Below are 115,107 nucleotides of genomic sequence, written 5' to 3'. Positions count from 1 at the left end.
TCCACTAATTTTTGTCACTAAATGTCTTGAATTTCCTTTTCTCTTCATTGTTATGCAAGAAACGTGCTGTGTCAAATTTTAGGATGCTTTTGTGCCTTTGAAATCATCACTGAATAGTTCCATATTCATAGGGAGAAACAATTTAACGGTTGATCTAGTAGCGGCAACAGCATAGACATACATTTCATGCACGCCATTGAGTTTAGATTTTCCGTTAGAGTTTTCATTTACATTCTAAAATAGTTCCTTTTGCAAAAATCAAGGCAATTAGAAAATAGGAAAAAATCATTTGAAATGTGCTACCCTGACACTGTACGCACATAAATCACGCCAAAATCGGACTTAAATATATTTTAATCTTATCAAAATAGATCTATATCGTGTTTATTTTTGATGTTCTGACTCATAAAAATCCTACAAACTTTCATTTAAACACTTACAACTGCATTTTCAATTTAAAATTAAAAAATAGCATAGGTGTACTGAAAATTGTTTTGAAAATGACCCATATTTGTCACCGGCATTTGAAATACTATTACTAAGGAAAAAGTAAAATAACAAAAATACCGAACTCTAAGGGAAATTCAAAACGGAAAGTCCTAAAACGCAAAATCAAAAGCTCAAACATCTAAATAATGGAAAACAACTGTCATATTCCTGAGTTGGTACAGGCATTTCCTTATGTAGAAAATGGTGGATTAAACCTGGCTTTATAGCTAGCTAAACCTCTCACTTGAATGACAGTCGCATTGAATTCCATCATATTGACAACAATGTATGAGTAAAACAAACAGACATAATAGGTAAAAACGTCAATAACTGAGGTACAGCGGTCAACATTGTAATATAATCTTGATCAAACTATAAAAACAAATAACTGTTTCGACAAAGAAACACAAAATGGCATATAGACAAAGTACATAAGGAAAAATGAAAAACAAGAATTTAAAATTGACCATAGCACAATAACACAATGGCGGGATGTATTAGAACCGAGCCACGTCATGAGTATAATAAAAAATGGACTAAACAGTAAAGATTAAAAATATACAAGGACAAAAATAGTGGAAAATTTAACACGTAATTAAGATGATAAACAACGTCAGTACCTAGAATCTATACCTCAAGAGCATCAGGTAGTATTTGTGAAGTTGATACGGAATATTTATCAATAAGGTCTTTGTATCTTCCAATGATTTTTTTTAGAAAAAGGACGAGACGTTCTTTGACATAAACGTGGCTCATCAACTTTCTGCTCAGACACTGGTGACGTTTTATAAAGTCTGGGTAGCAGCTGCAAGCTTTTGAATACCGAATGAAATAAAGGTGTTTAGTATTGATATGGGTTTTTTTCCGCATGGTTGAAGGCAATAGGGTGACATATAGTTGCTTACACCTACGTCAATTGGACTTTGGTGGATTGGTTTTCATACCACAACTCCTTATTTTTACATTTATTTTGTCATTAAACGTTCAAGTTCAAGATGAGTGATATGTTTCTGATAGATTTATGAATTAAGACAAGAACCAGTCAAACTTTATTGCATCATCGTTGTTTTTCACTTCTATAACAGATGTATTTTAACCCACAAAAACACACAAAAAACAAAAAACAACACAAAAACAACAAAAACACGAAAATAGTTATATTAATTACATATAGAAAAGACACTTATACAGTTATTAAGTTGCATACCACGGACCTATACGAATGTCTTTTCTGTCAAGTAATTCATTAAATAAAATACTTTTAAATGGAAAACAAAGCATATCAATCTAAAATGATTAATACCTTCAGTTATCGGTTAAGCGGCAAACATCTCTTGATGGCAACAATCATATAACATACAAGTATGACACAGATTTAAGTGTTCACTATACAAGCTACAGGAACAACGTTCGTCTTCTTTACAACAAAGAAGAAAGTTTGGGCAGCATAATGCATAAAACGTTTGTAAGCATCACATCCAAAAGGTTAACCCAAGAAAAGCCTTAATCGTTAAAGTCGTTCTTTTTTAATTAGGGAGTATTAATCACTTATTTAATACAACTAAACAATGCTCAACTGAAAATTAAATCAAAAGGTAGAAATCTGAATAATACCAAATACAATAGCATGGGACACTGGGTGAAGCATAGTCTAACAGTGAGTAATATACTCAGCAAAAAAAAAACACCACTGCCATGTATTTCTTTAAGTAAAATTTTCTATGATTACATAAAGCTTTTTGAAAAAGTGATTGAAATGAGTCAAAATTTTGACATAACGTTTCTCAAATTAGAATTTTCTTAATTTAAATTTTTGACATCTTAAAAACACATTTTAACCCCCCTCCCATATGCAGTGTGAATCTTTTCAACTAAAAACAACGAAAATGACTAATTATCATACAGCCTCTCGAAAAAATTCCTCTATAATGACCAATTTGAGATTGACTTATCTCCGATTTTATATATTTGACTTTAGTTGATGACATTCTATCGTCGCTACTAATAAATGAATATTTCTCTGTAAACTCTGAATTCATTTTAAGGTTATGCTTAAAATATACTAGATTTCTACTGATTTGCAGCAAAACAAGTAGTTGTGAAACTGCTATATACGGTATGTTATTTTGTTGTTAAGTATCCTTATTAGTGTAATGTCCTCGATAGCCTCAATCTTGTGAATAGAACAAACACCTGTGCTGTCAAAGTTCTAACGTATTGAATTTTTGTAATTCAGAGTTAATCTCAACTAATCTCAATTGTAAAATTTCCAGTAAATTAAAATGTTAATGTCTCTGAGATATTATTCATGTCAAAAGTATTTGCATGCAGCTGACGGGGAAATGTATAACATTTAAATAACACACTCGGATACGTGTTCGCCTTTTACCCATATGCCTTTAAGGGGTGTGGCTATTTAATGCTGAGAGAAACTGGATGGATTCTAGAAGTATGATTCATTTGACGGACTCTTATGAAAAGGAAACGAACACATATCTTTTGTTATTGTATTCATCAAAAAGTCAACCGCTGATACCAGACTTAAACACATAATTTAGTTTTCCAAACCCGTGCTTCGTCTATATAATACTAACCAGAGACTCTCGAATCAAAACAGTTTGAGGATGAAAATAATAGTTAATAAATGTGTGTTTCCAAAGAGCTGTTCTTGATTTACTTTCATCATGAACGCTCAAACCAAAAATGTTAATGGCTAAATTAAGAAGTTAAAGAGCATTGTAAAACGAATACAAACAGTTGTGTTCAATAAAGACATGTATGCCCGAGGTAGATAAACCTTCGTGTTTCGAATTATCTTAATGTTCTTAACCATTAAAATTACAGAAATGATCACAATAATTACACGACTACTGGGTTTGTTGCACCTGTTGGGTGATTCGCCCACCAGTACAGTCAGGATTCTACTTCGTCAAAATTATCTCCCCATTACGCCACCTAATTTTTATAATCGTAAAAATGGAAGCCATGCATTGTAGTGATGACGCGCTGTCAATTTAGCTCTTGAAAACCGATAAATTTATCCACGTAGTATCATTACGATCCTTATATGCCAGTTGTATTTTAAAAGACAAATGTATCTACTAGCTATTGATCATTTAATGTACTTTTATATACTTGGTCAACTTGAAACTATTGTCTGATCGTTTGTCAGGGGGAATTTTCGAAAGTTCAAAAATATTTAAAAAAAATCTAATTAAATATTTCGTGGAAGGGCAGACTAAAAATTTTCAGAGGTTGAAGATTAATAACCCTAGTTAACACACACAAAAATGAAGTTTTTTTGAAGCTATGCATTTTTAAGATCCACCAGAAAAGTTTGTTGTCAAGTACTTTTAGTAAAAAAAAAATTGTTATTCGAACACGCCTACTCTGTTTTTATGACTCATTTGAAAGGTATTTCACTTGACCCAAATATTTCATCTTTTAGTACTGTAAATTTCTAATGTTTTTGTATCAACCTACAGCCTAAATATATAAAAATGATAGAATCTGAAGCGAGATGACGCATCAAATATTTTCTTTTATACGTTTTCAAGACAGAATAGTCAACTCAAACACGCCTGAACCTAAAAAGGTATACTCCACTTTCTCTTTTCGATGAAATTGCCTATTTTGGGGATATTTTCCCAAAACAATGTCACCGGGGGCAGAGATGCAAATCAATGCTTTAAGAAAATAAATCTATTATCTTTCTTTGGAAGTTTTTTTGACGGAATTTATGCTTATGCACAAATAAGATCCACGAGAATTTGTACCTACCACAATTGACTGTTTTGTGAAAATTTGTCTATAATTTAAAAGTTTACAAATATCTCGAAGCTCAATTCAATAATTAAAGTAAAAACACATACATTAGATGCATAAAATCCTAAATTAGGCACATTCATTAAACTTTCAAAGCCCATAGAAACAGATGTAAACAATTCAAATTTACTAACTTCGCCTTTTTTACCTTCTCTAACAAAGAGTTCCATTTGTTTAATTTCAACTGGGTTTCCGTCTGAGTAGTGATATCGTTGATTTAAAAGGTCATCAAAGATACAAGGTTAACAGTCATGCATAGCGCCTACATCCGAGCATTTAGTTCCGGTTATAAGTTCACAACAGACACAAAGCGCTGATTATCCTGATGACCACCGTAAAATGAATATCAAATATTGGAATGCGACTGTCCAAGGTTGCAAACGACTTTTAAATTTTGTCTTTACAGTTAACGTTTTGTACACTTTCATTGGTAAATATAGGATAAAAGACATTATCCCCGGAATTTACCAATGTGTAAATGAATCTATTCACTAAAAAACGAACAGAAACTCCTTCGAATTACATTTTAAAAATAAAATGCATTACTAGTATATTCTTATGATTCTTTAAAATTGTATTTTTTTCAACAACCATTGCTTGTGGACATGTTTTGTATGTGGAATTATCTCATAAACATCTTAAATCATTACCCTCTATTTAAAGTCGCTTATCTTAAGAGTTTATGTATATATATATATATATATATATATATATATATATATATATATATATATATATATATATATATATATATTCTTTATTCCGAAAGCAATACAGCTTATAGGTATCAATATTACATTAGATATAGTAAATAGTAATATATAAAATAGTAAGTCATTAATACAATTCATACAAATTAAAACAAATCAAGGAGCATGATTTTAATTAATACAATTTAACAATCTTGAACACATGAATCGAATTAACTCACGGCTGAAAATATTCATAAACATTACACTATCGTTTTAGCTCTGTCGTAGCTTTTACCAATGGTGCTGATTTTCGTAAAATTGCAATAAAGCATTACTTTGTGTTTTTTTGTTATTAATATCTAACACGAAAACAGTTGTAACTAATTCTGGGTTAATGATTTCAGAAAACTTTTGCTATAAAATGAAACCATAAATGTTTCAGCTTTTGTGAAACATCGAACTTTAAATCAAACGGATATGTGACTTTTTTAAATCTTACCGTCTTTAAAAGTATATTAAATATCTTGAAAATTGTACCCGTAACTGATTTTAACTCAAAATAGCAAAACAACCAATTGGTCTAAAGGTTTCATATTCAAAAGTTTGATACAACATATTGATAGAACACAAATATCACACTTTTAACGAACGTTTTGAAATACTCATCATGTCTCAGTTTAACTGTACATTTTTTTTACCTCAATAATTCATGTTGGGTTCCCTCCTCATTTCCCCGACTCATGATCGGTTGACCTTACTGGCATATCTGTGTCACCTGTGATATGTTCAAATTGGCATAGCAATAATCCCGTACTCTTTTCCTTGATGACACCACCGAATGTGTTCCTACCATGAGTAACACGACGGGTGCCACTGGTGTAGCAGGATCTGCTTGCCTGTACAGAGCACCCGAGATCACCCCCAGTTTTTTGTGAGGGTCCTGAGCTTCCTATGTAGTATTTTGTGAACATGTTTGTCTTCTCGTCGTGTTTTGCTATGGCGTTGTCAGTTTTTCTAGACGTGAAATTTGAACGTCCCTTTGGTATCGTCCGCCTTTTTTATACATCTTCAACTACAGTTTTTACTCTTAAGCTCCTTTACAATTTATTCCTAGATGTAAGAATAATTTTCTTGCTTGGTTAGTAGATAACAAGGTTTTCATGTATAAAATGATTATTAGGAACTATCAAGTTTTGAAAAAAATGAGAGTGTCTTGGACGTTGTTAATCGGTCAATCGGAAACTTATCTTTTGGTAATGCAAAAGGTCTTTCAAACCCCCCTTCATATATCAATGGTATAGTATGATTTTCAGGTATCAACCTTATAATAGTTATTAATATAAACAAAAAACACAATTCTACTATAAGCAGTCTGTTTCAATACTCCACAGCTGTAATGTACATGCCTATAATCCGATATAAAATATCCTTAAATCAATATACAAACTATGTTAAAAGAACTGCTTATGAACGGTTAGTTGAATTCTTACAAAATACGCAATTCTTTTGAGTCATTTTCGTTTTTATAAATGACACGTACATGATACTTTTTTCAAAGAAAAAACGACGAAAAGATGCGGTACAGTCTTTGTTATATTCTAGTCTTCCTAGCACTTGTAGCTTCGACTTCCGGTTACTCTAGCAGTCACGGTAGCAGTAGTGGATCCTCTACCAGCTGTGTCAATGGAGTATGTAACACTGTTGAAGATAAGGGTGGCGTACACTGCAAAGATGGGAATTGCAACAAGCAATATTCCAATACCATTTGCCATAATGGGAAATGTACCCATACTGGAAATGCTAATCCTGGGGATTTTCCTAAAGATGATTTCAATGATATGAACATGGACGATTTAGGTTTTGGTGATGATGGCTTTGGTGATGATATGGACGATTTTGGAATGGATGGTTGGTGAAGACATATGCATAGTAAGTTGTTATGTTTGATTGCGTTTCAAATATGAACCTTCAGTGCGGAAAATAGAACATTTTTACTATCTTGCAATCAACCTTTCTACTAAACGGAAAACACGAAGCGATATAGTATACGTATATAGTCTCCTAGTACCCCTTTTCTCTATTTATAATGCTCGTACAAATAAATTATATATTTTCCTACAATGTAACAAAATTGTATATATATTAAACAGTAGAATCCATGTTTTACCAAACATGGAGGATGTTCAAAGCGTTTAATCAATGTGTATCATTGTGTTTCTTTGGTTGTGCTTTTGAGATTGATTACAAGTGATATGTGTTTGTCCTTTATAAAACAGATATTGTTGTTTTTAATCTTATGTTGGGAACTTTTACCTTTTGTGTGTTAGGAGTAATCTATCTTTATGGAAGAAAACCACCATAGCACAGGCTACAAATCCTTACACTGCCATTAAAAGTTCATCATCAATACAAAATAATTTTGTACATAAAACCTACACGTAAGTGTATTTTGTGATTCCTGATATACTGTCGATGTTTCATGCATGCATCGGCTATATTCATAAATCAAAACAAAGATAAATGTGAAAAAAAAATCAATGTTATGTCGATAATTATTTGAAATTAAGGAATATTGAAATAAGCCATTTTCCAGAAAAAGGGTCGAACACCCATGTGACAAAACTGTAGAATTAGAGTCTTTAGAAGTTGAAAACTCAAAGTAAAGATCTTATTGAGGAAATCCAGGGGTGTAGACATTAGACCCATGCAGTTCCTATGAATGACGGATACGACCTCCAATTTGAAAACCAAACACCCACAAGAGACATCGGCTTTAAGAATGTATCAAATATATAACATGGAAGTTAAATCAAATTATGTTGAGAGAGTGCAACGTTCTCTGCACGTGAAAGAAACCTTTCCGAAAACTCCTTTAAAGGTACTTATGTGGCCTATTGCTAGTGAAATTACTTTCTTTATTTAAGATATCCTCTTTTCCCTTTCGGTCGACCCATTTTAAATTATGTTTATGTGTTCTCATCCGGAATATGAATGATCTATTTGCAATGTTGTGGCCTTGGCAAACTGCAGTTTTGTCCTGTCTTCGGGCGTTTTTAATTTGGTGATCTGTTTAGATAAAAACAATAATAGTGTTAGAACCTTTAAGTACATACATGTAGCTACTATACTATGAATTTAAGTAAAAATTGAATAAGTTTTGTAAAATGGTCCTGCTGTGAAATAAATACAAGCAAAATTGGCTCTAAGTCTTTCTCCTGTTTATAAACTACATGGCCAAATATTTTTGAAAAATCGTGTGAACGGTGATTTGATGGCCCTTTAAAATGTTTGTATTGATCGGGTACATTTAGATTTAGAATACAGGTAGCAGAAGTGCTTCTATGGTCTTTCTGAACCGTATGGAAAATCTCACGTTTATCTTCTGTTTTTTTTTTTAACGGCTGGAGTAATGAGAATCGATTTTTTACGCCCTTGTAACCATAGAGTGGAAGATAGATGAAAAAGCTTTTGAGAAAAACATGACCTTTCACCTTAATAACTACAGAAGTGCCATACCTGACAATATTTTTACAACTCAAAATGTAAAGTATATATATCAAATACAAGGTGAACAAATAGATTGTATAAGCTTGGAGAGCAGCCTTTATTTTTTATAAACACATGGAAAAGACATCAGACTTGCGATGTTGGCTCTTTGTCTCCTCTAGCTGAGTTTTGCATCGCTATATGGGATCTTATACTTATAATAGTATAGTGCAATATATATAAATTATATCAATAATGAACATGTTATTTTTATTTTTAGATATTAAAGACGTCAAAGAATTCATCACACAAAAAGATACAGAAAAAGACATTTCCAGAAATAAAATATGTATTAAACTTTCCTACTTGTCTAACATATATATATATAAAAAGAAGATGTGGTATGATTGCCAATGCGACAACTCTCATCAATAGACCAAATGACACAGAAATAAACAACTATAGGTCACCGTACGGCCTTCAACTATGAGCAAAGCCCATGAAATGACAAATGTAAAACAATTCAATCGAGAAAACTAACGGCCTAAGTTATGTATAAAAGATATAATGAACGAAAACCAAATTTATAACACAGCAACAAACGAAAACTACTGAATTACAGGTTCCTATAACAGTATAACAGTCACATGTGGAATCGATTTTAACCTTTTGCAAGAAAAGCTTTTGAAGTGATGTGCTATTTACAATACGAAACAAATTCAGCAGTATTCGATTATTTCGATAAGGTTCTTAATTAAGCAAGTCTACTCTTTAAGATTATTCATGTTTTATAAGTTTGCTACATCAGCTGGACTCTAAGATTGGTTGATTGGTGTTTGCTTTACGTCACATCAGCGCAATCGTATCTATCGCAGTGATAGTTAGACCTTACTAAGTTAAGTGTATGGCATAACACATGTACAGTGATACTGTATAGACTTAGATTAAGACATAAAGTATGAAACTTTCTAATAAAAAAGTCATAGCTCTGCAGTGTCGATACCACTGCTGATGTATGGCATTCAATATATCCACGATCTCTTCTTCATAAACCTAAATTAAACAATAGATACATGTAAGCATCTCAGAGTATTCCCCAGCTTCGCAAAATGTGCATTTCAATAAATTCTTATCTGATAAGATTTTGCATGACGTTAGATAATTTCGACTATGCCCTTGTATTTATTCCTTCTTGCTGTGTCTCATGTCAGATAATTTCGACTATTCCCTTGTATTTACTCCTTCTTGCTGTGTCACATGTAAGATAATTTCGACTATTCCCTTGTATTTATTCCTTCTTGCTGTGTCACATGTCAGATAATTTCGACTATTCCCTTGTATTTATTCCTTCTTGCTGTGTCACATGTTAGATAATTTCGACTATTCCCTTGTATTTATTCCTTATTGCTGTGTCACACGTCAGATAATTCCGACTATTTTCCTTGTATTTACTCCTTCTTGCTGTGTCACATGTTAGATAATTTCGACTATTCCCTTGTATTTATTCCTTCTTGCTGTGTCACACGTCAGATAATTTCGACTATTTACTTGTATTTATTCCTTATTGTTGTGTCTCATGTCAGATAATTTCGACTATTCCTTTGTATTTAATCCTTCTTGCTGTGTCACATGTAAGATAATTTCGACTATTCCCTTGTATTTATTCCTTCTTGCTGTCACATGTAAGATAATTTCCACTATTTCCTTGTATTTATTCCTTCTTGCTGTGTCACATGTCAGATAATTTTTTGACTATTCCCTTGTATTTATTCCTTCTTGTTGTGTCACATGTCAGATAACTTCGACTATTCCCTTGTATTTATTCCTTCTTGCTGTGTCACACGTCAGATAATTTCGACTATTTCCTTGTATTTATTCCTTCTTGGCTGTGTCACATGTGAGATAATATCGACTATTTTCTTGTATTCATTCCTTCTTGGTGTGTCACATTATGGCATTTTTTATACAGATTAATTCCGAAATAATCATCGAACGAAGCAAAACAAAAGACAACGAAAAAAAAGGAAGATATTCTGAAGCGGAAGATTTGGCTGTACGCATTGTTTCTTGTAAACAAATAGAATAATGTAACCCTTGTACCATCATATCAATTCCCCTTCCCAACTCGTTCATACTTTACTATAATACTTATCACCAAAAAACTTCATTTGCATGTCAAAAAAACTAAACCCAGACACAGTTTCTCGGAATTACGGAAGCTATAATGGGACACATAAAAAATAAAATTAATCCATTATCTCGGTTTCCCAATCCGTGATCTCGGGTTAATAATCCATTATCTCGGATTAATAGTCCATTATCTCGGATTAATAATCCGTTTTCTTGGATTCCAAATTCGTTATCTCGGATTAATAATCCGTGATCTCGGATTAATAATCTGTTATCTCGGATTGATAATTATCTTGGATCCCAATCCGTGATCTCGAAATTATAATCAGTTATCTCGGTTTCTCAATCTGTTATCTCGGATTCCCAATCCACGACCGGATTGATAATCCGTTATCTCGGATTCCAAATCAGTTATCTCGATTTACTAATCCGTTATCTCGGTTTCCGAATCTTTTCATAATATTACGGTTGATTTCCGATAACAATCCAAGATCAAGGATTATACGTCCGACATCATGTATTGGGAAACTGAGATAACAGATTATCAATCCGAGATAACAGATTATTGATCCGAGATAACGTGTTATAAATCTAAGATCACGAGTTGGAAATCCGAGATAACAGATTGGGAAACCAAGATAACGGATTGTCAATCTGAGATAACAGATTATCAATCCAAGATAACAGAATATCGATCCGAGATAACGGATTATCAATCTGAGATCACGGATTGTTAATTCGAGATCACGGATAGGGAAACCGATAAAACGGATAATCAATCCGAAATCACGGATTAATTTTATTTAATATGTGTCCCTTTATGTCTTCCATAGATTTGTCAATAGCTTGAAAAATATGAAAACAACGGTTTATAATTCGAAGAAATAGAATGATATGTATATGAAAATATAGAAAAAATGAACACAGCTTTGTGTGGGGCTAGATCTAAACACCTGGAAGCTATTAAATATTGAATAATTGTTGCAGTTTGCAAAAAGTTTACTCGTAACATCGCCACCACTACCACACATAAATTACAAAGACAAATCTCTCTTATGTTACAAACCATATTTTGTTTCAAGGTTTTCATCCCGTTTTTGCAAATGATATAAGTTCGTACAGTTTAATGACATAAATCCATTTAAAAAAAAGAAGAGAATATTTTAACTGTGCTATGATTTAGCCACAAACGTATATTAAATACAACAAATGATTTATAATTGGCATCTTGTAAAACAAAATGATTGTTTTGATCTGTCGTATTTTAAATAAATTATTTGTACAAGTTGTCATTGACATGTCTGGGAACTTACTAATAGCATGCATAGTACATGTATGTTAGAAATCTGCACTCCTATTTCTTATTGGAAGATATCTATCTGATGAAGTTTAACTTCGGACGCACCAAATGTATAAAGTGATTGTCTTTGATGGGTAGATACTGCTAGTACCCGAGACTATTATCAGCTTATCTGTCAGTGCAGCGGTACTGACATGATCAATATCATGCCTTTCTTAAATTCTCCGATGGTAAATTCAAAAATTATTACGAAACAAAGGTATCAACTCACCCAGGAAAAGCTACCCATAGTAGATTTTGACTATTCTTTGTTATTTCCTTTTGGCCACTTAGCTTGCACCATTGATTGACAGTCCACTTGTTTACTCCCCTCCCAAAAGTAATAGTAACTCAAATAGTTGATTATTTAAACAGAACGATCATGTCCTAGAAAAATCCTTCTGTTGATTTCTTAATCTTCAGAAGCTAGTACTGAATTAAATGCATAAAACGGTACCCGTTCGTGTGTGTGTGTATGTGTGTGTGCGTGTGTGTGGTTGTTGTGGTGGTGGTAATCGGACAGAAAGTCACAAATTTGATAGGACAAAAAGTCACAGGACAAAAAGGTCACAAATAATTTGTTGACAATTTTTTAATATATAAGAGAAAGATCTTGAAATATTTACTTTTTATTACATAAATTCATTTCATAGTTTAGGAAATTGTTTATTAACCTTGATAAATGAAGATTTATTAAATCTTAATCATGCAAACGATATATTTCTTGGCACCATGAAGCTGTTTAAGTACCAAGCAACTTTGACATTTTGTTTTCTTAACAATTATTTGATCATTATTGATATTTTTTAATAAATTTTGTTTACAAATTTTGTTTATATAAACAATAGTTCAAAAAGAAATACAAAAATGTTTTTCTAAAAATAAGTGTTTTCTTATTCAAAGAAAATAATCTCAAAAACTGAATTGTGACTTTTTGTCCTGTGTCTTTTTGTCTGTGACTTTTTGGTGTGTGTTTGTTGGGGGGGGGGGGGGGGGAGTAATATGATTTAAAGAGTCCTCAAATGTAAACTTTACATTGAGATAGAGATAGAGGTGTCCATTTTGTAAGATACTCATAGACCTAGGTGAGCGACACAGGCTCTTTATAGCCTTTAGTCTTTATATATCAGAACAAATTTACTATAAAGTGGATTGTATTAGATCATTCTTATCGTCAATTTTTCTGGTGGTATCATTCCCCTAATAGTTTCATTATCAGAATAATTCAATTTAGTTTATAACAGTTTCTAAGTCATTGCATATAAATACAGTGGTGTAGGAGTAGACTGAAAAGTGTGTGTGTGGTGGGGGGGGCAAACTTTTGAAAGTACAATTCACAATAATCTTGTTTGCCAAAAAGTGGGGGCACTTGCCAACCCGGCTCCTACGCTAGAGAAATTATGATTTTTATCAAACACTTCATAGGATAGTGCACCTTATGGCGGCGTTTTTTTTTAATTCTTACATAGGAAAATTGAGCATTTTTCCACTAGTTACTTCTTCACTTTACAAAGGATCAAGTTGACCTTTAACGTTTTCTTCTTTGTAAAGACCAAGACGCCAATTTTGAAATACGATGTTTTTATGACTTACGGTTTTCGATCTTTGCCTTTGAAATATATGTTGAAAGATCAAGACTGCTGCTGCCAATGTTGAATACTTTGCAATAGTAAGAGATTATTAAATGATAAAGAAAGTAAAATATCTTGTCTACTATATAAACTTTTATTCGTCAATTTTACTATTTATGGATATCAAAACAAGTGGCTTGTTTATATCAAAAATATTCTAGACAGTTGTGGAATGTCAAACACATGGAATATGCAATTTGTTGATAAATGGGTATCAAAAAGTGTTGAACAAAAATTTCAAGATCAATATAAACAGTCATGTTTGTTAGATATAGATGCTTCACCAAAAGGGTTATGTTATAGAATTTTTAAGACAGAAATTAAATTTGAGAAATATTTTAGTATTTTGTTAAATAACCATTTGTATACATTGTGCAAATTTAGATGTGGTAGTCACAGATTGCCAGTTGAGGCGGGAAGATGGCATGGCCTTTCAAGAGACGATAGAGTAGGCCACTTTGTGACTCAACTGACATTGGTGACGAATACCACTACATCATGACTTGCGAAACACTGAAAGTAGATAGAACAAATACATACAAATATAATGTTTTATTAAATTCTACAAATAATGTACAATTTGAAAAACTGTAAATTTATCAAAATTATTAATGTGAAAGTATGTCCTCCTAGTTAGAATATGTAACTTACATGTAGTATTTCACACATAAATGTAGTCTATTTATGTATATATATATATATATATATATATATATATATATATATATATACCATTCTCTGTAACTTTGTATTTAGTTTATGAGAATTAAAGATTCATTCAAGAGTAAATTGAAAATCATTCTGTTTTATCTAATCTAAAAGATACTAACATAATTTCTAATTTACCATTTTCGTCATATCTACTAATACATTTTGACTATCCTGACATTTTGTCAGAAAAATACTTGCTTTTTGTTATTTCGTTGGCAGCTTTATATTGTTTTTTTTCTATTTTGTTAGCAAATTAATTGCATGCTTTATTTTTAGAATACAAAGCGTAGTTTAACATGCGTTTTGGGTTTGTGTTTTCTTAATAAAAAAAAATCTAAAATGGAAGGATGGTTTCAAAACTATATCTAAAAAAAAATCTTTTAATAATTATGTAAATCTACAGTAACCTTAGTTGTTTTGAAACTTAAATTTCCCTTCGCCATGCTCGCCCAAAGTTAAAGCCTTTATTTACTAATTAAAATTCTTTTTTAGACATAAGGCAAACCTCTAAATAAAGAATTAGTGTCTCGCAGTAAATTGCAGTATATTGCGATTTTTTTCTACAAAAAAAATGTTAAATATTTCATAGTACTATTACTATTAATATAGATTAATAAAGTTTAAAAAAATATTTAAATTGACATTCATTCAACAAAGGGACTTAAATGTAACTATATAAAAAATCTATGCATTCGTACATGAAAATAAACGGCGAACTGTCTGTCATTGTAACTGTGAGAGTATCTTCCCTGAATAGACAGTCCAACAATCTAATTCATTATAACGGAATATTTCCAATTTAACCGCCAAAGAATGTCGCGTGCATTTTTTACCCCACACACATGATTGTAATTAAATCCGATATAAAAGCGAACCAGTTTCACAACTGCTCTAACTAGTTTTGTACATATGAATAGTTTTAACTGTAACACAAGGAAAATTCAAGTTAAAATACAAGGAAAATGATTGGCTGTTGAATATTAGAGGGTCTGGATTAGGTTAACAGAATAGAGAACAGAAGTCAGAATAAAGGCCAAAAATATAAAGAGAAGAGAAAAATAGGCAAAAAAAAAAAAAAATAGAGAATAATGAGGTGCTGAAATATAAAGAATATAAAGAGAATAATGGACAAATCAAATAAAGAAAAAAGAAAAATGGCCTACAAAATTAAAAGAGTACTGACATGGAGGACCCCATCCAGACCATAATATAATGTGAAATCTGTTTACCAACTGGTTATATAAATGCATGAACACTGAATAGTACGTTTAACAGCAGAGTTTATTTCGAACGGAAAACAATGGACAGGAGATATTTCGCTGTGCTGGTAATATTCATTACCATGCCATTTATATCTATCCAGAATCCTGTATGTCATTCAGGAGAATGCTGGTATCTAGGCCAATGCTGGGAAAACAATCGAGGAATACAACCAACAGCTGAACTGAATGAGTATACCGGATGTCTGAAAGTTCTCTTGTGCAGGGACGGTGTAACTCTTGTAAGGAATGTATGTCCTAACTGATGTAAGTAGATTTCCATTGCATCAAACTAGATTAATTAGGAAGAGTTGCACATGGCAACCCGTCATATGTGATAAGCGCAATAATACAATATAGGTGCCATATAGAACTTTTCTTGTATTTTTAATATTTAGGTGAAAATTTTTTGTCGTTTTTCTAAGGCAATTGTCCGAAAAGCCGTTGTTATCGCCTTAATGAAGAACATAGCTGATCATTCTCAAAACTTATTCAACATTTTAAACAAAAAATGAAATATCATAACTCTGTTTTTGTCGTCCTAACAGCCTAATGTACTGTCGGTCGACACATAATGTTCTTTTTCAAAGCTTGCGGATTTGATAATTTTCTATTTTGAGTGACCCGTGTAAAATATTGTAGATCACAACAGACACCTTGTTAAATCTATTTTGCGTTAATATAATCAAACAACTAATTTGTTTTTTTTAAATCAATGTTTTGACACATTACTAAAAAAAATAATTATAAATTTTGAGGGCATTGAAAAGATAGAACCGTTGGGTCTGTTAAATATTAACTATTAATTTAAATGAAATCGGACTATATATCTTGTTTGAACTGTGATTTGAAAAAAAACCATTCTAAGAACTTCGCTGCATATTTGCGTTGCTTATTCTAAGTGATAAAAGTGCCAGTGAACGTTGATGTCCGCGTTTTACACCACGAAATTTACTCTGGATACAGACAAATCTGTGCACATAAAGTTGTAAGGCATGGTAGGAACTAGATAATACGATTTTAAATACATTTTATGTTTCAGAAACTTACCTTGATTTTGAGATTCCGTTTTTTCCGTTTCAACCAGAGTGCCAAAATAAACTAACACTTGCATTAATTTTCATTTGATACGGTCCACTCATTTACACAGTTTAAATCCTATATGTTGTGCAGATATCCATTGTCCATGTCAATCTCAATAATTAACTACTATTTTAACACGGGGGAACATCTCACACATTTTTCCAAACTTAGTTGATTCTTTGAACGAAAAAAAAGCATCTAAAATTCCATAAAAGTTAACATTTTAAAAAAAAATAAATGCATTTAAAAATTGATTACCTTAAAGCTTTACAAGTTGCACAGGTTTGTTTGAACTCGGAATCTTCATTTAAATAAACAAATTTATGTGACTTTATCTTATAAATACTCATTTTTTTTCCAAATGTAGAACATGGTTGATGGGTTTCATTTTTTTTTTTTCTAAACCTTAGCATATTGAGGGGAGGTAACTTAATAATTTGTATAACTTTTAAAAGAACCTAAAAGAAATGTTTCTATTTCATGAACGGTGACCCCAGTTTTCTTTTGAAATTCTGAAAGCATTTCATAAAAGCTATCTTCTCATATTTTATTTCAAAATTCTGCCTTCGATTAACGTAATAATGTTTTTCTCTGTATAATATAATCCATACAAATTAATTTTAGCTCACCGGGGCCCGAAGGGCCCCATGTATGCCATCACTTGGCGTCCGTTGTCTGTCGTCGTAAACTATTTCAAAAATCTTCATCTCTGAAACTACTGGGCCAAATACCTTCAAACTTTAACTAAATGTTCCTTAGGGTATGCAGTTTATAAATTGTATCCGAAGCTTTGATCCATCGACAAACATGGCCGCCATGGCTGAAAAAAGAACATAGGGGTCAAATGCAGTTTTTGGCTTATATGTCAAAAACTAAAGCTTTTTGAGCAAATCTGACATGGAATAAAATTGTTCAATTGGTCAAGATCTATCAGACCTGAAATGTTCAGACGAATAGAACAACCCATTGTTGGGTTGCTGCCACTAAATTGGTAGTTTTATGGAAATTTTGCAGTTTTTGTTATCTTGAATATTATTATAGATAGATATAAACTGTAAACAGCAATAATGTTCAGCAAAGTAAGATCTACAAAAAAGTAAAATGACCAAAATTGTCAATTGACCCCTTAAAGAGTTGTTGCCCTTTAAAGACAATTTTACACAATTTGTTCATCAAGTTTGCTAACATTTAAAAATCTTCTCCTCTGAAACTATTGGGCCAAATACCTTAAAATTTTAACTAAATGTTCTTTAGGGTATTTAGTTCATAAAATGTATCCGAAGCTTTGATCCATTGACAAACATGGCCGCCATGGCTAAAAATAGAACATAGGGGTCAAATGCAGTTTTTGGCTTATATCTCAAAAACTAAAGCTTTTAAAGCAAATCTGACATGGGGTAAAATTGTTCAATTGGTCAAGATCTATCAGCCCTGAAATTTTCAGACAAACCGAACAACTCATTGTTGGGTTGCTGCCACTAAATTTGTTATTTTAAGGAAATTTTGCAGTTTTTGGTTATTATCTTGAATATTATTGGAGATAAAGATATACTGTAAACAGCAAAAATGTTCAGCAAAGTAAGATCTACAAAAAAGTTTTTATGATCAAAATTGTCAATTGACCCCTTAAGGACAATTTTACACAAGTTGTTTGTTTTTTAACTTAAAAATCTTCTCAAATGAATCTAGTATAAATTTTGTATTTTTATTTCCTTGTACGTCAAGTAAAATAGACACTATGGCTCAAAAGGAACGTATGGGTAAAATGCATTTATTTGGTTTTGAAGAAAATATGACAGATACTATGAACATTTAAATGACATTTTTAAGCCACTCATTAATATATATTGAAAAGCAAAAATAATCATTGATGAAAGATTTAAGCAAATAAAATATCAGGTGAGCGATTCAGGCTCTTGAGAGCCTCTTGTTTCACAACCTGTAGTTTGAAAACAAGCACGGTGACCACCATGTTTGTCTCCCCTGCGCCAACGGCGGCGTAAACTATTTGTATGAAGCTTGATATTTCAGAAGGTAGAAATCCTAGAAGTTTCATACGTACCTTGCATGCAAATGCCTTACGTTACGAAGTATCCGTCTTGTAATATGTCCATTGTCCCTTGCCTTATTTTTATGGTTCAGCGACTGCTTGAAAAAATGCCCAATTTTTCATGTTATATTATACTCGCTTATAATGAGTAATAGGATAACGATATTTTTATATGGGATCCTTACAAGGCCTTCCGTGTTCCGCCAGTCAAGGTTCACCTGGCCTCCAGCACGACCTCATTGCATGGATCAGTGAGTTAAGTTTTTCTATTGAAGTCCTTATCTCGTATACTATAAGCAACAGGTCAACTATATTTGGTGTCTGTAATGATTGCAAGTTATACATGTCTGACTGACAGGTTTCATCTGCCCTTGACCTCATTTTCATGGTTCCTTGATTTGTGTAATATTTATGTGATTTTGGTCTGTTTCTCGGATAATATAAGCAAAATATTAGCTGTATTTAGGGAATGGAATGATTGTAAGGTGTACATGACAGGTTTCATCTGACCTTGACCTATTTCATGGTTCATTGGACAATGTTAAGTTTTTCATGTTTGGTCTGTTTCTCTGATAAAATAAGCGATACGGTAACTATACTTGGTGTAGGGAATTATTGTAAGGTGTTTATGTCTGTCTGGCAGGTTTCATCTGACCTTGACTTCATTATCATGGTTCACAAGTCAATGTTAAGTTTTGGGGATTTTTGTCAATTTATCAGATACCATAAGCAATATGTCAATTGTATTTGGTGTATGGAATGATTGTAGACAAGACAAGACAAGACAATGTTTTATTTAAGTCTCGCTTCTTACTAAACATTCACGCATTATTATAATTTCACATATAAAACAAGAGCCACTATAAAAAAAAAAGATTAAGAGAGATAATTTGTATATATATCATAGGTTTGAACGTTGTTTTCAATTTAGACTTGTTTATATTTTTTCGTTTGGGCTTGTATTATATTTTCCTTCGGGTTTATATGATCCGTTCATCCTATTTCGACTCTCCAAAATTCAAGAGTCTTATTCTTAATTGAGGTAAATTATATGGCCTTCCAAATACCGTTTCGATCCTAAACATCATTGAAGAGACATTAATTGTCGAAATCCGCATATGGTGTACAAATCTTAGCACCTCATGTTTGTGGTATATCATCTTTTCCTCAAGTTTATTGTTTTCTGTTTGGTATTAAATTAATATTAAGATCCATTTTGCTACATCTGGTGATCAATTTATTTGGCAATCGCCAATGGCAGTCAGCAGGGTTCAAGAACATCCGTTGTTCGACCTATTAGTCAAATGCGTTTTGTTAAAAATATACTTTTTCACTTTTTTTGTCTTTTGGAAAATGTTGTTTGTGCTGTATTTAGACCCCTCTACCAAGAAATTTGTTTTACATGCACACGTATAAAAATTGCGGTTTTTATCCAACACTATCATAGGTTTGAAAGTTGTTTTCAATTCACACTTGTATATATATATATATCATATATACACACATGAAATATAAAACATGAAACATAATAAAAATATACATTTTAAGAATATAATAAACATTTTCTTTTCAATAAAATATCATAGCAGATTAGCAGTGTAAAAGTAAACATTTTTGTCACTAAATAAAAATACAAATTAATTGTCATCTGACATACTATAAAAATCAAGACAAAAAGAATTAGTATGACCAAACAAAACAACATCTGCACATAGTGGGCAACTCAAAATTACATGTTTCTCAATTGTTTTATCGTTACAATTAAAACATATTCTATCATTAATAGTTAAGTTCTGATATACCGGCCCGTTTCAATTGTTAGGGGCGCAACACCACAGGGAAATGTTGCAAAAGCGCTTCTATATTTCACTTGTAAGGGGTACATGTCTGTTTGGCAGGGATCATTTGACCTTAATTGGCCTCACTTTCAGGAGTAATTGGTCCATCTTTACTTTCTTGGTTAAATATGTTTGTCGGATACTATAAGCAAAAGGGTAAACTATATTTGGTGCATGGTATAATTGTATTGTGTACATGTCTGCCTGGTAAGGTTTCTTCATTTACACAGATCATTGATGAATAAATGTTAAAGGGGCATTAGCTGTCAAATTCATGTTCACCAATTTGACTCAAATTTTCATATTTGATTTATAACATACTAAAACGCATATCCAAATTACAAAAAGTCTAAAATAAACAATTAACAATGCATGAACATGATAATATGTATCAACATTTCGTGTGTATTTTTGTCTAGACGTCATCTATTTAACCATCGAGATGACCTCCGAAGACTACCGACGGTCATATAACCCGATATAAATATAAATTTTAATAGATAGTGACCACGTGCAGTTTGATTTTTCTTAGTCTGTTTCATTTCATATTGTAGGTTAAAAAGTATGTTTATCATCGTTGTTGCCTGCATAAGAATGATTTTTTGTGGATCGAATCAGTCAACCAAATGGTTCATCCTTGTTTCACTTTTGATGTTGACATTCTTTTCCTTTTAATAGCTGAATGCATGCGTAAACAATGTCCAGCTAAGGGTTTAAATTAAAGGTCACACGAATACGGATTCAATGAGGTCGAATTATTCACTTGCAAGTGAATAATTTATCAGCGATGCTTCTTAGCTTATTTTGACAAAGTTGAACCAAATTGGCTGCTTCAAGCAAATTATTATTTTACTATTTCACTTTCATAAATGATTGAACAAAAAAAATTATTTTGATTTTTTTTCATATCTCGTAGCTTTATGCCCCTTTAAGGTTGTGTGATACTTGTAGTAAAACCTTCATAACAAGCATTCAACATAAATTCAATCATGAACATATAACAATATATACATATTGGAAAAGTATGAACAAAATCTTGGTTTTCGTTTACACTCCCGTACCACCTTCAATCGTTTTTTTTTTGCAGTCATTTTCGAAGTTTTCTTTCGGTAGTCAAAGAAGTCATGCATACGAGTTTTTCAACTAAAGTGTTTGCATCAATTTACATTGTAAGAACTATCAAGTTTACAATTTTATTATGAATTATTCTGTATTTAAAAATATATCGTTCAAAACAAGTACTGGTAGCATTCAAAGGCACATAAGTAAAAAGGTTGCTGCTAACAGGTCTACAAACGTAATTGTATAATATTGTTAGTATATATTGGTTTGGTTTATTTTAAATGTGCTTAAGTGATATGAATAAAGGCAGTTTGCAATTTGTATTACTATAGGCGTTGATTCCTGTATTTAGGAAATCTGCATGTGAAGTTAATAACTAGTGTTGATTCCTGTATTTAGGAAATCTGCATGTGAAGTTAATAACTAGTGTTAATTCCTGTATTTAGGAAATCTGCATGTGAAGTTAATAACTAGTGTTAATTCCTGTATTTAGGAAATCTGCATGTGAAGTTAATAACTAGTGTTGATTCCTGTATTTAGGATAACTGCATGTGAAGTTAATAACTAGTGTTAATTTCTGTATTTCAGAGAATCCTGATGTAGCCTACTATAATGATGAAAGCAAATAACAATGATGAAAGAAAATACGACAAACTTTAGCAGTGTGTTTTTTTTTTGTTGTTTCGACCACACAATAATATAATATATACATGTATAAAGAACGAAGTATACTTGTGATAATAAAACAAAAGTGCTACTATTTACACGTATTTTTGTAAGGTAATATTTATACTGCGACAAATGAAAATAACAAAAATAAAGGGAGTAAGAACAACATGTTGAAAAAAAGAATAAGGTAAACGTCAGTGAGACAGCACACCAACGAACGACATTCATAAACAAAATACATCTAGACGGCATCAAAGTCTTCAGAAATAAACCAGTGTGTATACAAAATGTCAAGCTCCTTATCATTCCAGGTCAAAATAAGTAGTGATTATGCGGAGGTCTCCAGAAATACCGATATAATTGAATAAATTGCTTCCCATTTGATTCCAAGATTTTATTAGAATACAATTCAACCTAGAACGTTTTTATTAGGATGCAATTCAACCTAGAACAATTTCTAAAGCAAATGTCCTTTGATACCAACACTCGGTAGCCGAGTGGTCTTAAGTAGTGAAGTACTGTATCACTAGCTTGTCAACACTGAGGTTGTGAGTACGAATCCCGCACGTGGCAGGTGCGCTCGACTTCAATCTCAATTGACTAGTATTGTCAGTTTTCCTACCGAAGGTCGGTGGTTCTCACTGCACTCTGGCTCCACCAATAAAAAACTGACAGTCACGAAGTGCTGAAAGTATCGTTAAACATCAATCAATCAATCGAACCAATGTCAGGAATATGTTGTCTAATGCTAACGCATTTTTTCCCAAATCAAAAATATCAGCTTACCTATGCCAAAGTGTCGGTATGATCTTGTCTCAGTATTCACTAATCCTGTCCACTGTATTCCAAATGATGCTGGTTATGTAAATTGCAACGATGTATGTTAATTTGAAACTGGATTTCCTTTTTGCTTTGTTTTCTCGAAAGATTTGGAAGATTCGAATGGTTTTAATGAAGTAAAACCTGGTAAAAACCAGTTAAAATATAAAATACCAGGTTTGGAAAATGACAGTTGTTTTAGCATACTTGAACTAAAAGGATAGGACCATTATAGTCACTTAAGCAGACCTGACCCGAGTTGCATTTGATTATTGCTATCCCCTGACGTCCGTTGTACGTTGTTAGCGTTGTGTTTTCAATAATATTGTATTCAATGAATTATATCAACTACAGGTTTTTTACTTTAAAAATCGTGGTTTATTTCTTCCTGTAGATAAATATGGGGCCTTGATCTAGAACATGGGTGAAAAAAAAAGAACTGATTAAAAAACATGAGCTATTTCTTGGCAATCCTTCCCATACTGAACTATACGTAATTGTGAATGGAAAACACTATGATGAACTTCCATAACTTTGGTTAATTTGATGCAAATCTGTCATTGTAAACCTTAGTTTGATAGGGACCCTATGGAAATAAATGTAAACAACTTCTCCTTAAAAACGGCAGATATCCACGGAACATGCAATAAATAATAAAAAAAAAAAACAACAGTACCATGAACAATAAGAAAAACAAGTACACAACACACTTTAACAGAAATACTGAAGGCTGAGCAACACGGAACCAAACCAAAAACCGGGTATGATATCAGGTTTAGATGAAACAGTTGCACATATTAGATTTGCATTATGCATGAATGATTATATGAATTTGTAGTGTGGATGCTATCTGAAAAACAAAATAGAAACAGGATGGTATGCTTACCATTCTACTGCCGACTTTAATGTGCATATCAGAAGCTTAGAGCATGATATTAAATAGTGTCTTTAAGTCGGTTATATTTTTGTCTGATAAACTTGATTTTATTCATCTGAGGATGCAGTTATTAAGGCTGTGGATTTTCAATAAAAATTTCCGTTCGTCTTATTAGCATTAAAACAACAAAAGGGCAGATAATCATTTACGTTTGAATACATCGTATTTAGTGCTATATCGACTGATTAGGATTTCAATTTGATGACGCATTTTACAGGAAGACATGTCAAACTAAATGAACAAATTATCCTGCGATTTGTCCAGTCTTTTCTCTTATTTCTAAGTGCCGCTTGGTAAATACTATTGGCGTGGCTAGGTATTTATACATCCCGCCATTGTGGTATTGTGCTATGGTCATTTTTGTACTTTTGTCTTTCATTTTTGCTTATGTACTTTGTCTATAATATGCCATTTTGTTTTTCTTTATTTGTTTTAATAATGATTAAGAATATAACAAAATGTTGACTGCTGTACCCCGATTTTTGACATTTTTACCTACTATGCCTTTGTTTTGCTCACACAGTGTTGTCAATATAATGGAATGCTATATGACTGTCATACAAGTGCGAGGTTTAACTAGCTATAAACAAAGCTTAATCCACCATTTTTTATATAAGGAAATGCCTGTACCAAGTCAGGAATATGACAGTTGTTTTCTATTCGTTTGATGTGTTTGAGCTTTTGATTTTGCAATTTGATAAGGGACTTTCCGTTTTAAATTTTCCTTGGAGTTCGGTATTTTTGATATTTCAATTTTTGCTTAGTGCAGAAGCTCCAAATATGGAAGTGTTTGGTTTAATTGATGCGGGGATCGAACCTACGATCTCCGGCACTCGATGCGAGCAAGGCTACCACAAGAAACTGATGGTGGTTTCCTTTTATTTAAAGGGTTCTACATTTATCTATTTTTTGTTCATTTAAGTGACAAAAATATCAATGTTTACATTCATCATTACATTGTTAAAAACATTTTACCACATAATCCCCGCCCCACCTTCAGCTTGAAAATACAAGGGTCAATCCCTAACTAATCCCAACTTGTGGTTAACACATCACATAGGCAAAATCTTTGTTCTCACTGTGCTATAATCTGGATAATGCATAGCTAAAGTGTGCATTAGATACCTCAGATACTGCACAGTTCGAAGTTACGACACAGTCGATCAAAAGTTAACAACTTGGTACAACTCAATCGTCTCTAAATAAGAAATACAATTAAGATTGTAAAAGTGATAGGAACGAGAATAAGACTATTTTCTAAAACTTTTTGTAAAAATATTTTGTGTACTATGTAAATACGAAATCAATCCCCAAGCAAAGTAAAACTAAATAATTACTTTTTGTAATTTCTGAAAAAATAGATTTGATTTGGGATAGTTTTGTGCTCAACGGAATTGATTACTATGCAGATCGATATACTTCGTTCAGATGTGTCACATCTTCGAAATTGGTCATCGAATACAGTTGAAAAATAGGGGGGGGGGGGGGGGTTCAATGATGAAAAATTTTACGTTTGTTTCCGTTTTATATTGTCCAATAAATTTTGGTGCACCTCTCTTCAGTTGAATGAAATAAAAACACCAAACTTTACTCAATAACCCTTTTAATTTATGATTTCTTGTGAATCAATAACCCATTTAATTTATGATTTCTTATGAATCAATTTTGAAGTACAATGCACATCAAATGGAGCTTAAACTGTTTGATTGATTAATTGTTGATTGTTGGTTGCTTAAAGTGCAGTAACAAATATTTCATGCATGTTCAAATTAGCAATAAATATAATAGGAAGGTCCTGTAATAGAGGCCTTCGGGTCTGAAAGCCGGGGAAATTTGGACGGCCACTGGAAAATTATGATATATTGGATAGGGACAGAAATTTTGCCTTGCAACAGGACACCGGATATAACGTCCTCATTCTGACCGGACGTGGCTGTGTACTTGTACATTCCACACAGCCAAACGGACTCCCCACTTTGGCAAAGTTTTTACTGCCGATCGGAAGAAGACCAAGTGACCATATTTGTATTGCCCAATCACCCTTTGGGAAAAACGGTTTGAAAAAGAGGATGTTGGGTAAACGTCAATGAGACTGCAATCCACCGACAAAAAAATAACAGGCAAAATACAGTTTTCAACAAAATACAGGAGTCTACACAACATTCAAAACTCTAAATTGTTCCATATCTTTTTAAAAAATGTGAATATATTTAAAAGAAATCTTTAAAACTTTAAAATTAACGTGACCATTGTAATAAAGAAAAAGACTGAAAATAAACAAAAAATATATACTATAAAAGTAGCCAACCTTTTTTCTACCTAAAGGTTTCCTTTTATATACAAGAGAACTCGAAGTCACAATCCCGTCCTTATGTACCAGAGATGAACACAGAAATGATTCATTTGTCACAGTTACAATATTGTCCTCCTTTTGTCCTTTATGACTAATCACCAAACGTTAACTTGCCATGAGCTACAAGACGGGTGCCATCATTTGAGGCAGGAACCGTTTTTCCGTTCTAAAGCATCGGAATAAAAACTTATGTTTTACTGGTGTTTCATATGGCCAATCCTTGTATCAGCAGTCTCCAAGGCATTGACTAATTGTAACATACTATTTTTTGGTAACGCTAGAAACTTGTTAGCTGAAAATCTGGTGTTGATGTTTTCGGTAAATCTATAGAGAATGTTTTAGACAAAAGAGACCTTTGTACCCTGGGGTTCTAATGAAAACAATATTTGTTGTTGAATAGAAGTGTCCATCTTGTAGTACCTACTAGATTGAGTGATTGCTTGATATTCAGTTTCTAGTATCTTATGCATAATCAGTGCAAGAACAAATTAATAATCAATACACTATAGGTTCTGACAAGTGGCTGACCAAAATGAAGTACTGCACTGCATAATCAAGGTATGTTGGATAGGGCAGGGATATTTCCTTGCAACAGGCTACCCATGAACCCCTCAGATATTTGTTGCAAGGCTTCTTATATTTGCAGAGAGCATGACAATGACCTTCTACAAGACGTCGGATTTAACTTCCCAAATCGTATTGGACATGGCTGCGTTCTTCAAGTTATACATCCCACGAATTGAACTTAGATAATTTTGATAAGAGTTTACTATTTTACCTTGTGAAATTTAATGTTGAAACCCGATTCAAAACATATTGACTTCTGCAACTTGATAGTGATGAGTTGAAACTTCTGACAACTTTTCAGATTTGTTAGATACATAATTCCTGTGTAACAATACTTTAAATTTTCCAATATGATGAATTACATTAACTTAAAACTTAAAATTTCTCAGGTACTTTTTAAACCTAATGACGTCATATTTGGTCAGCAGGTTAACAGTGATGAGTTGAAGCGTGTCACCACTTTTCTTGTCTGTCAGATATCTAATTCATGGTTTATGAAACTTTGATTTACGAGTGGGTATGCTAAGCACGACATCGCTGGCAAACTTGTTTTTCTGTTCAAGGGGAGATAATTCAATTTGAACACTATAATAGTTGTGGTATGATTGCAAATGAGACAACATCCTACCAGAGACCAAATGACACAGAAGGTTAATAACTTTAGGTCACCGCACGACCTTCAACAATGAATAAAATCCATACTGCCTAGCAAGCTATTAAAGGACCTGAAATGAAAAATGCACAACAATTAAAACGAGAAAACTAACGACCTGATGTATGTACAAAGCACTAACGAAAAACAAATATGATATACAGTAACAAAAAAAAAAAAAACACTTAATTACAGGCTCATGACTTTGGACAGGCACATACAGAATGTGGCGAGGTAAAACATGTTTGCGAATTCCCAACCCTTCATTGTCCAAGTTCCATTGTCCATTACAAATGCATGATACATCTAATACTTACGTAAGGAATAAATTAAGAATGAGTTACTGTCCTGTTTCGCACGTCTGTAATACGGGATCTCGATCATGTACAGCGAGTAACACTGTGAATTTTGATCACACATAACAAAAACAATCCTTTCTTACACTAATATAATGGAAATTGTACGATGTTTGGGGTTTCTGGGAATATCATTGACCGCTTAACATGCTCAAGTTTAAAACATGTCTTATAAATGCACATTTATTGTAATATACACATCAAATTATGCATATGAATTATCAAAGCAAACTTAATTGTATTCTACAAACAGTTGCGTAAATGAAAAATAATAATCTCTAAACGTTTTGAGTTTAATGAAATGCGAAACTGAGTCTTCAAAAAGAAACGTTACTCTAAACTTTACTGTTATAAACTAAAAACTTGTATACGTTTCCCTTTGTGCTCGTGATGAATGGCAAATTTCTGGTGACAGATAATAATAAGAAGTTTGCAAACGGAGCAAAACTGTATGACTCAGTCATGAATATTAATATATCGTTATTTTTTATTTTTGGTGTCATAAATATTTTTGTTTGCGAAATAAACATGTAATTGCGGAAAGGATGATTAGAAATCAGAGATAACAAGTATTAAATGTTTCAACAGATTTGCTTCAAAAAGTGTAGAATATTTAGATCTAGTTTAGACACAACCACAGCGACATGTAAGCTATACATGTAACATGTTTGCATTAGTCAGTTATAGATATGGACCAGAGCTATAGATATGGACTGATGTTTAGAACTGATTAAATTGTTTGAGCTCTTAAATAGTTTGAAAACTTTTTATTCCAATTACAAGCTCTCATAATTACCTTTTTTAATAAAATGAAATTTTTCAATTCTTTATTACTTTGAACAATACAGTTCATTAGTATATTATGCATAAATATACAATTTACAAGTTGTATAGCGTTTACAAAAACAAGAACTAAGTCAAACCTTTTCTTCAAAATAGAAATTTAAAAAAAAACAGTGAAAAATGTTTTGTTTTTTAATTTTACGACGGAAAGGATTGTTCTGTACTAATTTATTTTCTAATTTAGATCATGATTTTATTTTTCATGTCGATTTATATTATTCCAACTATTTGAGTTATTCTTGTTAACTTCATATACTGTGACCTTGGAATTCCTTTGATCTATAAATTATCCGTCATACGTCATAACTGTGTATAGATACATGTCTATTAAACATTTATATCTGTAATAATATACATTCTTTTAATGATTTGAATTGTTTTGTCATTAACTAATATGACATGTATGTGATCTTGAATTACTTGACGTGGTTAAACATTTCTCACGCCTATAAATCCTACTTTATGAATGAGATGAAATACTTCAAGTCAAGTATAAGCACACTATTGAGACAAGTATAGGAAAGAATAATTTTATTGTAACATCAAAATAAAAACTTTTAATCTTGTTCTTTTATGTCATGACGTACAACTTAAGATTATGTAATAACTCCTTAAGATAACACGAACCATCAAAAATAAAGAGTCGATCATGTATTCCCCGGATCATAACATTTAAAAAAATCTCAATAACTTTTAAGCTACCTAATTTCGCTGACTAAATGTATCGACATATTTCCTTTTCGAAAAAGACAGATGCGGATCCAGGATTCTGAAAAGGGGTGGGGGCACACCAACAAGAAAACGTTGGGAGAGAGACTCGTAAGAAGTCTCAGCATTAACCATATATGTAGCTCCATAAAGGGTATCATTGCCCTTGCCCCCTCCCTAAATCCGCCTCTGACAGACGAAACAATGAAACTATTGACTACCTTTTTGATTCGGTATTTCATGGACTGCAATTTTGTTTTTTTCTAGTATTTTGTCTGCATCTTACATTGTACTTAGATTTTGTAAGGGTTACTTTTTGTCTTTCTAAGACCTTTTTAAAATCCTTCATATCATGGTTAGATATTAAGTTATTATAGTCCTGTGTTTCTGGTAATGGTTAATGGTTAATGGTTAATGGTTTCGCAGTAAAATTTTATGAACTTTCTTTTGCGTTATGAAGCCAAAGCCCTGCAACTACTGCTTGAATTTTACTTAAATGAAATTAATGTCTACGAATAAAAGGCATATTGAAATATTGCATATTTTTCATTTTAAAAAAATGAGTTAATTCCTTTATGTTTAAATATAATCTACAGTCTTGACACTTTATTTTTGATGGTTCGTGTTATCATAAGGAGTTGTTATATAATCTAAAGTTGTACGTCATGACATAAAAGAACAAGATTAGAAATTTTTATTGAATTCTTTCAAAGTTTTCATGTCGGGGCCTTTTATACCCGGCTATACAGATTGTTTTTTTTCCTCATTATTGAAGGCCGTATGGTTACCTATAATTGCTTACATCCACTCTATTTGAACTTTGGTGAATAGTTGTCTCGTTGGCAAACATACCACATCTTCTTATTTTTATACATCATACTTTGACACATATGAATCCTACACAATAAATATACCATATGCCAACCTTTATATATTCTGACGAAACGTTTACACAAGAAGGACAATTTTTTTACGGGAAAACAAGGATTGTTTAACTGTTTATATCCTTGAGTAAAAACATACAGATGTCAACATGTTCAATGCAATCTTTTTACATATTTATTTCATGTTCTATTAAATATCGTGTGAAATACATTTCAAATAATCGGAAAAGTTTTGTTTCCAAGTCTATATATGATCAACAAAGTCGCACGGTATGGCGTGATATTCATAGTTCATACCCGTAACAAAATCCGTCGACACTCAAACTTTTCAAAGTTTTTCCAAACTGTGTTAAAATTATCCTGAAATATGATTCATGCGTTATAACACGATTTTACCCCATATTTTGTTTTGCTTAAATCTTCTTTTCACTGAATACCCGGTAGATAAAATTGTTATATTTATGAATTAATATAAGCAATGAAAAACAAAACGTTGTACTAAATAGCTTATTAAAAAAGCACCCATCTCTTTTGGAAAATATTAACACATTTAGTGTTCTTCACGACCTTGTTCTCATAAATATTTCTCGTGTTTTGTCCGATTCCGCAACAGAAAATCTTAAATTTATGTGGAATAGTTTCATGGCTAGCATCAGATGCAGAGACAGGATTTTAAAAGGAGAAAGGGGGGAGCAAACCATGCATCCACCTCTGGGCATTCGACATAATTTCATACACAGACTATGAGGATACGGGAGATGGTGACGGTGTGTACCAGTCCAAGAGGATGAATTTTAGTAAGAACGCACAAGAATAATTTGCAAAAGGTTTTACACTTTTACTTTGCTAAAACAGTTGTAAAGATGATATTTTTTTACTCGAATATATATTTTTTATAAGCCTCATTGTTACAAATGGTGTTCATATGGAAATTACTTGTTTGGCTTTAAGTGCAACATTCACGCTGTAAAGTGCTATATCTTAACATTTATTTCGCATATAATCATTAAATTTTGATTTTTTCTTAATCATTTTTCCCAAACAAATGTCCGCTAATCATGCACTTAAAATATGATTTCAAGAGAACATAAATTGAATTCGTTTGACCGCGATAGTGGAATAGCCAGGTTTAGCTTCAACAGAATTAACATACAGGCTTGAAAAATCGTTTTAAAGTCTTATTTGTAAGTGTCAAAATGGCTTGAAACTTAAATTCATTTATGGAATCTTTTAACTTTTTTTTTGTCGTCGGACATACATGTATTTTTTTTTGAGTTTATAAAAAAGTAGCAATATCAACAGTCCAAACAAATAGCGTGAAGGTAATTAACAGTAATAAACCAAAACTACAGAACACAAGGAAATCGACAAAGCAAGAAATTATATACCGAACTTTCAAAGGTGAAAAAATCAGATTGTTTAAACCCAGTTATTTTACAATCAACTGACAACAATGTACAAGCTTTTTTTACTACATAATTGAGATTACCCTATAATGGCTATCTTATATCTTATTAATGTGGCTTACATGGGTACACTCACAAACTCTCTTGTTCATCCCCAACGTACTCAAAAGTATGTTACCAAAACAACAACGGTAGATGTGATGCTGAATTCACTACGGGAGTGGATATGTCAATGTGTGTATGTAGAAACTATACCTAAATACACAGTTTAAAAAAAGAATATTTTTGAGGCGTTTTAGAGTTACAGTACCTATGTGTACATGCATGTAAAAATGTACACATGTGGTTTTAGAGTTACAGTACCTATGTGTACATGCATGTAAAAATATTCACATGTGGTTTTAGAGTTGCAGTACCTATGTGTACATGCATGTAAAAATGTACACATGTGGTTTTAGAGTTACAGTACCTATGTGTACATGCATGTAAAGATATTCACATGTGGTTTTAGAGTTGCAGTACCTATGTGTACATGCATGTAAAAATGTACACATGTGTATTTCTGAGTTTCCATTACATAGGATAAACCATGATTGATTGTTTTTACGTTTAAGCCGGTTCTGTTTGCTGGTCTATAAATGAAATTGCTTCAAGTTATTTGAGCAAGTTCAGCCATCTGTGTTCTATAAAAGAAAAACGAAGGATATGAGGTATCAATCCATGACACAAAATCATTCACGCACAGCAAAATCACACAAAAAGCAAAGGAACAGCGCTTGTATTGTTGTTTTTCATCTCAAAGTCACAGTGAGGCCTTCAACCCGGAGCAAACAACTCTCAACGTACTGTAAGTTTAAGACGGCAACTAGCACCTGTTTGAGCGGAATTCTTTGCTATGCACATTTTGTTTTGAAAAAAAAATATATTTATAATAGTTAAAGTCTTTTAAACGTGTTTCGCATTATTTGAAAATTTGATTGTTCTGATTCCGCTAAATCTTCGAGGCCAAAATTAGTCTGACAGCCAAATGTTAAACATTGGATCTCGAGTTAGAATACCAACAGATGGGGTTATCCTCCCTAAAGCGACAGTTGCTATGCAGATACGTTTCACCGCGTTTCACTACTTTTATTTGTTTTGTCTCCTTCAGTTTTACCTTAAATGATAAGATCTGAGTGAACATTTTCGATTATTTCTATATTTTATGATAGTTACATGTAGATAATAGGTGAATGATAAAAAGTTCAAAACTTTATTTTAACACGAGCTATAAAGACATGTTGTTGCATGTGTACAATTCGTAGTAAAATTAACGTAAATTTAAAGTACTATCATTTTAATATTTGAGGTTAAAAAGTATAATTTTCATAATTGTCGCTGTTGAATTGTTGATTGTACTTATTTTATAGATAAAAAAATCAATTGAGTCACCCATTTATAAAACCGCAAAATGAACTTTAAAGTACACTGGAGTACTAGTTTACCTCAGTTCAAGATAGACAACTCTTCTTTGAATTTACATAAAAATGTATTGCACTAAAGTAAATATTTTTCCGTTTTTATTTTATGTTTATACGTCTTTGTTAAGTACAAATTCCATCGTAAAAAAAAATATATTAAAAAATTGTGAAGTGCATTTGATGCATTGTCAGTCAAAATATTTTCAAATTAATAAATGAACACATAAACATGCACACCACACTCCTTTAGTTTGGACACTTTGACAAAGAGAAGTCACTTAGTGCAATCAGTTCTGTTGGTAAACACTTGAAATTTATTTCATTTATTATTTCAACTTAGTAAAAGTAGCCTTTGTATATGATTGTGGTGTAGAAATATTTAATAGTGTTTGCTGTTTTAAAATTGTGAGAAAAGAGACTGAAAAAATGCTGGACTTTTACCTACCACGAAGGTAAATACTTAAAAACAAATATTATTAAGATCTTTCCCCTATGTGAGGAAAGACCTTATTGTTTTTCTAATTTATATATATTTTATTATAAAAATATTGCATCTGCATGTATCTGTTTGTATATATTTATATGCTATATCATCTATTAGGAAAAAAAAAAGAAATTAAGCTATACAAATTTATCATTAGAAAATACTAATAGAATTATCGTAAATATAGCATATCGAAAACAATGTTTTAACAGAATATACAAATATTCATTAAAAAATTTTACGCGAATATTATGTTCAATTGTGTTTGGTAACTTAGAGCTATTTTTGTGTTTGGTTAATTTGTATATGAAACAATCAACGTTTTATACAAGTGAAAAACTAAAAAGTAGGACCACAGAAATGATTCATCCGCAAATATTTGACAATGTAGTTAGAATTACTTATTGATGAATCCAGTCGAACGCAAAGTAATTGACGTGTTCTTTCTTTCGAAATTTAAGTAAAATCATTAGATAGCAATCACAGGAATTTCTATAAGGGTAAGAATTTGTGAACAAATGCCGTAATATCGATTACTTAAAATGTGTAGTAATATCATACATGTGCATACCTGCATGTTAACCTATACTTTAATTTAATGAGCTAGACAATGTATGTCATTTTAATAATATTCATTGATATTGGTTAACCTACATTAATCGGACCATTAATAAAAAAAAATCTTAAATTGATAATATGTCATCCAATATATAATTAACATCTTGGTAAAAAACTTGGAGCAACAAGAAAAAAAAAAATAAAATAACTTAACAATTATTTTTTTCTGAAAATATACTGAAATAACAATAAAAATATATAGATAAATAATTAAATAAATATATTTATAAGGAAAAAACAAAGACGATAAAATTGAATTTTCGTTGATTCCTTAGATTAATTTAATATGCATCGAAAAAAATACTAATCAAATTAACATTTCGTTTTCTTTTACTTTTCCGTAAAAAAATATGTAATTATTTTTTTGAACAAAACATCTCGTTGTACTGCAGTTTTTTGTTAAAAAGACAGTCTGCAATTTTTTTTTACCTTTTTTATTTCTAATTAAATGAAAATGAATCCTATTAAAAAAAATGAAAACAACACGTTATAAATTTCATGCGTTCGAAGCGCTTTTCTGAATTTAACTTTATCAGGAACGCTCAATGCCAAATATTTGAAAGCCAAGGATGTATAAGAACCGAAACAGTTGAAGAGATATACGACCAAAAAGGAAAAAAAAATTAGCCAAATCCATCTAAGGTTTGCCAGAGGGAGTTGAAACCTTAGTTTCTAAATAATTTATTAAATGTTGCGCTTTACATGTATAGCAGTCGTTCTTTATGTTTGTCGATATCTTGTTTTGATATCAACTATTTAATCCACTTTTTTAATGTTGTGAGTTTTTTATATCCTCTTTTAACGAAAACCCGAAACAATTATAATTATGCGTAAATATCGAATGTTTAAAAAAAAATATTGAGGAAAATAGAGGTAAACAAATATAGTTATGAAGCAAAATTTGTTTGGTTATTCACTAATAAAAATTTGTCTGTCCTAAAGTATTTATGGAATATTATTATGAAATGTCTAGATATTAGACGAAACGTAAATAAATATACTTAATAACGATGATTATTGTTACGATTTTATGGTTCTGGTCCTGTCTGGAATAAAATGTACTTGATTTATATAAGACGAAGAAATACATGTAGGTTTATATATAACTATATGAACATTAAAAATTTCATTTCAATGTAAAATATTTTTATTTACAAAATCCTAGTGTATTGTTTTGTGTGTATAAATGGTATGCTGCCCATCAAAGGTCCTTAATTGAAACAGTAAATATTCTTATTCTTATAGTTAACAAAATATTTCTAAAGGTATAGCATGTTTTTCAATGGTTTGTGAGGTGTTGATATTGTGCGGGAAATTATCTCATAACAAGTTTGCCCGCTTTATAAAACATGTCTTTCTAGCTTTTTGAGTTGTTTTGAAATAAAACATGCTTACACTTTGTGCTATTCTTCTTCCAAATGCCTATGTGGTCAAGATGATTTCTTTTAAAGTAATCTTAAGCGTAAACTAGATCTTTACAAGGCCTTTGATCGGAAGATGATTCACTGACGAGGCCTTTCTTATTAAAATTTTAACTCTTAAATAATATCTCTCTTTTTCTGTTTTGCTTCATAAAATATGCATTGGTAAGTCCTACAGTGTTATATCACATTACTTCTGTAAAGTCCTAAAACATAGTTGCTTGTATTTTTGTGAGATATCCATAAATATTTCTTCACACATGTTGTATTCTCTTTCGAAATGCAAGATTTTAAATTTTGTAAAAAAAATTGTACGTTTTCAGGATACAGCATTGTTTTGTTTGATTGTGTGGTTCCTTTTTTGTTTGTTTTAAAAAATATCTTGTATCAGGAAACCAATTCTTCCTAATGGAGATATATATATACACGGCGAAAAAGATAAACAAAGTAACGTCGCGAGATACCTAACATATTACATCTCCTCATTGGAAATACATTTACTGCAAAATCTCTGACAAATGTTTGAATATGATAATTTATAAATACTTTTTATTTCTGATTCGATTTTTACAATTTGATTAATCAATTGCATGTTTTGAATCTATTATGGTTAATATGATTTTTTAATGAAGTTTATCTTATATTCAATTTAAGTACAAATCAGCATTTGTGTTAACAATACATATATATATACATAATACATACATATGAAACAATACTATACATATGCGATTGTATATGTGAACAAATTAGGCTTTCTATGCACCATCTATATAATTTTCTGATCATTTTGTTTTTATTTGAACTCTCATATCCACTGAGACTCCATTTTTACCACAAACTAAATTGCAGGAAATCCAACAATTAGCTACAGCTAGCGCCATGACATATCTTTTCTTCAAACTTTGTTGATGGTCATGGCTATTTCAATTTTATTTTTATCCCGAGCAATGGCGGAAGATATACATAATCGCCGTATACATATGAGTTGGTTTCAACTTTGGGTTGGGGGAGAAAACAATTAAAACCTTTAGCTTATCAATGATTTAATCTACTATTTTTAAATGTGAAAACTTTACATAGTTTTGACATGTCTGAAACAAACAAAATGATATGACCACTAAATGTCAAGTTGTGTTTAAGTTAGTTTTCAAGTACATTTTCCGTTCAGTAGGATCTCAAATGTTCATATTTTGTTCAGGTTTGTTCTTAACTTTTTGGGGTAATTAAGTATGTTTTGATCAGAACAATAAAAGCTATAAAGGTTGAACCGATCTCAATTGGTCGCATGCTAAGTGGCTGGACAAGTATTTATCGCTTACAAATAGTTTGAAAATTTACTGTAAAACTTATGAGTTAATGATATTTTGCTCAGAGTTTGTTTAGATGGCTAACTTGATATCAAAATGACCGAATCAGTATAAAATCTATTCACTAGTGGAAAATAAACAAATTTTCCAAATGAGTTTCAAGATACAATTTGTAAAATTAAAATGATATGCTGAACAACAGTCTAGGAGCAAGTTAAAGTATAATAAAAGGGGATGTACACTGACCAAACAATTAGGTTAATTGTCTAAACCTTTAATTTGCCTAGGTATTCGCAAACTATCCAGATGCGGATCCAGGACTTTGAAAAAGAGTGGCCCCAAAATTAGTCAACGTTAGGAGCAAATTATGTAAAAGTCTATGCATTAACTATATATGTAGCTCAATAAGAGGGGATATGCCCCCCCTGGTCCCCTCCTAAATACGCCTCTGCTATCATCTTTATATTTTGACATGAATTTACCGTAAGATGTAATATATAGGAGGGCTTGTTTTTAACACGTTATAACAGTTGACAAAAGGTTGTTATGGTTTCATTTTCGAAGTATTGAATTTCTTTTTTCTGAGTACTGTATCTTAATTTCCCGCATATATGGTAATGGGATTTCTCTTTAGATTGGTTATTAATGACTTATGTTATATACGTGGACAGTGACTTCCTATATAAGTGAAGTAAAATAGCTGAATCAGATACATTTGCATCATGTGTCCTGTTTTACTACAAAATGAGTCAACATCCAATTTGAACACGAGAAATCATACACAGGACATGAGGTTAGGGTTCCAATAATTAATTTTGACATCAAATCTGAATCCCTTTACCCTGCACATGTTTTTTTATTTGTTTTAATCTTACTATTCATTTTCATACGAATATAAATAATTCTAAGGATATTCCCGAATATCTAGCTTTTTTGTCCGTATGCTGTTGGTTTTTTTCTGTGGTAACATGTTCTTGTTTACAAAGATGAATAAAAAAAGACTTGCAATGAGATGGTGTTAATTTTTAAAAATAAAAAAAAATAAAAGGAATACGTTTGTATATTGAACGTTGACATGTTTTTGGTACTCTTTTTTTATATGTATAATACATAGTGGAATAGACAACAGTTTTCTCTTATCTCTTAAATCTTCATATTGTGTTCATTGTTGTGACTTTATAAAAAGATTACATGATTTGTAAAAGCTGAAGTCGAATGAACCATTGATGGAAAATATGAAGCATTTGTACTTCAAAGTTGTGTAATTTGAGATATGCAGAAATATAAGTAAAGCTCCTTTGTACTTTAAAACTGAAAAACAAGAAACGCATAAAACTTAGTCCCACTCCTGTATAACCTAATTCTTTTATACTTCAAAACGGAAAATGAGATACACAGAAAATAAATCAATCTGCCTCTTATAATGTTTCACATTTTAATTTAAGCTCAAATAAAAAACCAGTTTGCCTTATTTCAATATGCAATAACCCCTATTGGTAGACTTTGTCACACTTGGTGATCTAATTTATAAAGGGCGAAAGATACCAAGGGGACATTTAAACATCTTAAGTCAAGAGAAACTGGCAAAGCCATGGCAAAATAAGACGACGATGAGACAAATAAGTTCACAAAACCCTAGCACAGAAAACTACAGACTCAGCAAAACGAACCCACTTAAAACACAGGGTTAATATCTGGTGCTTCGGTAGGGTAAGCGATCCTGTTCCACTAGTGGAACCCGTCGTGTTACTCATTGTACAAAGTCGGTGATGAATCTCATTCAAAGCTTTCGCCACAACAAAATATGCTAATGATACATAACTACATTATTTCAAAATTGACGATTTATAACTGGTTTCTAAATACTAAGTAAAATGATATGCTATATATATTCATATTAATATCCTTTTACTGTATTTGTAAACTATTGTGTGGTTTTATTGTGTTCTTGTGCGGTTGTTTTCAACCCGATTTTCTATTATTGAGTTTTATTTTAGGAACAAATCATGTCTTATGAGATATTCAACAACTAATAAAACGACATATCCGATTTCTGACATTTTTGTAAATACTATTTCAAATCCAATTGACCTTTCGTAGATTGTATTGACATGATGAAAAGTGCCTATGTTCAATATACATGTATGTGCCAAGTTTAGTTAATTCACTCGGGACGTCTTGAGTTTCAGAATTCAAATAAAGTAGACTCTTTTGGTCGCAAACGATTCCAATGTTAATGGTATACTATTAGCATAAGAACCCAATTAAAGTTTTGCCGTCAAAATAAAATCACCAAGGAGTGTTTCACAGACCATAGACGGTGACATATTAACTGATAAAACGAGTTAGGAAGGAGACATCAAGCGGTCAGACAGGTCTTTTGTCGTCTTGATTATTTGTGACATTATTATTCTTTAAAATATAAAACACACCTTGTTGTAAACCAAAGTATCCTTCAATCTGTGTACATCATTTTTTCTGTACAATAAAAATATCCACAAACTGGGGATCAAATCATTTTTTCGAATAGTACTTTGAAAATAAGACTTCTTGCATCTTATCTTATCGTATACTCAAAAAGTAAAAAGAATATATTATTTTAAATGTTGAGCAATCAATGTTTGTTTCAATTTAATCTTTGATCTGTTTGCAATATCAAAATAATGAAACGTGTGTTTTTTTTTATTTTCAAGCTTAAAATGCGAATGTACATAGTTAAGCAAATATAAAAGTGATCTACAAAAGTTACTACCGAAATAACAAAATAAGTTTATGCGTTTGTGAATTCTTAAGCTGAAAAATCCTAATATACATAGTTTTTTGCAAATATAAATTTAGTGTTTGAAAGTTACAACCAAATTCTTACACCATGTCGTTGTAAATATGAGCTTGAAAGAGAAAGACAAAATAATGCAATATTTGTATTGTTCGTCATTTGTCCTCTTATACTCACGAAAATAAATAGTGAAGAATGTAATTTACACAATCAGTGACCAGCGAACAGAGGATTATTGGCAACGTAAAACGATCGTTCAAGCAGAAACATTTAACCTTCTAGGAGCAAATGGGTTCTTCGCCCCCAGTTTTTGTTGGGGTTTGTGTAAGTCATTCTCAAGTTTATTGCCTTGGTTTTTGTGGAGTTTTTGTGTCTGTTTATCGTTTATTTTTTTGGTCATAGTGTTGTCTGTTTGTCTTTTGGTTATAGTGCTGTCTGTTTGTCTTTTGGTTATAGTGTTGTCTGTTTATCTTTTGGTCATTGTGTTGTCTGTTTGTATTTTGGTCATATTTCTGTCTGTTTTTCTTTTGGTCATAGTATTGTCTGTTTGTCTTTTGGCTATAGTGCTGTCTGTTTGTCGTTTGGTCAAAGGGTTGTCTGTTTATCTTTTGGTCATAGTGCTGTCTGTTTGTCTTTTAGTCATAGTGCTGTCTGTTTATCTTTTGGTCATAGTATTGTCTGTTTTACTTTTGGTCATAGTGCTGTCTGTTTGTCTTTTGGCCATAGTGTTGTCGGTTTGTCTTTTGGTCAAAGTGTTGTCTGTTTGTCTTTTGGTTATAGTGTTGTCTGTTTGTCTTTTGATCATAGTGTTGTCTGTTTGTCTTTTGGCCATAGTGCTATCTGTTTATCTTTTGGTCATAGTGCTGTCTGTTTGTCTTTTTGGTCATATTATTGTCTGTTTGTCGTTTGCAATAGTGCTGTCTGTTTGTCGTTTGGTCAAATGTTGTCTGTTTATCTTTGGTCATAGTGCTGTCTGTTTGTCTTTTGGTCATAGTGTTGTCTGTTTAACTTTTGGTCATAGTGTTGTCTTTTTTACTTTTAGCCAAAGCGTTGTCTGTTTGAGTTTTGGTCATAGTAATGTCTGTTTTTCTTTTGGTCATAGTGCTGTCTGTTTGTCTATTGGCCATAGTGCTGTCTGTTTGTCGTTTGGTCAAAGGGTTGTCTGTTTATCTTTTGGTCATAGTGCTGTCTGTTTGTCTTTTAGTCATAGTGCTGTCTGTTTATCTTTTGGTCATAGTATTGTCTGTTTTACTTTTGGTCATAGTGCTGTCTGTTTGTCTTTTGGCCATAGTGTTGTCGGTTTGTCTTTTGGTCAAAGTGTTGTCTGTTTGTCTTTTGGTTATTGTGTTGTCTGTTTGTCTTTTGATCATACTGTTGTCTGTTTGTCTTTTGGCCATAGTGCTATCTGTTTATCTTTTGGTCATAGTGCTGTCTGTTTGTCTTTTTGGTCATATTATTGTCTGTTTGTCGTTTGCAATAGTGCTGTCTGTTTGTCGTTTGGTCAAATGTTGTCTGTTTATCTTTGGTCATAGTGCTGTCTGTTTGTCTTTTGGTCATAGTGTTGTCTGTTTAACTTTTGGTCATAGTGTTGTCTTTTTTACTTTTAGCCAAAGCGTTGTCTGTTTGAGTTTTGGTCATAGTAATGTCTGTTTGTCTTTTGGTCATAGTGTTGACTGTTTTACTTTTGGCCATAGTATTGTCTGTTTTACTTTTAGTAATAGAGCTGTCTGTTTATCTTTTTGTCATAGTGCTGTCTGTTTTACTTTTAGCCATAGTGCTGTCTGTTTAATTTTGGTCATAGTATTGTCTGTTTGTCTTTTGGCCATAGTGTTGTCTGTTTGTTTTTTGGTCATAGTGTTGACTGTTTTACTTTTGGCCATAGTATTGTCTGTTTTACTTTTGGTCATAGAGTTGTCTGTTTGTCTTTTGACCATAGTGCTGTCTGTTTGTCTTTTGACCATAGTGCTGTCTGTTTGTCTTTTGGCTATAGTGCTGTTTGTTTGTCTTTTGGCCAAAGTGGTTTCTGTTTGGCTTTTGGTCATAGTGTTGTCTGTTTGTCTTTTGGCCATAATGCTGTCTGTTTATCTTTTGGTCATAGTGCTGTCTGTTTGTCTTTTGGTCATAGTATTGTCTGTTTTTCTTTTGGTCATAGTATTGTCTGTTTGTCTATTGGCCAAAGTGTTGTCTGTTTATCGTTTGGTCAAAGTGTTGTCTGTTTATCTTTTGGTCATAGTGCTGTCTGTTTGTCTTTTGGTCATAGTGTTGTCTGTTTTACTTTTGATCATAATGTTGTCTTTTTTACTTTTAGCCATAGTGTTGTCTGTTTGAATTTTGGTCATAGTATTGTCTGTTTGTCTTCTGGCCATAGTGCTGTCTGTTTGTCTTTTGGTCATTGTGTTGACTGTTTTACTTTTGGCCATAGTATTGTCTGTTTTACTTTTGGTCATAGAGCTGTCTGTTTATCTTTTGGCCATAGTGTTGTCTGTTTTACTTTTAGCCATAGTCCTGTCTGTTTGACTTTTGGTCATAGTATTGTCTGTTTGTCTTTTGGTCATAGTGCTGTCTGTTTGTCTTTTGGTCATAGTGTTGACTGTTTTACTTTTGGCCATGGTATTGTCTGTTTACTTTTGGTCATAGAGCTTTCTGTTTATCTTCTGGCAATAGTGCTATCTGTTTGTCTCTTTGTGATAGTGCTGTCTGTTTATCTTTTGGCCATAATGCTGTCTGTTTGTCTTTTGGTCATAGTGCTGTCTGTTTGTCTTTTGTTCATAGTGCTGTCTGTTTGTCTTTTGGTCAAAGTGTTTACTGTTTTACTTTTGTGTCTGTTTGTCGTTTATCTTTTGGCCATAGTGTTGTCTGTTAATCTCTTGGTCATAGCGCTGTCTGTTTATATTTTGGTCATAGTGCTGTCTGTTTGTCTCTTGGTTTTAGTGCTGTCTGTTTAACTTTTGGTCATAGTGTTGTCTTTTTTACTTTTTGCCATAGTGTTGTTAGTTTGAATTTTGGTCATAGTATTGTCTGTTTGTCTTTTGGTCATAGTAATGTCTGTTTGTCTTTTGGTCATAGTGTTGACTGTTTTACTTTTGGCCATAGTATTGTCTGTTTTACTTTTGGTCATAGAGCTGTCTGTTTGTCTTTTGGCAATAGTGCTGTCTGTTTGTCTCTTAGTGATAGTGTTGTCTGTTTTTCTTTTTGCCATAGTGCTGTCTGTTTGTCATTTGGCCATAGTGCTGTCTGTTTGTCTTTTGGTCATAGTGCTGTCTGTTTGTCTTTTGTTCATAGTGCTGTCTGTTTGTCTTTTGGTCATAGTGTTGACTGTTTTACTTTTGTGTCTGTTTGTCGTTTATCTTTTGGCCTTAGTGTTGTCTGTTTATCTCTTGGTCATAGCGCTGTCTGTTTATATTTTGGTCATAGTGCTGTCTGTTTGTCTCTTGGTCATAGTGCTCTCTGTTTAACTTTTGGTCATAGTTTTGTCTGTTTGTCTTTTGGCCATAGTGTTTTCTGTTTATCTTTTGGCCATAGTGTTGTCTGTTTTTCTTTTGGTCATAGTGCTGTCTGTTTATCTTTTGACCATAGTGCTGTCTGTTTATCTTTTGGTCATAGTGCTGTCTGTTTTACTTTTGGTCATAGTTTTGTCTGTTTTTCTTTTTGTCAGAGTATTGTCTGTTTTTCTTTTGTTCATAGTGCTGTCTGTTTATCTTTTGGCCAAAGTGTTGTCTGTTTGTTTTTTGGTCATAGTGGTGTGTTGTCTGTTTTACTTTTGGCCATAGTACTGTCTGTTTTACTTTTGGTCATACTGCTGTCTGTTTTACCTTTGGTCATAGTGCTGTCTGTTTTATTTTTGGCCATAGTGTTGTCTGTTTATGTTTTGGCCATAACACTGTCTATTTTTCTTTTGGCCACAGTGTTGTCTGTTTGTCTTTTGGTTGTAGTTTTGTCTGTTTTACTTTTGGCCATAGTGTGGCCTGTTTTTCTTTTGTCCATAGTGTTGTTTGCTTTTTTTGGCTACAGTTGTCTGTTTTTCTTCAACTCATATTTTTTAATTGTTCCCTTTGTATCTTTTATCCCTTATTTTACACATGTAAAGTGTAAATTGATTCATTAATTCGTGTCATTGTTTCAGTAGTGCAAACTTTGAATAAACTTTGAATAAACAAATAAACTCCTTAATCAATTTTAATGGCATCTGTAATCTCGTGGAAGCAAAAGTCACCATCTCAATCAAAGGAGTGGGGGCATTAAGGCCCGGTTTTGGCCCAAGAAAAAAAAATGTTTGACAACTATTTCAAATTGGCATATAATGTTTGGACATGCATAAGGTCATGAAATATAAATGAAAAACATAAAAAATTTTATCTGATGACGTCACAATTACGTCATGATATGTATCGTTTCACAAAAACGATGAAAAATACAGAATTTATGCAGTTTTCGGTCGTTATTTCCATTGTGGAAACATCGTGCGCAGCCAAGAAAAGACAAAATAATTTAAGAGAAGCTTTGTTATAACTACTGACGTAATCTCACAAAATATAAAGTTGTTTCTTGGGTGCGCAGATACTTTTCCAATCTAAAATTTACTTAAAATTTGATGAAAAACAAGGAAAATCAAGAAATTTTACAAAATATGCAAATTTTGTCATGGTTTGTTGCCATGGTTACTCGTTCAATGTGAAACTTGTTTTTATTTTCTGAAAACCTTGTACCTTACTCTAGTTTGGACAAATTTAAGAATATGTATGATAACTTTTAAATTTGCAGTTATATTTGGGCCAAATAAGGGCCTTATTGCCCCTTTTTGAGAAATGAACTCGGCTAGTACGAAAGTTGTCAACATGAAAACTAACAACATACCGATACTTTAATAAACCTAAAAAAAAGAATTTCCATCACGAATGCATGGTATATTTTGTGTATTATCATTAATATTAGTTGTTCATTTGCGACTACTTGTATGTAGATTAATCAAAGGTTTAAGAAAAATTTAATTTGAGAAAGTAAATGCAACAGCTTGGTTAAATATATTGATTTGCATTGCAGCAACTTTTTGCACTAAAAATGGTGATAAAGAGATTTATTTTATGTTTTAAAACCTCCTTATATGACGTAAATAAATGTACAAGGATTTAGCATTCCACTAAAAATATAAAAGGCACTTTGCATATATACGTTTTATCTCAATATATTCTCATATAAAAGTTCAAAGGGAAACGGGAAGCGAGAAATTAAGAAGGAAATCATTATTTATTTTGAAAAATGCAAGATATACAAGTTTTTCAACACAATACCATATAAAGTAAAATATCATATGACAAATCTGCATTATCTGACTAGTCAGGTGATAATGTATTTTTATCGCAATTGAGTCGGTTCTAAATGTGGACACGTGCATGTTGTGGTTTTGTATTAGTGTGCATCTAATGTATAGGTGTGAAATATATTGGGTTTAAATTACTATACTGTGTGATTCATTATCAATTTATATAAGTTAACCATACTAGCATTTAATACTTGTTCTCAGACCTCCCAAAACCAAAAAGATACCATTTAACTAGTATCCAGATTAAAAGGGTTAAATGGGGCACCAATTACCCACATGTATTATCATTTTTAATATTCCTCTTCTAGTGAAAAGGTACATAAAATGGTCCCCAAAGATTCGTAGAAATATTTTAAAAGAATATCATCGTTAAAACAAGTATCAGCAGCACTGCAGAGCAGTATGGAACGAAAAAAGAGTTTGAATAAGCATAAAAATACACGTTTAACATTAGTACATTCATCTACACTCAGAAAACAATATATTACCCCAAAAAACAAGCCGCAAAATGAAGTATTATTTTCCTAATGCATATGTTTTAGTAATTTACAAAGGAGGAAGAACTTATATGATTAAAATTAACAATGAAAGCGTATTCACCCGAAAAGAGCCCCAAATATGATATCATTTGGGAATATACCGAAAAAAGTGTGAGTCAACGTTTAAACAGATACAAAAAGATTCAAATGTAGTGACCTCACTATTTAAATACTAATGTATCTTTATACTATACTATACCGTATGATAATCCATTGCTTCTGGCTAAGGTAAGCAGTATGTACTTAACTTTAGCAAAACACATTTCCAATCGCAATTACTATTTTATCAATCGCTATTTATTGTCTTATAAGAGAATAAGTATTGCATGTTGGTACATGTATATATATGCTGTGTATATGCGCACAACAAACTTTGGCAAGTTTGATTTTAGTGCTAGTATATGTATTTTTTGAAATATTGCAAATTAACACGTTATATTTAGATTTCTGACCACATCGACATGTGAAATAGTAAATAATTGAAAAGAAGCTGACATGAATAGATTAAACAAACTTTTAATAAATCTATATCAATAAAATTATGCATGTGCATCCTTCTAGCTGAAAATAGACATTTTACATAAAAATTATTGAATTGTGAATAAATTAGAAAAAAGCAACATTTTAAGAAATTTAATTTATTTATAATTAATAGAGGAGTTTTCATACTTTTCTTGATGGACTTAAGCAATTCAAAGTCATTCAGTATTATTCTGCGTATACTTTGCCCCATTTTTTAATTCATTGTATATTTTTCTTTTTTTTTACAAAAATACTTTTAGCTGTCCTTCTTTTCGATTTTCAATTTTGATATTTTCTAATCTACTTATTTTTTTCAACAATTTCTATCAGCGATAATAAATTTAAAAAAAAACATTGTATTTCTTGCAATCATTGTTTTTGCTCTCTTTTTGGTGGATATATTTCACATGCTATCTTAATTTTAATCATATGATATGTTGTTTTTAAATTAGAACTCTTAGCGACCTCTTGAAATAATTAAAATTCAAGTGTTGCGTTCACCCGCAAATTTATAATGTCTAATTATTGCTTCCGTCAAGTTATTCAGAAATAACAGCTTTTCTTTTTTTTGACACTTGTTTTTGATTTATCTCAACTTGTAAGTTGGTACAGATGTATCATCTTGCGTAATAAATTCATGTTTTTTGAAAGAATAGTTTTTGTCTTTAGGGGAACACAGTTACAAAAATGTTTTGATCATATATTTAAAGAAAAAAAAATTAGAAAACATTATTAAGGTTGCATCTTAAGTGATTAGCTGTATTGGGCAACAAGCAGCATGCAGCTTTATGATTTTGTTCCAATTATCATTTTTTAGTCCTTAAATTTTGCTCTTTATTTAGTTTTTAATTACTCATAATACATGATGATAAGTGATTTTTCTTATAACTATTAATATAAAAATAAGGAAAATGGAATGATTGCCAATGAGACAGCTATCCATCAAAGACGTAAACAACGTCAGATACCCGAACGCGCTTCAACAATGAGCAAAATCCATATCGTATAAAACTATTAAGGGCCCCGACATAAACAATTTGAAATATTTAATTTTTATTTTGAAATAATTAATAAACAAACGTGAGAAAAAATAAATAGATAAATAAATTTATCAAAAGACACGTTCATTATTATTTTTTCATTGATGAAATGCAATCTAATAATTCTACTAACAACAATTTGTTTTTTTGCCATAGTTTACACAGTAAATTATAGTGAGTATCAATACTTTGACTGTTAATGTATTTCCAATACTGTTAGTATATTTAATTCAAAATATTATTGTGGTCAAAGAAATCGAACGCATAGTCACCAAAAAAAAAAAAAAAAAATCCCATATGTGTTACCATAGCGGCAGCTTCCTGACAAGGGAAGGATTTTCACAAACCATTTTTCCATGGGTTAAGTGTAAAATTATACTTATGTATTATTTTACTCTCTATGTATCCAAGAATGGAAAGCTGCATATAAAAAATATATGTACACATACTGTTGACTAAAATATAAACTGACTGCCAAATGTTTTCCTACTTAATACTATTTATAATAAATAATGTTAGCAAAAATGTGATAAATTACCGAAGAATATTTTACTACCGTAACAGTTTGAGAACTTTACTGAATTTTTCCAAAGAATAAATTTAACAATAAAGTACTTAGTATAATAAGCAAAAAATTAAAAAATAGGCTCCTAAGATAAATAAAATATGACTGCAGAAATTACTAGATATACGATATTTTCCTTTACAATTCAACCCTAAAAAAATTAAAAGTTTGTATGAAAAATTAACCATTTTGGATAACGTTAATGACGAGCGAAATAAATAGTAACTGTAACAGCCAAATAATTTAGCAGAACTGGAAACTAGCGTCAAATTAAGTGAATATGTTCGATTGTGTTTTTTTGTTGTGTTTTTTATTATTATTTGATTATTGCAAAGTTGGGAAAATTGTCGGATCTTGCACTTTCTGTCAAACAAAATATTTCAATTACTAAATAGATTTTATAAAATATAAAAATTTACAACCTTACAACCTTACAGTTCTTTATAAAATTGTAAAAATTATAGATAGAATTGTTAATCATTCCACAATGTAGTTTGAAGTTTGAATGCTTTTACAGAGACTATGCATTGTTTTCGCGTTACATTAAACTGTTCATTATTTGTATACGATAAAAAAGAAGATATAATTGCCAAAGAGAAAACTACATGTATCCACCAGAGTCCAATGGACAATGATATAAACAACTATGTATACAATTTAGAACTATATTTTTATCAGATTAATATCATCCCCCTCGGCGGGATTCAAAAACAAGATTTTGAGAAACGAACGGCAACACACCTTGCACTAGTACTGTTCCAGCTGTCTAGACCACGAGGCAAACTGGACTATATAATAACGTGCGTGTTGTGACTTTGTATCTTGAATTAATGCGCCGTATCTCTTCTTTTTCACTGTGTATACTTTTTGTTTTGGATTCAGCCAAACACTGCTTGAACTTCATTTTTGTATACGTATAAATATGTATTTTTTTTTTTATCTTTTGAAGAACTTATGATAATATCTGATTCCAATTGTATGGTATCTGAATTTAAACAAAAACGAGGGAACCAACAATTCAAATAAAATAAAAAATACACCGATTAACAGAACGTTTTATGAATTATTTATTAAGAAAAAATAAAGAATTTTACTATAAAAATAAAAGAAGATGTTCTATAGTTGACAATGAGACGCATTTCCTCCCGTTACGAAATGGAATAGACGATAGCAACTATAGGTCACAGTGAGACCTTCAACAATCAGCAAAACCCGTACCGCACAACCAGCTATAAAAGGCACCACCGTATCTGCATTTATCCTTTTTGTCAGCTTCAACTTGGTCTCTAAACGTTTGTCTGAAAGTCATTGTAAACAGACCGAATAATGAAAGGTATGTTTTATTGTCCAATTTCACTTCTGGTTGACTTTTAGTTCCCAAGGGGAAAAAAGTATAGTTGCAACCGCCCATCTTTCTAAACTTTGGCTATTCTTTAATGTCCCGTGTGGTTATGCTCTGTTTATAGATTGACCTCCATCAGTATCACTCAGAGCAAACAAAAAATGTTACACATGGGCAATGAAAATGAACATACAAAATTGATAAATCATTGTCGATTTGAAACATTGGACTGTTGCGGTTGTAAATTTATTGACCCCTTGTATTGCATACAGTAGACCTAATTAGACTAACTGGATGTATAAATATCACCAGCAGAGTAGTTATTGCTTTCAACTAAAATTGAAAAACAGTTCTTTAACTTTTATAACCATTTGAACGATGAAATTAAAAACTTTGATTTGTTCCAAATTGGATTTCTGATTTTTTTTTATATATAAAAGCAAATTCTATTTATCTTAAAAAAAAGGATCGAAGAAAAAAGAGAACTACACACCTATCTTAATTTCTCAAACAGTATTAGTGAAGTTTTAATTCCGAAATATCATCTTATTCTTAAAAAGAATATAAAAAAAAAGAAAAAAAAAACCCAGAAAGTTAAAAATTAGAATTTATTTATTTTTGCTAATTATAGGACCGTAGACAAATAAATTTCAAACACTTCTTCCTGACATCATAGTTAAATCGACCCGTTGATCGAAATGAAAACACTTGTTTGATTAAAACTGATATAAATATACATTGTAACCGAAATTAAAATTTGAAACAAAAAATACTCATATCAGTCATATTTCAGTTACCTCTGATTAGAAGATTACTACAGTACCGACGAAAAAGAAGAACTTTTGAACTATATGTCCGTTTTTAAAATTATGAATTTGAACTTCTACTGGAAAATAGTTATATTTTGTAGAAGGTGACACATTATCCATTGTAACATGCCCCCTGCAGACACCTAGGAAAGTTGTCACAAGGGTTCTTTTACATGCAGGGAACGTGGCACTTAGTCTACACGAGGCATATAAATTAACGTCCAACCTGATGTGGCTGGGTTTTTATACATCCGGCACAGTCAAACGTACGCCCAACTTTAGCCAGGGTTTTACGGTCGTATCGTGGGAAGTATAGGGATGTTCATATAATGAGATTTATATTGTTCGACTAATTGTGAATAGATTATCAAATAGAAACTGACTCTCAAAATTCCAAAGTTATCCCCAAATCTTTCGTCGTCATGGAATCAATAAACTAAAAAAAAACCTGTTGGTTTCCGTATTTAAAATGAACTTTGTCATTCTTTGACCATTTCGAGTTATTTAAAGACAACATTAACAATTAACAATGAAGTTAGATTTGAATTGGCAATGTGAACCATCAGTCTGAGATCAAATGACTTTCGAACTTATAGAACGACAAAAGTTGTTAGCCTCGTTTCTGTCATGCCTAGCTGGGTCTCTGTTTGATTTAGTCGAGCGTTTGGTTTTGTTATATTCTATTGACTTTTCCTTTTCTAATTTACCTTGGAGTTCGGTATTTTTGTATTACATTTTTGCTTACATTACACAAATATATATATATATAATATTTTTATATTTAGCCATCAAATGCAGTTTCTTGATATTTTTTTATTTCTGCTTTGTTGTTACTTTCTTGGATCAATCATAATTGTTTTTTTTTTCATTTAACATTCTCATGTTGGAAAGCAAATTTACATAACACATTGCTCATCCCAGATCCAACTTTTAACGCCTCTCTCCTACAGTGACGTCATTCTTTTAAAACTGACCTTAAACCGGTTGTTATCCGTATTCAAGACTCCTATAAAAACATCATGGGTTCAATAGATTCGTTGTTATTTTACTGTAAAATCTGTTTTGTTTTCAACAAGAAAAAAATTCCTGAAAATATATTTGTTTTTAGTTTTTTTTTTCATGTTTTTGACTCGCGCGTTTTTATTCTGACTTTGGTATCTTCCGCCTCTTTTTCAGGCAACCAGGAGACAATAGTTTCCCAATTTTCTAACCGTCCAATTTTCTTAAATAAATAAGTTAAAGTCAATTTTCGCTGTTTTGTTTATGTCCTTTTGGTGTACAAGCTTGTACACGTTTTATATTTTTCACTTTTTGACTATAAAAACATTTGGTTTCGAGATTATTCCAGAAACAAGTGTTGTGCGAACATGGTTTACTAATGTTGTTTTTTCAAATGTTGTACTTCTAATGTCAGTATTTCTAATATTGTATTTTTAACTAATGAAAACAGCAGGAGCCAAATACTGGGACACTTAACTATTCATTATATAAGGATTCAGGTCCGGAAGAATTACATGCTGGTATAGGATTGCGTGAATTCAGTTTATTTTCATTTATCGCCATCATCAGTAACATTTGGTAGCATTTGTGGTGCTTCTTTAAAAAAAATCTGTCAAGAAATAGTAAATACTTTTAGGTTTCATTCCTAAATGAGATAACTATTATATCCATGATCACCGACATTTTTATATAAAAGTAAGAAGATGTGGTATGCTTCAACTATTCACCAAAGTCCAAATGACGTAAAACGTAAAAGAACCTAGGAGCAACTGTACGGCATATAACAATGAGCAAAACCAGTATCTTGTATATAGTTAGCTAAAAAGGCCCCGACATCACAAAATGGTACTTATTAATTTCTCTGACAATTTTACATATTTTTTCATTAAATGTTTATTATTAGATATTAACTGAGTTAATTTCATTGTATTCAAAAAAAGGTATTTTTCATACAAGTTTTAATTTTGAGAAGGGTTTTTAGAGAGGTGATACATGCAAGTTTACCGATGTCAAGGTAAAATGCAAAAAAGAAAAAGAAAGCAACCATCCCCTCCCTCAAAAATAAAAACAAAAAACAAAAAACAAATAAAACAGCAAAACAAAACAAAGCAAAACAAAAACGAAAAAAATTGAATAGGAAAAGAATGAAAAGAACAACGTTAGGCAGGAATTGCAAATTACGTAAGAAGAAACGAATTGTTAGGGTAATCTAACTTCGACTTTGTATAAAAAGGAGGTGCGGTATGATTGCCAATGAGACAACTATCGGGCAGAGATCAAATGACTTGAATGTAAGCAATTATATAGGTCACCTTAAGACCTTCAATAATGAGCAAATTCCGTACTTCATATTTCAGCTATAAAAGGTTCATATAATGAATAATCATGTCCAGTTTTTAAAACCTTATGTCTTGCATATTGAGAGAAATATAAGTCTACAGTGTACATGTTACACATATTTCGAATAATTTAAATACTAGAATGTAACCTATCTGACTTATTTAATCTTTAGACACCATTTGTAAATTTTAATCAAGTATCGAATAATTTTGGACAGAGTAATATTATATGGGTTGTACATATTGCATAAAATCTAAAGTTACACACTTTTTTAAATGTGTCTTTGTTCTTTAGCCGAAGAACGAAAACTGTGTAAACTATGGAATACTCTAATTACATTTATTTATTAATACAATATTAAAAATCCGAAATGATCCATAGGTCAAAGTATTAAATTGATAACAGAAAAATTGAACATATAACGCTTTGTTAAGATATTTAAGAAAAAAATGACACTTGCAGAAATGTTAAAAGTGAAACCGCATATGGAGGTGTACGGATTCGTGTTTTAGTCCAGGAAAACGTGATATATTCATCAGTTGAAATTAGCTTTACAGTAACTGTGAGTACTCTTTGATGAGTAATGTGTGTTTTTTTCTCTTTCCTTTTGGTAGTAGATTTAGGGCAATCTCTATCCAACTGATTTTTTACAAATTGTCCAAATAACAGACGACAACAACAGTGTATCGAGTCTATAAAAGTTGTGATTAAATAAAACAAAAACAATAAAAGGTCTCCTATCCACACCTAATTATCCAAATAACATGTCTATACCATCATCATGGGTCATGCGATAGAATAACATGTTTAAACCATGGTCATGCGATAAATATTCTGATGTTTTTTGGTTATTTTTGTCTTTGTGTAACTGTTTTTGTCTCTGTAAGAATCTTTTCATATTTTTGTTTAATGACATTCCATTGGCTGTTATATAGGAGGATGAGCATACAGGTGGAAATATAACGAGTTACGATAGAAATTAAAATAAAACTTCAGCCTGACACTAACCGACCGCTTCTCCGAATTTATGGGACAAGACGATTGTTAAATTTGATTTTATTTAGGTAATGATCGACAAAAATAAACAATGTATTATTGGTAATAAAATATCATGGATAAAATGACTTGTTGTTATATTATAGATCATCCCACTCTAGCTCCTTGTGTCACCATGAAAACAACTGACTCTATTCATGTGCCTATCCAAACTCAGGAACCTCGTCAATGGTTATCTTATGTGTTATCTTGATGTTCTTTTTTGTTATTTGGATAATTTGGTGTGGATAGATCTTTTATCGTATTTATTTTATTTAATCACAACTTTTATAGACTCGAAACCATATAGAGCTTGACCCATGGTATAGACACATGTCTATAAATGAAGACTACACTTCTGATGTCTTTTGGTTATTTTTGTCCTTGTGTAACTGTTGTTGTCTCATTGACGTGTACCCCACATCTCCTTTTATGCATGATCATTACGTAAGTCTCTGTGAGAATCTTTTCCTGATTAATGATATTCCATTGTCTTTTATATTGGAGGATGAGCATACAGATGGAAATTTATTTAAAAAAAACACACCAGATAGTTATAGTTGACGTCACGAAACCTTTAGTAAATGTACTTTTATGTACAGTAGTTGTCGTCTGTTTATGTAGTTCATACGTGTTTCTCGTTTCTCGTTTTTATATAGATTAGACCGTTGGTTTTCCCGTTTGAATGGTTTTACACTAGTAATTTTTTGGGGACCTTTATAGCTTGCTGTTCGGTGTGAGCCAATGCTCCGTGTTGAAGGCCGTACCTTGACCTATAATGGTTTACTTTTATAAATTTTGACTTGGATGGAAAGTTGTCTCATTGGCACTCATACCACATCTTCCTATATCTTTTTAAAATAGAATACTCTAAATATTTAAATGTGTTCCGTGTTAATGTTTTAATTGATTTTGGAATACAAGTAGATCTCATAACGTTTCATAAATATATAACAAGGTAACTGTGCTAACCCACTCGACGCACTGTTTATGAACTATGTGCAATTCCGATTTTTTTCATTGTCGACTTTGTCGTTTTAAATTTAAGACTGATGATTTTTCAAGATCTGCTGCTAATTTTTCAATCGTTCTATTAAACTACTTTTCTCCGTTCGCAGTATAGTAGAAGCTTAGAATATAATTCTGTTTGGTGCTACCCTTTTTAATCAATATACAGGTGATATCTTTTGGATAGATATGCATAAGATAAATAACTTGTGCACAAAAAGAAAATGTTTTCATTTAATAATTTAAATTTGTTAAGCTTTGCTATATTAGGGAAGATAACTCAGAAAATAATTGTCCATAACGGAATGAAAAATGCAGAGATAATACATGTACCCACATCAAACAAGTGCCCTTACAAACAACGGTTTTAAAGTAATTTGCCAAATGCTTAACGAAACCTCATTCCAAGTACTTATGTATATTCTTTTAGGCTTTAAAGTTACGGAGAAACTCCTTTTTCTAGCCGGGCCGATATAATTGAAAAAAATCCGTCTGTTTGATTAAAAGCCACTCTCTTCTTAAAAAAAGTATTAAGACATTTGATTTCCCCAAACCTTTACAACGATATTCCCCATTCTAAACATGAATACAGACTGAAAAAATGGTCAACATTTATTTCTTTAAAATGTACCACCAACGTACCACAAGGAAGAGACAGTTTAAAATGTGTACACTACACTTATAGTCTATGATTCTGGCAAAACCTTTATGAACTGACATTAGGAAGACATTTACCATTCCTTTCCAACTTTATTCACCTTTGGAATTTATTGGCGTTTTGTGTTATTCAATTCTTTAGTTTTAGGAGAGTGTTTTGTGAATTGTTGTTTGCCACGGTCTATATTTTGTTGTGTTTTTCTTCATTTTTTCACAAAGAAATAAACACATTTTTCTAAATATTGTGATAACAACATCAAAAACAGAAAACTATCCTCATTGTGTTTACAGAACAATAACAATAATAATGAAAATAAAGGGGTGACAATAAAACTTCACGAAAACCTTTTTACATATCAGTAAAATAGAGAATGGAAATGGGGAATATGCCAAAGAGACAACAACCCGACCAACGAGCATATAACAGCCGAAGGCCACCAATGGGTCTTCAACGCAGAGAGAAAATCCCGCACCCGAAGGTGGTCCTCAACTGGCCCCTAAATAAAATTGTGTATTGAAGCGTAGACTAGTCAGACTATACCAATCCTATCAAAGTAAAATCCTAGTTTGTCGTTTGCTACGCGCAAGGAGTCCTTTGGACTGGGTATTTATGACTAATAAGACTATAATATTATAACACAATTTCCACATAGAGTTTACCTTATTTTCAATCCATTTCCATGTCATATAGATACATTTTTCTTATTATGAAATTATGTTCTTCCCAAACATTTCACACTCAAATGCATATCAATAATAACTTTTGATAGTAAATGCTTGTTTCCCCAAAACTGAAGCGCCAGAACCTATAATTTTTTCCAAAAAAATTGATGAATAAAACATTATCTATAGAGAAAGACATCATTTAAGAAAATGCTGTTATTTTGAATTTCATCGTCGAAATATCATTATTAGAATATGACTTTATTGCACTTAGTACCACTGATAAATGCTACAGTACTTTTATCTGGGTACATAAATATCAGTATATCTATTTCACAAAATTAATTATTCGTTGTAAATGAAAAGACATGTTCTTTATTTTAATAGTACTGTTTTTCAGAAATATAACGCTAAAATATGATATAAATAATCTCAATTAGAGTAAGGAAACAGGATGTGCATGATAGAAATGTGTTGATTTAAATGTTAATTGTATAAACTTCAACACTGTATCCTTTCAAGGCTGTAGTTTATGAGATATATATGTTGAATTAATTATTCATCTAATAGTACGGAAGCAAAAAAATAAATGGAATAAAATACGGAAAAGAAAAGAAATGATTTAACCACAATAATTGAATGTCATATATCTAAAAACAAAATGGATAAGACCACTTCTTCCTATATTAATTCCAAAATAGGCCCATTTAAATAAAGTTTTATATATTTACTCAAAATCACGATATCACACTATGATGTCTTTAAAATAATATGTCGGATTTCTGAATGAATATGTAAACACATTATAAATACAGGCGCGGATCCAGGATTTGATGTTAAAAAAATTATTTTATCATAGGATTTATTGATTGTTGGTTGCTTAACGTCACGTGGCAAATGTTTCATGCATGTTTAGGACGAACGATATATAGACCTCTTGGACAAGTGGTATTCAATTTCCCGTAGTATTACCAGCTTGCAAACACGCTATCTAAAAAAAATATTGATTTATCTTCATCTTGACTTGACTGTAGTTCATCTACAGTGACCTCTAGACTGCCAACACTATGATTGCAAGTTCGAACCTCGCTCGTGGCAAGGTCTTAATTGACTAGGACTGTCAGTTTTCCTGCCGATGGTCGATATATAGGTTTTCCAGCATTCTCCACCAACAAAAAACTGTGTGCAATGATATAGTCAAGTTTACTGAAAGTGGCGTTAAACACAATAAATCAAACAATCGTCGCGAATTTCTATAGATTACTTTTTCATCAACACATACTGTTGCTTTTAAAGCACAGGCACTTGTCTCTGAAATTGTTTTCCCCTATATACCTTATTACCGGTATGTGTTATATTAAGGTATTATAAAAGGAAAACAATAATTTCATAGAAAAGTGCCTGTGTTTTTAAAAAAAGGTAATCTACCAGAAATAACTTAATCAGTCGACAGATTACACTTGACGGTTGTATGCATCTGCTTAACATCAGATTACACTTGACGGTTGTATGCTTCTGCTTACCCTCATATTACACTTGACGGTTGTATGCATCTGCTTACCCCGAGATTACACTTGACGGTTGTATGCATCTGCTTACCCCCAGATTATACTTGACGGTTGTATGCATCTGCTTACACCCAGATTACACTTGACGGTTGTATGCATTTGCTTACCCCCAGATTACACTTGACGGTTGTATGCATCTGCTTACCCCCAGATTACACTTGACGGTTGTATGCACCTGCTTACCCCCAGATTACAATTGACGGTTGTATGCATTTGCTTACCCCCAGATTACACTTGACGGTTGTATGCATCTGCTTACCCCCAGATTACACTTGACGGTTGTATGCTTCTGCTTAACATCAGCTTATTTTTTATTCATTTTCCATTTAGTTGTACTAGTCCTATATGACTATGGCGGATACTGCAACAGTTATAGAAATTTTACCAAAGTGAAAAGGATTTCAAAATTATTCCTTTTTTTAAAACAAAATGCGGGACGTAGTTCAAGTATCTGTATTCATAAAATGTTGATTATTCGAAACACTAAGTTTTTTCCATTCCAGGCTATTAGACCGTAGCAAGATTTGACAATATCTTGTTGGAATTGTTTTTTTTTTTGCATTAAAGCCCGTTTGTTGCCCATGAAAATAAAACTTTGGAGATCTATTTCAAATTTGCGCATTATGTTTGTAAATGCATAAGGTCAAAAAAATGAATTACACAAGATTTTTTATGATCTCACGTCACACTTACGTCATTATATGCACCTTTTTCATGAAAACAAAGAAAACTGATGAACTTGTGAAGTCTTTCATCCATATTTCCTTCGTGGAAACATCGTGTGCAGTCAAAAAACAACAAAATAGTTTTAGATACTGTATACTTTATCATAGCTATATTATAATCTCATCAAATACAAAGTTAATTCTTGGGTGCGCATGTACTTTTCCAATCCAAACTATTATACATAAAAAACTGATGAAAAAACACGGAAAATCAAATTTGACAAATGAACAGATTTTGTCAAGGGTAGTTGCCATGATAACTCTTTATATGTGAAACTTGTTATTTAGTTTTTAAACACCTTGTACCTTAATATAGTTAGGACAAATTATTGAAATATAAGGTTACTTTTTAATTTGCACGAATATTTGGGCCAAATAAGGGCATTATTGCCATTACCCCTTTATTGAATTTTAAATTCCCTATTAGAACCAGTAGATAAACATAAAATTACAAGGTCACGAGATATCTATCTGCGTTAAAACATATAATTTAAATTTTTTCATATTTTTCATCAGTACTATCATTTTTATTTCGAAACAGGGCTTTCTATCTTTTAAAAAATTTAGCATTTATAGCAATTTTTGATGTCTTAAAATCATGACTTCAAATGAGAAATGCTCAACTCCAGTCTTTGGACTGCTTTCTTGTGTATTTTCAATAAGACATTAGGAATAATTATATGATAGTATCTATTGAATTAAAAACTAAAAAGAAGCTTTGTTTGCAAATATAAGTTATTCCGTACAGTCTGTCCTAAATGGATTGCTTTTAAATTTGCACTTAAAGATTTGGGAAACCCTCGATATATTCTATAGCTTTGGATTTCCAGTTGAGCTATATTTAGATTTTAAAAACTGCGATTCGTGAATACATTAAACGACTCTGGGACCCTTAAAATCACCGAAGAATACCCATTTGAAGTATGATATAGGCGGCTCCAGTCTTCCTATACCAATAAACACAAACACCGACTTATCACAGTCATATCTTTTTTGACATTTGTGATCACATTTGCGGTTTCTATTGTTTGCTACAGATAATGCAGTAAATCGTTTACCCTTAAAATAAAATAATGAGGTGTATTGAAGCGAAATGACGTCTAATTTTTCACAGGTGCATTTATCTAGGCCGAGTGTATATCTGAGCCTAGATAAAAACTCAGACACAAGTACACAGCTGTTGACAGAGGATGTGATTATACATGCACTTTTCTTGGTTGTTTATATATAATTCTACCTACACACTGTTGCTGGTGTACTTTTGCTTGTCCTATTTTAACACCTATATTAAGCCATGAATAAATTATAATAGATTTTCCAAGACGAACCTTTTGTATTTACAAACAACCGATTACGTAGAAGCTGGCTATATATAAAAAAGGCTTGCAGTTTAATAAAAACCAAATCTTTCATCTTCTTGCTTGACGTAACAGCTTAACATTAATACCGGGTTTTCTTAAATTTTAATTCTATTGTTTTCAACGATATTGTGTCCTTGTCTAAATCTGTCATGTACGTAATGTAAATGTTGGGACAATTTTGGTCTTGGAGTATAGTAATTTGAAAATCAAAAATAATTACTGCTCATAATATTTGGATTTTTTTTATCTTCACGATTATCGCAGATTCTACTCAATTTTGGTGCTCTAATTATTGCTATCATTTTACAGACAAAATGATAAGTAGTATTGAGAAACGAGGAGATAGCTGTGTCAACCTTCAATTACCGTACCTGCCACCGTTGTTACAAACAGGCATCGAGGATACAATGGCAAATCACAGAAAAACACCACCAACATATGAGGAACATATGCAAAGATCACGGTCACTGTCTGGTGGAAGCAATAGTGTAGATCAGGAAGATCAATCTAGTATACTCACTGATATCATGGAATGTATTGGTTCTGATAAACAAATTACACCTTCCAGTGGTAAGCTTTTTTGCACAATTACACTTTTTCATCTTTGATATTACATCTGCTTACACGATTTAGTTTTAAAAAAAAATCAAATGGTGCATATAATCATAATATATATAATACATGTATATAAAAACACAGATAGCCAACAATGAAAATTCTAAAGAGAGAAAGCATCCCTTCCCCCCAAAAAACAACAAAAAAACCCAGAAGTAGAAAAAACAAACGAACAAAATAAAATGAATTAAAATGAAAAACGTAATAATTTAAAAAAGTGCGTAATTTTCCTGAAGTAAGTGCGGCATGCATATCGATTGATTGATAACATAACAAGTACCGTATTATTTGTAATTTGATATTTATACACAACTTGACTCGAGTTGATTTAGAGCTTTTAATGTTTTTAGCATCTATAGATGTTTTTTATTTATTGCATTGTTACATTGTGTTGTTGGATTGTTGTCTGATTGAAAAGAAATATCTAACATTTCCTTTCATTCAAATGGAATTGACAATGAAACTTCCCTTTATTGACCATTTAGAAAACCCTAATAACATACATCAGTTAACTTCTAAGTACATGTACATGTACTTGTTTTGTTTTTGTATTTGGTCTTTCGTTTTCTTTTACATCTGAGTGATATCTGTATGACAATCTATTAACACTTTCAGATAATCCAGAATCGATTGACGGAACAAGCGCGAAAGAAAATTTGCAACAATTAGCATCGTTATTAGCAGGTATGTTTGTGACGTCAACCCTTTATCATTATGACGGAGATATTCTCTTGAAATAGAAAAAAAAATGTTATACATGTTCAATTGTGTTGGGGTTTTCATTGAAAGGTATTCATTTAAGGTCAGGTACTTATGAGCATCAACATGCGCGATACAGATTTTTTGTTTCATCTACAAAAAAAGAAATAGTGATATCTTGATATTAAATCTACGGAAGCCGATAAGGGCCATTCAAAAAAAATTTTTTATGTCGTAATTACGACATAACATGTCGTAATAACGACATCACTATGTCGTAATTTCGACATAACATGTCGTTATAACGACATCGCTATGTCGTTATAACGACATCGCTATGTCGTAATTTTGACATAACATGTCGTTATAACGACATCGCTATGTCGTAATTTCGACATAATATGTCGTTATAACGACATCGCTATGTCGTAGTTTCGACATAAAAAGTCGTTATTACGACATAGCTATGTCGTAATAACGACATCGCTAAATATATAAAAGAATATGTATTATGATTGCCAAGAGACTAAATGACACAGAAATAAACAACTATAGGTCATCATAATGCCCTCAATAATGAGAAAAGCCCCCGCATCGTCAGCTATAAAAGAGGGACGAAAGATACCAGAGGGAGAGTCCCCGAAATGACAGCTGTTTAACAATTTAATTCAAACGAGTGAAAATAACGGTTTTAATAATGTACAAACAAAGACCGAAACACGAATATGTAACACAGCAACAAATGACAACCACCGAATTACAGACTCCTGACCGCTATCTGATAATAACGACAACCTTATAGATTAACTTTTCACTTTTTGAAGCGATAGGAATTTCAAAATGGTCGCCAGTAAAGGCAAAGTTTGTATCGTAAACAAATTCATTTTTTTTTTGAGAATATTGAACACTTTATGCAATCAAGCTTAATTAAAGTTATTCACTAGCACCTCAGACTTGCACATACTAGAACTTTATTTATAATCAAGTCAAATGAGACCCAGTTGAATAGGGGAGCAATTCAAGCTCCCTGGAGCCTCTAATTATGTTTATGGAATTGCAGGTTCTGAATAAGATGAATTTTAAGCTTTTCCCAATAAAGACTATGTTAAACTTTGGACTCATAGTGCTCAGACCCACGGATCTCTGTACCTTCATTTGTACACACTTGAATCTTAATGTACTACTGAGGCTTGATGCAAATTATAACTGCATTGCTATTGTTGGTTCTTAATGAAATTCTTCAAGCGTCCTCCCCATTGAAGCCCTATTAAAACTTTATACCCCAAGTTCTTTTAACCACTGTTCCCTAGGACAACTATTCCTACAAACTTAGAGGGTGGGTTGGGATCCCGCTAACATGTTTAACCCCGCCACATTCTTAATGTATGTGTCTGTCCCCAGTCTTTAATTTACATATTTGTTTTTCGTTTATTTTTGTACATAAAATAGGCCGCTAGTTTTTCTCGTTTGAATTGTATTACATTTGTCATTTCGGGGCCTTTTATAGCTGACTATGCGGTATGGGCTGTGGTCATTGTTGAAGGCCGTACGGTGACCTATAATTGTTAATTTCTGTGTCATTTGGTTTCTTGTGGAGAGTTGCGTTTTTGAACAAACCAGCGTATCCCAAAGCCTTGATAACCTCTGTAGGCCCCAAATAAGACGAAAAAACATCAAAATTGGAAAGAAAACTGAAAATAAATGGTTTCTAACCTCAGGGATATTAACCCTTGGCATGCTGAATTGTTATCAGAAATTGTCTAAATTTCGAGTATTTGTAAAAATATGCAAATGAAATGCAAATGAGCTGTACCCTGATGCTGATGCATACTGATTGCATTAAATCTAAGATAGCCAAGGGTTAATATCCCTGAGGTTAGAAACCATTTTTTTCAGTTTTCTCTCCAATTTTGATGTTTTTTTTTCGTCTTATTTGGGGCCTACAGAGGTTATCAAGGCCTTGGGATACGCTGGTTTGTTCAAAAACGCAACTCTCAACAAGAAACCAAATGACACAGAAATTTACAATTAAAGTCACCGTACGGCCTTCAACAATGATCACAGCCCATACCGCATAGTCAGCTATAAAAGGCCCCGAAATGACAAATGTAATACAATTCAAACGAGAAAAACTAGTGGCCTATTTTATGTACAAAAATAAACGAAAAACAAATATGTAAATTAAAGACTTGGGACATACACATACATAAAGAATGTGGCGGGGTTAAACATGTTAGCGGGATCCTAACCCTCCTCTTAAGTTTGTAGGAATAGTTGCCCTGGGGAACAGTGGTTAAAAGAACTTGGGGTACAAAGTTTTAATAGGGCTTCAATGGGGAGGACGCTTGAAGAATCTCATTAAGAACCAACAATAGCAATGCAGTAATAATTTGCATCAAGCCTCAGTAGTTACTGTACATTAAGATTCAAGTGTGTACAAATGAAGGTACAGAGATTCTTGGGTCTGAGCACTATGAGTCCAAAGTTTAACATAGTCTTTATTGGGAAAAGCTTAAAATTCATCTTATTCAGAACCTGCAATGGAAATGCAGGACTTCATAATTTACACAAATCTGTACATGTCAAACATAATTAGAGGCTCCAAGGAGCTTGAATTGCTCCCCTATTCAACTGGGTCTCATTTGACTTGATTATAAATAAAGTTCTAGTATGTGCAAGTCTGAGGTGCAAGTGAATAACTTGAATTGAGTTGATTGCATATAGTGTTCATTATTCTAAAAAAAAAGATGAATTTGTTTCCGCTACAAACTTTGCCTTTACTGACAACCATTTTGAAATGCCTATCGCATCAAAAAGTGAAAAGTTAAACTATAAGGTTGCCGTTATTATCACATAGCGGTCAGGAGTCTGTAATTCAGTGGTTGTCATTTGTTGCTGTGTTACATATTCGTTTTTCGGTCTTTGTTTGTACATTATTAAAACCGTTATTTTCACTCGTTTGAATTAAATTATTAAACAGCTGTCATTTCGGGGACTCTCCCTCTGGTATCTTTCGTCCCTCTTTTATAGCTGACTATGCGGGTGCTTTTCTCATTGTTGAGGGCATTCTGATGACCTATGGTTGTTAATTTCTATGTCATTAAGTCTTTTGGCAATCATAATACATATTCTTATATATATATAGCGATGTCGTTATTACGACATAGCTATGTCGTTATTACGACATAGTGATGTCGTAATAACGACATGTTATGTCGAAATTACGACATAGCGATGTCGTTATAACGACATGTTATGTCGAAATTACGACATAGCGATGTCGTTATAACGACATGTTATGTCGAAATTACGACATGCTATGTCGTAATTACGACATAATTTTTTTTTTGAATGGCCCTTATCGGCTTCCGTATTTCGGGGACTCTCCCTCTGGTATCTTTCGTCCCTCTTTTATAGCTGACTATGCGGGGGCTTTTCTCATTGTTGAGGGCATTCTGATGACCTATGGTTGTTAATTTCTGTGTCATTAAGTCTTTTGGCAATCATAATACATATTCTTATATATATATAGCGATGTCGTTATTACGACATAGCTATGTCGTTATTACGACATAGTGATGTCGTAATAACGACATGTTATGTCGAAATTACGACATAGCGATGTCGTTATAACGACATGTTATGTCGAAATTACGACATAGCGATGTCGTTATAACGACATGTTATGTCGAAATTACGACATGCTATGTCGTAATTACGACATAATTTTTTTTTTTGAATGGCCCTTATCGGCTTCCGTATAAATCAGTCTATGCTACTACTTTAAAAAAAAACTCAATGAAGAAAGTGGAAATTCAAAATTAAAAATTTTCTAAAGAGATAAAAACTCATTTTAACAATATTTGAAGAACATATGCTTTTAAAATTTCAAACTATTTAATTTATTTCTACAAAGTTTTGTTGTATAAATTTTACCTCGGAACGTAAGTGCGCACTACACAATTGTGTTCATATATTTGGGCGGGTACCAAGTACTAGTATTATGTTTATTTTTGGGGTATAAACTTGTTTTGCAACCGTCTGTTGATTTTTTTCAGTGACTATGTACTACAGTTTCCAATATTTGTATGATAGTATTTACATAATAATTCATTAATTTCTACAATCATGGCAATCGAATAATTTAAGAGTTGCTGGATGAATTAGAAAATATGTAGACTGGTATAATTTTGAGACAATATAATCTTATTATGCCGATAAGTTTTTTCATGCACCATCATAAAGATAAAGAGGTGCGGTATGAATACCAATGAGACTTTCTACCAGAGACCGAAGGTCGAATGTAAACAACTATTGGGAACAGTTCGGCCTTCATCAATGAGCATTCCTGTTCGGATATTTAACCATATCTAAACAACTGTTTAGATATTTATTCGTTATGAGATTATACCCCAGTGGCGTAGCACCAGTGTAGCATTGTAAGCATGTGCTTACAAATAATTTTATAAAACATAATTTTTCAATAAGAATTTTACTATAATCGTTCAGCTTATGAAAGGGAGGGGGGCCGCCTCCCCAAGACCCTCTGCTTACAATTTGTTTTCTATAAACCCGATGATAAAACATAATTTACTAGTTAACACTTTTTCTTAAACACGGACTTGGTGAGCTACTCAAACAGACACGGCTTCCACCGCCTCATTTTTAGACTTATAACTCGAATTTGACATAAGCGGTCCTCTCAGTACCAGAATATATGACAAACGTCACAATTTTAATTTTGACATTATAAATTCCCCCGACCTTAGCAGCAATATACCAACTTCACCTGCATATGGGATAAACATTTCCCAACTCATTCGGTATTCAAGAGCTTGCAGCTGCAACTCAGACTTTATAAAACGTCACCAAAGTTGATGAACCAGTGTTCTGTCAAAGAACGTCTCGTCCTTTTTCTAAACAAAAGTTTATCGGAAGATACCTAGACCTTGTTGATAAATATTTAGTATCAACTTCACAAATAATACATGATGATCTTGAAGTATAGATTCTAGGTACTGACGTTGTTTATCATCTAAATTACGTGTTATAGTGCTCTTTTTATGTGTCTTCGTATATTTTTAACCTTTACTGTTTAGTCCATTTTTGGTAATATCCTTTTGGCGTGGCTCGGTATTTATACATCCCGCCATTGTGTTATTGTGCTATGGTCATTTTTTGTATTCTTGTCTTTCATTTTTGCTTATGTGCTTTGTCTTTAGAGTGTCTATATATATATTTGTTATTTTACTTTATTCAACTGAATGTAACAGCTAAGTATACTCAATGTTGATTGACTGGTTGATTTTTCACGATTTTTAATGCCACTTTCAGCACTGTTGGCTAATTTGTGGTGGTCAGTATGGAGAGAACCATCGATCTTTTGCAAGAAAACCGACAATTGATAAAAAATCCAATGGACAATCACTTCATTAGCTCTGTCTGTGGTTCATTTTTTCTCAGCCATAAATACACTAAATTTGTTTAAAGAAATATTGCCTAGGTTATTTATGTTAATTAATTTAAAACTACAAATTTGATCAAAGCTATACACACATAGAGCATTAACACTTTTAAGTATAATCATACTGTTTAAGTAATTAATATTCATTTTATTATTAATTATTGGTTTTATAGGCAGTGGTCAAGTTCAGTTATGGCAGTTTTTACTCGAACTTCTTACAGACACTAAGAACTCTTGCTGTATCAAATGGGAAGGATGTACTGGAGAGTTCCGAATGACAAATCCAGAGGAGGTCGCACGTCGGTGGGGACGACGTAAAAATAAACCAAACATGAATTACGACAAGCTAAGCCGAGCTCTCAGATATTATTACGACAAAATGTTTCTGACAAAAGTCCAAGGAAAAAGGTATACCTACAAGTTTAATTTCAGATTGTTACTGCGAGCAAACAGATATTTATGTGATGAGGAAAACTCAAGCGAATGTACAAGTAGTGACTACAGAAACTTTATTGAATCGTCCCCTCCCCCAGTATACAGTGCACAGTCGTGTATAGGAACAACACAGGATCACTATGGATTTAATTCTATGAATGGCAATCTTCAATTATACTCGGGCTACAGTACAGAAATGGACTATTTACAGAGAAACTGGTGTCTGCCAGAAAACCAAGGTTTTCAATATCTACCCTTTTCTGCACAAAACAACTGTTTACCATAGCAAATGACGTACATTTGTTTCTTTTTATTATGAAGAAATAAAGCTATGAAGAAAATATATTGCATGACAGTTTCGAAATGATTGTTCAAAGAACGATAATTGCATTTACTTATGTCATTTGTTTATGTGGTGCAATACAATAAGCTGAAAGACAGTCTAAGATAACTTTCGCTTGATGACGTGTACAAATGGCAGTTTTGGCATTTACTATCCCATCTAGTTTGGTACTAGATTTAGTCGAAAGTGGAACAAGCCTTTATTTGTTTAAAAATGTTCCCTACGTTTACTTTAGTTAGAACGTTACCTAGAACTAGAATATAAGTGCCAAACAGATGCAATTAAAGACAATTTAGAACAGGAACAGGTTAATCGGCTATCCAAAATGTTTGAGCGTTCAGGGAAGACGAAGAGAAGTTCGTCATACACAGGAAATTTAGTATAATATATACATGTAATAAAATTAGTGATGTTTTCCGTTAGTGAAATTGTCTTTTAGAAAGGCAAGCTGATTTCAAAAATGGTGCTCTATGTACTTTGTGACAATTGTACAAGGAACATATCAGTAATCTTTTGGATACACGAGAAAATGTTAGATAAATAATCTTTTTCATAAATTTAAAGCAATATAGACTTAACATTTAAAAAGATAAAGGTAAACTATATCCCGGTATTGCGCACAAAGCAATATCGCTCGCAAATGGCGATGTTGTAGTAAAACAGATCTAAGATGAATGTTTTTTTATTTTAAAAGTTTAATCCTACAATCAAAGGCTTAGTGAACGAACATTGGTGACTTCTGTCATTCGAATAGTGGTTGTACTTACTGGTGAAATATTCTTCTTTAATTATAACATTCACAAGTATTAATGCAATAAGCCTGTATTCCAGATATATTTTTGTAGATATATAATCCAGAAGAGACATAACTTATAGTTTCCTTTTATAACCAGATTTTAGCAATAATGAATTCTAAGGATGGGCAATTTGTCGAACATGTCCTAGAAACGATGCAGTATAAACGCAACACATATATTACAACAACATTGATGATTTATTCAATGTTCATTTGTGTAAAGGATCAATCTTTTGTGATATTGTATGCATTATTTGAAAAATTGAGTAGCGTGTGATATATACAAAATATTTTTTAAATCATTGATTTATGAAATTAATGTAGTAAAATTGTAGTTAGATTTAAGAATGAGCACGCATGTAGAAAATCATGTTGTAAATTATTATACAACATTCAATGGAGGATAAAGAGTATATATATTATGTAAAAAATCCTTTATGGTTTTTAAGAAACCGTAAGTAAACATTGTTCATATAGAAGGGTGTAAATGATTATAAAATGTGAATCACATGTAAGTTGATTGATATAATTGTTTTTGTTACAAGTCAGTTTCACATCATGATCTCATAACATTTATTGTACATTTTTATCTGTGTGAAAATACATTTATATAAAATATTTTCTTTACGAATTTCTGTAGTCTTTGTCAATTATAAGATCCGAGTTTCCATCTTGCATATGAAACCATATAGACACCTTTGTTTGTCGGAAAGGTATAGAAAGGTACAGTTGGCGCAGGTGCAGGTTAACACATTCAAATGTTCATACTTTATACATTTCATTTTGATTGATTAGTTTGGATTTTATTACTGCTTTCCTTCATTCCTTTGGTCAATATGCAGGACAAACCATAAGTAAAGCCAACAAGAAAAAGACAGAAGGAAGAAATATGGAACGCCGACACTGTCTTATTATGACATTTCTCATTATATGATGTTCATTTGCCATTATATGATGTCATTCTACCCTTATATGATGTGCAAATGACATTATATGATGTGCACTTATCCTTATATGATGTACACTTGTCATTATGTGATGTGAACTTGTCCTTATATGATGTACACTTGGCATTATATGATGTGAAGTTGTCCTTATATGCTGTCCAAACACATTTATATGAGGTGCAAACATCTTTATATCATGTCCAAAATTCATTAAATGATGTGCTTTTTCCATTATGTTATGTGATTGAGTCCTTATATTATGTGATGCTTTCCTTATACGATGTAGAAACGGCATTATGTGATGTACAATCACCTTTATACGATATGCAATCACCTTTATATGATGACAATTTGACATTATCTGATGTGCAAATTATATTATATGATGTGCAAATTATATTATATGATGTGCAAATTATCTTATATGATGTGCAAATGGTCTTATATGATGTGCAAATTATCTTATATCATGTACAGATGTCTTTATATTATGTGCAAACTTCTTTATATGATGTGAACTTATCCTTATGTTATGTGCTAACATCGTTATATGGTGTGGTTCGGTTTACATCCTTATATGATGTCAGAACATCATTATCATGATGTTGAAACATCATTATGATGATGTGCATTCATCGTCCTGATGGTCAATGAACATGATTACGATTAAAGCGATTACTCACTACGTCAGAACTGATTCCGATCTGCTTCTGCGGAGTAACAATAAATCAGGCTCAAATTTTTAGCTGTCGTTTGGAAAATGGTTGAGATTTAAAAAGAGATAAACCTTGGCATATATTAGTACCTCGTTTTAAGATGTAAAAAATCACACCTGATATTGTTGGAAAAATGTCAAAATATATGAATTGCAACGTTTTGTTTTAATCGACTGGTCTAAAATAATAAACATACGGAGTCTGCAATAATGAACATACGGTTAAAATTATTAAATTTAAGACATAATTCTTTTATTTCATGCTCTATGCTCATTTTAACAAGGGAGGGCATTATATTTGTCAATTTCTGTACACCATAAAAAAAATAATCTATAAGAAGTTAATACACGAATATCTAGTATGTACATTAATGTAAATTTTGCCTTGCTGATTATTTTAGTTGTTCGAGTTTCTCTTTATATATTCTCAAGATAGACACAAAAGAATGGGAAAAAAATTAAATCGGACTTTGATAGGGTAATGGCTTATATAAGGGACCAGTCATTTGTAACCCCAAAAAGAGGGATAGGAAGAAATAAAAGGTGGATTCAATTTTATATAGTTATAGATTTGCGGTATAATGTTATGGCGATGTCTTCAAAATCCGTAGGCATCAATTTTTACGCCTGGTTCCGCTCGCCTCAATTGTTAAAACCTGAATCCTTAGTTTCAACAATTTCACTAGCAGAAAATTTTTCATCTGAAGCTAATATCGAATGAAGGTGTGGTAAATATTAATGAGATCATAACCGGCAAATCCAAATTAAGTTCGTGAAGTCGCAAACAACTTCCACACTTGAAGTTCTAGATTCACTACTGACGCAATATTTTAAACTTATAATGCATTTAGAAACTTAATTGGGAAGAAGGGGGGGGGGGGGGGTGAAATTTATAGGTCTTTGGAAAAGGGGGTATTTATTGACTGTTTTTCCTTCTTCAAGGTGTAGACTTGAAAAAAAATAAGAGAAATTCCACTGTTTCCTCACACGTCCCCACCCCAAAAGAAAGAAAATTACCATAATTATTACTTATTTATTTATTTTAACATTCCGATGTATTGTTACCTAAGAGATTTCTACTTACGTAGCTTTCGTTTTTGACTGGTAACCGATTTATAAGTTTATTTCTTCAATGAATACTCGTAAAATTTTTTTTTTTTAGATCACAGATTAATAATATATAATTTGTACCACAACAATATAATAGTTATTACGGTGAGGTTGAATTCCCGAACATTTATTCATCATCCACGCACGAACTTGTCTCAGAAAAAAAATATATCTCTGTACATTAACTTTACTTTCAGGTACAGATATGATTTTTTTCTGGGACAAGTGCTTGTGACAATCCACAAGAATTTGCGGTCATCCGATGATCAGTACTTCACTACTTTGATTATATCTGTTCTTGTCTATACCAGTTTTCAAGAAAAGGTTTCTCTATAGATAAGTTATCAAGATAATAGCCAATAAAACAACAAAACTCTGAAGAGCCAAAATTGCCCAAAAAGGACCTTTACTATAGAGTTTACTCAGACACATTGCACTAATTTTTTTTTAAATCTATTATAGTTTCCAGGATAAACGCAAAATATTAAAAGCCGCTGCCGTAAATCTTCACTTTGAAAAATTCAAAATACAACTCTCTATCTGTAAGAGAACAACAGGTCTCAGTAAACAATAAATAAATGCAGTGTTTAAGTTCATTTAGACACCAATCTGATTAGATTACAGGTATTGTGTGTTCAAGCTTTGCTTACGCCGATCTGAAAACGCTCAATTCAAGACCATTGGGATTCTCTGGTTTTGTCGGATTGATCCACACCTTCAAAAATATGAAGGCTGAAATTTTATTGGCTGATGTAATATTAACCAGGACAGAAAGTAAAACGAAGTGTTGTCAGATCCTTGTAACCAAAGCTTAGACAGATGATCTGTACAATTATATATTAATCATTTGTTAGACACCGACTGTAGTGTGGGTAGAAGCACGTGTATTTCCTTGATGGACTTTAATAAAAAAGAACACATTACCGAAAAGGATCAAAATGAGTATACAATGAAAAAAATCCCATCTAATCGGATGAAAAAATAAAATCCAAAACACTTCACCAGGAATCAACCCCTCTGTATTTCAGAAACCGTTGACGCCACTCCAAATCTGTTGTCATACTCAAGTTGCAGAATTTTATTAGCAATTAAAAAAATCTCCATTAAAATAAACAATCTGTATATACAAATATGTGAACATTACCCAACCTGACCATTTCGCATTTCGCAGGCAGTACGTGGACTAAGCATGCGGTCTCCACATTTGAATATTTTGGCTTTTTCTGTGGAAAAAAGATTGTTTCAAAGACAAATTAAGGGAGTACAATACACTACATGTATACGTCATATCACAAATATTTCCGACTTTGTATGGTTTTGTAGGAGTAAAACTACATTATACATCTTAACATTTATATTATTCAATAACATTTTATAAAACAAACAATCTCGCCATATTATGCACGAGTAGATAATTTTATAGCTATTGTTGTGAAATATTTTTAAAACTGACTGTGAGTTCAATGGTGCATTTTGCAATGAATAGAAATAAGAAGATGTGGTATGAGAGCCAATGAGAAAACTCTCCATCCAAGTCATAATTTGTAAGAGTAAACAATCATAGGTCAAAGTACGACCTTCAACACGTAGCATTTGATTAACCTAAATAGCAAGCTATAAAGAGCCTCAAAATTTGTTTTATCATATTTTCGCCACAGCTGCAAATTTCTCCAATTAGGTCCTGTATTAATTGATCTTAATCTCCCTCCGAAATGTTTGAAACGTTGATTTTGTTAAATTGCATTGTCTCATTTTTCCTATTAATTGCACTCTCGCTAGCGATAGACACATATTTGAGCTGGGTTTATAGTTTACAGAAGCAGATCGGAATCAGTTATGACGTAGACAGTAATCATTCTAATCGTAATCATGTTCATTGACCATAACGACGATGAAAGCACATCATATAATGACGTTTCGACATCATAAAATGAAGTAAACCAAACCACATCATATAAGATTACAAGCACATAATTTAATGACACAACCACAGCATATAAAGATATTTGGACATAATATAATGGTAACTGCACATCATATAATGATATGTACACATCATATAAGTATATCTGCACATCATATAAGTATATTTGCACATCATATAAGGATCTTTGCACATAATATAAGTACATTTGCACATCATATAAGAATGTTTGCACATCATATAAGAATGTTTGCACATCATATAAGTACATTCGCACATCATATAAGTACATTTGCACATCATATAAGTATATTTGCACATCATATAAGTATATAAGCACATCATATAAGTATATATGCACATCATATAAGTATGTTTGCACATCATATAAGTATATATGCACATCATATAATGATGCTTGCACATCATATAATGATGTTTGCACATCATATAAGGATGTTTGCACATCATATAAAGGTGTTTGCACATCATATAATGACAATTGCACATCATATAAAGGTAAATGCAAATCATATAATGAAAATGGTCATAACAAGACAGTGTTGGCGTTCCATACAGAAACAAATAAAGAACAATTCATACGGTTGCGAAAAGATGACTTGAAAATGTATGTTGATTATTTATTGAAATATGATTCATTTAGTGTTATTTTTTTCGTCTCCTACAAAGGTTTTTTTCAATCAGTACAACACATTTCCTACACCAGATCAGACTGAAACATCATATTATGCCTAAAAGACGGCGGATTTGTTTCGTTTAGCATAGCCTAGAGGATAGTTTACCTGTGAGGCTGATTATATTCCAGTTACGAAAACCAATATACCTACTACTGTTCAACGCAGTTGAATTTAAACTAAATTAGCCTCTACAGTCGCTGTAATAGATGGTTGAAATTGCTTTGATACAATTAAACACACACACACACACACATAAAATATAATTGCAAACATGGATACATATTTGTTATGTTTTGTTGGCGTGTAAATCAACAACATTGGCATTCCGATTGGAATGAAATGTGATACTCTTCTAAAATTATTCAAATTCGGCAAACGTCTGTAAGGAACTTCTTAAGTGGAATAGGAAAAGGTTTACATTCTTTAACTACATGGTCCGCTAACTAAATGATGACTGTCTTCAGTTTCACTAAATAATTCCAAGTTTTACACTTATGTTCATCGCGTATATCACTCTGAACATGAAATTAATGAATGTCAAAGATAAGCTAGGTCTGCTTTATATCTGAAATAACACATAGAAATTGACGGTGGAGATCTGTTGAGAATATAACTTCACGACGGAATAGATGACGTCAATTGTTCAAACGAGAACTTTCAATAGTTATGTAGCTTTTATTCTAGTAGCACCTTCATAATATTGTATCTTACATTTTGTACGATATCCCAGAGTTTTTGTTTCCTATATCGGGATGTCCTTGGTGAAAGTTGCTGCTAAGAAGGTAGCATCTAGATGCTAAATCGTAAAGTCTTTAAAAAAATGCTGGCTTATCACGGTTTTATGGACGCCATCAGTATGTTACTTACTCGTTACGAAAAATCTAGCACAAATGACAACGGAAATGTTCCAAATTGTCATAACCTCAAAACCATCCCCCTTTTTTGTTGATGACTATCACCGAATGAGACATAACATCGGTAATTTATTTGTCATGAGCAGTACAAATGTGACACTATGGTGGAACATGTATTGCGTATTCTTTCGAAACATATGAGTTCACTTCCGGGTTTAGTAAGGTTCGTGTTCTCCCTTTAATTTTCTGTGTAGTGTTTTGTGGTCTTTTTGTAATTTCTCTTTTGGTAATGTTGTTTTCTTTCAATCTTCGACTTGTAGTTTTGATTATCTCCCAACATTTTATTTTTCAAAATCTGTCTTAGGTTTTTTCTTTCGTAAGGAAAGCATTACAATTACCTGTACTCTGAAACTTACAGTCAGTTGTTAAAAAGCAAAGTGAATTGAACTTGACCACCGATATCGATATAGAAAGGATTATAGTATAAATAATGTTTGACCACCTATCATTGGCATAATTTTGTTCGACGTAAAACCTACAGTCATTGTAGAGTAGATCGCAGTTTGATAGCTGTTTGCTTTAAAGACAGTGGCAAATAGTTCATGCATATTTAAAACGAGAACAAATAAACAATCAATCTAAATAAATACGTACAATGTATAAAGTTGGTCGGCATTTATGTGGGCGTGGAATTTGGATTACCACTGGAAAAAAAGTTTGTTGGCTGATAAAATTTTGCCCTGTAACTTGTCATCAACGGACCCATTAAAGTTTGTCACAAGAGTTCTGTCTGATGGGGAAGATCAGGTAGTGTGAGAAGCTACACCGATGGAAATAAATCACTTGTTAATCTTTTTCTGAAAAAATATATTCTGTGAATCAACAGTGACGTGTGTTGAACTCAAACCACAACACTGTTAAGTGTTGGATTATGCTGAGATTTTGTTTAACACTTAAAAATCCATTTTGTATAGAGATTCGGGCCTAGATTTACAATTTGTTATATCGTTCGATTTTAAGTTTCAGATTAAGGTTTTCCCTAATCGCTGGAGATTTATTAATCAATAAATCAATACATTATACTAAAAGTACAAGGATGTTGCATTTGCACATATCTTAAACGACTGTACTAAATTGTATTATAATCGAAACAATGCAGCATCTGTGACAAAATTGGTATTCTTTCTTTTGTTCATTGAATTGTTAAATCTGTCTTATTGACCATTTTATTCTCTTATAATAAATTACGTTTAATGCTTCTTTATTTATCACTTTATTTTGATTCATATCCGTAATACATTTTCCTTATTATTGATAGGATTAAAAATCTTGAGAGTTCTGGATTTGTTTTTATTTTACTGCTATCTCTATTGTACAGGCCACAGTGTTGTCAAATTCTCATCTGCAATGTTTAAATACAAAAATAAGGAACTGTGTTGCAATTGTCAATAAACTAGCTCTCTGCTTAGACAACAAGAGTAAAAGTAAATGTAAGTTGATTTGATTGATTTAGGATTGTTAACACGTCAAGTTTAAAATGTTCCTTGATTTAAGTTGGTCGACCGAGGTTACACTATACGTTTTGTGTTCCGTTATATAATCTCTATCAGTTTGATTTTATTCTCGTTAAATTTCGGTTTATATTACAATGTTAAGTTTTGAAATCTACGTTATAAATCTTATATTTAGATTTAAATTTTAACTATCTTCAAAAATGTTTACAACATCTACAAGTTAATACATATTCCAATTTACATAAAAACTGTCTGTTACTGCAAATATCGTACTCGAGGTGATTCTGAACATGCGGAATAAAGTGGATACTTGCCACTTGTTGAAAAAGAGAGGCGAAAGATACCAAAGGGAAATTAAGACTCATAAGTCGAAAATAAACTGACAACGCCATGGCAAAAAAAGAAAAAGACAAATAGGTTTGAAGGTTTGCAGTAATCTCTAAATGCCTTTATTGGTTTTACTCTTGGTGTTTTTACTACTGCCCCATTGACAATTATTCCACTCAATTTAAAATAGTTTTACGAGGAATATTCATTTGCTACGTTATAATGATATCGTCTACCATGTACATGTAGCTTTGTTTTTGAGGGTTGCAATACTTAATGTTTTAAAAAGGAGGTTTATGGATTGAAATTTGTTTGCGGTTTTACTTTATAATTTGTTCTGAAGAAATGAAACACTGAGGATGGTGTTTACTAAAAAATTTAGTTTAGCCAGCAACATGTTGATTTGACTTACCCAAGTCAGGTTGTCTCTGGGGGCTTTTTTTGTGGGCATATTGCTATTTTGTGTTGATGTCAGAGTCAAATAGAATTTTACACTTTATAAATTTCGGTAGTCTGAAAGGCTTTCCTGGATTTACTTTCACCAGCACCTGGAACGCTCAAAGCCAAAAATTTGGGGTATATCTTTTGAATTCATCTACAACTTGTTAATGCTCAATTCGAATTAGAAAATTTAAAGGACATTGTCAACTTCGAAGACCTTACGGCTACCTCTGGATTTCTATTTTTTTTTATCTTGTGTTGTTTAGTTGCTGTCGCATTGTTATTTAACCAGCTGGTTTTATTCATATTTATACATGCATGTATCTTGCAGCGTTCCCTCGTTATAAACAGAATCAAGCTGATGTAAGCTTTATAGTTCATTTTAATACTTTATCGTGAAAATAAAAGTTTGTTCGTTCACCTTAATTCCCTTGCCATTCTATTTGACGTTTTTCAAATATTGGATCATCGCAAATCTTCTTATGAATTTCTTCCGTGCAATGATCGTGTAAATAAAAGTTCGTTCACCTTGATTCCCTTGCCATTCTATTTGACGTTTTTCAAATATTGGATCATCGCAAATCTTCTTATGAATTTCGTCCGTGCAATGATCGTGTAAATAAAAGTTCGTCCACCTTAATTCCCTTGCCATTCTATTTGACGTTTTTCAAATATTGGATCATCGCAAATCTTCTTATGAATTTCGTCCGTGCAATGATCGTGTAAATAAAAGTTCGTTCACCTTAATTCCCTTGCCATTCTATTTGACGTTTTTCAAATATTGGATCAATCATCATCTTACAACTTTCTTCCTTATACGATACAATTAGTGTTATTTGTTACATTTAACACAATCATGCACATAAATGTAAAATACAATACATTAAGATGTCATCCTTACGACATGATCCTTGGTCTCATTAGGCCTAAAAGTTGTAGTATTATTTGCAGAGATTACTATACTGACATTAATATGTATTTGCCCTTACAGAGATGTCACACAATATAGTAAACTGCCTGTATCTTGTTATACCTAGACTGATTTACATACTTTTCTGACCATCACTTAACATGGACATTATTTGAGAAATATTGAATGTTTGCCAGGAGGGACTATATAATTGTCTTTCTGGTTTAACGGTACTTGCCGCATGGAAGATATCGTGTGTTAATAAGATTTAGTGGAAAATGATATGTTACTAGCATAAACTGCGGAGATTAATTGTTCAAATTTAATACATAATATGAATGGAACCATTAACATACTGAAATGAAGAGAAAGTACCTACTAGGAACTGTTACTTTTTATTTATTTGTTATACTCACTTGTTATGTGTTTGTTAAGATGAAATTGACATTAAATGGGACGTCAAATACTGTATCCTTTTCACAAAACATCATCTTTGAGAAAAAGGATAAAATGGAGTTTATAAATAGATGTAGGGGACGAATTGAAAGGACACATAAGGTATGTACATTTTTAAAATTAATGGTGTTATATGAAAAATATAGTTTTGTATACAAACATTAATTTTGTCAGAATGATTAATTATATTTTCATCTAGTCATTTATATACATAACTTTAAAATCTGGTTGCGTATACGATTATTGGTAGGGAAAATAGTAAGTTCGTCAGCTGGAAAAGATAAATATCAAACTGTACCCATTCTAAAATTTCAAACTACATGAACCCTTTTCATTGATGATTAATTGATGTGCATTGTGGTTAATCATATAGGAAACATAATTAATCACTTAATGGTTCTATATATATTATTAAATTAAATGTTATTTGTAAATAACTTGTTTATCTAAACTATTGTTTGCTTTAGCCGGCCCACTAAGACATGGAGGCCACTTGTTTTATAGAAAATAATCGACCAAGAGCTTCATGCACATTGTTTTGTCTTGTGCACTATCTGTTAAATGATTTTGTATGATGAAGTAAGACAATCGTCTTAATCGTACCTGAAATATCCAGAAGCGGTTTTTATATGTACGTAATTACATTTATTAATTTATAGAGTTTATAAGCTATGTCTATGCCAAGCTGCAGGGTACACAATAACAATTATGAGACCTGACACAAACAGATGAAAAGAAACTGATCATTTTGACACAAATAATTATGCCAATAAAAAGAGATGAATATTTGTGGAAATAAAATTCCGCTTAAAATTGTGTCTATTAAAGCGTTTAGTGTAATAATTCAAATTTATGTTGACCAAAAACTAAGTCCATTTATCGGTAGAATACGAAAACATCAGAAAAAATCAAATCTGAAGAAAAAGCTTCTGTCCAAGTTTCGTAACATTCCATGAAAATTTGACAAAGTTATTGATGACTAAAAAAATCAACTGTATGTTAATGTACATTTTTGTAACTACAAAAAACTAATATAAAACCAATTCATCAGTAAAATACAGGAAAATTGAAAAAATATATTTTCAAAATTTTGCTGCAGACGTTATCTCTAACATGTCTCAATCAGATAAAAACCTCTGTTAAAGTTTCATAAACTCTAGGATTCTAAGAAGGTTTGGCAAAGTACATTTATGAGTAAAATACGGAAAAATTAAAAAGAATATTTTCAAAATATTACTCTAGATACCGACTTTTGATCATAAAGAAGCTTTTGTCAAAAATTCTTAAAATTCAATGAAGATATGACAAAGTTATTGATGTCTTAAAAAAAACTTCAATAAAATTGAACCTACAATGTATCATTTTCTTTCAACAACAAATTATGCAGTAATCCAAGCATTCTGTTATGGAAAATGAAATGAACTGATATGTGGTATATGTGCATGAGACGAAATCCCATTGAAGAATAAGAAATAAGAAATATATAAAAGCTCTAAATGCTGTACTTCATCTAGAGAGTTCCATGAAGGTCGTCGGTAAGAACAGGAAGTGTATCAACACTTCGATATTTCTCTTTAAAGAGTATTTCTCTGAAAGTATGTCTAGTAGCTGGTTCAAACTTACATTCTTCATCACGAAATTTAAAAAGATTTTATAAAAATCCTCTTAATGATTTTGGATTATGTCGGCAGTTTTACCAGTCATAATTTCTTTCTAGAAAGATCTCAATTTTTTCAAATACGCATAAAATTGTAAACGTTTTATACATAAATCAATTCTGACAAAATGTATTGTTCCGAGAGAAAAGTTTCTTAATGACATTGTTTTTATTTCTAAATGTCATATTACTGTTTTAATAAGGATGAGGTAATGACATATATTGTCAAAGGTCGGTGACCTTTAGTTGTTTACACTCTCACCCTTTGGTTTCTTGTTGAAAGTTGTCTCATTGACAATGGTACCACGTCTCTTTATTATTCTTTTTGTTTTGATTTTTGATTATACTTAACTGTTGTTTGCTAAACGTCCAGTGGCAAATGTTATACATATTTCCAGACAAAAACAAATCAAACACTTACTCAGGTAGTTTTTTGCCTTGGAACAGGTAACCAGCTGATCCTTCATAGAGTTATTTAAAAAACTCTATTATATGGAGAGAGGATGGCACTATCCCTTCTAGGGATATCGTTTGCAAACGTCTCAAATACAGGAACTGTCTGCGCATTTATACATTTTGCTCAGCCAAACGGATAACCTCTCGTCGCGGTTATTACTACAGGTGGGAGGGGAGGTTCATGTTATCATATTTCTAAAAACTACGCTTTAATAATGGTGTTTAGATCCTAAACACAATTATCAAGACATCTTTTGTGCACCCTTTTTACACGTTTAGGTCTAAACATGTCTCAGTTCTAAACATGTTGAGGGTTGTGTTGAGGATCGTGTTTAGCTAGAAATTAGTGTTTTATTCCTAAACACTTAATTCTATAAAAACAAAAACATTTGAAAGTGTTTATACTCAAGACATGTGTACATTTAATGTGCTTATTTAGAAATGTGTTTAGATATTAAACACAATCCAAAACATGTTTAGAACTAAACAGCACAACAGAAGAAGAAAGTATAAAAATCCATTGAAAAAGATCGATACAAAGCACACAAACACTTAAAAATACAAAAGACCTGAACATACTCGCACTTACTGGCAGCTTGTTTAAAGCCAATAACAACTAATAAAAAACTATGTATCTAAGACTAAATATCAATCAGTACACATCCAACTGATTAAGTGTAAAAGCGTAATCAACAGTCTAGGAAAACATGTCCTATTGCAGTTTCAAAATATAAATATCAACAGTATCTAGAACCGAATGCCTTTAAAACTGTATAACAATTCATATTTAGTTGAGTATTAATTTATTGATAATAAAATCAATGTTAGTACCGATGAAAACAATGTTCAAAGATCTGATTACAATTTACATTAGTAAATCATCACATGGTTAAAATTAAGTTACTTTGAAATTTTTTCATGGCGTACACTATTTAAACCAACATTTATGATTAAGTTTTATGGTCGTGCTCAGATGATTGATTGAAATATTGATTACGTGCCATTTGCTGTACGTCCAGTGGCAAATATTTCATGAATGTTCAGGACAAGAGTTAATCATCAATAAATATAATAGGTAGGTTTTGCGATGTAGTGTCGACTGGGATGAAAGGCTGGAAATTTGGACTGTCTCTGGAAAGTTAGGATACATATATGTTGGATAGGGACAGAAATCTTGTCCGATCCTCCTAGATAGCTGCACGGGTTCTTAAACGTGCAGAGAGCATGGCACTATCTTTACAAAAGACATTTTACGTACCTTTTCCGCCCGGACGTGGCTGCGTATATACATTCCGCATAGCTAAACGGACGCCGTGTGCAGTAAACAAAGAAAAACAGCAGATACTATAATAACGTAAGCACGTATAACCTTATAAAGAAACCACAAAACATTAAAAGTTACCCACATATGTAATAACGTCACTGCGTCGTTGCAGAAATAATGAAGTTACTACATAATATAATAAAGATAAAATTGAGAATGGAAATGGGGAATGTGTCAAAAAGACAACAACCCGACCAAAGAGCAGAAAACAGCCGTAGGCCACCAATGGGTCTTTAACACAGCAATACGCACAGTAAAACTCAGTTTAAAAGAAGTCCGAGGCCGATGTCAGACATGCCAGCTCCAGACCTCAATTAAACTAATTGAAAGATTATGTCTTCATTAAATAAAATTAAGCACACTCCCTCTCGTTAGGGGTTTAGTATCATACCATCATTAAATATATGAGAAGAACATAACCTGTATCATGCCAACAACTGGTTTTAGAATAAATGTGTTTATTTCCGATGCAAAGACCCTATGAGTGAATCAATATTAATACCAAAATATGCCATCTTTAACTGACCTGACAACAATATCGTAACTATATCCCTTCTTAATAAGTCTGTTTGAAGGTTTGGTTAGCTTTTGAGGTGAATGCCGACATGTTTGTGCTTTGTATTGAATATTATCATAAAAGATTGGATGTGAAACTACATATTAATATAACAAAGAAACCACTTAATATAATATAATATACTATAATATGATAAAATACATAATATAAAGAACAGAAAAACTAAATAATATTACAGATATCCACTACCTAAGACAGTTTTGGCGTTCTATGGGCATATATACTGATAACACTATGTTAAAGATATAATAATGACCTATTTGAATGCATATTGTAAAGTTTTGGATTTTTAATTTCACAGGATAGTGAATTCTACACCGATGGTCCTCTAAAAGAAAAAAAAATGATTTGTATAATTCGGTATTTGACTTATTAATAACGCTATATTTGCAGGCACAATTAGATTTGGTAATTATTTCGGTGCCAATCCATTTTTGACTTGTACATTAATATGTATTATGACTTGTGGTATAGTATTCTCTTAGTAACGGGAACTATTGCTGATTTCTGAAATTATTCAATATATATTTGCCAATGGATGTATCAATTATGAATCAATATATATAGTAAGTTAAATAACAGTAAAGAACAATGCTTGACATGGCAAATGTTAATTTTATGTAAAAGTTACCAAAAAGAATAAGAAAGAATACTATATATATATATACATATGTCAACATCACATTTGACAATACATACAGCCTAAGGACAATTATACTTGACGAATTCAATTAGTATCAAAGTTAAGAAACAATAAAATTCTCACCAAATAAAAGTAGATTTGACACTAAAACTGAACTTTTTGACAGTATATCGACAAATATAGCTTCCTCCCTTTCTTTCTTCAAATATAATTGTGACAGAAAATATAAACATGAATTGTATCATATATTATATGAATAATATTTCTATTAGAATAAGAATATTTATTGTTTCTATTATGGGCAGCATGACATTTATACACACAAGACAATACACTATAAGTGTGTAAAATATTTTGTTTTATATTGAAATGAAATATTAAATGTTCATTTAGTTACAAACCTACATTTCTTCATCTAATATAAATCATGTACATTTTATTCCAGGCAAAACCAGAACCATAAAATCGTAACAATAATCGTCGTTATTAAGGATATCATTTTACATTTCGTCTAACATCTAACGTCACAGTAACCAAATTGCACCTATTCAGCAAAAATAGCAGAGGAAATCTTACAAGTTTTCTTTGAGACTAAACAATTTGTATTTTAATGATTTGACAGTATACACCTCTTTCAACATAGGTAAATATATTTAAATATACACAAAACCTTCACAGTATATATCAAAGTAAAATCTACGGAAACGTCGCCATGCGACATCCACAAAAAGTCATCTTTTAAAAATGAGTAAACAAAATATGTTACAAGCATCCATTTCTTAAAAAATGAATACTAAGCATGGACTAATGTCAAATTGTTCTAAATATTTGAAGAAATAAAACAAAACATTATTCGATTTTTAAGGATGTGAATTTAAGCATGCAAGCAATTTGGGTACTCCTCGTTACAGAACCATGGATCGTTTGGATGTCGGTTCAAATCAATTTTTCTAAGATTCAATATGGATTTAAAATTAAACTGATGTGACTATATAGAAAAAAAGGATACATCTACAACATAAACACAGAATGGAAACTTGTCTGGATCACAAATAAACGTAGGTGAAAAAACTTCCAAAATAGGTGCAATTTGGGTACCGTCACGTTAGACATTTAATAATACAATTCCCTAATACTTTCTGATAGACACATTTTCATTAGTAAATAACCCTCATTTGAGAGATCTGAAAAGTTATTGCAAATATTGCTTATCTCTTTAAAAAATATCTCTCTCTTTTGGACAACTAATATTAAGATTACTTTTCTTACAAAGCCTCTGATCTCTTTCTAAATATAAATTAATTTCTAAAGTGGAGATGTACTATACATGTATTGTTAGTACATCAATTAGTCAAATTTGTATATAATGTCTATGTCTGAAAACAAAATTATATCCACAAGACCTACAATGTATAGATACTGAATGATTTGTGACATACTCGTATCAATGCACCTAATCTAAGTATGGGTATTATTGTTGAGTGTTACTAAGTATTTAGACCAAACAGACAAATAAACGTACTATTACTAAATACATCAAACGTACATGACTACACAATTCTATTAGTGTCATGAAATGACATTATCAATTATCATAAGGGATATCTATATTTGAATAATTGAATATATATGTTTCTTTTTTATTCTGAAACATTGATAATATTTATAATCAAAAGTGTTTTTGTTTAAATTTTCAAAAGAAAGGATAATATATTTTTGCCATTTAATTGGAATACCGAAGAGAAGCTTAGAGAATTTGTTTAAGTTTGAAGTTGTAAATTTTCAATGATTGTTCAGATAAACACAAAGGTTTGCATCTAGACTACCATTACTGCATCGTTCATACTTTTTGTTATTTTTAATCTCAGAAATCACAGAATTTATGGACTAGTCAGTACAAGAGTCCTTGTTATCAGAGAGAGGGATCATTACGTTGTCTGCCTTATTTTTTGGTAATAGGCTTTCCAAAATGTGGAACAACAGATTTATTCGAACGAATGAAACATCATCCAGAATTTATACCATCTAAAATGAAGGAACTTCATTGGTTATCAAGATATCGATTTATGCCTCTTTTTCGTCGAAATTCAACACTCCGATTAGGTATTGTATCATTAAACTATACTGTTGATGTTGGAAGAATCGCATCGGGTTGATTGACAAATAAAAAGTACAAATAAAACAAATATCCTCATCAACAATTGACTAGTAAAACATTGTAAACTTTTATACTTATATCAAAACACATGCAACCAAAAACTTAATATATCGTAATAACATTGATTTGACATATGAAAATTATATTAATTACAAAAATATGTATATAATTGAAAGCTCTGCTAAAAAAAGATGGTCATATATATATTATGGATTTAACAAGTAATTTAAAATAACCCCTCAAAAAACCTATTTACTCAAAATTGGAAAAAAAAAGTAATCTTCATTTTGAGAATCATCATCACCTAAAGCAAACGTACCAAAACGCTAGATTTTCATTTTTTAGATAAAAATTGTCCCCACCCAAAACTTCACTGGTTTAGTATAAATCTATTTTATTTGCTTAATCTAAGCAAAATGAATGAGACACAAGTAAATCATACTGATGAAGTCTGCGCCATAATACAATATGAGTATATATATAATATAATATTATAAGCATGCATGCATGTAACTGGTTGTTAGGAGTGGTATGAAACGTTTAACATGCAGTTTATTTTTTTTAGGTCGATCCTTTTTCGTCATATAGTCTTTTAACTGTCTCGGTTCTTAAACGTCTTTGGCTTTCAAATATTCGGCTTTGAACATTCCTGATGGAGGTAAATCCAGAAAAGCGCTTCAAACACTGAACACCAATCTATTTGTTATTTATAATATAAGAATAAGAAGATGTGGTATAATTGGTAATGAAACAACTCTCCACCAGACACCAAATGACATTGAAGTTAACAACTATAGGTCACCGTACGGCCTTCAACAATAAGAAAAACCCATACAGCATAGTCAGCTATAAAAGGCCCCGAAATGACAAATGTAAAACAATTCAAACGAAAAAACAAACGGCCTGATTTATTTAAAAAACACTGATCGAAATACAAATATGATATACAACAACAAACGACAACCTCTGAATTACAGGCTCCTGACTTGAGACAGACACATACAGAATGTGGCGGGGTTAAACATGTTAGCGGGTGCCCCTCCCCCTAACATGTGTAAGTGTTGTGACATACAACATATGAACAAACTATAGAAATGAGTTGAAAAGAGCCTAACTCATCAGATCGATACAATCAGAAAAAACAAGTAACAAAAACACAGACCGAACGTGGCAGGGTATTTATCAGGCATGGGGTAATGCAAATTTGTAATTGTAATGCATGGTAATGCGTTACATTTTTCCAAGTAATTGCATGTAATGTGTAATGCAGCAATTTGTGCATTACATGTAATTGTAATATAATGCATTACTTTAGCAAAAAGTTGTGTAATTTCATGCATTACATGTCATTACTCTTTTCACATACTACATCTTTAACATGTTGTTGGAGTTTTAACTAAACCAAATTTAAGATTTCTTGATTAACTAAGAATATGTTAATCATTAGAATACATTCTTTGTTTCATCTTATTTCATACATTTTCCTGCATAAAGAGATTGATATTTGAAAAGCATAACTGTATTGTTGTCATAAGATCAAAGAATATCTTGTCTTGCTTAAATAAAAGATAATTAAACTTTGTTATAAAACACTAATTAGTTTGTTTTACAATCAATATTTTCACCATCTAAACAATTGTTCATTAATTAAGGTCTATGTTTATTTTATAATTAGGGGAGTAATTCACAGTAATTAAATATTTCGTTTAAAATAAAAAAAAAAAAAAAAACAACAAAAAGTATATTTATAAAAGTTAAGTTAACATTAAGTTAAAATAATTAAAATTGTAAAAGTCGAATTAAATAGACTTTTTAAATGTATACTTATATTCAATTCATGGAACAGTTTCTGCATATGCTAGAATCTTTTGTGACTTCTAGTTGTTTTTCAAAATGTTCAATTTTTCTATTCACTTAATAAAATTTTCAAATGTAATGTGTAATTCAAGGCATTACTTTGCAAAAGTAATTGTAATATAATGCATTACTTTGATAAATGCATGTAATTGTAATTGTAATATAATGCATGGTTTGGTCAAAGTAATTGTAATATAATGCATTACATTGCAATGTAATTCGCCCCATGCCTGGTATTTATACATCCCTACAACAAAAAAGACACTAGTACAGATCTGAGAGTACTTTCAGTTACTGACAGCAAGTTCAAAGCCAATAACAACTAATAAAAAAATAATTTATCTAAGACTAAAAATAAACCTGATTTTTTTAGTGTAATCCACTATAAGCATAAAGTAGGTGTTGTTTTCATTTTATATGCCTATTATGGATTACACTTAAAATCACTTACACTCAAATCAGGTTTATAAATAACAAATGGACTGGTGTTCAGTGTCCAGTGAAAAATATTTCATTGTATCAGGACTAAAACTTGTGAATGTGATATGAGTATGGACCCTGTTTTGTATTAGAACAACACGCTGAGCCGTATTGTTAGCGAGCTAGTGCACAATATAGCAGACTACAGTAAAACATGTCACCCTACCGAACACATTGTTCTAATACCTGGTCGACCAGTCTTTGCGCTTACACCTTAATGCCATGTGTTTAGCGGAGAAGCTGCAGAAATAATATTTTAGTCCTTGATTGGATCCGACCGGGAATGGAATCCACGGGCTCCTGGGCTCGACCACGCTATCACTAGACCATCGAGGCGGATCCATCAAATTATTAAATAAATGATAGCCAATAAAAAATACGACGAACTTGCAATTGTCAAACGGAAAATTTCTTTTTTTATTTGTGCAAGTTATTGACACTTGAAGCGACCACACACTAAATGATAATAAAATCAACAGATCATTATTTGATTGATAATTCTATAATTTAGGAAATCGATAGGTGTAAGGAATAATTGTTTGAACTGTGAACTATGTATGACATAACATGAATGGATAGTTTAATGTGTATAAGGAAAGTCCTTTCATAAGTTTATCCTGTAAATTATTGGCATGGCCTTATTCTAAATGGTTTGATTCACAAGTACCAAATAAATTATTTCATTTAGTACGGAGCCGTGTGCGTAATCTCCCCATAATTGTTTAAAAGGACAAATAAAGTGACTAATTTCTTATAACACACTATATAAAATGAGGATTTTTGATATAATTGCCAATGAGAAAAGGATCAACCAGAGACCAAATGACGTAGATGTTAGCATCTACAGATTCCCGTACGACCTTCAACAATGAGCAAAACTCAAATTGCATAGCAAGTTATATAAGACCCCGTCATGACAAAATGTAAAACAATTCAAAGGAGAAAACCAACGGCCTGATTTATGTACAAAATAATGAACGAAAATAAGTATGATACACAGTAGCAAACTACAACCGTTAGTTATATAAATTACATTACATTTTTGTGGCTAAGTGGGAAAACCTCTTAAAGAAATGTACATATTATGTATAAACTATAAATGGAGATATGAAGTAAACATCATTAATAAGACCGAAAACCAACGATAGAAAATACTCAAAGTCATCAGACTGTCAATTGTCTACCATCAACACTTCTAACTTCTTTAAATAATGGAGGACATACGTGGTTTCAGACTCGGAACATAACACATGGAAATGTTGCGGAGTGAAACAAGGTTTTTGAGAACTAAACCCCTTTTCCATTCGATCTGTTGAATGACAACGTTACATGAAGAAAGTAATATAAAATTAGAGGTTACAGTAAAACCCCTTATCATTTTACAACTGTATAACTTTCACATACTAAAAAATACTAATATAATCGTTAATTCAGTGTATTGTAATATGTATTCCAGAATATACTTGATTTATCATTTTTCATACTTCTATAGAAAAATATTCACCAGACAAGCCTTTTGGCCTTCATCTCTACACACAAATGTTTGATGAGTTAGCTGCCACACTCGAGACTTCTGATGGCCACTCTCATGCAATATCAGGTAGGTTTGTGTTGATATAGATAAACAATTGTTACAGTATGTTGCATGGTACGTTTTGTATTTGAACGTAGATTGTATCTACTGCTTCCCAAAATATTGCTATTGAGCGTACACGATGCAACTAATTCAGAAACGTGTGTCATTCACACGGAAATCAGTATAAACTATCAGTCAGTCGGTTCTGCTGCTGCTTGACTATCAAAAGTTCATAAGGGAAGTATAATGGACACATTTGTCAAGTAATCGGGATTTGATTGATTGATATAATACAAGAATATGATTAGGACACCCAAAGACGTTTGTGTTTTAACTCAAATGACATTTCTGGAAATTTAGAAAATGAAAATGTGCTATTCATGATCAAATTACAAGACATTTTCGCTTCTATCAGTTTTCATGAAGAAAATTTGTCTGACTCTGTAAATGCTCAGAGTTTTTTTTTATCCAGTTCATTCCGCTTCATATTATCTTAGGTGGTCTTTGAAGACCCATTGGTGGCCTTGGGCTGTTTTCTGTTCTTTGGTCGGGTTGTTGTCTCTTTGACACATTCCCCATTTCCATTCTCAATTTTACTTGAAGTAGATCCTCATAATCCTTTCTTTGGCATTTGTATTTACTCTATGTGATATAGCACAACTTTACTGCCACTGTGTGCATAGTTACGATATTTTTTTGGCTTTGAATGGTAGTTGTTCTTGTTTCATTTTTTCTTTGATTTTTGCATTTCTTGTTTGTACACCTTCACGACACACTCATGATTTCACTGTCTGATAGCAGATACACTGTTTCCCCCTTACTATAGTTTCTAACACTATACACACACTGTTTTGGTGTAATAGTCTCAGTGAATACCAAACACTTAAATAACAGGTTAACCATAGTTTTGTGTATACAGATACAGATACATAACACAAAAGGTTCTTTGATTTTGAAAAGATTTCTAAAGGGGGAACAAAACTTCAAAGCGCAAATGTGAAGAGTGCAGATGTCTGCGTTGTTTTGAGCGCAAATTTCTACGATTAGATAAGAAGTTTTTCCTTGTCACTAAAAACTACATGGATTAATGGAACCCTATATTTTTTTCTTTGCGATCGATTGTGTATTGAAAGAATGTCTAGAATAAATGACAAAATCATATCTTTTCATTCATTCGGAGAAGTTTTGAAATGTGAAATTTTAGGTCTTTACTTAAAATAACCAATATAAACATTGTTATTTCAGACATAGAAAGTGCATATCAAAACTGTGTGCACAATTTTCAAACAAAAACAAACACAAGTGTTAGATCTTTTCTTATCGCATGACCCTTTATGACGTTATTCTCCAAGTACTAATATGCAATGTTTCGCAAACAAGCTATATTATAGGAATGTATTTCTGAGAGCCTATCATTACCATTATGTTTAATATGTGAGATCTGATTTCGGGAACGTGCGAGAAGTGTTTTCAAACTAAAAAATCAGGAAGAAGCGTATGATGACAAATATACGAGAAAGGGCAAAACGAGAATGGAAAAAAAGGTAAAACATAGAAAGACCACATTCTGAAAAACCATAAGGTTCTTATTTCTTTAACGTCAAAACAGTTTGACGTGTTATAAAAACACTTACGTTTAGGTCAAAGTTTGAGAAGATAATATATATAAGAATAAAAACCTTTAACTTAAGTCCTAGATTTATTGAGAGGAAATCCAAACCAGAAGTGAATTATGACGAGATTCAATGATTATGATGTTCTTTTTCAGCTGACTTTAGTCCATCTACAATTTGGGACAACGATGTTTATTCTTACATTAATAGTTTTTCTGTGGGCCCAGAATATTACACACAGGATTTTGTGCATCAGTTAAATCCATGCATGAAACTGATTATTATGATGAGAGATCCAGTTCAAAGGTAAGCAATTTATACATATAGTTTTGCGCTTATTCGTATATAAAATCTTTTTTTTATTAAAATAATGAGTATCCACACATTTTTAGAACCTATAGTTTGACTTGCTTGAAAGCTGATATATAAAGCTTTTTGAAACCCCGATAAAACTTTTTCTGGATTATGTCTACTTCCGATAGCTGCCTTAGCATTGCACAATTTAAAAGAGAGGCGAAAGATACCAAAGGGTCTTCAAACTCACAAGTCGAAAATAAACGCCATGGCCAAAGAAGAAAATATTTCCCCACTCTTCTTATGGCGATAAAAGTCCTGTTTATTCCATAGTTTATTGTATTCAAGTTGTCATATTTTGTTACGGAATTAATATATATGTTATAGTTGAACATAAGTTAATTGGGAATCATTCATACAGATAGATTGGCGCAAATGACTTCCGAATTCTGGCGCAATTAATACCTTTGAAAAATAAGATTTGACGCAAATGACATACTAGTCTCTCAAAGGTAGCAATTTGTGCAAAAGGACTGCAGCTATATTGGTCACATTCAGTTCATAAATTTGTTTTTGTTCCCTATTAAAACTATCACTATTTTGGTTTTGTTAATTAAAGCCGGGAGATGTACGTAATATACCAATGAGACAGCAACCCAATAACCAAAAAATCATTAGTAATTTTATTCAAATAAATGAAATGTGCTTCTATCTGTATTATTCCTATCTTTATTTGTATGCCGACACTAAATAATTGTTGAATTGTTGGACAGAAAAGAGAAGAGGTGTCATGCAGATGTGTCTATTTTGTACATTTAACGATTCACATACCAAATTTTCGTCGAGACTTTTTGGGTCTTAGAATCTCGTACAAGTGTCGCTGTAACACATTAGATCAATGCTAACGAGCAGAATGCTCAGAATTAAACTGTTGTGTTTTGAAGAAAAAAATTGATACCCATTGTATACAACTTGTTTTATATGCTTATTTTTGTAGATTATATTCCGACTATTTGTTCATAAATGGTGCAAACACAGCACATGACTTCCATAAAAAAGTTAAACATGTAGTTAAGCTTTACAAATCCTGTTTGAAATTCAAATCACCACGAGAGTGTTTCCAGGACTTCAATTTAGCCAGAAAATCGAAGGTATGTATATATATATATATATGAATTATGGGAGAGTCAATTGATTTATTTTGGCAAGTTGATTTTACGTATCATGTTTATGTATAGCACAGTTTAATCAGTATGAAGAGGAATAACTCTTGTATATTTTTACTTGGAAAATAAAAAAATCGCCTTGCTTATGGTAATTGTTACGTTCAACAATTTAACTATTTAAAATGATAAAGATTTTTCATTTACTTAATTTTTATTTAAAAAGATTAATAGGCGCGAAGCAAGAAGGGCCATTATACAATTTCATGTTTATAAGTTTAGGAATTTTAATTATAATTTGATGAAAAAATATGTAAAAATATTTGACAAATATAAAAACCAACAAGATCGAGATGGCTCTAGATCACACACCTAAATATTTAAGCACCCCAGTATTATATTTTTATCTTCTTACTTTGCACATTCTGTACCACATCCAGACCATCATCCAAGCAAATGGCAGGGGAGGCACTCAGGGGAGGCATTATATATTTGTCTAGTAATAGAACAAATTTATATTTCTGTCTTTCATTTACACAATATCTAAACTAAATTAATAATACAAAGCCAGTGAAAAATACTTACCGTTTGAAAATATTTATTCAAACTAATACTGACAAAAAAAATTTAATGAGATTAAAGTTTATTATTAGCAATCCCATATTCCAAATTGTCTCTGAAAACTTAAGCTTCTGTACAAAGGTAGGCAAATCAAATTTACTATCTAAGGTGTCGTATCGATAGCTGATTGTGCATGTATCTGATGGGTGATTTATCAGCAGGTGAGTGATCTATGCCTTACTGGGAAGATCAGATGTATTTAATCAGTAACGATGTCACCATAATCGTGCACTCTTATGATGAAACTCTAGATGTTGACTAAATTGTTGTCCAAATTTTGATAGGTTTTATTTTTTAAGCTACTGGCCGCATGTATGAACCAACATACATTTTTGCCCCCCAAAAAAAAATAAAAACGAAAAGAAAATCAACAGTTCACAAAACACTACACAGAAAGAAAAAGATTGAGCATTACGAACTGCACCAAAATATAGGCGTTGAATTCATAGGTGATAAGTTGAATTCGATTTTGTTACAATATGTGTGTAGCTTGTTTGGAAATTTTCGGTGTTGTGGTCTAACGATAGAAATTAATGTGCTTATCGGTGTATGCTAAACTGGACATATGTATCCTTTGTGCGGTAAGAGGGTTCAATACGTTATAAGAACGACCACCTTTCGTTCCATGACGAGTTCAAAAAACGAAAAACGTCTACAATTAAGTACCTATTAAAAGGAATGGAAGAAAACTGATTTTATATGTACAGCTCGTGTGTGTTTTGATATTTTAACACGTCGAAATAAACACTAAATGAACACAGAAAATCATGTAAGAATATTCACTACTTACGGTATGTCCTCATTTTGTACAATCACTGCTTTACTATTGGCTAAAACATTTGCCACGTGGTCCTGTAACAAAATTTCATAGCGTTTCATTCTTTTCGCTTAAAACTGACCAAATACGCGTTCATTTCATAAGTCAACCATTAAAATGACCGAAAAAGGGTCATTTAACCATGTTAAGACGAAGAGCTGCGCCATGAGCGCATAATAGGCCCGTCACCATGAATAATTTGGCACTATTAAAGCAATCTCAAGTTTAGCTAATTTTGTGGCCTCGATTTTTGAACGAAAAAAATTCTCTAACCGTCCAAAATGTGAAAAATGGACAGTTTTCGACGATTTTTCAACGAATAAATTCCAGAACTCAGCAATGTCATGTCAGAAATTTATGAAAAACTAAAGGGAGCTTATTGCAATAGGTATAAACAAGTCACCAAAGTTTGAACATATAAAATCAGTTCAATGAATGGTTTTATATGTAAACTACTCAAAGCGTTTTTGAGTTATTGTCCAAAATATGAATAAAATCCCATTACTTAGAAACGTAAATTCTTAAATTTATAAAAATCGAAGGGTGGCTTACGTCAATAGATATAAACCATTCGCCAAAGTTTCATAAAAATTAGTGAAAGCATTTTTGAATTATTGACCGACAAGTTGACGACGGACGGATGGACGGACAACGGTATACCACAATACGCCGGGAGTATAAAAACTAAAATAAACCACGGGCTGCAATAATTCATTAAACTGATTTTATGTGTACAAGTTGTGTGTGTTTTGATATTTTTATAATAACACGAAACAAACATAAAGTGAAAACAAACTTTGAAAACCAGTAACCATTTTGAAGCTCAAATCAGCTGTATTATTAATATTTTCTACTTTTAATTCATATTTATCATATGTTTGAAATGCTATATCAATTTAATATTTTGACACTAAACATAAATTTAATGGACATTTTATAAGATTTAATTTATTGAAAGGCCACTACATTGACATGACACGTGCTCATTTTTAAGCTAGAAGCGAGTTTCTGCGCCCCATGCCAATTGTGCTAAGTCACGTTCATTCTTTTTGCTTTAAACTGACCAAATACGTGTTCATTTCATAAGTCATCCATTAAAGTGACAGAAAAAGGGGGATGTTCATATACATATAAATTATTTTTTCTATCTGATTCGAAAGGTTTATGTATCCAGTATTTTATTGGAGATTATACTATTTATAAGCTCTACGATCCCCTGCGGGAATCGTTTCACAAAATAAAAGGACATACACATATTAAAAACAACAACAATAAAACACGGGCTGCAATACTTAATACTTCATAATTATTACACATGTTAATGTTTACAATACTTCATTTGAAGGCGATCGTCCTGAAAATGCATGAAATATATTAGGCAACCAACAATCAATCAATCTTCTAAATAATGTATTGCTTCCTCTCAGGTTTTTATGGGCTTTACTATTGTTTTTCGGATCATACCTAGTATGCGTTTTAGGGTATAAACACCTCTTATTGCTTCAACCTTGGACGTCAAGGAAGCAACAAACAACAGTCAATCAATATTGATATACTTAATTTCAGATAAGATTGCGAATTGGTGCTTATTTCATCTTCATTGAAGAGTGGCTGAAAGTTTTTCCTCGTGATCAAATGCATTTTGTTCGGATGGAAGATTATGCATCAAATACAAAGAAAGTTCTTGAAGATATTTTCCATTTCTTAGATATGGGTGAGTATCAGACTGATACATATATATTTTTTATCCCGCAATCTCAGATCATTTGTATATGAATGTACATGCAAAGGCAAAATAAATTAAAATCAAAACATTAATCATGCGTGCACATCAGTGATGATATTAATTTGTTTTGCGTTAAGGTAGATCGAGTGTAATTTTCTGATCCCTTTTGGGCATTTTGCCAAAATACTTATTTGGTCTAAATTTTTTTACTAGTACAAATGCAGCATTCCATATACAACAGAAACATCTTAAACTTGAAAGTTATAGATTAAACTATCAAAAAATTAAGTGTCATTTAAAATTTAATTTTCAGAAAAAATCCTTTTAAGTCAAGGGCAGATAATTATATTGAATTTAAAAGGAAAATTTGTGGTCTTTTTTTTTGACCCCCTATTCTTATTTAAAATATTTCGGTTGTATTTATGAAAAGCAATTCTCTCACTGGTTTTGAACTAATTCTATCGTTTAATGACTCCCCAATAAAAAAAAATTAAGTTTCCCCTGTATAACCCATATGAAAAACTGATTTCGTTAATTTCAATGTTTTTTTAACTAAAAAGCAAGGTCTGTGACTCCCAGTTTTAATATTGAAATTTGAAAGTACATTGACCCAAAAGTCTTTCACAGAAGTTTAAGAACAATCTATCGTCGAATATTTAGACACCATAGAAAGTTGACGGTCCACATCAAATATCACCATGCTATAAAGATGTTACCACCCGCAGATCTGAATAAAATCGAAGCCGGACAACGGGAAGAGAATAGACTTTTCAAGGATTCTGCAAAATCTGACTATCAACGGCATACACAAAGCTGTGGGGTCGAAAGTTTTCTCTCCTGTTCTATTAATACAAATTTGCGGGACTCTGTGAGAAAAGCGTTAAGCTGTATAAAATTGCATACCATTTTTTTAAGATGTTCTTCTTATTTGATAACTTGTCACTCCATAAAAACACGTTCTGTTAAAATGCATTATGATTTGTATTTTAGAAACGGTGTCAGAGGATGTTATGAAGCGGATGTTGCATCAGAATCCTTCCAACACAAGACAAAGCAGGGGGATTTCATTTGAGCCAATGTACAATAAGACACATAAACTTTTATCTCAGTTTTACGGTCCGTTCAACCATAATTTGTCAATACTGTTACAAAACAAAGATTACACCTGGCACTAAACATAACTCATGGTTCTAACGAGAGAATGTTGAATTTGTTTGTTACGATTTTATTATTTATTTGACACAAATGTTTTTATTTTTATATATAATAAAGTTACTATGTTAATTGATTGTTTTTTCTTCACCACAAATCTAAAATACTAAATGAATGATGTGTTGATGTGTGTGTGCGGCTTCTCACACAACCAGTTTCAATTAATCAGAATGACTTTGTGACCTGAAGCTAGTGTGAACAATGTAGTTCGTTATCCTCAATTTTAGTTACTTACTTTGGGTTATCTAGGGTAATTTCCCTAGACTACATGAATATACCCATAAGCCTTATAGGCTTTCAAGTGGGAGCTTATTTATCTTCAAAACCAGGATCTATGTCAGTAGGCTCTTGCAAGGATTGTTGGAACAAACGATGTCTGACGAGATGCCCAGACGTTCAACTTCACTCATTTTGATAGACTGTAAGCTGGCGAGTCAAAACAGTAATTTTGCAAACGTATGAATGACCATCGCTGTAACTGTGAGCAATACCGTCCCCGTTGTATTTAATTTTGATTATTTCATATTTAGTATTAATTTTTTACTTATTTTGGTGTTGTTTTTCGGATTTTAAACGTACACGTGATATATTTATTGTGTACTGTATTGTCTTTTATAACGTTCCGATGTTGGCCTTCGTAGATGTTGGTAATTAATTATTTTATAAAGAAAGAAAGAAAAAAAAAAGAAAATATGAAATGACATACTAATACATATGTAAACTAAACAGTGACAAAGTCCATTTGTTGTGCTGAATTGATGAAATTTGTTTTATTTGAGATGTAATTACATCTTGTTCGTATATATTTATTTTTTCTAGGTCGTCGTGCGTGATTAAGTTAGCATATATTAGTTGTTAGAAAAATCAAAAGCGAAATAAAATTGTTATGTAGTTTAATTGAGAACAAAACTTTACTAAAAAAATAGATAATTTTTGTTTTTCAGTTGTGAACTTTCCATTTCTATGTAGTAACATTCAAACAGCGCTTGAAAATGAAGTTTTTATCTCATAGCCAGTTAATACAATATGCCAGAGCTTGCGTTTCCTATCATAATTTCCTTTATGTCTAATGTGATCAGCGTAATAGATGTATATCAAAGCTGAGGATACCGAATACAGAAACCACTCTATGACTTAATATCTGAGTGCATGAACACTTATGTCAGGACACACCTTGCTCGGTTTTTTGGAGGCGAATTAGTAACAAGGAGAAAGATTCCAATCAAAATGTCATTTATTAAAAACGACGATCAAAATTATTTACAACAACAGGCGAGATAATCTTACAAAGGGTAACATTTAAATGCCCCTGATTTAACTCCCCTGATAAAAAGCCAGCCTACAAAAAAGGTGGCGTACAAAAAGACCACTTACAAAAGGTGGCGTATCAATAAAAGGCCACTTACAAAAAGGTGGCGTATCATAAAAAGGCCACTTACAAAAAGTAGCATATCATAAAAAGCCATTAACAACATAATGGCAAAAATCATGAAAATTAAAATCACAAAACTCACATCATATTTAAATGTACAAGGTGGCAAGTTATTGGGGTAGGGGGTGGGATCAAAAATTGTCCAGAGAAAATTTGCGATCTTTCTATCGCAGATAAAATATTTACCTCAGAATATATCTGTTATCTGATTGGTTGGTTAAAATACAGATTAAATAATTATGCCATTTACACTCAGTTCAAATTGACTGTTTAATTCAAATAGAAGTTGTCCACATAGACATAAATGAATTTATAATATAAATTAGATTTTATGTCTAATGTGATCAGCGTAATAGATGTATATCAAAGCTGAGGATACCGAATACAGAAACCACTCTATGACTTAATATCTGAGTGCATGAACACTTATGTCAGGACACACCTTGCTCGATTTTTTGGAGGCGAATTAGTAACAAGGAGAAAGATTCCAATCAAAATGTCATTTATTAAAAACGACGATCAAAATTGTTTACAACAGGGGAGATAATCTTACAAAGGGTTACATTTAAATGCCCCTGATTTAACTCCCCTGATAAAAAGCCAGCCTACAAAAAAGGTGGCGTACAAAAAAGGCCAAAGCGAAATACACGTTTTACTTAAAGCTGAATGAGCCCACGCCATCCAAGGTGTGTCTTGAGTTATGAAATATTAAAGATTCAGTCAATATAATTGACACATATAACTCTAAAAGTACTTCAGATATACTATAAAAGTACTACACATAACACTATAAAAGTAACTATTTGTTAATGAGCAGGCAAATCCTGGCCTCAACAGTCTGTATAACAGAATCACTTAGCAGACAATATCTGTAATTAGGCTTCATAAGCCTTGAATGTATGTTCACATGAGGCCAATGAACAATAATAGTAACACTTTTGAGCCGCCAGCCATTCAATGAGCTTTTAATTTCAAAACCATAAACTAGAAAATGTTTGCAAAACAAAAAACATCAGTAGTATCAGATTAGAAATACATATATAAAATATAACATATCAATATATGAACATGATAAAATATTGATAACTCACAGGTCTTTTAATACCTTATTTCTTGTTTTGGCAAAATATAATGGATGTATAAAAATTTACAACATATATATAAAGTCATGTAGAATTTTGAGCAGGCAAATCCTGACCTCAAAGTCAATACCAGTTTCTAACAATGTTCATACCTTTAATGATTTAATCAAATAATGACTAATTATGAAAAACAATCAGAATGGTGACCAGGCACATCCTGACATCACCTTATAATATGAGTTAGTGTTTTCCCACTGAACATCAACATATTACATGCGAATAGATTCAATTCTTATATATCTCTGCAGTGCATTTGAATTCCAACGACCCAGATTTTGAATTAATTGCTCAGAATAGCCTAGGCTGGCAGCATGAGTTGCTGCACCTATACGAAAGCTATGTCCCTTGTATTGAGTAGGATTCAGACCTATAAAAGTAATTAACTTTTTCATCTGTTCAGTCACAAAGTGTGCAAATACATATTGTCCATTGGTATGTTGAAATAAAGGTCCCCTATTATGCTTAAACGTGTTCACAAAAGCATATAGTGTATTAACAGGACAAATTCTAGGGGAGCTTGGCAATGCTGACAAGAAAATTGTTACTGTCTTGTTATTTAAAAAAAATCTAAGTGTTAATTCAACACCTTTTAATATGCCCTTTTCCCAAGTAAACAAAATATCTTGACGTTGAAGTACTCTCCCTGTAGACTGTTTTGTTCTTTCGACAAGCTCTCCTAGCCTAAAAAACCCATTAAATGCTATCAAGAAGATAGTTTTTAATAGGAGCTGATGAACATGGAGTCTAACTACTGACGGCAAGTTTATGATCATCTTGTCAAGGATTGCTTTTGTGATTGGTAGTCTTGCGTCTGCAGATGGGGTTAGATTTTCACAACCTTTCAAAGCTTTGCGAATAATGAATAAAGCTGTAGGGTCCTGAATATTTAACATTTTATGTACATAACTTAATGCAGATATATGTGATGCTTTTGTAGCAGGTTTTAAACCTTTGCTGAACAAATGGCCAATAAAGTTAGCAACATGAGCTAGCTGCAGTGGCAGAGAGATCTTTTGGTGACCAAGAAATTCAATTAACTTTTGCCATGTTTTTTGGTATGAAGCTTTTGTAGAGGGAGTCAAGGCTGAGCATAATAAATGTTTGGCTTCATCAGTCAAATCTCCAACAAATGCCCCTGATTTAACTCCCCTGATAAAAAGCCAGCCTACAAAAAAGGTGGCGTACAAAAAAGGCCAAAGCGAAATACACGTTTTACTTAAAGCTGAATGAGCCCACGCCATCCAAGGTGTGTCTTGAGTTATGAAATATTAAAGATTCAGTCAATATAATTGACACATATAACTCTAAAAGTACTTCAGATATACTATAAAAGTACTACACATAACACTATAAAAGTAACTATTTGTTAATGAGCAGGCAAATCCTGGCCTCAACAGTCTGTATAACAGAATCACTTAGCAGACAATATCTGTAATTAGGCTTCATAAGCCTTGAATGTATGTTCACATGAGGCCAATGAACAATAATAGTAACACTTTTGAGTCCTGAATATTTAACATTTTATGTACATAACTTAATGCAGATATATGTGATGCTTTTGTAGCAGGTTTTAAACCTTTGCTGAACAAATGGCCAATAAAGTTAGCAACATGAGCTAGCTGCAGTGGCAGAGAGATCTTTTGGTGACCAAGAAATTCAATTAACTTTTGCCATGTTTTTTTGGTATGAAGCTTTTGTAGAGGGAGTCAAGGCTGAGCATAATAAATGTTTGGCTTCATCAGTCAAATCTCCAACAAATGTTGGGGAACCAGTATTGGACTTTGTTCTAACCATGGTGCTGCTATCAGTGCTTTCTGAAACGGGAAAGGCTAACAGCTATAACATTAGTTTTACCAGGAATGGGTTTAGCTTTAAATAGAATGTTGTATGTTAAGGCAACAGCAACCAAACGACGCACAAGTTTCATTAAGATTTTGTCCTTGCATGTTTGTTTGTTGATGATCTGAACAACTGCCATGTTGTCAGACAAAAACAACACTATAGTGTTCTGAATGTTTTCACCCCATATTTCAAGTGCAAGCACGATAGGAAACATTTCTTTTGTTGCTATTTGATGGTTTTCCAGATGACCTGGCCAAGCCATTGCAAACCACTTATATCCCATAACACCTGCATACCTAAAGAACCAGCTGCATCAGTATACAATGATAAACTATCAGAAGAAAGTCATTTATCAGCATAGAAAACTGATTTCCCATTAAAATGATCAATAAATGATTTCCAAATACCAATATCAGCTTTGGACTCCTTAGTGAGTCTAATGTAATGACAAGGATGAGAGACTCCTAAGGTAAGGTCAATAAGTCTTCTCAAGAATGTACGACCTGGACAAACCACCGTACAATCAAAATTAAGGAGACCAATTAAGGATTGTAACTGCCTTAGGGTCACTTTCTTTCTTCTTGAAAATTCATGCAATTTTGCTTGATTTTTTTCAATTTTTTCTTGTGGTAGCCTACATTCCATTATATTAGAATCTACCTCTATACCATAAATGGTTATGACAGTTGTAGGTAAGACCGTTTTTTCCTTTTTTAATGGGAATTCCCAGTCGATTACATAACAGAATGAAAGTTTGTAAATCATGGTTACATTTTTGTGACTGAGAGGGACCAACAAATGAAAAATCATCCAAAATATGTGACATGCCACCTGCCTTGTATTTTGACTGCATTATCCACTGTAAGGCTACACTTAAAGTCTCAAAAGTATTCGGAGCACTACTTGCACCCATTGGAAGACATTCATCATAATAGAAAAACCCATTCCAGCTTAAACCTAAAATATTGTAGTCAGATTTCTGTATCGAAATAATGCGAAATGCATTTACAACATCGGTCTTAGCCATTCTACAGGATTGACCATATGATTTGACCAACTGAACAACATTATCAATAGTATCATATGAAACAGCAGAATATACCATAGGAATACCTAAGTTAATCGAATCTTCTTTTGGAAATGACAAATCATGAATTAACCGAAATTTCCCATTTGACTTTGGAACCAAACCTAGTGGTGAACAAACAAACAATGGAAATGGAGGTTCTTTAAAAGGCCCAGCAATGCGACCACTTAGACTTTCTTTTGCCAATTTAAGATACACTGCATCTGGATTTTCTGTAGCTGATTTATGGTTTTTGCATGTTTTGTTTCTTGGTGTACCTTGAAAAATTAAGTGAAAACCCAAATTTGAAACCTTGAACTAACATATACTTAAATCAATATCATAACCCTGCAATTTCTCCTCCAGCAACTTAGCATTTACTGGCTTTGTTATTTTGTTTTTGATTTGACATTTGTTTGTTCTGTTGTGCATTTTGCTGTGGTGTGTATTCAGTGCATTGAAATCTTGCGTGTGAACCTTTACAGTAGTGGCAGACATGCTTGTTAGACCATATTTTCTCTTTAATTTTTTGAGAAATAGTGGCTCCCAATGGGATGCCATCAGAAACTTCAATTCTAAGTGAATTTTCACTTGACACATTATTGTTGACTGGCTGCTCACCTGAAAAAAGTGTTTCAACCACAGTTTGAATATTAAAAAATACAGATTACATAATTATGCCATTTACACTCAGTTCAAATTGAATGTTTAATTCAAATAGCAGTTGTCCACATAGACTTAAATGAATTTATAAAATAAATTAGATTTGATATAAGGCTGCTGCTGACAATGAAGACATTTAACTTAGGGTTCCTGGTGAAAAATTGAAATCAACCCTTCGGAAGGTTTTCTGACGCCATCTTGATTTGGTTAGCAGGTATTGACTATCATTGTGACAGATGACCAATGATAAGTTCCAATAGTCGTATCCTTTTTTCCTTGATCACCAAATTAGATTTATATCACCGACTTTGTTATAACTTTGATCAACACGCCGGGTGCCACATGCAGAGCACCTGAAATCAGCCCCTGTTTTTTGTGAGGTTCGTGTAGTTTAGTCTTTAGTTATCTTTGAAGTGTTTTGTCGTTTTACGTTTATTGTCATGGTTTTGTCATTTGTCATGCATTTTGATTATCCTTTTGGTGTCTTCCTTCTATTAAAAACGATTATATGAAACCTCCCTTAGTAACATAAACTCTTCTGTTTTTTCATTATTTGGCTTATTCTCGAGACCCCAATATTTTGTTTTTGTTTCAGTTTTCACAATATCCGATGAAAACTAATACAGAAAAAAGATAGGACCAATTTAAATCTTATTTATTTCACAATAAGTTTTTTTTAACTTTTAATAAGATGAACAGTATTAATCACAGCTTCATTTGTTTATTTCGATGTTCATTTATGGATGTTTTTTAAAAAGGACAAATTATATAAATATTCAAGATGGCTAAAACTACAATTTTCATAGAACTTGGTTAATTTGAGTATTTATCCAAAAATTAATAAGAAGAATAATTTCAATTCGAAAGTCAATTGATGAATAGTTTACGGTTACCCATCAATTCATGTTAGCTGTGAGCCAAGGCTCCGTGTTGAAGGCCGTACTTTGACCTATAATTGTTTACGTTTAACACATTGTGACTTGGATGGAGAGTTGTCTCATTGGCACTCATACCACATTTTATTATTCCTATATAGTTTCCATTGCAAAGTTTGAAAAAAGCATGTAACAGTTGCAACGTTCCATTTCAGTTGTCTTCAAAAGCAATGTGTACCGCCCAATAAAAAATCGAATTGGATAGATGAAAATAACACTTATACCATTTCCTGCGTCAGAAGCGCTTTGCTCGATGTACCTTCATTAGGAACGCTAAAATCCAAAACGTAAAAGCTAAGGATTGCATAAGATCAGAAATCGAGATGAGCTATATGACCAATTAAAAGAGACATACAAAGAATATCCAAAATTGTCTATGGCAAACTTTGACTTAGGGAATTGGAACCTTATGTTTCATTTATTAATTCATCAACGGGGAATTGAAGAAAAAACGTGTTATACATCATGTACCGAATCACTGACTACTAAACCGATGATATCCTCGGGGACTAACAGTAAGTCCACCAGCAGATGTTTCGACCAAGTGCTTGTGAATGAAAATAGCAAGTACACATTACAACATCAAGGTAAATAAAGGCAACAGTAGTATACCGCTGTTCGAAATTCATAAATCGATTGAGAAAAAAACAAATCCGGGTTACAAACTAAAACTGAGGGAAACACATCAAATATAAGAGGAGAACTACGACACAACAGAAACACAACATTAAAATGTATCACACACAAAAACGAACTATAATATAACAATGGCCATTTTCCTGACTTGGTACAGGACATTTTAAGAAAAAAAATGGTGTTGACTGTTGACGGGAAACAGTCTTATAGTGTAACAGTTTCCAGATTTAGATAATGAACTTTGTTCTATAATTCCAGCATTCAAACATGCCATAAAAAAAACCCTTGCTCAGGTTCTCTGAGATTTGCGTTTTTCAGAAAAGTATTGCAGTTCACGTCCAAATCAAACCGGACGTGATTTTGTATCCAGTCATACTGACGCATTGCTCAGAGGAGTTACAAGAAATATTTTATGGTAAAAAAAAACCTACAATTTTATGTTTTGGACCAAACTGACTGCAAATACATACACTTCTAAACATTGTAGAGTTAAAAGGGCTTTTTTCAACTTTGATTTGATTTGATTTGACTTTTTAAGCTGTTTGGATTAAAGCGTCACTGGTGAGACTTATGTAGACGAAATGCGTATCTGACGTACAATATCAACAGCCGGGTATCTTTGATGAATTTTTTTCAACTATTCGGTCGATATCTCTGCTGGGGGACTTTTTGTCCCAGAGGGTATCACCAGCCAATTAGTCAGCACTTTTGTGTTGACATAAAATATAATTGATATGTTCCTTTTTCTGTAAATTTACTGTTTATAAAATTTGTACCTATTTCAAACACAAAGGTTTTCTTCATATTAGGTACAGTGTATTGGAATTTTTGGTTTTTGATACTCAACTTCTTATTTAACCTGGCCCATCACACTGTTTTAATATAAGCGTCACTGATGAGTTTTATGTAGACGAAACGCGAGTCTGGCATACACAGTTATAATTCTGGTATCTTTGATGAGTTTTCATATAGCCTTAACAAGAGCTTTAAAAGTGTAAGGTTCTACCAATGAAGAATTAGGTCACATGATATATACTCAAGATAAAAAAAAAGGCGGACATTAAAAAATCATAAGTCGACGAAAAACCGACAACATCATGGCAAAAAAGAGAACCGATAAAAAGATAAACATAAGTCTACCAACAAATACACAGGACATTTAATATTTAGCAACACGAAGGTATTCAAAACCATACAACATTACACTTTCAGGGCACCTTGCATCACCAACCCTTCCAAAACCAGTGAATACATTTCGCTTAAATTCTTAGTAAATCTTACATTAAGTATTAAATCAGAATAATGTTTTGGCTTTCTGATCGCCAAAAATGTGTGTTTATAATTCAATTGTTGATATATTATGTTGGATTTTAATTGAAATACTTTTTGAAGTTTTCAATAGAAAGACATGGACGCTCACATTGTATATATATTATGCAACGCAATTATTGTCATTGAATAAAACATCAAAGGCATATAAAAGTCAGTTAACGAGTGCCATTTGATCTTATTTATCCGAAGGTCAACAGTTATTTTGTCATCCGGTACACCTTTTCACAGCTATGTAGACACCGGTGATCCGGACCAACTAATGTATTTTTGTTTTATGATGGCTTTTATAATTAGTGCTCACTCCTGTCAAAGTCATAACTGGTTGTCACATCGGGTTTCGAGTAGATGACTTGTATTGCTTCTTTTTCTTTAATACGACTGTCATTTAAATACTATTTTCTCAACTTAAAAACCACGAAAATTAATCCTCACGAATTTGGCTTTGAATTCCCCCCTCCCCCCAAAAAAGGGCACATAACGCGAAAATGATAAAATTGAGAATGGAAATGGGGAATGTGTCAAAGAGACAACAACCCGACCAAATAGCAGAATACAGCCGAAGGCCACCAATGGGTCTTCAGCACAGCGAGAAGATCCCGCACCCGGAGGCGTGCTTCAGCTGGCCCCTAAACAAAAATGTGTACTAGTTCAGTGATAATGGACGTCATACTAAACTCCAAAACATATAAATGAACTAAAATTAAAAATCATACAAGATTTACAAAGGCCAGAGGCTCCTGACTTGGGACAAGCGCAAAAATGCGGCGGGGTTAAACATGTTTTGTGAGATCTCAACCCTCCCCCTATACCTCTAGCCAATGTAGAAAAAACAAACACACAGCAACTCAATTTAAAAGAAGTCCGTGTCCGATGTCAGAATAGGTAACAAAAGAAACCAAGCAAAATGACAATGATACATAAATTAACAAAGGACTACTAGCAGTTACTGACATACCAGCTCCAGACCTCAATTAAACTGATTGAAAGAATATGACTTCATCATATGAAAATCAAGCACAATCCCTCCTGTTAGGGGTTTAGCATCATACCATCATAAAATTTATGAGAAGAACATAACCCGTATCATGCCAACAACTGGTTTTAGAATAAATGTGTTTATTTCCGATGCAAAGACTCTATAAGTGAATCAATATTAAAACCAAAATGTGCCATCTTTAATGACCTGACAACAGTATCGTAACTATATCCCTTCTTAATAAGTCTGTTTAAAGGTTTGGTTAGCTTTTGAGGTGAATGCCGACGTTTTTGTGCTTTGTAAAGAATATTATCATAAAAGATTGGATGTGAAATACCTGAGTATTTTTAAATTATACATCAATTGAATGATTGAAATTTGGTCGTATTCAGCAAATGGTCGCTCAATACAGATGGTCGTTTTGGCAGGTGTGACTGTATTTAGGAATGGAAGGAGTTAGGATCCTAAATCTATTTGTTCGGATTGTAATTAATTTCATCTGTGTCCATAGATTAAAGAAAACTGGATTAAACGTTAGCGAGACGAACTAAAATGTACACTTCATCTAAAATTAATAAAAAAGGGAGGCGAAAAATACCAAAGGGATATTCAAGATCATTAGTTGAAAACAAACTGACAATGACATGGCAAGAAACAAAAAAACATTAAAAGACGAATGTCAGTATACCAATCACAACATAAAAAACAAAACAACACAAACCCTTACAAAAACCGGGCGTGATCTCAGGTTGTCTAGAAGAGTAAGCAGATCCTGCTCTACATGTTGCACTCGTCGTGTTGCTTATGTAAGTACAAAGCCGGTGATAAGTCTACTTCAGAAGGTCACATTCGAGGAGATGAGGAAAGGATTGTGGTTACGAGAATTGGAACAAATTTGTCCTCATCTGTGACACAGATATTCCATAACGACCAACCAACTCTTGATGGCGTCCGTTAAATTTTCGAAGAGATAATTTTTAGCTTCACCACTTGGATCACTTGTTTCAGTAGCTTCCTTGTATCAAGGAAATCATGGTTGGAAATGCAAACTAGAATATCGTATCAACGGGAGATATATACTCCCCATGCAGGCGCTGCTGGAATGTTGCGGTTATAAAAGCTTTATCCTGTTTTCATGACAAACATGTTATTGTTCTACCAGACACCAATATTGTTTGATAGTTTTGGATTGACTAACAAAACAACTTGGAATTCACAGCAAATCTAGGAATCCCAAACCTACAGTGGCATAATTCGTTGAAGATGAGATTTTAGAAATTCGTCCTTCTCTCCTTTGGTATATTTATAACAAAATACCTTGGAAATATTGGATACCAAAACGTCACTAAAATCCTTATGACGAACAAAACATAGCAGACACGGTCACATGTTTCACTCAACGTCTTTCTACGATTCGTACTACCATTTTTCATAGTAAAAGATTGCCTCTAAATACACTCTATTTTCTTCGTAATGCAATTGGCTTAGTTGGGAACCAGCAACTATCAATTTTCATATCATTTCGAGCCGATTGGGGATCGAACCCACGATCTCCCGCACTCGAGGCAATCAGGCAAACAACATACAACCAAGGCGGTTTGTGAGTATAGAACATCGATACACTACTATTGTCTTTCTGTTGACATGGGATGGTGGTTGCAACAATGACAGCACTTGACATAACATAATTGTATCATATAGTTATTTTACAAAGTAATTTAAAAGTGGTGATGACGAAAAAAAAAGAACAACGTCTCTTTGTTCTATATATAATGAGAAACAAATGAAAAATAAAAATCGTTACAAATAACCATGCAGAGATATCTTCATCATTTCCCTCTAGAAACCCTGGGTAATAGAAAATGACAGAGGAAATCTTGTCTTGTAACAATATTGAAAAATTAGGTTTAAACGGTCTTTAACGGAGGTGCTTTCCATGGTCAAATGATGGGTAATACCCAAATTCATTGTCTTACAATTCAAAATGTAAAAGATTTGCGTTCTGTATGAACACAATTTTCTAACCATAAGACGTTTCTTAAGGAGAAGACCAAGTTCTAAAAAAATAACAAAGACATTAAAAAGTGAAATATCAGAAAGAAAGCAAAACAAACATCACTATAACATACTTAATCAGGGTAAGTCGTTACTCCCCTCAAATGGCATTCCATCGCGTTAGCTCTAGATTTCGAGTATTGGTTTTGCCTTTAATTCTCAAAGATTGAAAAAGAATACAACTTGTTAATATTATGTATTACTAATGAGGTGTGAGAGTTCAATTCAATAACGATTGTTGTGTAAGTGTGTAAATATATGCGTGGTTTACGGAAAGGAGGACGACGGGGTATAAGATGCATGAGCACAGGAAAACAGTTTATTCTTGTTAAAACTCAGCGACTCTTTTCACAAAATATCTTACGAGTAAAAACACTCTTAAGTCATGAACATTGGAGTATAACTTACGATCAATTTTAGTCGTAAGATTTTTTGTGAAAAGAGCCCCAGGATTACAGATTTCAAATTGATATCAAAATAAGGAGCTGTGATATGATAACCAAATCACTTTACTGCCTTCAACAATGGGCAAAACCCATACTGTAGCTTCTAAAGGCCCTTGGGTGACAAAATGCGAAACAATTTAAAAGAGAACACAAAGGGTATCTGTAAAAATACGATAAGCTATGCTGAACAGAAATCAACGACAACCACTGGATTACAGGCTCCTGGCTTGGAAAATGGAAATCTATAATGTGGCTTAAACATTTCTATAAGGGCCAACCCCTTCCCTTAACCTTGGACTGTTGTGTAACAACACAGCATAAGAACAAAATGTAAAAATGATAGAAAGGGCTTGACTCGTCAGATCAGTACTAAGCACAAAACAAATAACAAAAGTCATAGGACATAAAGTACCGATTTAAGAGTTCTCGTAGTTACTGACAGCTTATTCAAAGCCTAATTTCAACTAATAGATAAACCGTGTTCTTCCAGATTAAAATGTCTATGAGAACACTTTTGACGAATATAGTGCAAAGATGTCGTTAGAAGTCGGAAAAAGCAATGCCGACATATAAGTATCAACATGACGTAGGCCCATAATTGTTTCTACTGGTACAGCAAAACTTTCAGACAAAATCTATTAAAGAATGCAATATAGTTATAAAGTAATTGATGGTAACAAAATGCCTTACTTGAAAATTAATAAATAAAAAGTATAGACTTTTCTAGGGTATAATATTTTAATTACCTTTGAATAACTTAGTGGTTTTTTTTCTGATATTTATTTTTTTATATCTAAGTTAATTCTATGTGTTTTTACTAGTGAAACGATCTTAGGGGAAGATAATTTCCATGAATGGATGAATTATAGTTATACATATTTTCTACATGTATACGGTAATCAAATGAAAATAGGTATTAGTTTACTAAACAAGATAATTTTATTGTAAGTGAAGTGTTACCTGCATTTAATAAAACTATTTAGAATATCTACTATATCAATTATTAATTACATGCATCAGTCCAGTGGTCATGTTTGCTGATATTTTGGTTTTCTACTAGTCGCACTAAACATAAAACGAGTCTAATAATCAACCATTCTTTACAAATAACTTTCTCTTTACTTATTTTGCCGTTGGCAATATACAAACAATTGTTTTTGCATTACTGCAAAAGTGTGGCCATATGCATTAATGTGACCAATGACCTCAGATGACCTTTGTAGAGGTACATTTATTTATGAAAATAATAAAATAGCTGTTCGTATTATTAATTTAATCATAATTTAAAACTAGAACAAATTTTACTCAATTTCCTAAAAGTCATCTGTTGAAGACTCCTTTGAATATTCATGAAGGGTATTTAGACACCCAGTCATCATTTTAAAAATATGTTGGTACATGTATATCTATTCAAACCTATAGAATCAGTTTCCATGAATTTTTAAAAACTGTTTAAAACAATTTTTATACATCGCGTAAATGCCTTCTTATGTTCTGTTAAAATGTCTTTGTTATTTTTATTTTTGGAAAAATAGTCATATTTCAGAGGTGATTTAAATATTTTCAAATCATCTGACTTTAATTCAATACATATAAAACGCAATTCCAGCTAGTTTGTTTTCTAACATGTATACTAATCAGACATAACCATTATACATGTAATGCAAGGAAAACGTCTGTGTTTAGCAAGAAAAAAGACAGTCATTATCCATTTGTTCTATACATGTAATTGTTATTCAGCGTTTTTATATATTTAATTTGAACCCCCCCTTTTTTTTTTAAAGAAATCTCGAAGTAAAGTACACATTTCAATAGAATTGCACTTTTTATCAAGAAAAATGGCGAATGATATATGGCATATTTGTAGCTGAAACTTGCAGCTTTATAAAATAATGTAGGTTAACCTGATTAAAACATTTAATTCAGATCTTGTACAAATAGTGTTAGAATAAACTAGACATAGTTTGCTATATAGGAAGGATAAAAGATGTCCACTGATGTGTATTGCTCATACTGTCGTTCACTATAGGGATGAGTATGTTCTGATTTCAGTCGCCAACAATTTAAACATATTAATTGTTGAACATATAAGAATTCTATAACTGTCATTTTTATTTATTAATGCACATCAAATGAACGTTTCATAACACTAATACCACATATATAGTTAATAAAACAAAAGAAACCACAACTGATAACCTTGATGTACCCCAGTTTGCATTGTTTTTTACGATTCTTCTTAATGAGAAGGTTGTCACATTCAGGCCGGATTTCAGAGGTCTTTTATTACTGACATATGTCATAAAATAATATATATTTCAAAAAAATCTTTATTTGTCGTTTCTGTCAAATATATTGTAGATTTATACAAAGATATGTTTTAGTCATACCACAGTTATACAGTGGTGTGGATAATAAGATGGTGAATTGTATACGATTTTTATATGGATTTATACTTTTAGGTGAGTTTAAATGATAAAATGCTACATGCATTCATATGTATTGAGAAATATCGTATAGGCGATTGATTAATCCATCAAAGGTATCGGGCAAATAAAAAATAAAGCAAACTTTATAAAAGAAACTGTTAAAAAGTATTTAATATTCTTGAAAAAGATAGGCGAAAGATACCAATGAGATATTCAATATATTCTTTTAAAGTAAATAAAGGAGCATATTAGGCTATGTTTTGCAATGTATATGTCTTTAAATATTATGAACTATAAAGCAAAACTTAATCGAATAAAATATCAAACTCTTGTGAAATGACCAAAAGTGAAAATGAAATGTCAATCCAACCTTAAGATATGTTATACTCAAGTTCATCATATATGATATTAATTTAGAGCCACATTAGGTGCAATTCGTGAAACGACTCGCCTAATAAACCCTTTCAGCTGCATCACTATCAAGTTTGTGGCAGCGGGGTTTTTAATTTTTTCCTATGGCGTTGTTGTTTTTCATGCACTTATGAGTTTTTCATGCACTTATGAGTTTTGAATATCACTTTGGTATCTTCGCCTATTTTGTTCAGTCTTTTTTTTTTAATCAACGACGATGCCGTCTATATATGAACATGAACGGAACCAATACTAATGAGGAGATTTATATAGGAATTAACGCGTAAATTAACAAGTATAAGATAGATAGCGTACTTAAATCTTTAATCAGAAAACGGAGAATTTTAACACATAATTGTTCATGTATGTACTGCAATTATCACTCGACTAATATAGGATCCTAAGCAAACGAACCGGACTTATAAATAGGAATCTCCGGATAAAACAGTGTCTGAAAGTATAATACTGTTTATTTTATTACATGATTTAATGTGACTATGTTTTTTAACTGGGCTTAATTCCAATTAGAAAAATTGTTTTCGTATTCACATTTTTAAAACACTGGGATTTTGAAAAAAAAGATGGCATCTTTCGCCTGCATCTCCCAGTTGAGACGATATTCCAGAGCTTGCATTTCTTAACATCATTTCCTTGATGGAGGGTTACTGCTTACAAAGGAAGTTATTAAACCAAGAGTTCAAAGTGGGGAAGTTGAAATCATACCTTCAAGCATTTTACGGACGCCATAACGAGTTGGTTTAGCGTTATTGAATATCTGTTTCTCAGAAGACGACGGATATGTTCCAATTGTCGTAACCATAATCCCGTCCTCTTTTCCTCGAATGTGACCTACCGAGTTAGACTTATCAAAGTGTTTGTACTTACATGAGCACCACGACGGGTGACACATGTGGAGCATGATCTGCGTACCCTTCCGGAGCACATGAGATCATCCCCGGTTTTTGGTAGGTTCGTGTTGCTCAGTCTTTAATTTCCATGTTTTGTTTTGTATACTGTTTGTCTTTTGACCAGTTTTCATTTTGTGCCATGGCATTGTCATTTTGTTTACGAATAATGAGTTTGGCTATCTTTTTGGTATCTTTCGCCTTTCTTTATTCTAATTTATTACAATTTACAGTTCAATATCGATGAACATGTAGTTAGGGAATTGATTTTGTTAATGTCATCAATCATAAATAAAATTTCAGGAAATATTTTGAAAGTTAATAAGAAACGATGTTTACGGGGACATTTGTAAGTCATGTGTATGTCATGAACGATTATTTGGTTCAATATCAAATATTCAAAACTGATGTGAAAATTGCTACAAAAATATATATAAAATCGTTGAACAAGAATGATTTTTTACGTAAAAACAAAATGGCGTCAAACTGTATGGCAAATGCGTGTTTTTTATTGTGTATTTATATCTTTTTGGCTGACGACTGATGGGTTTTGAAAATTACTACTTGACGTAAAACACATAAGAGCAGACATGACCTTAAATAAAAATAAATTATAAGAAACAATCGAACGACTGTCTAGACAGTGTGTGCAACATGTCCCAACCGAGCAACTACAACTTGACATTTTGTACATTTTGTATTCAATTTAAAGTTAAAATACTCCCGATTTTGAAAACAATATGAGAAGTTGATTCAGAACCTGCTTCGTGTATGTTTAAAGAATTAAAACAGGTAAATGTACATTTATAAGAAAAAGTGGATCGGGTTTCAGTCGCCTTGTAATTAGTATCCTTGTTCTGGAATTATCTACGCTTGTTCGTTATATTCACTCTTAAAATTGAGACTCAGATCTTTTGTCCGGAGAGTTATATATATATTTATGATAGTTGTAAGGTTTATTTCTTTCACTACACAATAAGTTAGGAGATGGGACGGTCTAAGTTATCTGTCTCATTTTGCTGGACAATTCACAATTTCAGATCAATGGTGACTAATCCTACGTATATACTGTTTGCATCTTGATACCACCAGTTATCAACAATCAATGATAAAGTAGAAAATGTTATATAACTTTAATGTAAGATCTTTGAAATATATTTATTTACTTTACATTTTTTTAAATACCCGAGTTTGTATACAAAGAAGACGAACTTAATCAATTTGGGGAAATAATGATATAATTCTTTGTGACCTTTGGTTTAAGTCACATGATTGTGGTTTAAACAAAATGTCCAGTGAATATAAAAAGCAACTAATCCACAATAAACAATACATCAAAATCTATATAGAGGACAGTTATTGTTCTATTTTTGTTTTTGTCCTTTTGTTCTTTTAATGATCAGTAATGAAATACAAATAAACAGGAAACTTTTTTGTGTTATATTTTATAAAAACTAACATGCCATTGTTTTCCTGGCATGATTGAATAAATATGAATCATTTAAAACATTTTGATGGATGAAATTACTTAAAAACCAAATGCAATAAATATGAAAAAAATCACACTTTTTTTGTTTTTCGACAACTTGACTTAAGTTGCTAATATCCTCGTCATTTAGTATTGCATGGTGGATAGTGGTCTCATTGGCAATCAGACCACATTTCCTTAATTTTTATATTAAAAGTTGAAATTCAGTTCATATGAACAATCATGGTTAACGGACAACGGTAAACTACTTAATGATTTTTTTCTTGATATTTTAACTGGTTTATAATCATGCATTGATATTAAGAAAGGAACACCTTGACCTATAATGGTTTACTTTTATAAATTGTAACTTGGATGGAGAGTTGTCTCATTGGCACTCATACCACATCTTCCTATATCTATATACATTTCCTGATTTGTCAGTTTGGAAACACCTGACGCAAGCTTAAAGAATTATAGCTATGATTTTAAGGGTTGTTCCTGCATTTTGAACCTCCTCTTACAGGGATAAAAAATGTCGTTTATTGGCTTAAGTATTTTGTTTGAACTTTTGAAATCGGAATCTTGCGAACAGTTGAAAATTCTGGAATTCTGAGTCGTCACAAATCTCACTCCTCTTCTTGATTATCAATCCATACACTGGGATAACCTTCATATGGCGTATGCAATACATTGGTATTTAGATGATCCGTATTCCATTGTATTATGAAATTGTCCTTTCAGAACACTATATCCAAATAAAATTTAACAAATATTTTCATAAACTGACCGACAATGTCACAGCAAAATACAAAAATAGCACAAACATCAAGACAACTACGGAGCATGCATCGTGTTGTGTAAATGTTTTAAGCTTAGATTGCTTGGTAGAAATAATGTATGAAGAGGCCAAGTAATTCTTGTTTTCTGCAGAACGATTTGGGTTTACAAATGAAGGAAAGAAAGAAAATGAAGTGGTGTACGCAAGAGAAGTAATTTCAAGAATCAATACACTATATCAAACTGTAAAAATATAAAAGTTTACACCATTATTTCTAGTTGTCATATAAAAATAAGGAGATATGGTACACGTATCATTGCAAACGTGACAACAATCCACCAAAATACCAAAGGACGATGATGTTAACAACTATAGGTCACCATTGGGCTCAAGAACTCTAAATGTCCATTATATGCAATTATTTAAAGATCTGACATTAACCATAAGCCCAAGTCCCTCATTCGGTGAAGACACAGTTAATTGTCCATATAAGAATCATTCTCTATAGCTACCCTTTCAATTTTTTGAAATGTTGTATGCAGAGGGAACTTGTTTTACTTCTCATGCATTACACCAACACTTTTGTGTATTAAATATGGGGACATAATGAGATTAGTGAAACTGTCGTATTAGCAGTTAGGCACTAATCAAAATTCAAGGATAAGTTTGCTTGTTTGATTCGATGCATTTAAGACTCTTTTGAAATTTGCTCGGCAATTGACTCGGTATTTCATAAAATGCAAATGTTATGAATGATGTCACTTCTACAAAGAACATACAGTCTGAACTTATCATAACTATGGGGATAACTAAA

General features: G+C 32.1%; 3 protein-coding genes and 1 long non-coding RNA gene across 5 annotated transcripts in view; all 4 read left to right on the top strand.

The window, feature by feature from the left end:
* The first annotated feature begins 15,475 nt into the window (after positions 1-15,475).
* LOC127702441 (uncharacterized) lies at positions 15,476-22,357 on the top strand. Its single transcript, XR_007982429.1, has 2 exons — positions 15,476-15,829; positions 22,184-22,357. It is a non-coding gene; the product is annotated as an uncharacterized LOC127702441 (long non-coding RNA).
* Positions 22,358-33,528: 11,171 nt separating this feature from the next.
* On the top strand, positions 33,529-68,335 carry LOC127703272 (ETS-related transcription factor Elf-1-like). Of its 2 annotated transcripts, none has more exons than XM_052207789.1 (4): positions 33,529-33,701; positions 59,662-59,922; positions 60,583-60,651; positions 66,304-68,335. In XM_052207789.1, the coding sequence occupies exons 2-4, from the start codon at positions 59,667-59,669 to the stop codon at positions 66,849-66,851; spliced, it is 873 nt and encodes a 290-aa protein (XP_052063749.1). In that variant the 5' UTR covers positions 33,529-33,701; positions 59,662-59,666; the 3' UTR covers positions 66,852-68,335. The 2 variants fall into 2 exon arrangements, with proteins under 2 accessions (XP_052063749.1, XP_052063750.1); XM_052207790.1 differs by lacking the exon at positions 33,529-33,701 and adding an exon at positions 45,902-45,945.
* Positions 68,336-84,124: 15,789 nt separating this feature from the next.
* Positions 84,125-95,846, top strand: LOC127702438 (carbohydrate sulfotransferase 15-like). The gene is made up of 6 exons (XM_052206637.1): positions 84,125-84,360; positions 88,245-88,352; positions 90,097-90,247; positions 91,233-91,386; positions 94,403-94,550; positions 95,553-95,846. Exons 1-6 carry the CDS (start codon positions 84,255-84,257, stop codon positions 95,735-95,737), a joined length of 852 nt encoding a protein of 283 aa, XP_052062597.1. The 5' UTR covers positions 84,125-84,254; the 3' UTR covers positions 95,738-95,846.
* Positions 95,847-110,688: 14,842 nt separating this feature from the next.
* Positions 110,689-115,107, top strand: part of LOC127703269 (uncharacterized) — a 21,782-nt gene continuing 17,363 nt past the window's right edge. Inside the window, exon 1 of the mRNA XM_052207788.1 lies at positions 110,689-110,761. Within this exon, the coding sequence (XP_052063748.1) occupies positions 110,719-110,761 (43 nt within the window). The 5' untranslated portion in view covers positions 110,689-110,718. The remainder of the gene's footprint in view (positions 110,762-115,107) is intronic.

The sequence above is a fragment of the Mytilus californianus genome, unplaced genomic scaffold, assembly GCF_021869535.1.
Source record: "Mytilus californianus isolate M0D057914Y unplaced genomic scaffold, xbMytCali1.0.p SCAF_5, whole genome shotgun sequence".
Lineage (NCBI taxonomy): Eukaryota > Metazoa > Mollusca > Bivalvia > Mytilida > Mytilidae > Mytilus > Mytilus californianus.
Note: the sequence above shows the minus strand (reverse complement) of the source record. Positions and strands in the feature narration are given on the sequence as shown.

Bases quoted from the DNA above. Each gene is read 5' to 3' on its own strand.
- LOC127703272 (XM_052207789.1), top strand. From the start codon at position 59,667: ATGATAAGTAGTATTGAGAAACGAGGAGATAGCTGTGTCAACCTTCAA. The intron at 59,923-60,582 runs GTAAGCTTTTTT...TAACACTTTCAG, and splicing joins ACAAATTACACCTTCCAGTG to ATAATCCAGAATCGATTGAC. The intron at 60,652-66,303 runs GTATGTTTGTGA...TTGGTTTTATAG, and splicing joins ATTAGCATCGTTATTAGCAG to GCAGTGGTCAAGTTCAGTTA.
- LOC127702438 (XM_052206637.1), top strand. From the start codon at position 84,255: ATGAAACATCATCCAGAATTTATACCATCTAAAATGAAGGAACTTCAT. The intron at 84,361-88,244 runs GTATTGTATCAT...ATACTTCTATAG, and splicing joins AAATTCAACACTCCGATTAG to AAAAATATTCACCAGACAAG. The intron at 88,353-90,096 runs GTAGGTTTGTGT...GTTCTTTTTCAG, and splicing joins CCACTCTCATGCAATATCAG to CTGACTTTAGTCCATCTACA.